The sequence below is a fragment of the Nicotiana sylvestris genome, chromosome 7, assembly GCF_000393655.2.
Source record: "Nicotiana sylvestris chromosome 7, ASM39365v2, whole genome shotgun sequence".
Classification (NCBI taxonomy): domain Eukaryota; kingdom Viridiplantae; phylum Streptophyta; class Magnoliopsida; order Solanales; family Solanaceae; genus Nicotiana; species Nicotiana sylvestris.
The window spans coordinates 49,173,348-49,317,526 of NC_091063.1; the positions used below are offsets into that span (position 1 = coordinate 49,173,348).

Below are 144,179 nucleotides of genomic sequence, written 5' to 3' on the forward strand. Positions count from 1 at the left end.
AAGTCCAAAATCACCTAACGGAGCTATCCGACCCATTTGAATTCACATCCGAGACTTTTTACATATAAGTCAATATCTGGTTGTCTTTTTCAATTTAAGCTCATAAATTAGAGACTAAGTGTCTCATTTCAATCCAAAACCACTCTGAACCTGAACCAACCAACATGATACGATAAAATACAGCTGAAAAACACATAAGGAAGCAGAAATAGGGGAAACAGGGTGGTAACTCATGAAACAACCGGCCGGGTCGTTACACAAGTCTAGAAAATATACTATATAAAATGGCCATATATGTTGTCACGACCCAAAAGCCACAATAGATCGTGATGGCACCCAACATTGCTGTTAGGCAAGCTAACAGTGAATTATCACGTTAATTATTCATTTTATTACGTTCGAAATCATAAACTTTATTAAGTGAAGAAATTTACGCATTTAAAATTATGGGTATATACATAATTAGTAAGGCTTAAAAATAAAAGGTGTTAATAATATGCAAATCCGTAAACATCAACTAGAATATCCTAAAACCCGATGTCACAAGTGCATGAGCGTCTACCAAAGAGTGCAATAATAATACAACATCTATCTGGAATATAAAATAGATAGTATAAAGTAAATAAATAAGATAGAGACTCTGAGGGCTATAGTGCATATCATAGAAAGCACCTTACCATAAAGTCCCCTCAGCAGTTGCACCTACGCGCCAAGATGACCAACTGTCATGACCCAAATCTACCATGTTGTGATGGCACCTATCGTGGAACTAGGCAAGCCGACTCTTTTACCATAATAGCCCAATATTTCAATTTAAAGATTACTTCAAGCTATTTAAATAATAAAACTTTATAAGATAAGTCTGAATAACAAGGTGCGGAAAGAAAAGCCCGACATCGGAGTGTCACTAATCATGAACATCTACCAAGGACTGTCCAATAATACTAAGACATATACAGTCTGGAAAACAACTAATAACATCTATAGGAAGATAGGAGGGAGAAAAGCAGGGCTCTGATTGCCATGCAGCTACCTTGCTAACTCCACAGATCCGCGACGAATAAAATCAACAGTCGCTAGCACATCCAGTAACCCCTAGATCTGCACACAAGATGCAGTGAGTAATATGAGTACGCGAACTCAGTAAGTAATAAAGGTAAATAAAGATTGAGCAGTAGTGATGAGCAATAAAAAATATACAGTTCATATCATGAAATCTCAACAAAATACAGCAGGATTTTAAAATCAGGGTTTTCAATCAACTCAGCTCATTTAAATCCAGTCTCAGTAAACATCTTTCAACAGTTTTCAAACGAGTGATGAAACAATGAGTAAAAATGATGAAAACATAAACAGCCCATCGGGCAAATCATTACTCGTGAACAGCCCCTCGGGCAAACATAAATCATAAACAGCCCATCGGGCAAATCTCAAAGTCACTCATATACATCCCCTCGAACCTCACAATCACTCGTAAACAACCCTTCATGCACAACATGAATCAAGAATAGCCCCTCGGGCAAAACATCATATCACTCACTCAGGGTACCCTCGCTCACTGGGGGTGTGCAGACTCCGGAGGGGCTCCTACAACCCAAGCGCTATAACAAGCCACCTCGTGGTATAAACAATCAGGCCCTCACCTCACATAATTATGAATTAGTAACAGCATGCTATGCGCACAGCCCGACCCCATAATATCCTCACAGAATAGGCCCTCGGCCTCACTCGGTCATAACCTCTCAAGCCACTCGGCTATTAGTAAAAATAGGGTGCTCAACCTAAAATAATATTTTATATGCATCAAAACAGGTAATAAAGACTGAGTTATGAAATCAATAAACATAACATGACTGAGTATAGAATTTCAATCAAAAGAGTGAGAGGATAATAAGAAAAGGCCCCTAAGGGTCCAAACAACTCTGACACAAGGCCCAAATATGGCATTCAGCCCAATTTATAGAAATTCTTTCTAAACTACACAAGTATCATATAATTTCAGTCAAATACGCAACTTAATAGTTGCTATGGGATAGACCAAGTCACAATCCCTAACGGTGCACGCCCTCACGCCCATCACCTAGTATGTGTGTCACCTCAAAATAGTAAAACAATATGAAATCTGGTGTTTCATACCCTCAAGACTAGATTTACAATCATTACTTACCTCAAACCGGTCAAATCCCTACTCCACGATGCACTTGCCTCTGGAATCGGCCTCGAAACGTCCCGAATCTAACCAAAAGCAATACAATGCAATCAATATAGGTCAAGGAACCAATTCCATTTGAAAAACTATCAATTTAGAAAAAAATCCCAAAATTCACCCAAACCCGGCCCTCGGGCCACGTCTCAAAATCTGACAAAAATAAAAAAAAAACTAGGAACTCCTTTCAGTCACGAGTCTATACATACAAAATTCATTAAAATCTGACATCAAATGGTCCCTCAAATCTTCAAATCAAACTCTCTAATTTCCAAGTCCTAACCCCTAAATTTCATCCCTAATTTCTACTAATTACATGCTTAAACAACTGGAAATTACCATAATCACGAGTATTGATCTCAAGTAACTTACCTCAATGAAAACCCTGTTTCCCTCTTCGAAACTCTCCAAAAAGCTCCTAGTCCGAAGAAAAATGGTGGAAATAACCCAAATTTCGCGAAGTCCGCCTTTTATACATTCTGCCCAGAACTTCTGCATCTGCGACCCCTTTTACTGCATTTGTGCGACCTCTTCTACAGTCCAAACAACCACATTTGCGATTTCCACTTATTCCTCCAAAACTGCTTTTGCGGTCAATCCACCGCATTTGCGGTCTCGCAGGTGCTCTCCCCCTTCCGCACCTGCGGTTCCTACCCTCCTTATCCTTGGCCGCTTTGCGGTCCTTTCTATACTTCTGCGGGGCTGCACCTGCGGTCCCCCCTCTACAGGTGCAGTTATGATAGCTGTAGGAAATCTTCAGCAATCCTCAAATTCCATCATTGATCCGTCCACCACCCTAAATCAACCTGAGGCCCTCGGGACCTCTACAAAACATACCAACAAGTCACATATCAACATTCAAACTTAGTCGAACCTTCGGAACACTAAAAACAACATCAAAACACCGAATCACCTCGGATTCAAGCCTAAGAGCTTCTAAACTTCTGAATTCCGCAAACGATGTCAAAACCTACCAAACCTCGTTCGAATGACCTGAAATTTTGCACACACATCAGAAATGACACTACGAACCTACTCTAACTTTTGGAATTCTATTCCGACCCCGATATCAAAATTTTCACTGCCGACCGAAAAGCACCAAATTTCCAATTTCGCCAATTCAAGCGTAAATCTACCACGGACCTCCAAATCACATTGCAGACGTGCTCCCAAGTCCAAAATCACCTAACGGAGCTAACTGAACCATTGCTCATCAAATGCATGAATGCTGCTAGGGCGTTGGCTAGCCCCAAAAGACATCACAAGGAACTCATAATGACCATATCTGGTCCTGAAAGTTGTCTTAAGAATGTCTGAGTCCCTGATCTTCAACTGGTGATACCCTGACCTGAGATCAAACTTGGAGAACACCCTCGCTCCTTGAAGTTGGTCAAAATAAATCATCAATATGAGGCAAAGGATACTTGTTCTTGATTGTGACATTGTTCAACTGCCTGTAATCAATTCACATTCTCATAGTGCCATCCTTCTTCTTCACAAAAAGAATAGGCGCACCCCAAGGTGACACACTAGGCTGAATAAACCCCTTATCAAAGAGTTCCTGAAGCTACTCCTTTAACTCATTCAACTCCGCCGGTGCCATACGATACGGTGAGATAGAAATGGGCTGAGTGCCCAGCACCAAATCAATAACGAAGTCAATATCCCTATCCGATGGCATGCCCGGCAAGTCTGCAGGAAACACATTCAGAAAATCCCTCACCACCGAAATTGAATCAATGGTAGGAGTCTATGCACTGACATCCCTCACAAAGGCCAAATAAGAAAGACAATCCTTCCCAACCATCCACTAGGCCTTCAAAAATAAAATCACTCTACTAGGAACATAATTCATCAAACTTCGCCACTCAATCCGTGGCACCCCGGCATAGCCAACGTCAGTGTCTTAGCATGATAGTACAGAATAGCATGATACAAAGACAACCAATCCATACCCAATATCACATCAAACTCCACCATACTAAGCAATAAAAGGTCCACTTGAGTCTCCAAACCCCCAATAGTCACCACACAAGACTGATATACGCGATCCATAATAATAGTATTGATTACCAGAGTAGATACACTAACAGATGAAACAGGACACTCGCGGGGAGTATCCAAATAATGAGCAAAATATGATGACACATATGAAAAAGTTGAACCAGGATCAATACCTCAGAGGCATCCCTATGGCAAACTGAGACAATACTTGTGATCACTACATCTGAAACAATAGCATCTGGTCTGGCTGGGAGTGCATGGAAACGGGCATGACCACCTCCTGATCGACCTCCTCCTCTAGGGCGACCCCAAGTTGACTGTCCTCCACCCCTAGCTAATTAGGCGAGTGGTGGAATAATTGGTGCTGAAGTCGATGGCTGACTCCTCTACTGATGCAGACCCCCATGACGATGATGACACTGCCTCCGAATATGCCCCAACTCTCCACACTCATAACAACCCCATGGTGCTGGTTACGGGGACTGAAGGGAACCCCAAGCATTGGGATGACTAGTAGAAGAACCTGGCATGGATGAGCCCTGAACTGATGGAGCACGGGGCAAACTCTGGGCTGGGAGGGCACTAAGTGATGAAGGTCCCTGATGAGAATTATGAGAACCATGGCCCTATGATGCCCCACGGTGAACTGGGCAAGCTGACTGGACATGCTTGAATGGACGACCTCTACCGTGCTGAAACTGACCCCCATGAAGAGCACCCCCAAAACTACCGGATCCACAAGGCCTTTTTGCCTCTCTTTCTACTCGCTCCTGACGGTGAATCAACTCTATGTCCCAAGCAATGTCAACAACCTCCTCAAAAGAAGCACCAGATACCCTCTCTCTAGTCAAAAGAATTTGTAGCTGGTAAGAGAGGCCATCAACAAACCTCCTGATCCTCTCTCTGTTTGTGGGAACCAACTAGATAGCATGACGGGCTAACTCAGAGAACCTTATCTCATACTACGTCACAGTCATATCATCCTGATGCAACTCCTCAAACTACCTGCGCAGCTCCTCTCTGCGAGACTGCGGTACATACTTCTCCAAAAAGAGAACAAAGAACTACTGTCAGGTGAGGGGCACTGCACCAATAGGACTACGCCTCTCATAAACCTCCTACTAGGTAAAGGCAGCTCCAGAGAACTGAAAGGTAGTGAATGAGACCCCACTAGTCTCCAGAATACCCACTGTACGTAGAATGCTCTAACACTTGTCCAAGAAACCCTAGACATCCTCGCCCTCTGTACCACTGAAAGTCGGAGGCTGAAGTCTACTAAATCTCTCCAATTTATGTTGCTCATCATCCATCATGACGGGTACCACATAATTCTGAGCAAGTGCAATCGATTGGGCTGGTGGTGCCTCCGGTGTCTGCAGTCCCTGAACAACCTGCTCGGGTGTACGGGCGGTGGGACTCTGAGTGCCTCCCCCGGCCTAGGAAGTAGTTGTTGTAGTAGAAATAATGACCACCTGAGCAAGACTGGTGCACACGGTCAAGATCTGAGCTAAGGTCTCCTGAAGACCTGGGATAATAATAGGCACAGCCGGTGCCTGAGCTGGTCCTGCTGGAGCGTCCACAACTGGGACCTGATCATGAACTAGGGTGGCTGGTGGATCTATAGGTGCTACCCTAGCTGTTGTGCGGGCTACACCCCTATCCCTACCACGGCCTCAGCCGCAACCTCAACCTCTCGCAGCCCCAACTGGTGGTACGGGTGGTCGTCCGTCCTAACTGGTAGCACGTGTCCTCACCATCTGTGAGAGGATAGAATAGCAAAGGTTTAGTTACAATAATCAACAGATTCGCACGACAAGAATTCAAGAATGTAAAGTTTTCCTAAAGGTTATGCAGCCTCTTGAAGATAAGTACAGATGTCTCCATACCGATCTGCAAGACTTTACTAAACTCGCTCATGACCCTTGAGACCTATATAACCTAGGCTCTGATACGAACTTGTCACGACCCAAATCTACCATGTCGTGATGGCACCTATCGTGGAACTAGGCAAGTCGACTCTTTTACCAAAACAGCCCAATATTTCAATTTAAAGATTACTTCAAGCTATTTAAATAATAAAACTTTATAAGATAAGTCTGAATAACAAGGTGTAGAAAGAAAACTCGACATCGGGATGTCACTAGTCATAAGCATCTACCAAGGACTGTCTGATAATACTAAGACATATACAGTCAGGAAAACAACTAATATTATCTATAGGAAGATATGAGGGAGAAGAGTAGGGTTGTGATCTCTATGCAGCTACCTTGCTAACTCCACAGATCCGCGATGGATGAAATCAACACTCGCTAGCACGTCCAACAACCCCTGAATCTGCACACAAGGTGCAGGGAGTAATGTGAGTATGCCAACTTAGTAAGTAATAAAGTAAATAAAGACTGAGCAGTAGTGACGAGCAATAAAACATATACAGTTCATATCATGAAATCTGAGTAGAATACAACATGCTTTTAAAATTAGAGTTTTGAATCAACTTAGCTCATTTAAATCCAGTCTCAGTAAAACCGTTTAAAACAGTTTTCAAACAAGTGATGAAACAATGAGTAAAAATGATGAAAATATAAACAGCCCCTCGGGCAAATCATCACTCGTGAACAGCCCCTCGGGCAAACATAAATCATAAACAGCCCCTCGGGCAAATCTCATAGTCACTCATCTATAGCCACTCAGACATACCTCACAACCATTCATAAACAGCTCCTCGCGCACAACATGAATCAAGAATAGCCCTCACGCAAAATATTATATCACTCACTCAGGGCACCAGCGCTCACTGGGGGTGTGCAGACTCCAGAGGGGGTCGTACAGCCCAAACGCAATAACAAGCCACTTCGTGGCATAATCAATAAGGCCCTCGCCTCATATAATCATGAATAAGTAACAACATGCTGCGGTACGCAGCCCGACCCCATAATATCCTCACAGAACAGGCTTTCGGCCTTACTCAGTCATAACATCTCAAGCCATTCGGCTATTAGTAAAAACAGGGTGCTCAGCCCAAAATAACATTTTATATGCATCAAAACGAGTAACAAAGACTGGGTTATGAAATCAGTAAACATAGTATGTCTGAGTATAGAATTTCAATCAAAACAGTGAGAGAATAATAAGAAAAGGCCCCTAAGGGTCCAAACAGCTCTGGCACAAGGCCCAAATATGGCATTCAGCCCAATTTATAGAAGTTCTTTCTAAAACACATAAGTATTATATAATTTCAGTCAAATACGCAACTTAATAGTTGCTACAGGACGAACCAAGTCACAATCCCCAACGGTGCATGCCCACACACCCGTCACCTAGCATGTGTATCACCTCAAAATAGTAAAACGATATAAAATCCGAGGATTCATGCCCTTAGGACTAGATTTACAACCATTACTTACCTCAAACCGGTCAAATCCCTACTCTGTGATGCCCTTGCCTCTTGAATCGTCCTCTAAACGTCTCGAATCTAACCAAAAGAAATACAAGGCAATCAATATAGTTCAAGGAACCAATTCCATACGAAAAACTATCAATTTAGATCAAAAAACCAAAATGCACCCAAACTCGGCCCCCGGTCCCACATCTCAAAAAATAACAAAAATTATAAAACTAGAAACTCCTTTCACACATGAGTTTATACATACCAAATTCATCAAAATCCAACATCAAATGGTCCCTCAAATCCTCAAATCAAACTCTCTAATTTCCAAGCTCTAACCCCTCAATTTCATCCCTAATTTCTACTAATCACATGCTTAAACAACTGAAAATTACCATAATCATGAGTATTGAGCTCAAGTATCTTACCTCAATGAAAACCCCCTTGATTCCCTCTTCAAAACTCTCCAAAAAGCTCCAAGTCCGAATAAAAATGGTAGAAGATAACCCAAATTTTGTGAAGTCCACCTTTTATACATTCTGCCCAGGACTTCCGCATCTGCAGCCCCTTTTACCGCATCTGCGCGACCGCTTCTGCGGTCCAAACAATCGCATCTGCAATTTCCACTTATTCCTCCAAAACCGCTTCTACGGTCAATCCACCGCACCTGTGGTCTCGTAGGTGCGCTCCACCTTCCGCACCTGTGGTTCCTGACCTCCTTAGCCTTAGCCTCTTCTACGGCCCTTTCTTCGCTTATGCAGGCCCGCACCTGCGGTCCCCCCTTCCGCAGGTGCGGTTATGACCGCTGAAAGAAATCTTCAGCATTCCTCAAATTTCATCCTTCATCCGTCCACCACCCGAAATCAACCCGAGGCCCTCAAAACCTCTACCAAACATAACAACAAGTCACATATCAACATTCAAACCTAGTCGAACCTTCGGAACAATCAAAACAATATCAAAACACCGAATCATTCAAACCTAGTCGAACCTTCGGAACAATCAAAACAATATCAAAACACCGAATCGCCCTCGGATTCAAGCCTAAGAACTTCTAAACTTTCGAATTTCGCAAACGATACCGAAACCTACCAAACCTCGTCCGAATGACTTAAAATTTTGCACACACATGACAAATGACACTACGAACCTACTCCAACTTCCAGAATTCTATTCCGATCCCGATATCAAAGTTTTCACTACCGACCGAAAAGCTCCAAATTTCCAATTTTGCCAATTCAAACCTAAATCTACCATGGACCTCCAAATCATATTCTGGATGCGCTCCCAAGTCCAAAATCACCTAACGGAGCTAACTGAACCATCAGAATTCACCTCCGAGATCGTTTACACATAAGTCAATATCCGGTTGACCTTTCCAACTTAAACTTCTAATTAGGAGACTAAGTGTCTCATTCCACACCGAAACCACTCCGGACTCGAACCAACCAACACGATACGATGAAATACAGTTGAGAAACACATAAGAAAGCAGGAATGGGGGAAATGGGGCTATAATTCAAGAAACGACCGATCGGGTCGTTACACCACCAAATGAACCTGTCAGATCTTGCACATGTAGTGCAGAAGTGTATCGTGAGTACGTAAATCAATGCATACCTAGTAAGTATCTAGCTTAACCCTAGAAAAGTGATGACGATGGGTCGACATCGATACTTACTAGTGATCCAATAAATAAAATGCAGGAATTATAAGCAGGCATGAAATACAACAAGATCAATAGGGCAAGGAACAATAGTTAACAAAATCTGTTATCAAAATATCATCAGTTTAAAATCCCCGAGTGCCACATGCTATCTCAATAATTAAGAACCATCAATTAAATATCCAATCTTAGGTCATAGAAGAATATCATGAACTTTCCAAGTTCACTCAAGAGAGTAATCACGTGGATATTCGGACTCCTAACGATTTTACGCATGAGTTATGCCGAGGTTGTTCAGCCCGATCCATATAGTCATGTACATATAGTGCCGAGATCGTACGGCCCGCTTCATGGATACATCCCATAATATATTATTGCTGAGGCGTTAGGTCCGATCCTCGGGAATAGGAAAACTCTTTCGGATTTTGCAAATTATATATTTATAACTTCAAGGTAAGCCCATAAAAGAATATAAATTCCCATTAATGATTAACGATACATCAAATCTTAGGTAATGAAGCCCGGTTTAACATAATCTTTAACCAAATTCTTACTTAATAATTCAAGCAATTTAAACTAGCAAATTGAGTTCAAACAGTACAAGTAATAGCATAATAAATGCCTATGTCTACCCGGACATAACATGAATCTATCTACATACGGACTCTCGTCACCTCATGCATACGTACCCCCCACAACAAGTAGCACATATCAAATACATCACCTAGAGGGTAGTTTCCCCTCATATGGCTAGACATGAGACTTACCTTACTCCAAAATCCGATAATTGGCTCCAAGGCCTTTCTAACACCTCAAACCGATGCCAAACGATCCGAACTAATCAAACAATGTATAAATCAATCAAAATATACTCCAATACTCATAATTTTAAAAATTAGAAACAAATTCCTAACTCTTCAAGAAAAGTCAACAAAGTTAACCCCTAGGCCCACGCGTCCGGATTCCAAAAATTATCGAAAATAATTTTTACTCATAACTTATATAGTATATATCTAGAAAATCATCCAATTTCATCCATGAATTGACCCTCAAATCAAGGATTTGCCACCTCATAACTTTGGGGCTCAAAACTCCAATTTCTACAATCCAAACACGGATAAATGATATCCAACAAAAATAATCATGGAAAAATATCAAAATAAAGGTTAGATATTTACCCCCTTGTTGAGACGAGAAGAACGTCGCGAAAATTACCTCAAACGGAGTCTGTCCATATAAAACACTATCCAGGCGATTTTTGTTCTTTACAGGACACCTTCGCATTCGCGAAAAGCAATTTTCGCGTTGATCGGTCAACCCAAAAATCCTTCTTCGCGTTCGCGGAACCTCTCTCGCGTTCGCAAAGAACAAAGGTTCACACTAGAAACCAACAATCTTTCTCGACACGAAAATGGGCATAACTCTCTCATACGACATTGGAATTCGATGATTGTTGTTCCTATGCCTCCGTAATTATGATATGGATCTAATGATTCAATAAAATCACAAATAAAAGGTCATTTGATCAATATAGTCTTTATACCCAAGTAAATGACGTTGAAACATCAAATAAGAGCGCGACACAACCCAAACACATTCGAAACACACCCAAGGCCCCTGAAACCCTGTCCAACCACACAAACCAGTCCCAAAACATAACGTAAACCTATGCGAGGTCTCAAATCATACCATACAACATCAAAACTACGAATCGGCGATCAAATCCTTCTTTTAACTTTTAAACATTCAAACTTCGACGAACGCGTTCGAATTACATTTAAATATTTTAGAATAACACCGAACTTTATGTACAAGTCATAAATCACGATACAATCTATTCCAAGGCTCGAAACCCCAAACAGACATTGATAACACCAAATTCCACTTCAAACCGAACATAGAAAATTCTAAAACCTTCGAATTGCCAACTTTCCACAATAAGCACCGAAATGCTCCCCGACCACCCGATACTCAACCGAACATACGCTTAAGTCCGAAATCATCATATTAACTAAACCTTAAAATCCTGATTTCGAGGTCGTTTACTTAGAAGTCAAACCTTGGTCAACTCTTCCAACTTAAAGCTTCCGAATTGTGAATTTTTCATCCGAATAAACTCCGAACCTCCTGAAATTCAATTCCGACCACACGCACAACTCATAAAACATGAAGTAAATATACTCAAGGCCTCAACCCGTTAAACGATGCGCTAGAGATTAAAACGACTAGTCGGGTCATTACATATGTATCTTGGGTCAAAGTTCATATAAGCAAATTGTGACTCACTTGATATAGCTCTTAAATAATTTGTTTAGGAAGGCTGGTGGGCCAAGCCCATCCCTTTAACATTTCTCACGTATAAGGTGCCCTAGGAAGAAGTCAGTAGTATTGAGTGTCAACTTTCTTTAGAAGATTGAAACAAATAGAAGATGACGCATATTGTGTCTTCGACGTACGACATCATTCAAGAACGGAGAACTATTAATGCTTAGTTTATCTATTGTGATTAATAAAGTAGCTTTAAAAGGAGCATTATAGCAAATGATTTGAAAAGTCGAGAAGAGATATTATGCAGCAGGGATTGGGGAAATCCGAAGCATATTTCTAGTGTTCTTACAATGAGAAACACGAAGCGCAGCCACAGTTTATTCGCATTCAAGGTATTAATGCGTTCTTTTATTATTATCATTTTATTCTTGGGACATAAACATTGTTACACATGAATAGTTTATTGAATATTGAGCGTAATTTGTGATTTCTTAGACCCTTGTAGTCCGATCCTTCTCCGAACTCAACGCATAGCAAGAGCTTAGTGCTAGAAAATCACCTTTAATTCATCACCAAAGGTGTAGAGTATTACTCCCTCCGGTCCAAAATAAGTAATTTTTTGGTTGTTTTCACACATATTAAGAAACTCACATTTTAATATTAATTACCAATGAAATTGACCATATTAACCTTTACTATCTCTTCATATAAACACTCCTAACACATACTCCAACATTAATTACTCAAAGGGCAATGTAGGAAAAAATAATTAATTCATTCTTGAAATCTGGAAAAATCACTTATTTTGGATCACAAGAAAAAAGCCAAAAAATCACTTATTTTAGACCGAAGGGAGTAAAATTTAGTCCTAAATATAAAATTAGGAGAAATTGAGATTTGTCCCATCAATTAATATCAATATTGAAACTTAATTATAGATTTGGACTTACGACTTATGGGTGACATGGAAATATGATTTGTTCGGGGATTTTACATGTTGACAGAGAGCCGATTTAGACTTGACTATTTCAAAAAATTATGAATTGGCCCCGCACAGTTGACATCGTTCATCAATATTTTGCACAGATTGAGGAAATTTAGTTGGTGTTTTGGATGTCGCAAGGCTGGAGGACTTGTCATTGGCGAGGTAAGTGAGACTTTAAACGTTGATACTTGACAGAATCGGTAGTCTTAGACTAGCCGCAAATATATTATTTTATGAAAAATATAAAATAAAAAAAAGTACTTTATAAGTTGTTTGACGGCGTGATATGGCTGTGAGCCATGATGTTGAGTTTGATAGTTTTATACGGCTGTGAGCCTTGGTGTTGAATTTAATAGTTTGATACGGTTGTGAGCCATGATGTTAGGGCATTGTGCATGCCTTTGTACATCACCCGGGCATTGTGTATGCTACTCGATATATATATATATATATATATCACTACTAGAATTCCGGAAAAAAGCGACCAAACTTTAGCGACCCAAGTTGGTCTGTCAAGAAAAGCGACCAATATTGGTCGCTAAATTGGCGAAAATAATAAAATAATTATTTGATATACCTTGGTCGCTACTTGGTAGCTAATTTCGTCAAAATATTGACCGGACTGGTCAGACTTGCTTGGTCAAAGGTATACTGAGATTAGCAACCAACGTTGGTCGCTACAGGGGGACCCACTTATAAAATTATAATAATTATAATATTATTAAAAAAATTATAAAATATAAATAAATATAATTTAAAATTAGCGACCAAAATTGGTCGCTAATTAAGGGGTAAGCAGATAGCGACCAACTTTAGTCGCTAAAATAGGACCCAGTTATAAAATTTTAATAATTATATTTTTATTTAAAAAAAGTTATAAAATATAAAAAAATATAATTCAAATTTAGCGACCAAAGTTGATCGCTTACAAAAATAGAGACCAACTTTAGTCGCTAATCTGGGACCCAGTTCTAACGTTTAACAATTATATTATTATTTTAAAGATTATATAAAATATAAATAAATCTGATTTAAATTTAGCGACCAACTTTGGTCGCTAATTTAAATTTATGTATCTTTAGCGATCAAAGTTGGTCTCTTTTCAGGTCAACAATGGTCAAAATTAAAAATCACTTTTGTATTTACTATCTAAATAATATAAATATAACTCGTTAACACTTTTGTAATACAAAGGATGAATAGACTAAAATATATTCTAACATGATATATATGCAGTTAAGCAGTACTACGAAGCGTGCGTGTGTGTCTATATATATATACACATACATACTTTCACTATATTATGCACTAAGTATTAGTGCATTATCTAATATTATATCGAGTATAGCTTATATATATAATACATATACTTACACTATACTATGCACTAAGTATCAGTGAATTAGCTAATATTATATCGAATGAATATTATATATATAACACACACACTTCGTGCTACTTTAACTACATATATAGCATGTTATAGTACATGATACTGTATTCATTATTTGTATTGTAACAGAGTTAATGAATTACATTCATTCATCACTAGTTTATAAGTTGATGAATCAATTATAACATATTAATTGATATATGTATTGTAATATATATATGTGTGTGTGTGTGTGTGTGTGTGTGTATACTATGCTATATATATAGCTTATATACTATATACTATACTATACAATTTATATCGAATATAGCTTGTATACTATGCACTTAGTATATATATATATATATATGTACATAATTTTAAATTGAATTAAAATTCTAAATTTTATATATATATATATATATATATATATATATATATATTTAAAAAAATCAAAATAGAAAAAAAAGTTATTTAATTTTTTTTTAGAAATAGGGACCAACTTTGGTCGCTATTTTGGTCAAACAGTCAAATATTTTGGTCAAATAGTCAAAACTTAATTAGCTACCAAAATAGCAACCAATGTTGATCGCTTTTTGTAAATCCAGACTAAAAAACGGGTTTCCATTCCCATTCTCTTATTTTCTTCCCAAAATTTTCCCAAATTCTCTCTCAACACATTCCCCTCCCCTTCTCTATTTCCCTCACACAAATCAATCCTCCCACCCTGCGCCACCACTGTGACTGCCTGAGCTACCGCCGGAGCCGCCGCCGCCACCGCTGCCGCTGCCCCTTTCTCTCCTTCTCCACCTAAAAAAAAACTAGGTTTGAATTATAACCTTGAATCTTTGTTATTTCTAGTTTTTGTTTCAATTTTTTCAATATTGTAGTTTAAGGATATGAATTAGTGTTTAAATTCTTTGAACATTATAATTTATTGAGGATTAGGGTTTAAGTCTTGTTTTAGTTAGCTTTGTTAATTAATTTTCTTAACTAATTAGTTTAATTAGTGTTGAATTTAGTTTAGTTCGATTTGAATTATACTTTGTATTGTCTTGATAGTTTAGTTAGAATCTAGGGTTTAGTTTATGTATTGGAATTTTAGTTTATAAATTGGAATTTTAGTTTAAAAATTGAAATTTTAGGATATGAACTGAACTTTTATGGATATGAGTTGAACCTTTAGGATATGAATTGAAATTTTTGTGTATGAATTGAACTTTTGTGGATATGAGTTGAACCTTTAGAATATGAATTGAACCTTTAGGATATGAATTGGACTTTTAGTTTATGAATTGGACTTTTAGTTTATGTATTGGAATTTTAGTTTATAAATTGAAATTTTAGGATATGAATTGAACTTTTGTGGATATGAGTTGAACCTTTATGATATGTATTGAAATTTTAGTTTATAAATTGAAATTTTTGTGTATGAATTGAACTTTTGTGGATATGAGTTGAACCTTTAGGATATGAATTGAACCTTTAGGATATGAATTGGACTTTTAGTTTATGAATTGGACTTTTAGTTTATGTATTGGAATTTTAGTTTATAAATTAAAATTTTAGGATATGAATTGAACTTTTGTGGATATGAGTTGAACCTTTAGGATATGAATTGAACCTTTAGGATATGAATTGCAATTTTTGTATATGAATTGAACTTTTAGGATATGAATTGAGCCTTTAGTTTATGGGTCGAGGGCCGAGCCTCGACTATACATGTAAGTTTTTTACTTTTCATTAAGTATTTTGATATACTTTTGTATAAATTTTGAAATACTAATTCAATGTAATTTTTTTATAGGTTCACTTTACAGCTGACGTGGAGGAATTCATACACAGTCAGCCACCTAATGAGTCAGGCGAGGCAATCCAACTTTCGGACTAGGATGTTGAAAGAACACTCCTTGAGTACTTTATATACTTTGAACTAGAAAATAGAACCAGTTTTCGAATGGGCTTGTAATAAGCGTTAATTTAGTTTTGTTAGCTTAATGTGTTAGTTGTATTGAACTTTATACTTTGTTGGTTTTAATGTTGTTGTTGTTGTTGTGTTGTTGTTGGTACTGTTGTTGTTGTTGCTTGTAATAGGGAATTGGTATGACTAGAAGGTGGTATAGCTGCCAAAACAGGCAGTTTCTGCCAAAATAATACCCAAAAAAGTGACCGACTTTGGTCTCTTTTTGGTTGCTTTTCTATTAAAAAAAATAATTTTCTGGGCAATAGCGACCAAAGTTGGTCGCTTTTTACCCAGAATTCTCAAAAAGCGACCAACCTTGGTAGCTATTCCATTAAAAAAAAAAATCTGAAAATATAGCGACCAACTTTGGTCGCTTATATTTAAAAAAAAAATCTTGAAATTAGCGACCAACCTTATTTTTAAAAAAAATTAAAAAAATTAATAAAAAAGTGACCAACCTTGGTCTCTATTTTCCAGATTTTAAAATATAATATTTGGATTAGAGACCAAAGTTGGTCGCTTTTTTATGATTAATAATAAAAAAAAATGTATTTTACATTTAGAGACCAACTTTGGTCGTCAAAATTATATTATTAAAATAATAAAGCGACCAAAGTTGGTCGCTATAGTCTTTACCCAGCATATTTGGTCCTTTTACCTTAGAGACCAGCAATATTGCGACCAGGCATGTTTGGTTTTTGATCTCTTTTAGGCCTATAAGCGACCAACTTTGGTCGCTTTTTACCAAATTTCTAGTAGTGTGTGTATATATATATATTGGGGCATTGTGTATGCGTCGTTACATATTTGAGGCATTGTGGTGCCACTGTGGATTTATAAAGGTGTTTGTCAATTTCTTTCACAGCAGTTATGACAAGTCTTTAGTGTGTAGGGGGTTGAGATATGTATGTTCTTGTTAGTTAACTGTTATTAACTCTGTTGATACATATATATTGTATTATTGTATAATTATTGTGTTTAGTATATTGTTCTTGTTGTGGTGTGATTGTATTTTCTAACACTTGTTCCAGTTCGTTGAGGCTGCCAAAAGAGTTTTTTTACATTTATTCATACGATGTCTTTTGTAATTCTTTTAGATGCTTCATGGTCTAGTGTGGGATTTCGGTTGGAATTTTGTTCTTCCATTTTGGTAGTTATTATTCATAAATATTTATGGAATAATTTGGATCATTAATTATTTACATTTAATTAAACTTACATTTATTTCGGTTGAGTTTTGGATAAATGCTAAGTATATGGTGTAAGTTTGTTAGCCTGGCGGGTAGTGTTAGCTGGGTGTCAGTCACGTATAGGGGTATTTTAAGACGTGACAACAACGAAGCATAAGGAAAAGAACAGACGATAGTCGTACTTACCCAGGACGCAAGACTAGCGATGTTATTCAACAGAGTGCTGTCGTTTATCATCTTGTGGGTCGTACCCTCAATCTCAGAATATAGAGGATCGAGGGCAGGGACTATTTCCTCGGTATTGATAAGAAGATTACGATCCATGGGGATCGCAATGGTCCTGGAGCCTCTTTCCAACCTTACATCAAGTTGGGTAAATCACTCATCGATCATCCTTAACTCGTCAAGGACCATATCGGAGTCGGATCCAACGTCCTCCTCGACAACGGGTTTCTCTCTGTCATTAGCTATAGAAGGGACATTCACTGTGACCCCGGAAGACAAGGCATCTTCTTGTCATGGAGGCGCAAGGCCGTCATTATGCAGATCGCCCTCGATCAAGTCCTCCATGGGACGCACTGATGCACTCATGGTCGTCTCCTCCAAGTGCGGGACCACGAAACCTGCCTCAGGACTCTCTCTCTCTCTATATATATATATATGTATATGATTTTCAGCCATAACACAACATAAAAGCAACTCTAAAACAGTCCAGCAAATACAACATGCGATAAGGAAATTGTTGTTAAGCTATGGAAACTAGAAATCCACACAAAAGGCGACAAACTCGTCTATAATAATTTGGACAATATAGGTAGGGCGGAGCCTTTTCTCGACCATAGTACATTAGAGGGTTGTAGATATGTCCTGGCCCCAGGGTGTACAAATGTCAGCATAATGGTGTGTGTATATATATTCAGTTTGCTTTGTCGGCCTAACAACCATATATGTTCAGATAACATATATTTCAGTTGATACGCTCAGTCAAGTAAGACACTGGGTGTCGGTCTCATCTCCCCGGATTTGAAGCGTGATAAACTTACACACATGCACAAAATTACAAAAGTGGTGGTGGAACATATTTCACACTTGATTAGCTTGATTGTTCAATTGTAAACTTTTTGTAGCGATTTCAGTTAAATAGTTTAGTGGAAAAGCTCCAATAACTACTAAGTGTGGACTTTAGCATAATTATAAATCTTTAATTCTAAATCGAGCTGAATGAAACAGGCCGAAGTGATCAAACTCAAAATAATCCCAAATATGACAAACAAGTTGGGTCTCCACATGATTAAAAGACACTAAAGTTTCTCGATTGATTATATATTGTGTCTAAGGTGTACTTGGTAGCTCGTTGTCTTCCTTTGGGCACAACGGAATGAGATCTCAAGACAATAGCTGTATGGGTAAAAAATTATCTCTAAAATGCTCGAGCCATGGTAGCATGATAAGGCATTCACAGGCCACCATGTGTCACTTATGGGACTCTAATAGATCTGCCCAAGGACGAGGTGGTATGAGAAACAATGAGGGTTGTGGTCGCGGTATCATCAAAGATCAAGGTCGAGGTCGAACATTCTTGAAAAAAATATACCGACTAGCTTCAAGATATGATATTAAAGAGAATATTCTAGTGGATATTCTCTGCACCTGTACTATTATGACTGGTTTGGTATAAGGGACAAGGAATAATTAATCTCGGGACTAAATTTAAAAGAGTTTATCCCATGTTTGGTTGGAAAAAAATTACGGTATAATTAATCTCGGGATTAATTATCCCGGGATTGTAGTATTTTTTTATCCCTATGAAAAGGTGGAATAACTAATCCCGACATAACTAATCCTGGGATAATTAATCTTGGGATAACATCTTTCCAACCAAACGACCCCTTAGGGTTTTTTAGGAACTTGTTCCCTATAAATAGAAAGAGACATAATGATGGGGGGAAGATATTCATTTGTAAAAACACACTTTGATTTTATAGAGAGAATCTAGTCCTATTGCAAGCATATAAAAATAACCTTTTTACGAAGATTTTTGTCCAGCGTTGCCACCGGATCCAAGAACAACCCAAGTGTTCAAAGGCTTGTCTATCATTCATTACTGTCAGAAAGAATATCCCCTGATCTAACCCCTTTTCGGGTAACTCATACATTTTATTTACTTAAACGCCATTTGTTGCTATCTATTACCATTTAACGCCATATTCTGTTTTTTTGATCATCAAATATTGTTATCATTACTTATACTCATTGTCATCTAGATAAAATATACTACTTTGTTTTGCCTTAACACCGGTAGCTTTATCTTTTAGATATTATTTTTAACTAAAATTAACTCTTCTTCATCTAAATCTAATTGGTTGAACTAATATCTACATTTTTTATCAAACAATAGCATGTTTGTCCAAACTTCTAAAATCAAATTATTTTTCACTAAGCAAGCCAGCTTGTTTTTCGCTTTTCATTCACAGACTCCAAACTCCAAGGTGCATTGGCAATGTGCTCTGCATACTCTCACCAAAATACCGATCTTATTTTTCTCGTTCTTGGATTTGCTGTAACTTTTTGTTCTATGATATACTTCCATAGATAAATCAACAGCTTTAGGAGCAGTTATTTATTTGGGAAAAAAAGAAGAGAAATGATATTACCCTTAATTGTAAACTCCGTGGCTGTTAGGTGTAGGAATATCATTACAATGTGATAGCTAATATATCAGGAATCTTGAGTATTAGTTAGAAATATAATAAGGGCAATCAGATAATCTCTTCTCTTTCAAATTAAAATACTGGCGGTGTTAATTAGTTTGATTGTGCCTTCCTAATTTGTTTACTTCAAAAGAATTTTCTAACATGTCATCGGTTATCATACGCGACATATTAAGAACTTCAAATATAGCTCATGTTAAGAAGTTGAGTTTGAGCATAGGTCTTAAAGTTTACCAAAACTTGTGGAGATCGAAACACAAAACAAGGCTCGACCTCATTAATTTTTTTATTTACTTTTTTTCAACCCCCAGCTCAAACATAACTTCCTACTAAGAGTAAATCTTATTTATCCCATCACATTCCTGGACTATAGTTAAATATTTTTGAAAGACGCGTAGCTTTGTTATAAATAAGATTTACTCTTAAAGTTAAGAAGTTGAGTTTGAGCATAGGTCTTAAAGTTTACCAAAACTTATGGAGATCAAAACACAAAACAAGGCTCGACCTCATTAATTTTTTTATTTACTTTTTTTTCAACCCCCCAGCTCAAACATAACTTCCTACTAAGAGTAAATCTTATTTATCCCATCACATTCCTGGACTATAGTTAAACATTTTGAAAGACGCGTAGCTTTGTTATATCTTATTTCTCTCGGCTAATTCATTCAATTTAATTTGTGACATTATTATATTCATAAGTACTACATTAACTTTAGTTTCAGTTGGTGGTGAAATGTTAATCAAGTTTTGGTGTTCAAAACTTAAATCACTACTAATGTTAATAGCAGATGAAGAATAATTAGACGAGGCACTTCTCGTTCTATTAAAAGATTCTAGTTTCTTATTAAAACCATTTACTTTTGAAAATCTGACGTGGGAAGTTCAATTACCTAGGTGAGATGGATTGCTTAAAATAAACGCAATTATGAATTGCTTAAAATAAACGCAATTATCTACCTCGATCTCGTCTTTCACATATTCCATTAGGTTTTTACAGCATATTCTGTAGTAATTAAACAGAATTTATAAGAATAAAGAACCACAGAATGCACCTGCATGCAGTATGGTTCAAGATAAATATGACCGGCCAAAACAAATTTATTGGCAAAGTGATTCATCATATTCATTGTAAAGTGATATGGAGTTGTCAAAATAGATTTGGCTCCTAGGACTAGGCCAATCCAGCTCAAAATGGACTAGTTTCTTATTACAGCATATTCTGTACTTGGATAAAGTTGGGTTAGAACTTTTCAGAGTGCATTTGAAATCGAGACTTATAAGTCCGATCTAAATTAGCTCATTAGCCCTTGAGACTTGATTTAGGCAGAGCCTGCACAAGCCCGTGGGGCAAAAATATAATTAAATTCGAATTTAAATATTTAATTTAAAAAAAAAGGTTTAAAAAATAAAGCTAAGTTTTTTCCAACCAGAGGCGGACCCATGTGTATGGGTGAGGGGCCATTGGGCCCCGTAAACTTCGACCGAAATCCTATATATATATATATATATATATATACCTTGAAAATGGTTAATTTAACGCAGTTGACACCCTGAACACTAAAAGCCTTTAGGGGCACTGGTTGAGCAGAATAATGTGCCCCCGTCGTATAAAAATTCTAGGTCCGCCTCTGTTTCCAACCCTAGATCCAAACTTAACTGCATATATAGTTCCATACATTATGTACTACTCTAGCATCATACATATATAAATTGACTATGTATGACCATATCTATGAGATCAAGGGAAACTTATTATTGGTCTGTGACGGTGAAGTGAGTAATAATTTGAACACCAATATTATATGGTTATTTTTTCATCATGGTTGATATTAGAATTCAAATTTTTAACATGCACAAGATTAATTTTTCATTTGGTTCATTAATAATGAATTAGAAAAATATTAAGAGACCAATAATAAGTTTTTTCAAGAGATAATATCATTATTGATCATTTATCATTAACTTAAATTGCTCTTTAGTATAGGTAAAGACCAATTTTTAACCCACTGGAAAAAATTGACAACACTAGCAAATTTCATAAACATTTAAAAAAAAAATTAGACGATGATGATAATTAGCAAATGATCTTAGACCCAAATTAAAAGACTTTATCATATAAACTTATTGAAGCAATCCCTGAACTTGAGAAAATTAAAAAGAAAAATATTTATCTAACATAAAAAAATATATAGAGAGAATTTGCATTCAATTATAAAATTCCTAATCAAATATCAAGATTCTTGTACGACTATATGCAAACATAAGTTATTCACATGATTAAGGGACTATGTCACAAAGAAATCCTTAAAGATTTAAAAAATAATTGAAAAAACTAAAGTGTCAGCCCTGTTGGGAAGCGTGTCAGGCTAATAGAAGGGAAAATATATAAAAGAGAAAAGCTATACATTGTACAAGACAGGACAACACAAGATTTACGTGGTTCGACAATTTTTGCCTACTCCACGGTCACACAAAGAATGACGAAGAAGTTGAGGCAGAGCGTCAGTTGAAAGAAATTTTTTATTGAATGTGAATACGGAGAAGACGACATCGCAAATTGCACGCCGAATTCTTCTTTCACATTTGCAGCTTGCCAACTTTGACTTTTCCACGTTTCTTTCTTCTCTTTTTCTCTTTATCTTCTTTTACAGCTTTTGTCTTCGTTCTTTTATTTTACTGCTGTGTTCCTTTCAATCTCCCCCTCAAACCCATATACGTCAAGAAAGAAAATAAAAAAATAAAAAAAGATTTGTTATTCTCCGGTGGCCCCTTTACATTGTCAATCTTGAAGGCTAAGTGAGACGATGCACAACCTCACTTTGTCAACACCGACAACTTTGGTCAACATGTCTGACGGATTCTTCGATCCTGGTATCTTCTGCAGGGAAAGAGTTCCTTTACTTATTAACTCTCGGATATGATGATACCTCAACTGGATGTGCTTTGATCTTGAAATACTGGATTCTTGGCAAGATGAATTGCACTCTGGCTATCGCTGAAAAGCTCACAATGTCCTGCTCTTTACCTAGCTCTTTAAGAAAGTTCTTGAATCAGATCATCTCTTTTCTAGCTTCTGAGATTGCCATGTACTCTGCTTATGTGGTAGATAAAGCAACACTTTTATGAAGTCTGGACATCTAGCTAATAGCAGTACCACCTAAGGAGAATGCGTAGCCCGTAGTAGTTTTGCGACTATCCAGATCGCCGCCTAAATTTACGTTAGCAAAAACCTTGTAAGATAATATTGCTCCTTTTAAAACAAAGTGTCATACCTGAAGTGCTTTTGAGATATCACGATATCCATTTTACACATTCCCAATGCTCCTTTCCTGGATCTGGCATGTATCTACTGACAACTCCAATTGCATGGGCTTGTCAGGTCTAGTGCAAATCATAGCATACATTAAACTTCCTACTACTAAAGCATATGGAACTTTGGACATGTCCTTTCTTTATTCATCTGTCTTAGGTGATTGGTCCTTCAACATATTAAGATGGCTTCCGAGTGGAGTGCTTCTAGTATTTGCATCATAAAGACTGAACATACTTAATACCTTCTATATGTACTTTTATTGAGATAATTTTAAGGTTCCTTCAGACCTGTTTCTGCTAATCCTCATCCCAAGCATTTGCTTAGCTGGTCCTAAATCTTTCATTTCAAACTCCTCCGCCAGTTGTTGATTAACCATGTTGATCTCTTTTATGCTAGATCCTGCAATTAGCATATCATCAACATACAATAGTAAAATGATATAGGATTCATCAAGATTTTTTATATAACATTAATGGTCCATCTCGCATCGCGTGAAACTATTGTTATGCATGAATCCATCAAATTTCTTGTAACATTATCGGGGAGTTTGTTTCAAACTATACACACTCTTCTTCAACTTACACACAAGGTTTTCTTTACCAGAAACTTGAAAACCTTCAGGTTGCTTCATGTAGATGTCTTCTTCAAGGTCACCATGCAAGAAAGCAGTTTTAACATCTAGATGCTCCAAATGTAAATTTTCTGTAGCTACGATACTTAGCACCAACCTGATAGTAGTTAATTTGACTACAGCAGAGAAGATCTCAGTATAGTCAATTCCTTCCTTCTGCTGAAAGACTTTTACTACTAATCGTGCTTTATATCTCTTCTTACCATCATGCTTTTCCTTGACTCTGTACACCCACTTGTTTTACAATATCTTATTTCATTTTGGTAACCCTGTAAGTATCCATGTTTTATTCTTTTGAAGAGAATTTATCTCTTGTTTCATGGCTAGCTTCCACTTATCAGAGTTTATCACCTGCATTGCTTCAACAAAATGCTCTAGTTCTCGAGCATCGGTTAGAAGTAAATAGTGGAGAGAGAGAGAGAGAGAGAGAGAGAGAGAGTTAACTATCGGGAGCATTCGTGACTCTTTTAGATCTCCTTAATGTAGGTTCAAGAGTAACTGATCCCGAATTTGATTCAAGTCCTAACTTCAGATTTGGTTCTGCATCTAATTCTATCTCTGCTTCCGGTTCTAATTCTGATCCAGATTCGGCTTCTATTTCTTCATCTTCATTTTCAGAATCAGTTGTAATCCCTCTAGCCACTTCATTTTTTTAATTTTTTTCTAACTCAATTATTTCAGATGTCTGTTTGTTGGTGCTGGTTGGTTCTATTTCAAGCTTGTCTTTGTATATCACATTTTTATTAAATGTGACATTCATGTGTCTTAGGATCTTTCTATTCTGATCATCCCAAAATTTATAACCAAAACATCACCATACCCAATAAAGAAATATTTTTTGGCTTTAGGATCAAGCTTATCTCTATCATTAGAGTTTACATGCACATAAGCAACACAACCAAAAAAATTCAGATGTGAGAGAGTTACCTCCTTTCCTGTCCATAGCTCCTCAGGAATTTCAAAATTCAGCATAGAGGGTCCCATGTTTATGAGGTAAGTTGACATGTTAACATCCTCAGCCCAAAAGTACTTCGGCAATCCAGAATGTATTCGCATACTTCTGGCTCGTTCATTCAAGGTTCTGTTCATCCTCTCAACAACACCTTTTTGTTCTAGTGTTTCAGGAACTGTCTTGGTCATTCTGATCCCATTCTCAGAGCAGAATACTTTAAATTCTTAACTATCATACTCTCCTCCATTGCCAGACTACAAACATTTTAACTTTGGACTTTTCTGATTTTCAACGTTAGCTTTCCATTTTTTAAAGGTAATAAACACACTAGATTTATTTTTCAGAAAATAAACCCATACCTTTCTTGTGGAATCATCAATGAAGGTGACATAATAGCGTGAGTCTCCCAGAGAAGTTATTAGAGCTAGTCCTCACACATCTGTACGCACTAGTTCCAGCTTTTCTTTCTTTGGTGTCCTTTTCGCCTTTGAGAAACTAACTCTCTTTTGTTTTCCGTAAATGCAATCTTGGCACAAACTTAATTTAACATGCTTTAGGTTTGGCAACTTACATTTGGATGCCAACAACTTCATTCCCTTCTCACTCATATGCCCGAGCCTCCGGTGCCACAATATTGTATCACGACCATGATCAATTATTGTTATAGTATCTCTCTGTATTGCAGTGGCATACAGTGTTCTCTTCTTGAAGCATCCTGCCACAATCAAATTTCCTTTGGTTATCTTCCACGATCCGTTACCGAATGTTGTTGTATATCCATCACTGTCAATCTGACCCATAGATATCAGATTTTTCTTGAAGCCAGGAACATGTCAGACATTTTGTAATTTTCGTAGCGTGCCTTGTGAAGTCTTTATATGAACTTCACATTTCTCAACAATGTCTAGAGGTTCGACGTCTGCTAGATAAACCTTCCCGAATTTTCCAACAATATAATTATGTAATAATTTTTTGCATGATGCAGAGTGAAAGGATGCACCTGAGTCCAAAATCTAAGATTGGACTAGACTGTATGTACAAAAAATTAGTGCATCACCGACTTGTTCAGCAATTACATTTGCTAAATTTTTTTCCTTCCTTCTTCTTCTTCTTCTTCTTTGGTTCTCTAAATTGACTACTGCAGTGACCCTTTTTATCGTTATTCCAACAAGTAATGTCCTTGCGATTTTTGAATTGCCCTCTTCTCCTTGACTTTGATCTACCACGACCATGAATTTGTCCTCTTTGGTTGCTTTTCCCCTGTTTTCGGTATTAAAAACAGATCCTGGGGATTCACTTGATTCTCTTCGGCGAATATCTTCGCTTAGAACCAAGTCTCTAATATCATTCAATTTGAGTTTGGTACTTCCCGATGAACTGCTAACTGCAGTTACCTTTGCAGACCAACTCTCTGGTAGGGATGATAGTAGAATCAATGCCCTGACTTTGTTATCAAATGTTATATTAACCGAACTCAACTGAGTTAATATTATATTAAACTCATTGATATGTTCCGTGATAAATTCACCTTCTTTCATCTTTAAGTTAAACAATCGACGCATCAAATAGACTTTATTTGAAGAAAATGGTTTCTCATACATATTTGATAACGCCTTCATCAGGCCTGTAGTAGTCTTCTCGTTAATGATGTTAAACGCCACATTTTTTGTTTGCGTCAAACGAATCACACCAAGATTTTTTGTTTGCGTCAAACGAGTCACACCAAGAGCTTGACGATCTAACAGATCTCATTCCTTTGGCCATATTCTCTAGTTTTACCTCCGTCAGAGGTAAGTGTAATTTTTTTTTGGTACAAATAATCCCTTATTTTATTTTCTAGAATCCAAAATCTTTGTCATTGAACTTGTCAATCTTAACCTTCCCTTCTTCTGATGCCATTTCACAAAAAAAAATTATGTGAATAATGCATGTGAATGGTAATAATGAATACTATTCCGTGTAAGAAAAAAATATCTCAACCGCATAGGTAGACAATAATCACTATTGATGAAGAGTGATATCACTATTAACGAATTGTACTTCACTATTGTGAATAATGTTAGTAATGATGATCAATAGTGTTGTACTATTCTTATGAATAGTACTTGCACCAATACCGTACTTTTCTACCAGAATTACACTGTATGTCCTCTGATACCGGTTTTTAAAAAGCGTGTCAGGCTAATAGAAAGAAAAATATATATAAAAGAGAAAAGCAATAAATTGCACAAGATAAAACAAGACAAAATTTACGTGGTTCGATAATTTTTACCTACTCCACGGTCACACAAAGAATAACTCTTTATTAATTGAAGAGAAAGAAGAAGTTGAGGGATGATTTACAATTGAGGAAGGGGATGCCTATTTATAGGCAGAGTGTCTGCTAAAAGAAAATTTTCAGTGAATGTGAATACGAAGAAGACGGCACTGCATATTGCTCGCCGAATTCTTCTTTCACATTTGCAGTCTGTCAGCTTTGACTTTTCCATGTTTTCTTTTTCTCTTTTTCTCTTTGTCTTCTTTTACAACTTTTGTCTTCTTTCTTTTATTTTACAGCTGGGTTTGTTCCTTTCAGGCTCGTCCTAGCCCGCGACTTTCTTAGGGTTGGGTTGGGCTGGCCATTTTAAAGCCCATTCAAATGGTAGGTTAACCTGTCCTAGCCCACCAAATTCAAAAATATGCGAGGCTTGGGCTGGTTGGGGCTGACCTGGACCGTTTTGACAGCTACTTATGGCTGACCTGATCATCACATATTTTAAGCGGTGGGAGTTCAAATTAACTTTAATATTTTTGACATGGAACCTAGATACATATGTGAATAGTTACAAAAAATTTAACAAATGTTAAACTATGAACCCAACATTTTAAAATTACTACGAATTAGTTATTAAGAGCCTTAAGATTGGACCCATCAAGTTTAAATCTTAGATTCGCTTTGGATTATTTTAATTAACAATTTTAGAGGATCATGTACCTTTCCATAGATATAAGTTGTTCTGACATAATTCCTACTTACAGCTACAAGAATCATTCCTATTTGATTATTTCTTTAGTATTTTTCAACATGACGAAGGTGGAGAAGATGCTCTGCAAATTTCACGTCCATTAGAAGCTATTTAACCCAATTTATATATTGGCCATAGCAGATATCTAGGGATACTATTGCTATTAAATATTTCAATACCAATTGACCAATATTGCAAGAATCGTGGTGGCCGGTAAGTTTTTTCTTTTTTCATATGAATCTTTCAGATATATTATGATGATGATTCAGAGGTTTTAATTTTGTAGGGTGAAGAACTTGGTGTTTGGACGGCCAAGCTCACATGCATTTCTTCTGAAATAAATTAGTGAATGGAGTAATTAGCTAGGTCTATAATTGGTTGACTTTTTCTGAGTGACCAAATACCTTTGACTTTTTAATTGATTTTCTGTTGTTCTTAATAAGTCATCTTCCCCATGCAAAGGAGTATAAATTTGGCATAGTTTCTTAGCTAATTAACACCCCAAATTTCTTTTGTTAAGTTGTCTATTCTCTTTTCCAATGGCTCTTTCTTTGTTAAGCCTAATCAACTTTCCTTTTTCTTTCTCCTTATTAATCTTTTTCATAATTGTGTTTTCCATTCTAATGAGACATTACAAAGGCTACAAACACATTACCAAAAAGAAACTTCCACCAGGAGAAATGGGGCTCCCATGGATTGGTGAAACCATAGAATTTTACAAAGCCCAAAAAAAGAACAAATTATTTGAAGAATTTGTTCAGCCCCGGATCGAAAAATATGGAAAGACATTCAAAACAAGACTAATGGGATCACCAACAGTACTGGTATGTGGAGCAGAAGCTAATATGTTCTTTTTGTCTAATGAATTCAAATTGGTAATAAGTTCATGGCCTACTTCTTCAGTTGAGCTAATGGGCAAGAATTGTATTATGGAGAAACAAGGAGACGCGCATCGATGCCTTCGTGGGATTATATCTTCAAGTCTTGCCTCTTTTAGCCTAGATGCTATGGTTCCTAAAATTTGTAACACAATTCAATCTCACTTAGACAAGAATTGCAATGGCCAAGACCAGATCATAAAACTGTATCATCTGACCAAATCTTTGACGTTCAAGATTGTGTTTGAGTGCTTTTTGGGGATAGTAGTCAAACCAGGATTACTTGAAACGTTTGAGAGAGTATTGGAAGGTGCTTTTTCACCCCCATTTAAGTTTCCAGGATCTAAGTTTTCAAGGGCAAAAAATGCAAGATTGAAAATAGAGAAAATTCTTGTTGAGGTTATAAGGGAGAAGAGAAGAGAGATAGAATTAGGAGAGGAGAAAGAAGGGAAGTTAGACGAGGCATTACTTTCTCGGTTAGTGAAAGCGTTGATTCGTGGTGAGGTAAGTGAAGAAGAGGTTGTTGATAATGTTGTTTTGCTAGTGTTTGCTGCTCATGATACAACTTCTTTTGCCATTGCTATGACATTTAGGATGTTGGCTCATCATCCCACATGCTATTCTCTTCTCATTCAAGGTACGTTTATATATAGAAGCTAACTACAACATCTCAAACTTTTTTCAGTTTAGCTCTGTCTATTGAACTGATTAATATGAAAATTCGACTTTTGACAGAACATGCTAATATAATGAGTAACAAAGGACCAGATGAGATACTATCGTTGGAAGATACAAAAAGGATGAAATACACCTGGCAAGTTGCTCGAGAAAGCATGAGGCTGTTTCCTCCTATCTTTGGTTCTTTTAGAAAAGCAATTACTGACATTGAATTTGAAGGATTCACTATTCCAAAAGGTTGGAAGGTAAGATTTTATCACTACTCTTTGAGTCTTTAGATAGCTGAGGAGTGAAAGATTATTACTGTCAAATCCTTTTACATGTCCCGTTATATATTTTTTATGCTAATTTTTGTTGCTATGTGCAGGTATTGTGGACAACATATGGTACACATTATAGTCAAGAGTATTTTGAAGAGCCCCAAAATTTTGACCCAAGTAGATTTGAGGAGCCTGTTCAACCATATGCATTTGTACCATTTGGAGGAGGGCCAAGGTTGTGCGCAGGATACCAATTGGCAAAGCTAAATATTCTTATATTTGTTCATTGCGTTGTGACACGATATGATTGGTCCTTAATAAATCCTGACGAACCAATTGTCATGGATCCCCTTCCCTTCCCTTCCAAAGGAATGCCCATTAAAATTTCTCCCAAGTTCTAATGAAACATAACATTGTTATCACTGCAGCTCGTTTTGGCATATTGGTGCTGCTGAGTACTTGATTCATTATGTCCATCAGTGAATAATATTGAAACACCTGAGGATATTCAAATATTAACTAAGGGCATGTCATAATCGTTAGCCCAGTCATAATATACAATTCCATATGGCTTGAAATATTTGGAAATAAGTGACGTTGAAATCAACCAAAATAATGATGTTGCAATCAACCAAAATAATATACTCTTAGGAGAATGAACTCGTTGACAAATGCTTCTATCATTATCACCAAATAAATTTTTAGATTCAGGCACAAGCAGCATCGATTCAAGAGAAAATTATTCTAAGATTCAATCAAAGAAATGCTGAAATGATTGATATAGCCTTCTTATCAGATTCCAAACGCAAGAGGCAAACCCATGGAAATAACCCTGTATAATTATTAGTGGTAACAAAAAAAAGTCTGTTCATGGTTGGGTTGGGTGTTCTTTTTCTCTTTATGGGAAGAGGGCAAACAAATTTTTTCTCACTTTATCTAAAGAAATTCCCTAAAGTGGTTCGTCTTTCACACACTGCTGGCAATCAGGAAGAAGCGTATGATTGACTGGCTTCATCCCCTGGCTACTCCATCGGTTCACAAAAGCTACCTCAAGTACCCTGACCTGCAGACATTTTGCTCTTAGGATCAAAAGTGTCCAAGGAAACTAGGTCAAATTGCAAGATAAAACGAAAGGAGGGGAAGCACTTCATCCAAGTCGAGCTAAGTTATTATGATATCCAAACATTTCTTATCCCAAACTTCATGGATATTTACTTCTTAGATTCAGTCAGCAACCTAGGAACACAGCATCGCCTAATAAAACACATCGTAGCAAAAGAAGGTAGCAAGATGCCATTTCATTCGTTCCTTTCAGTATTCATACTTGATCAAGTTGATGAGAGACAACTCGAAAGTGAAGTGGTGATCACATAATTGTGCATTATAATTTTGAGCAGAGTAACCCATAAATAAAAATCTTTTGAGTAGAGTATGTTCTTAGGAAACCTCATAACAAATTGCTGCATAGGGATTAAGGCAGCAGCCACGCAAGTAACTTCTGGAAGTGACAATGACAGAAATAACGCAGGTGATGGGCCTAATTCTCATGAGCAGCTATCACAATGCAGTGGATGAGGCATCCAATGTACCTACTTCAACTGGTGGATGTATATCCAATAAGCTATTTGACAAGATGCTAAAACTGCGGTAAGCATCAGAGAGGTTGTCTTTACTTGAGAATGCTAAAAGTTCATTGTGACAAAAGTAACAAAAATATAGGTGACTTTTTCAAGTAGGGAGGGAATAGGATGTCGACCCTACAGTCACCACCAAAGATTAACTCCATGGACTTTGTCTAATAAAACAACCGCTGCTGATAAGCAATTCAGCTGAGAGAAGCCAGAAAGTCTGATCTATGTCTAACAAAACAACCGCTGCTGATAAGCAATTCAGCTCTGAGAAGCCAGAAAGTCTGATGACCGATTGGGTAAGAGGAGCGCATACCAGGAAGTCTGATCACCAGATTAGTGCTCAGCTTATACATAAACCTCTCTACAATCAGTATCACAACAATAACACGGGAATTTGACTTCAAATATTGGACATATGCATTTAAAAGGTAAAAAGATCCCACAAACATTCAGGTTGGAGAAAAAAGATAAATTGATAGCTCAAGAGATTCACACTATTGGAAATTTGGTTCAACATAGGTGGATTAGATGAGGTGCATGCAAGCTGACCTGGGTTCCATCATTATTAAAAAAATGATTACCATAGCCTAGGTAAGTCATATTCAATTAATATGAAGTTATGAACCAAAATTATAATCAAGGTCATCAAACAAATCATTCTTCACGAAATCTAACCTGCTGTACAATTAATGGTTCCTCTGCACGACTTAGTGGCTCTGTTAAAATAGTAAGAAAACCATTTCTATTACCATAAACTATGTCTGTAAACGGCCTATCACCCACCTGCAAAGGACACAAAATAAACTGTCAACTGAGAAAGGACAGAGAAAAGCTTACAAAAAAACTGAAAGAACCAAGTTTACCATAATAAGCCTCGACGATTCACAACCGAATTGTTTTTCAATTTCTTCAGCTGTTCCAGCCGGCTTCTTCACCCCTAAAGTATACACATAACGGAAGCAGCAAATACAAATAGCATTAACTCAAAGATAGGCAAGTGATATTTGTTGCGGAAGCCAAATGTATATAGTGTGAATGAGTCACAACTACTATACCAAAAATTATGACAGCCACCAAATAATAAATAAGACAACAATAAAAGAACACCAAAATTTACGAGGTTCGGCCAATTTTGCCTACTTCCTCGGACACAACCAATATTTTATTCCACTCCAAAAATACAAGTGAAATAATACTAAAGAGAGAAGATACAAATGTCTTAAGAAGATAAGAAGACAAATGAGAGGTGTGTTTAAATCCTAAACATTAGGCCTCCTTTTATAGGGAAATATTTTCCCCCAAATGAAATCATCCACCGATGTGGGACAATTTCTTTTGTCAATCAACAAATCTCCACCTTGACAAAATTCCACATCTTTAATTTTCTCTCAATAACAAATTTTGGTTGTGTCTTCATCATCTATCTTCAGTGTTCAACAATGTTGATCAAATCCAAACAATGTTGAAACTTGACCGCAGTCACCACTTTTGTCAGCATATCAGCAGGATTCTCCGTAGTATGAATTTTCTTCACCGTGACTCCACCTTCTTCTATGATTTCTCGGACGAAATGATACCGAACATCAATGTACTTCGTCCTTGCATGATAAACTTGGTTCTTCGCTAATTGAATAGCACTTTGACTATCACAAAAAATTGTGATACCTTTTTGTTCAACACCAAGCTCTTTTAGCAACTCCTGAAGCCAAATTGCCTCTTTCACAGCCTCTGTAATAGCCATGTACTCTGCCTCAGTTGTAGACAAAGCAGCTGTTGACTGCAAAGTAGACTTCCAACTAACTGGTGCCTTTGCAAAAGTAAATACATAACCAGTAGTTGATCTTCGTTTGTCCAGATCACCTGCAAAATTCGAGTCACAATATCCAACTACAGACTGATTGTCTTCCTGCTCAAAAACTAACCCAACATCTACAGTATTATGAATATACCGTAGGATCCACTTCACAGCTTGCCAATGCTCCTTTCCTGGATTATGCATATATCTACTAATAACTCCAACAGCTTGTGAAATGTCAGGTCTCGGACAGACCATTGCATACATCAAGCTACCAACAGCATTTGCGTATGGAACCCTTGACATATACTCATGTTCAGCTTCATCTTTTGGCGACATAGTAGTACTTAGCTTAAAATGGGGAGCAAGTGGAGTACTAACTGGCTTAGTCTTCTCATCTATGCCAAAATGTTGTAGTACTCTCTTCAAATATTTCTTTTGAGATAAACAGAGTTTCTTTGAACGTCTATCTCTTATTATCTCCATGCCAAGAATTTTCTTTGCCTCACCCAGATACTTCATCTCGAACTCCTTCAGTTGAATCTTCAACTTATCAATTTCTTCCGAATTCTTGGAAGCTATCAACATATAGGAGAAGATATACAAAGGAACCATCTTTAAGCTTGCGCAAATACACACAATGATCGTATTTGCTTCTCTTGTACCCTTGCCGCAACATAAACTCGTCAAATCGCTTGTACCATTGTCTAGAAGATTGTTTCAATCCGTACAATGATTTTTCAAGTTTGCACACCATATTTTCTTTTCCAGCAACTTTGAATCCTTCTGGCTGAGTCATGTAGATTTCCTCCTCCAAGTTTCCATGTAAAAACGCAGTTTTTACATCCATCTGAACTAGTTCCAAATCCAATTGTGCTACCAAAGCCAACATAATTCTAATGGAGGAATGTTTTACAACTGGAGAAAACACTTCATTGTAATCAATTCCCTCCTTTTGAGCATATCCTTTGGCCACCAATCTTGCTTTGTAGCGAACATCTTCTTGGTTAGGAAATCCTTCTTTCTTTGCAAATACCCATTTGCACCCAATTGCTTTCTTTCCCTTCGGGAGATTGGCCAATCTCCATGTATGATTCTGATGAAGAGACTGTATTTCATCATTCATGGCAATCTGCCACTGATCTTCTTCTGAACTTTGGACTGCGTCTTTATAAGTGGTAGGAACATCATCAGCTACAATTGAGGCGGCACAAGCAGCCGTCTCTATAAAACGAACGGGTTTTGTTATTGTCCTTTTTGGCCTGCTATTTGCAATTGATTCAAGTTGTTGTTGAGGTTCCTGAGTTGGAATCTCCCTCTCTACTGGCTCTTCTTCCAGAGGATAATCTTCATTTGTTTCCTCCTCTGCTTCTTGTGTAGGAAAAATAAATTTTCCCTCAAACTCCACCTGCTTAGAAGCACCCTCATTTTGTTTGGTATCTTCTGTTACCTTATTTACCATAGCAGATTCATCAAAGGTAACATCCCTGCTGAATATTACTTTCTTTGTCATAGGACACCATAAGCGATATCCTTTGACTCCAGAAGTAATTCCCATAAAAATAGCCTTCTTTGCCCTTGGATCCAATTTTGACTCTGTCACATGATAATATGCAGTTGAGCCAAACACGTGCAAAGAGTCATAATCTACAGCAGGCTTTCCATACCATTTTTCAAATGGTGTCTTGCCATCAATAGCAGCAGATGGTAGACGATTAATGAGGTGGCATGCATATGTAATTGCCTCAGCCCAAAATTCTTTGCCCAAGCCAGCATTGGACAACATACACCGTACCTTCTCCAGCAAGGTCCGGTTCATACGTTCTGCCACTCCATTCTGTTGTGGTGTATGTCTAACAGTGAAGTGTCGGACGATGCCATCATTTTCACAGACCTTATTGAAATGATCATTTTTGTATTCACCTCCATTGTCTGTGCGAATACACTTGATCCTCCTGCCTGTCTGATTCTCCACCATCGTCTTCCATTTGAGAAAAATTCCCAACACTTCATCTTTGCTCTTCATTGTATACACCCATACTCTTCGGGAAAAATCATCAACAAAGGTTACAAAATAGTGCTTCCCACCCAATGAAGGTGTTTTGGAAGGACCCCAAACATCAGAGTGTACATAATCCAAAATGCCTTTAGTATTATGGATCGCTGTACCAAATTTAACCCTTGTCTGTTTCCCTTTGACACAATGCTCACAAAACTCCAAGTTGCAAGCCTTTACTCCTTTTAACAATCCTTGATCTGATAGAGTTTTCAAGGATTTTCCTCCAGCATGTCCCAAGCGCATGTGCCATAGCTTGGTTGCTTCTGCCTCTTTGTCGTCACTGGATGTTACTGTCGCTGTCCCAATAACTGTACTGCCACGATAGCGGTACATATTATTATTCTTCCGATTAGCCTTCATTACCACTAGTGCACCGGAGCATACTCTCATCACTCCATTTTCTGCAATGATTTTGAACCCTTTTGATTCTAGGGCTCCCACAGAGATGAGATTCTTCTTCAAATCCGGTACATATCGAACATCTGTTAATGTTCTGATCATTCCATCATGGTTCCTTAATCGTATTGAACCAATGCCATATGAGGTAAGAGGGCTGTTATCCGCTGTGTGGACATATTCTCCTTCTTGAAAATCCACGAACCAGTCCCTGTTGGGACACATATGATAGCTACAAGCCGAGTCCATCAACCATATGTCTGATGATGTTGATGGCTCTGTTGTAACTAATGAGAAGTCTAAATCATCACAATCATCTACATTTGAATCCATAATGGCCTTCCATTGTTATGTTTGGCCTTATTCTTCAACTTCGGCCAGTCTTTCTTCCAGTGTCCCTTTTCTCGACAAAAGGCACATTCATCTTTGCTGGGTCTAGATCTTAACTTGGATTTTCCCTTCTTTGTCCTCGTTTGATTTTGAGGACGACCCCTCACAAACAGTGCTTCTCCTTCTCCGCCCTTCTGTTTTTCTCGCTTTCTTTGTTCATAGCTGTACAAAGCTGAACAAACTTCTCTGAGAGAAATTTCGTCATTTCCATGGAGTAGAGTAGTTTCAAGGTGCTCGTACTCATCAGGAAGTGACGCCAACAACATTAAGGCCAAGTCACCATCATCATAAGTTGTATCCATATTTTGCAAATCTGTGACCAACTTATTGAAACTGGTGATATGTTCATTCATCGTGGTACCAGGAACATAGGTGAAGTGAAACAGTCTCTTCTTCATGTACAATTTATTTTGACTGTTTTTCTTCAAAAATTTATCCTCCAGTGCTTTCCATAATTTACTTGCAGAAGTTTCCTTTGTGTATGGATATTTCTGCTCTCTAGCAAGGTAGGATCGAATGGTACCGCAAGCAACACGGTTGATAATTCTCCAATCTTCTTCTCCAATAACATCTGGTTTCTTTTCTTCAATGGCCAGATCTAGCCCTTGTTGAAAAAGGACATCTAGAACCTCGCCTTGCCACATCCCAAAATGTCCGGACCCGTCAAATATTTCGACCGCAAATTTCGCATTTGACACAATTCTTGTCATAAGCGAAGATGCCAATGATGACGTATTGTTGACACTTGATGTAGATTCTTCTTGTTTATTGTCTCCCATCTTTGACACAAATATTATTTAATAGCTGACGACACAAATCAAGATTATTTCCTTTCTGGTGTGGAAGATCAGACTAAGCTGCAACCACAGAGCATACTCAGACAGAACCTTGACTCAGTTACCAAGATAAATCTTTTCTGATGTGGAAGATCAGACTATGCTGCAACCACAGAGCATACTTAGACAGTACCTTGGCTCTGATACCAATTGTTGCGGAAGCCAAATGTATATAGTGTGAATAAGTCACAACTACTATACCAAAAATTATGACAGCCACCAAATAATAAATAAGACAATAAAACAACAATAAAGGGAACACCAGAATTTACGAGGTTCGGCTAATTTTGCCTACTCCTCGGACACAACCAATATTTTATTTCACTCCAAAAATACAAGTGAAATAATACTAAAGAGAGAAGATACAAATGCCTTAAACAGATGAGAAGGCAAATGAGAGGTGTGTTTCAATCCTAAACATTAGGCCTTCTTTTATAGGGGAAAAATCCCCCCCAAACTTAACTCCCAACCAATGTGGGACTTTGGCATTTTGCCAAACTTCAACAAATCTCCACCTTGGCAAAATTCCACATTTTCAATTCTCTCTCAATAACAAATTTTGGTTGTGTCTTCATCTTCAATCTTCAGTGTTCAACAATGTTGATCAAATCCAAACAATGTTGAAACTTGACCGCAGTCACCACCTTTGTCAGCATATCAGCAGGATTCTCTGTAGTATGAATTTTCTTCACCGTGACTCCACCTTCTTCTATGATTTCTCGTACGAAATGATACCGAACATCAATGTGCTTCGTCCTTGCATGATAAACTTGGTTCTTCGCTAATTGAATAGCACTTTGACTATCACAAAAAATTGTGATACCTTTTTGTTCAACACCAAGCTCCTTTAGCAATCCTTGAAGCCAAATTGCCTCTTTCACAGCCTCTGTAATAGCCATGTACTCTGCCTCTGTTGTAGACAAAGCAACTGTTGACTGCAAAGTAGACTTCCAACTAACTGGTGCCTTTGCAAAAGTAAACACATAACCAGTAGTTGATCTTCGTTTGTCCAGATCACCCGCAAAATCTGAGTCACAATATCCAACTACAGACTGATTGTCTTCCTGCTCAAAAACTAACCCGACATCTACAGTATTATGAATATACCGTAGAATCCACTTCACAGCTTGCCAATGCTCCTTCCCTGGATTGTGCATATATCTGCTAATAACTCCAACTATGTGTAGAACTGAGAGTAAAACAACACTTGTTTGTGAAATGGGTGGAGCAAAGTGAAGAACGAGGAAGAGTTTTCTTATTGAGATTAAGGGAACGATGGGGGGAGTAAAAATGCTTAGGAATTGGGTAGAAGCAAGTATGCAAAGGAGTAATTGACGTAGACTGCATAATCAGACCTTAAATCTGGTAACTCTATGGGTTTATAATTGTATACATAATTGTATACATCGATGAAAACAAGTGTAGTAGTTTCAAGTTTCAACAAACGTGCACCTTTCGTGTTACTGCTGAAAAACTTCTCTTTACGGATAGCAGAAACGGGACAAAATTAGTGATGTTCACGGAGAACATACCGGGCGTTGGCCATTTGCGGAAGGCCAGCCCACAAATGTAAACGTGGTGTATGGCCCAAAGATTGATCGAGCTAGCCCATCTGAGGTGGGTATGTTGGGCCTAGGCTCGTGGGATTGTTACGGAAAAAAAATCAGAAATAGCCAAATTTATAACTGATAATTAAAAGATAGTCGCACTTTCAAAAGTAATAAAAATTTAGTCATTTTTTCATGTAAAGATATAATCTCAACAAAAATGCCAATAAAAATCCGGAAAAATAAGAGCATAATATGCCGGATTTCGAATTTTTTACATATGAGATTCCAATATAATATACTAGAATTTTATAATGTGCTGGAGTTCTAACATAATATGCGGAAAGTTTAAATGGAGGAGCTCTATAATCCAGTATATTATGTTGGAATTTTCCATCCTGAATTTCTAACATAATATGCTGGAAGTTTATACGCAGGAGTTCCATAATCCAGCATATAATGCTGGAATTTTCCGTGTTGGATTTTGTTGCTGCCAAACGCACACGCAAGTATATCTGTTCATACAAGTAATAAAATGATATGTCAAGTATCGAACCCACAGAGACTTGTATCGACTACCCACTAAAATTACCAAAATTGTTATTCAGTCAAGCCAAAATCAAGTTCAAGAATGTGATTATACTAAACTATAATTCTAATTAATAGCAAAATTATCAAACAGTAAATTGGTTGTTGTGTATTCAGTAGAGACAAATATTCCAGAGTTGTGATCGATTCACCAATCCTATTGTGTTCTAGTTAACTCTCCCTTTCATACAATTCACTCATAGTTGCTAATTAATCGATAATTCCTCTCATAGCCTTCTCCCGAAGCACTACTCGCTCATTCAAAATAGATTAATGCCTATATTCCTATGAAATCAATCTATTAAGAATGCATTAAGATTACGATATTTAATTAAGCACGGTGACTAGGTATATTCCTATCCTAACCACAAATCTGCCCCTCCCTAAGAGTTAAGATCGTGCTTTCTTCAATTCTTCTCTAATCTAAATACGGCTTCCCCAAGCAGAGCATAGATAGTAGATAGAACCTAACTGCTAGCCAAACAATTAAGCAATTAATCACATAATTGAAGAAACAACCATATAGTAGTGAATTATAATCAAGATTAAGTCAACATTAAACAACAATATTCATGGCTAAATTACAACCCCAGAACAATAGTTTTTTAGCCACTCATGATAATAACAAACAATTTCATAAGTGTTAAATAATTGAAAATACTAGAGAAAGATGAAGAAAACTGAGATCTCTTCGCTCCCGAATGTTTCTAGTGTGTATTCTCCCTCAAAAGTGGCGTCACCCCCTCACCAATAAGTTTAGTCTTGCTTTTATACTTGTTGGGTAGGTCTAGGGCCGAAATAACCGTATCCCGAAGGAATTTGGAGCTGGCACCCTGCTCAGCGCTAGGCGCCCTCAATGGCGCTGTGAATTTTTTGCTACTGGTTTTGGCGCCACAGGTAGCTCAGGTCGTTGCCTGTGGCGCTGCAATGTCCCATTTTTCCGTTTTCGTCCATTTTGGCTCTAATTTCGCACATTTCGCTCCCGATTGCTCCTGGATTATTCCTACACATAAAAACACCTCAAATTAATATAAATCAACACATTTCACATCCTAAATCCACGAAACAAAAGTAAAATATGAGGTGATATACACACAAATATATCTACTTTAAGCAAAACATCAGATTTCCAACATAATATGTTGAAAGTTTATACGCATGAGCTCTATAGTCCAGCATATTATGCTGAAACTTTTCATGTTTCAACAAAATAGTGACTATTTTTTAATGACTTTGCAAATGCACCAATCCAAATATTAACTGGGCCGTGCTATTTTTAGGGTTGTTATTGCTAATCCAGTTCAATTCCCCTCCCGTGATAATTCTGAACTAAATGATAAGAACTAAGATATGTGCCATTTAATTGATGAAGAACCAAGGGCACTATCTTGTCCTATTGATTTAAAAAGAAGTGTGTATGTGGTAAGGTGTGTTGGAAATCGTAAACATTATAAGTATATATCTTTTACCCCTTAAACAATGTAGCTTTTGTTAATTTTTGTGTTACGAGAAATAAGATGTCAGACCCTCACATTTTCATGAAGAGGAATCCGTTCTGGTTTGTAAATTGTTATGTTTAAAGCAACTTCGCTTCTTCAAGATGAAATTATTCAGTTCTTTCACATAGGTAATCCTGAACTGTTCGTCCAAATCTAAACCCCATTATTTCTCCCTTTTCCTTTCCATAAAAAGGCTCGTGGGAAACCACTATAATTTGCATTCTTTTCAGCGCGGTTTCCTATAAACTAGTAAGAAAATTCTGAGAATAGGTTTTTGTTAATTTGTTAGTTAACCCAAGATAATGAGAGAGCAAGCTATTTCACTTTGCTAATTAATTTGGAGTCAGAACTGAGACGGTCTTTTGGTTAAAAAGAGAGAAAAAGAAACTAAAGAGATTTTATTCCGATCCATGTGCAGTGTATGCTCCAAAACAAATACATTAGCAGTTACATAAAAAATAAAGGATGTTGATCTTATAAATAAAGAATTCAGTACATATATTCATTATTCACAAATAGGAGAAGAATCAATCTTAATAAATAGCCGAGGCAGTGCCACAATTTCCTTGTTCCAGCAACTTAATTACAGGAACCTCGAACGCTTGCACTCATGAGAAAAGCCTTGAGGAAACCTCTTAGAATCAGCACAATAGTTGTAAACCATGTGTCTGCTTTGAACCCATCGTAGCCTATTCCTGCCCTTAGCATCAAGTTCTTGATTTTGCCATGGCCTAGCATTGTTGGCTGAATCAGTGGACTTACACGAAGAGGTGCCGGATGTAACTGCGCAGCCATCAATATTGAAGTTTCTGTAGTAAGCAGTGAAAGGAACATGTGTCCAATCTGTCTTGACTCTACCTCCTTGTGTTGCCCACTCATCTGCATTCCATAAGCTGCAGTACACTTTCATTGGTTGGATTTTTGGGAATGGAATGCCATTGCTTTCGTGGTTGTTGTATACTCTGATTGGACTATTATCCACCAAGAAACTGAAGATGGAAATTTATACAGACATCATCAGTACTAAAGAAGAGAGATTGCAAGCAAACATTCTTACACTGAGATTAATATAAGGAACTTACATGATTTTCTGAGCGTTCCAGATGATGGAGTAAGTGTGAAATGCAGCAGTTGGGTCGAACCACAAATGGAATTGTTGTTCTTTGTTGCCTTTGCCTTGCGAGTAAACATTGGTGTGGACTGTGTAAGGTTGACCAGAAACATTGCCTAAGAACTCGAAGTCAATCTCATCATGTCCTGCTCCTTGTGAAGATAACTGAAGAAAGAAACAATAGTAAATCAACAGAACTTGGACATGAAATAGAATTAATTCATTTTTGTAAGGGAAAAGTTGAATGACTTACAAAGAAGGTGGTGACAGTGCCAGCAGAATTTCCAGGGACAAGTTTGAGTTGCATGTCAAATCTTCCGAATAAATACTCATTCTTGGATTGAAAACCTGAACCAGATAATTTGTCAAGGGACAGAGAGAGGCCTCTGCCTCCTTCTGTTATTTTACCACGTCCTTCGCCCCAAGTGATATCTGCAAGATTATAAAAATTACCAGCTGAGGCGGCTGCCCATAGACTTGCCATGACTATAGGAAGGATTAACATTTTGAAAGAGAAACGAGGCGACATTTTTCAAAATGATTTCTCAACGTTTTTTTCAAGTTGGAAGAAGAAGGGGTATGTCTGAAATCAAATGTGTGGTGATTGATGATATGAAATTGTTCAACAACGCATCCGTATTTATACTAAGCAAATTATATGATTGACCATGCTCATGAATTGAGGAGGAAGGATCCAAAGTTGGCAAAACAGCTGGAAATTAAATCTTTGTTTATTGGAAACATTAGTGGAGTTGTAATACTTATTGGCAGGGCCCCACTTGACGTTTACGCGTTTAATATATATATATAAGTAAGATGATTTGAATGATAGAAAACCTGGATTCCTTCGGACCCTTTTCCCATGCTTTAATAATCATGAACCTTGGGTTACAGCTATTAAACAGAACCTTGGGTTACAGCTTGTGCTTGTCCACAACTATGCTAAGTATTGAGCCGTGTGATTGCCCTTATTTTGTCATCAAGCTACTTGTGACTTCGTTGTGCATTCCTCTCATTAAGGGTGTATCTGAGACGATTCAATAAAATTGCGTAACGTCAAACTTACTTTTCTTTTACTTTTTTTTCTTCTTTTCTTTTGCTGCAATGTTCCTGATCCCTTTAGATAGACTATAATAGTTCAGTGCCTTTGGCCCTGTCTCGGATCCTACCTTTCTCTTTGCATGGTCAACTAATTATGAACTCACTAACGTCTTAATTTCTATCATATATATGCACATGACAGCTTTCTTGCACAAAACAAACCTCCCTGCTTCCTTTCGTTCATCTTTGACCTTCCACCAAACAAAGTAGGCAAAATACATAGTTTACCTATCCATTTTGCACCCAAATCTGTGTTACACACTTGTTGACCACGGGTTTAACTTCATACACCAAACTTTTTAAATATGTGTCAATTACATACCACTTTTGACCAGCCTAGTTAGTATTCAATGCTCTGTAAACACACGCTTATTTAAATTAAAAACAAACAATTCTTTAATTAAAAATGGACAACCCGACCCTTTTTTAATCCCGACTCAAAAAAGATCCGACCCGGTCGATTAAAACAACCCCTCGACCAGATTAATTAACAAACATAATTCTATTTTCACCAAAATGTTCTTCAGCCCTAACCTTTGAAGGCGACTCCGACGAGAACACATCTGGTGTTTGTTGTCGTTACTTTCGTCATTTTCAGGTTAGTATTCTCATTTTATATTGTTCAATCGTTTTGATTTAGATGGGTGGGTCAAAATAGTTAGGGTTTATTTGGGTATTTCGTCAGGAGTATTTTTAGGGCTTTAAGACATCTTTATGGGGAATCTCTTGTCATTGTCTACTTAAACCTTTGGCTTTTGAGCTTGTGTTGTCTTTTTCTTTCTTTATTGTCCATTTTGATTTCTTTATTCTTTGTTTGCATGTGAAATTGAAACATGTTGTCTTCTTGTTTCAGGGACAATGTCTTTTAAAATTGTTACTTTAAAATGGTATCACGGGGGTGAGTTAATTAGTGGTCTTTTTAGTAGATATGCGGGGCAGTCAATCTTTAACTTTAGACGTGGATATAGATAGGATTTCGTTTTTTTTTCCGATGGATAGGATTGACAAACTAGTAAATGTATTGACTGATAAGGACATTTTAGGCATTTGCAATCAGTTAGAGGGTAGGGATACACTAGAAATATATGTGACTCATGCTGCCCCTTTATCAGCACATAACCATGTTAAAAAGGGGAAGGTGTGAGTAGTAGTAAGGCTTCTAGAAAAAGGCCTATAGAGGTCGAAGAGGTTGAAGAGGTAGATGATGAAGATTCTGATGACATACACTAGACTTCAGACAGTTCTGCTACTTCTGATGGAAATGCTTCTGATGATGATGCTTCTAACTGTTTTGCTTCTGATGATATTGCTTCTGATGCTTCTGGGAATGAAGGAGAAGTAGAAATAGACTGGACTTTTGATAGTTCTGATGAAGTTGACTTGAATTTCCTGATGACAGTGATCTCCAATTTGATAGCTATGAGGAGTTGGGTGAAGGTAGAGAGTAGGTGAAGAGAAGCAAGAGAAAAAGAAATGAAAAGCTTAAAGGGATGGGTGATATAAACATAGACAAAGTAGGTGTAGACATTGGGTTTGATGAGCTGTGTACATGTAGTAAGCAAAATAGGTATGAAGGTCCAATTGGGACTGATGAGCCATACTTTAGTTCTTCAGGTGCTGAAAGCTTTACTTCAGATGTGGAAAGTGAAGATGGTGAAGAACATAATAGGAAAATGGAGGGGGAAAAAAGAAAAAAAAGAGGTTGATCTTTGATCCTACTGCCAAGAAAATAACATGGGAGTTAGGATTGATATTTGAAAATATTGATGAGTTAAGGGAAGCAGTCACCAAATATGTAATTCAAAAAAGGGTACAGATTGAGAAGTACATTGCCATATAGGGTGAGGGTTAAATGCATGGTACCTAAATGTGGATGACTTCTAGTAGCTAGTAAAGATGGCAGACCTAATAATTTTAAGGTGAAAAAAATATAATCCAGTGCATAAGTGTTATACAACCAACAAGAACAAGTTGTGTAATTCAAGATATCTTGCAAAAAGATACAAGACTAGAATTATATCACAACCAGGTATGAAGGTTTGGGAGTTGAGAAAATTGATAAAGCAAGAATTGGACCTCTATATAGGGAGATCAACTGCCCATAGGGCTAGGGCTAAGATATAGAAAGAAATCATTGGTGATATGCATCAAGAGTTCAAAAGACTCTATGACTATAGAGATATGATTTTGCAGATCAATCCTGGGAGTACATGAGTGGTGAAAGCAGAAGATCAAGGTGATGAAAAATTGGTATTTTCTAAAATCTATGTTTTTTTACATGCCATGAAAAGGGGTTGGCTGGAAGGATGCAGAAGAATTATTGGCCTTGATGGATATTTCTTGAAAGGAGTTTGCAAGGGACAACTTCTTGTAGCTGTCTCCAAAGATGGAAACAGTCAGATGTTTCCAATTGCATGGGTAGTTGCAGAGGTGGAGAACTCATTCAATTGGACTTGGTTTCTGAAGTGTTTGAGTGAAGATTTGGGATTAGAAGATGGTAAAGACCTTACAATTATGTATGATACGCAGAAGGTAATATTTTTCTTTAGTAACTATTTTCAGAAGCACTGATATGCAGAAGCACTGTTCTGCTTCAGTCACTAGGCTTATTTAGTATTTAACAATAATTGTTCTGCTTCAGTAACTATTGTCTTTTTGAATGCTTTAGGGTTTAATTAATGATGTAAGGGATTGTTGCTTGAGTGTGAACACTGTGTGCTAGGCACATCCTTGCAAATTGGTCAAAAGAGTGGAGAGGATTGGAGAGGAGAAATACTTTCTGGAGATATGCAAGAGCTTCTATTATTGCAGAATTGAATGACCAACTTGATATGCTAGACAAGCTTGGGGATGGCATATGTGAAAGCTTACTCCACTATAGAAAAGAAACCTGGTGCAGAGCTTATTTAATTGTGATAGGAAGTGTGATATTATTAACAATAATATGTGTGAGACTTTAAATGCTTGGATTCTGGCTGAGAGACATAAGACAATCATCACAATGTAGAGGAAATCAGAATTAAGCTGATGATTAGGATAGGTAAGATGAGGGAGTTATGTGAGACATGGATATGTGATATCTCCCCAATTGCAATGAAGGTTTACCAGGATAATTTGGCAAAGTCTATGAAGTGTACTCCAAGATGGAATGGTGAAACATGCTATAAGATTGAAAATCCTAAGTACAAGCATGTGGTATCCTTAGTAAATATGACATGTAGTTGCAGAGCTTGACAGTTAAAAGGTATCCCATGTTGTCTTTCAATTGCTAGCATGCATTTCAAGGACATGGAACCTATTCACCATATTACATATTGGTATCGTAAGTCCACTTACTTGAAGGCTTATTCAACATTTATCCAGCTTGTGCCTTGTATGAAACAGTGGCCATCTTCAGGCCACCCCCTATTGAACCTCCCCCTATTAGAAAGATGTCTGGCAGACAAAAAAAATAGGAAAAGAGAAGAAACCAAACATTTAAAATCTGAGAAGCTTTCAAGGAGAGGTATGGAGATGACTTGTTCCCTCTGTGGTGTGTGTGGACACAACAAGAGGGGATGCCCTAGTAAAAAAACTACTATTGAAAATGCTGTACCAACTGGTACACCTTCATATGTTGTTGGAAGGGGTAGAGGAAGAGGAAGAGGAACTAGTACTACTGCAACATCTAGTTCACAATCAGCAATTGGTAGAGGAGTTTCTGCAACTGGTAGAGGGGTTGGAAGAGGTAGAGGTAGTGGAATTGGGTTGTTCCAAGCAAGGAATGGGTTCACTTTTTTTACTATAAGTGAGCTAAATAAAGTTATAATTAGTGTATCTTCCTTCTATTGAATGTAATGTTGTAACTAAGTATACTGTACTTTGGCAGAGTGGAGGACAAAATCCAAGGGTCATTATCACCGGAACTAAGACTAAGAGGTCTATAGCTTCAGGGGAGGAATGTGCTTACTAACCAAGAAGTGTCGACTTGAGGTGGATGGGCAAAATAGCCATAAGCACAAGACAACTTCAAAGAGCTGCAACATCACAACACAATCTTAGTCAATCTAGTTCATCATCTCAATCAATGAAGAAACTAAAAAAATGAAGACTTTGGTTGTAGTTTAAGCTTTATATTTTGTTAAGTATTGCTATGGATAACAATGTATTATGTTTTGTAAAGTGTTGCTATGGACAACCAAGTGCTATATTTTGTAAAGTATTGCTAATCCGTTTTGGTGTATACTAATGAACACTTATTTTGTGGAATGAAGTATATTTAAGTCTTCTTTTTATACTGGTATATTTGATTATACAAAAGCTGCATTACCATGTTTGGTTACCAAAGCTAAATAGGAACATAACACAAGAGAAGACCAACAACTTCAATGAGCTAAATAGGAATATAACACAAGAGCTTGAATATATCTCTAATAAAATAGGGGATAACCCTCATAGACAACAACTCTTTAATTAGCCAAATACATGAATACCCGATACATGGGAATATCATTACACTATATAGTAGTGCTCAGAACTACCAAATACAATGGCCTTAATGATGATTAATCCTAAAATCAGAAGAAGAAAAAAAGTCTCCTCCAATTCCTCTGTTTTCTGGATTCTTGCAAATGCCCTTCAAACCGCTTCTTCTTCTTAAGTAGACCTAAAATCACTAGATTTAAGTGTTCGTTAGTCGGGGAATCAAACCATGCGAAATACTTATACCCAATTTTCTTATCTTTTTGCAAATCCATACATTTTGAAATGAAGCTTATAAAGTTTTGAAATAACGATTATAACAATCTAAGGTTACCTCGTAATTTTTACAATCATAGAATCGATGACCAGGGTTGTCTGTACTCCATGAAATTACTAGTTCAGCTGCATCTCCACATCGACAAAATGGACCCGAATTCTCCATTCAATATGAACCCTAATACGAGAATTGATAGAAGAATAATTATCTTACTTTATGTATTGCACTTATAGAACAAATATAACGAGCTTGAATATTAGATGTGGAATGTGAAGATGGGGGTTGGGTTTTTCTGAAATTGGTTCCTTTTAATATGAAGAAGATAAAAATGGTTGATTTTAATAAGAAGAAGATGAAGAAATGAGCGTTAGGGTTAGGAAAATGGGGCCAATTCCAGTAATTAGCCGTTGTAATTTGTCAGGTGAGGCAGAAAATAACTTTTAACGTGCCGCATTGGTCGTGTTTCAAATGTCCGAGAGGCTGGTCAAAAGTAGTGTGTAATTGACACACATTTGAAATGTTTGGTGTGTAAAGTTAAAGCCGTGGTCAATAGGCATGTAACAGGGATTTGGATGCAAGGTGGATGGATAAACTATGTATTTTGCCAACAAAGTATCATTAAAAAAAACCGTCTCTTAGGGTGTGTTTGGTATAACAGAAAATATTTTCCGTGGTTTCCTCATTTTTCCGTGTTTGGTAGCAAATTAAGAAAAATAACTTCTCAAGAGTATTCATAAATAATTTAGATACAATAAACATGAACTCATAAACTTTCGAAGTAACAACTGTTCGATCCCACAAATTGCATAAACTTCCGAACCAGTAAACTTTCGAACCGAAAAATTTTGTAATTTCTAAACCCGCAAACTTCCAAACACATAAACCTTCGAACTCATAACTTTGGAACTCGTAAATTTCGAACATGTAAACTTAAAAATGAAAACACAAGAAATGGGGAAAAAATTGGGGGGGGGGGGGGTTTCAGGGTTTATCTATGCCTGGTTCTTCTAGTGGGTATCCCGGTGCTCGGGGCTCCCTTCAGTCCCCATTGCCAGTGGCCGGTAGAGGTTGCTTTGAGTGTGGAGATTTGGGTCATATCAAGAGGTTTTGTCCCCGCCTTACGGGAGGTTCACCCTAGCAGAGGAGTGATAACTAGGGATTTTGATACATTTTATACTCCTTCATGCTTAAGTTTTGATTAGAAATGTGTACAAATAGTCCCAAAAGGCTCACAAGTTGTGCTTGATTGCAGGTTTGATCAACAAGGTGACAAGATGTCAAAGATCAGCTCAAAAAGGAGTGAAACTTGCACAAGTACCAAGACAATACAAGCTCAGGGAAAACAGGGCCAGTGCGGCCACTCACCATTCTGTGCGGTCCGCACAAGTGAGGTTCAGAGAGGCTGCTATTCAGGCAAAAAAGGCAATGTGGATGCACGAGGTTTTGTGCGGTACGCACTGGGATCAATGCGGCCGCACTCAATTTAGTGCAGTCCGTAGAGAGAAGGTTCAGAGAGTTGCCAGTTCCAAGTTTGAAGCCTAATGCGGTCCGCGCTCCATTTCATGCCGACCGCACTGGAGGCCACCGCGGCCGCACTCGATTCTGTGTGGTCCGCATTGCCCAAGTTCAGAGAGTCGCTTATTCAAGTCCAGAGCTCTAGTGCGGCCGCACGTGATTTTGTGCGGTACGCACTAACCTCGCGGGGTATTTTTGTCCATATTTTTCAGCTTAGTATAAATAGCTTCTTTTTCCATTTTTAGGTCATCAGATAGTTTTGTACACTGGTTGCGCTCATGACTTCAAATATTTTAGCTATTTTGAGTAATTTTAGCTTCATTTCAACATTGAATCTTCAAGTTTAATTTAGCAATTAATTAATATGAGTTTTTCTTCATCTATTTCTTTGTGTTCTTCTCTAATTATGAGTAGCTAGACCCATAATCTAGGGTTGTAGCTCAACCCTAGTGTGGGTAATTGATGGGTCTTATGTTTTGATGCTTGATTGTCTATGAGTATTTGATATTTGGACTAATTTCATGTTTAATTGCTGAATTAGTGGTTGCAAACACTAGTTTGTGTTTAGTTGACTTTGGCTCTTCTTGAGAAAGAGAGTCTAAGTCTCTGAAATTGGTCCAACAAGGAATTGGGGCGTTAATACCCAACTTGAACCTTGATTGTTTGTACAAATTTGCATACCTAATTGGTCTTGAGAAAGTCAATTCGGGCAAATTCACTCGAACTACCGAGAGATGTAGAGTGAGTAGAATCGTGCAATGGTTATATCATACTCCCCAAATGTGACAATCATATCTTAGACTCAAGTACCCGTCAATTGACCACCTAGGCGAAAGTCACTACCCTAGTGCATTTTAATCGTTTGAACAACTCGCAATAGTTTAATCCTATCTTATTTTAATTTAATTGATCATTGTAGTTCTATACAATTAGAAGTAAAACAAAATCCAAAATGTTTAGAAGCGCAATTAAGAGCAAATACACAACTCCACTTTAGATAGACATCCGACTCCAACTTCTAGCTCCCTGTGGAAATCGATCCCGATCTTAATCGGGTAAAAGCTGCTTCGATCTCTCTCGCTACTCAATAGTAATGCAGGGTTGGCTTCGATCAGGGGGAGGGGGGTAATAGCATAGTGGGTGGTGACGGAAAAGGAAAAAAACTTAAATCTAAAAAAAAAATTGGAGAGAAGAGGGTGGGAGAGGTGGGGTAGGGGAGATAAGGGGAGGGGGTTGGTGTGAGATGTGAGGGTCGGTGGAGTTTTTGGAAAAAGTTTTCCTAACTTTTTATAGGGAAGTCATTTTTCTCCAATTTCAGGAAAATGTGATATCTAGGAAAATATTTTTCAAACTATTTTGTACAACCAAACAGTGAAAAGTGGAAAGAATATTTTCCGAAAAATATTTTTCGTCATACCAAACACATTCTTAATCCCTGAAAGATGCTTAGAATACTTGGGGCGAGAGAGCGGGGATAAGTTCTTGATGATGGAAAAACTATCTCCCTTTCCCTCGACAAAAATACTCGGGTTATCCACATCTTACAAATTAAAAAATATTGAATATAGGGTGTGTTTGGTACGACGGAAAATAAGTGGTTCTCTTACTTATTTTTTGATATTTATTTAGGTAGCAAAAAATATTTTTGGAAAATATATAATTTAGACAAGCACTATATGAGATAAAATGAGTAAGGACGAGGGAGGGTGGTACGTCTGCGTCTAGGGACTGGAGTGACGTGACGATGTTAGGGGGTGAGGGTTGGGAATGGGGTGGGGGCAGAGGGTGGGTGGGTGGATATAGGGGTGACAGTGGAGAATAGGGTGAAGAATGTTGAAATATAGTTTTGGAAAATATTTTGACAAGGAAAATGAATTTACGAGGAAAATATTTTTCAAAATATTTAAACCAACCAAACATAAAAAGGTTGAAAAATATTTTCCCCCATACCAAAAACACCCATAGGCATCACATATTTTCAAGGAAAAAATTATGAATCTTCCAAACTTTATCTGGAGTATCGTCTTATCAATCTATAAATGATTATTTACATGAGCTAACCTAGAGTAAGAGAAAGACATATTAGGTTTAGCAAACTAATTGTAAAAGATAAAAACTTGTCCCTGTGTGTTTCTCGTGAGTAGTATATAGATAAAAACTTGTCCCTGTGTGTTTCTCGTGAGTAGTATATAAGTTGAATATATGCAGATTTAAATAATATGACACAAGATTTTTCCATCTCATTATCTTTGTTGAAGTTATAAACTTGTAACTTGTAAGCTTACATTATTTTTGAAAGAAAAAAAATAAGATTTTTTAAGTTTTTGCAAAATATGTACTCTTTGATTAGTAATGTGTAGTATTAAGAAAAGAACAATTCGTAAAATTTAATGAAACCATTTATAATCGCGTGAAACACGAGCAAACTCAGTAGTAATGAGTATGTCTAATTGTTAAAGAAGCATTTGACAAACACCTTGCCAAAAGAAGAGAAGAAAAATAAAAAATTTTAAAATTGACTAGTCGATCGAAATTAATTGAACATTGTCAAAAATATACAACACCTACATTCGAAAAATATATATTTGTCGACTACTATTTTTTGGAGTGTTTAAATCTATATATTTCTGAAGGAAAAAAAAGAGGCACTTGAAAAGAAAAATTAACTCTATAGGGTAAAATTGGCTTATATTAAATGGTTGAATGATAGTGCGACACGTGAAATCGAAGACAGGCAGAAGATAAACTGAGTAACAACCAGTACCAAAAACAACTGCCATTGGTATCCGATGGACACGAAGGGAGCACAATCAATGTGAGCGGATCGAATGTTTGTCATCGAGAGGCATTTAATGAGGAATATTTCCTGTCATTAAATGGACATCCGCTTCAGAGAATATTTATATTTATAGCATACCTTTACATATTCATCAATGACCCCCTTTATTGTAATTTAAGAGGGGCTCAATCCTAGGATCTTGTTTTCCTAGGTCTAGCTATAAATAGTAGGTTCAACAGCCATTGTTGGACACGAAATCTTTGGCAAAGCTTATGCTACATTCTATTCTCAAGATAAATAAAATAACTTTACTTTCTGTTTTATATTGCTCTTACTTCTATCCTCGGAGATATCATTCCCGGAGCCAGTCCTACCATTTTTTTTATTTTAATGCTAAGTCTTATTTTTAATCTAATCTATTTATCATTTTTGGATCAAATTAGTTCGCTTGTATATAAACCACGTAACACATTCAACTGTACCATTTTACTAGTAAACAGTTTGGCGCCCACCGTGGGGCCTAGACAGTTGTGTAATTGGGTTGATCCATGTGCTTATTACTAACTTGTTTGATTCTTTGTTTCTTAGCAGAAACTGAAAATAGCAGCTAACGATGTCAATGTCGCACACAACGTTAAGGGACAGGAGGACCTACCTCAACACGAGGATTCAATTAGTAATACTCGTAACGAGTGGGACGAGGCAACCCTGGTCCGTGGTTTATAGTACCCACGACATATGCGGGAGCCAACTTTCGATGACGCAGAAGATGAACACATTGTGGAAACAGTAAGGATCTTGAGAGAGCAACAGAAGGCCATCATGGGCTATCTCTCAAGGCAGGACCAGGTCATAACGGAATTGAAGCAAGCATTGTTGGGCGCTTCAAACAATGCAAACAGAAGAGCCCCCTTGCCCCGACGTTCCTACAAATCAGACTGCTCGAAGAGTTGATAACAATACCCCTGGGGAGAGGTCAATTTTGACCGATATGAATTAATGATAAGGATAAAATATGATCAACTTGGATTCTCGACATCAACCAGGGGATGGGACCGAGATAAGTTGAAAGATGATTTTGATGCAGACCGGCAGTCTTATGAAGGCCGCTTCCTCCCTTATGATAGAGTCGAAAGACGCGCCAACAAAGGGTTCTGGTCCCTGGATAGGTTCGCTCCTGAACGAAGAATTGACCGTGGCCGGAAAAATAGATCGTTACAAGAAAAGAAGTGCCGGGGACCTGAGATTCCACTTATCCCACGTTATCAGATTATAATTTAACATCAGCGTAATGGAGCTGGTATCGGCAATAAGGAATATCAAATAAGCACGATTCTCGAAGCCAATCAGATCCGATCAGCCTAAGGGATCCCAATTTGTGGTGCAAATATCATAGGACTTACGGCCATAGAACTGAGGACTGCCGGTATCTGCCCGAGGAGGTAGCAACGTTGTTGAAGAATGGCCATCTTAGAGTGTTCTTAAGCGGTGAGCCAAGAACAATTATGGCTATAGCTGGGACAATGCAGAACCCTTAAATATATGGCAAGACCCTCATCGGTTGACTACCGACATGATTTTCGGAGGGAATGAAATCAATGGTGTAACCTTCTTGGTGGCAAAGAAAACAATGGTATCGGTGACCCATAACAAGAAACCCCAAGAAGTCGTTGAAGACGACATCATTTTACAGAGGAAGACGTTAACAGACTTCTTTTGCCACATAACGACGCCCTGGTAATTTCTCTTAATGTTCTAGATTTCAAGATTAAACGTGTTTTGGTTGACCCTGTCATGCCCCGACCTCGGGGAGTGGACCGACGCTCAACCGACATAACCCAGTCAAGCAAGCCTATATAATGCCTTCTACCCGGACTTACCCATGAATAAAGAGATGATACATTTCATCAATTAGACAATGAGAAGATCATGTGAACAACACCAATTCATTACCATTAGTCACGTCATTTATAAGTCTCCAAAATATTACATTATACATTCATAGTTTAGAAGTGGTACCTGTGGTACAAATAGAACATTCTAGTTTGACTTTCCCAATACCAATGAAACACCCATACTATGTTTATGGAGCTTCTAACAGAAACAAAGGAGTATTATAATAGTACCGGTGACAAGGCCTCGGCTATACCTCAAAACATAATACATAAGGAACAAAAGATACACGACCCCAAAATGAAGTGGGGCTCACCAAGTTAGCTGGGAAGAGGGTGTACCGCTATTACTGATCACTGCCGCTTCCTGTGAAACCACATGCATCCCTTAAAGATGTAGCTCTCCCAGCAAAAGGGACGTTAGTACATATGGAATAGTACTAGTATGTAAGACTAAACACCCTCTCAATAGAACGAGTAAAAATACAAGGAGAAACAATCATAGCATCAATAGAAGCCTCAAACAATATCAAAGCATCAAGTTAGGAGAAAGATAAGTTTTCAAGTAAATTTTATTATTTTAGGTTGGGAGATCTTTAGTACCGATATAGCACCGTGACTTTAGCATGGAGTTCGATCACGGCTTGATTGGCTAGGCCCTCTCACCCAAAGACATCCAATCAAAATCACAATCACTACTATGTGCACGGCATGGCGTCCGATCTTGACCCATTTGACTAGGCCGTCTCACCACAATATTGTGAGGATCGACATCAAATTCCACTAGTAATCCTCTCATCCAAAATAAGGGAAAACAAACTCAACAAATCAGTCTCATCCCAATTAAGGGGAATATTCTCCACACAATTATTTGGGCATTTAACCTACAATCACTCCTACACCGGTACGTGTAGTTTCAGGGTTAGGTTATTTCAACCTACCCTTCCTTGGTGACTAATGATACTCCCAAAATGTTCATTATATAAAGTTTTTCAGTTTATTTCATAATCTTTTACACGTCTTTTTATTTCATTGGCACTAGTGGCCACAAATGTAATATTATTCTTGGCACGTCCGCCATATTTCATATTTCATGCCCACCTCTTTCACTTTAAAATATCATCATGGATTATCAACAACAAGGCATTTCTAAGCACAACTTTAAGTAAACATATGAGCAATTAAGTGTCTTAAGCACATTGAGTTTTCTTCCACAATTTGGCATAATAACTTTCATTTGAAACACGACTCGAGGTCATAACATTTTAATACACAACCCATACTTTGAACATATTCCTGAAGGATAACGTATTATGATAAGAGCATTCGGTATACATTTCGAACATATATCTTTCAACACAAAGATTATTCAGAATAGTCAAATATATAATGAATAACTCAGGACGTGAGAAATAAGAGATTGGCCCATTATACTTGAGACTTATGATAATATCGTGGAATTCAATTCTAAGAGAGAAGTTTAGCCAACATACCTCGCTTGAGCTTTCCTTAAATTACTACAATGTTCTGGAAATTCTAGCAACTTCAATCTATTTGGAGACATAACAAAATTGAACCATAATTAGGAGGATATTCGTGGATTCAGTTCATTTAAACATTTTATCAAGCACTTGGTGTGCACTATGATTTCAAGGTTCTCCTATGCTGGATTCATTCATCTCACAACACAATGTTTACCTATTTGAGATCAAAAACCTTCCCATAAACCTTGATGGTACATGCATGCATAAATCACACTCCCCATTACCCATCTTTTACCCCAACTTTGATATGGAAAGCTATGGCGAGAACTTTACTTCTTTAGAAGACAACTAGCAAGGTTTCCTTATGAATTCTCCCAGACTTGAGCAAGGATTGATGAACAAATAACTTAAGGGTTCCTTCTCTCACTCTAGAGCACTCTCCTATCTCTAAATAGCAGTTTGAACCTTCTAAAACAAACCCTAAGGTTGTTTTATAAAAATAGGATCGGTTTATAAAATCAGAAAATGGAACCTCCAAAGTCAACTCTGCGGTCACAGAGTGCACCGCAGATTAGGTCTATGGCCCGCAAAGTGAACCTCCAAAACTGCGTTATCCTGGTCCAGTCTGCGATAGATCTGCGGTCCGCAGATCAGTTATGCCGTCGCATAATGCACCACAGTATCTTCCTTCGAATTTTTCTCATGTTGGTTCTGCGACGGATGTGCAGCCCTCAAAACGCTTATGCGATGGCATAGTTGACCGCAAAACGACCTTCAAAATTGGCCCACGAACGACGAATGGGCCACGAAGACCACCTTATTTGAAGTGGTGGACGGTGACATGGCTACTACATAATTCTTAGTAGTCCGTGGTTACATGAGATGAAGGTCGTACCATCAATATATCACCAACTGTTGAAATTCCCAACCCCGGAGGGAATCAAACAAATAAGAGGAGATCAACCAGCAACAAAAGAAATAAATGTAGTGTTATTTCTTGCAGTAAAGGAAATGAGCCTGGCAAATAGTAATTACAGGAACCAGTGCCTGCTCCCATGCAATGTGAAGATGATAAGGGCGAGGATTTTTCGGAATACCACTAGGTGCCAAGATACTTTTGGGTACCAAAAGAGACAAACGCGACCAAATCCACAACAGAAGAGCTCGAACAAGTGGCTCTATTCGAGGAATTCTTGGAGAGGAAGTTTTACTTGGGAACATGGCTCAATCCCGAGCTCAGGTAAGGATTTATTAATTTCCTTAAAGCTAACTTTGACTGCTTTGTATAGTCGCATCGGATATGACAGGTATCCCGCTAGAGTGGTCATGCACAAACTAAGCCTGGACCAGAGCGTCACTCTAGTAAGGCAAAAGAAACACCTGATAGCCGAGGTCAGAAATAGGTTTGTTAAGGAAGAGGTAACTCAACTTCTTGACATCGGTTCAATCCGAGAGCTGAAGTATCCCGAATGGTTATCTAATGTAGTTGTAGTTCTGAAAAAGAATAACAAGTTTCGAATGTGCGTAGATTATAAAGACTTGAATAAGGAATGCCCTAAAGACTAGTTCCCATTGTCAAATATTGATCAAATGATTTTTGCAACGGCCGGGCACGAGTTAATGTGTTTCCTCGATGTCTATTCGGGGTACAATCAAATCAGGATGAACCCGGAGGATCAGGAAAAATCTTCATTCATAACAAACTTCGGCACATATTATTATAATGTGATGCCCTTCGGGCTTAAAAATGCTGGAGCTACCTATTAAAGGCTCCTGAATAAGATGTTCGAGAAGGAAATAAGTAAAACAATAGAAGTGTATATATATGACATATTGTTCAAGTCTTTGAATGATGGTGATCATTTAAAGCACCTTCAAGAAACCTTTAATATCTTGAGGAAACACAAAATGAAGCTCAACTCAGAAAAATGCGCATTCGGGGTTGGCTCCAGTAAGTTCTTGGGTTTCCTGGTTTCACAAATAGGGATCGAGGTAAATATCGATAAGATCAAAGCCATCAAGGACATTCCAGACCAGCTGACAAGCGTAAAAGAAGTACATATTCTAACCGGAAGATTGACCACATTAAGCAGGTTCATCACACGGTCCTCGAAAAAATGTCATCACTTCTGAAGAAGAAGAACAATTTTGAATGGACTCTGGAATATCAGTAGGCATTGAAAGACCTAAAATGTTATCTATCAAGCCCCTCATTATTATCAAAACAGGGGGAAGGTGAACAACTGCCAATATACTTAGTAGTCTCGGAGGTAGCAATAATTGTCGTTCTAGTTCGGGAGGACGAAGGTACGTAATTTCTTGTCTATTATGCTAGAAAAGTTTTGTTATGAGCAGAGACTTGTTATTCGTACCTCAAAAAACTGGCCTTAGCTCTCGTAGTCACCTCTCAAAAGCTTAGACCTTATTTTTAATGCCATCAGATAGTCGTTGAGACAACCTTCCCTTTGCGGAGTGTTCTTCACAAGCCTGAATTGTCAGGCCGATTGGCCAAATGAGCAGTATAAATTAGTGAGTTCGATATTGAATACAAGCTTAGGACTGCAATCAAATCACAAGTCTTGGCCAACTTAATCGCCAATTTTAGTACCGAGTTATTACCCCTGGCTGCTATAGAAGCGGTACTGGTGTCAGAAATAACATCAAGCGTTTGGACCTTATTCACGGATGAAGCCTTCAATGTGAAAGGGTCAGGGGTGGTCCTAATCACGCCTTCAGGGAGACCCTGAGGCAGGCCATAAAAATTGTTCCATTAACTAACAATGAAGTCGAGTATGAGGCTTTGGTTGCAGGACTTGAACTGGCTTAGGGACTTGGCTCTAGGGTCATAGAAATCAAAGGTGATTCCCAACTGGTGGTAAACCAAGTCCATGGGATTTTCGATGCGAAGGAGGAACACATGCAATAGTACGTGATTAAAGTTCAAACTTTGCTTGCACTATTCAAGGAGTGTTCAATCACACACATCCAGAGAGAAGAAAACGTAGAAGCAGATGCATTGGCCAATTTGGGGTTGTCCACGAAAATAAAAAGATCCGACTCTAGTACTGTCGTTCAACTTATGCATTCGATACTTGATGTAGATGGCTATTATGAAGTAAAATAGCTAACCTGGTCTAGGATTGGAGGAATGAGTTCATCGATTATCTTTCTCATGGCAAGTTGCCTGAAGACCCCAAGGCGTCCTGAGCAGTAGGCACCTAAGTGGATCGCTATAGCCTCTTGGGTGGACAATTATATAGAAAATCATTCCAAGGCTCGTTGGCCCGATGTTCAGGAGCCTCGGAGGCAGACTACATGATGAGAGAGGTCCATGAAGGAATTTGAGGGAACTATTAAGGTGCAGATTTGTTGGTGCTAAAGTTGGTTAGGGCAGGATACTACTGGCCTCAGATGGAACATGATATAAAGGCATTCGTTTAGAAATGCGGCAAGTGTCAACGCCATGCACAATTGGTGCACTAACCGGTGTAACTCTTGCATTCAGTGCTATCCCATGGTCATTCATAAAATGGGAGATAGATATAGTTGGGTCGCTGCCATCGGGTACTAGAAAGGTAAGATTCATTTTAATTTTAACCGATTACTTCACTAAATGGGTTAAAGCAAGTCCTTATCGAAAGATCGGTGAGCGAAAAGTGGTCGAATTCCTATGGGAAAACATAATTTGCTAGTTAGGAATACCGAAGGAGATTATCTGTGATAACAGACCACAGTTCATAGGCTCCAAAGACATAAAATTTCTTGAAGACCAGAAAATTAAAAGGATTACATCCTCACCATACCATCCGAGTTCTTATGGGCAGGCGAAATTGACCAATAAGGTGATCATTCAAAACCTCAAAAAGAGGTTTGAAGTAGCTAAATACAAGTGGCCTCAAGAGTTAATGGGAGTGTTATGGGCATACCAAACGACAGGAAAGTCAAGCACGGGGGAGACACCTTTCTCACTCGTATACGGTGCAGAAGATTTGATCCTAGTGGAAGTAGGAGAACCAACCTTACGGTTTTTCTGAACAGATGAAGAAGAAAATAATGAGGCATTGCTGGTAAAGCTGGAACTGCTCGATGAATGCAGGGACATGACACACGTGAGGATGGTGGCTCAGAAGCAAAGGATGGAATGATACTATAACTGAAGGGCCAATATATGCTATTTAAAGTAGGAGACTTGGTTTTGAAGAAAGTAACTCAGAACACTCGAGAAATCAATGCTGGAAAGCTAGGTCCTACGTGGGAAGGCCCCTACTGGGTTTCGACTGTCACCAGTAAGGGATCATACGATCTGGAAAATCAAGATGGAGTCAAATTGCCTAGCAATTGGAACGTGACTGTCACGACCCAACTCCATCTCAGGCCGTGATGGCGTCCAACACCGTTGTTATACAAGCCAACAATGAACAACTTAAAGATTTTCCATTTTTATTAAGTGTTTCTAAAACTAATCTTTCCTTAAATTTTAAACATTTGATAAATTACGGATTTTTAAAGCAATCAAAAACGGAAACAAACTACGGGAAATCATAATTGTAGAAATACAATTCAAAAATTGTAAGTCTATCAATGTGTGTCAAGATCTAGTGTCACAAGTATGTGAGCAGCTAGTAGAATGTACAAAAGATGGCCATCCTACTGCCTGAAATAGAATAGATAGATACAAGCAAAAGAGAAACTCCAACATGCTGCTAAACGGCGGAAGGGGGCAGCTCACTGTGAAATCTCGAACCTAGATCAAGTATGCGTGCCGGGCGGGTAACCAGATGCACTAGCCTCAGATCCTGTACAATTAAGTACAGAAGCATAGTATGAGTACATAAATAATATGTACCCGGTAAGTATACAATCTAACTTCAAAAAAGTAGTGACGAGAGGTCGACTTGACACTCACTAGAGCTAACAATAATATATTAAAATGTTATACTAAGCATGGATTTGCATGAATAATACTGAAAGCTTAAGAGCAGGAAAATATAAGTCCTTCTTTCACAAATATAAATGCCAAATTCGGTATTTTCATTTAATAGTTTACATTTCAAGACATTTAAGCAATATCAATCATGGAGGGTACCAAAGAATTATCATGCACAAACTATGTCGAGGTTGTACAGTACAGTCCAACATAATATTAAACTATGCACTGCTGAAGGGTCGAATGGCACGAACCATAGATGCATCTATTCACTACCGAGGCGCTCGGCCCGATCCACAAATAGCAATTATTTTTAAGGAAACACAAATTTCTCATTTACAGTCAAGTATTCCAATAAATTCTTCAAATAAGTAAACTTAACCTTTTACGAATTCTCTTATCAAATTCTAACATGAATCAAGTAATTAAATTAGCAAGTAAGGGCACAAACATTTCAAACAAAGCATGGTACGGGTCCTAAACGAATCGGACAATAGCATAAGTAGCTACGTACGGACTCTCGTCACCTCGTACATACGTAGCCCCCACAAATAGGTACACACATTTATTTAATTCACCTATGGGGTTAATTCCCTCTTACAAGGTTAGAAACAGACTTACCTCGTCTCAAAGCCTAATTCCCAATTCAAGAATGCGCTCAAACCTCCAAATTTGATGCCAAGCAATTCGAAACTAGTCAAACATTACATAAACTAATCAATATATGCTCAAAAGTTCATATTCCCACTATTAGAGTGATAACCCAACTCAAATTGCAAGATTCCTAAAATTCACACCCAGGCCCTCATGCTCGGATTTTGGAAATTTTCAAAGAAAGTTGTTACCCATAACTTTAAGAACATAAATATATGATTTTTACTAAATTCCATAACAAATTTCGTGGTTAAATCTCATTTTTATCAAAAACCTAGGTTTTCCATCTAACCCATGAATTCCAAAAATTTACATGTTAATTAATATCTACACATAATCTATGTATTAAACTCACATTAGGTGGAAATTACTTACCCTCAATAGCTAGGTTGAAATCTCCCTTTTTGAAGCTCTAAAATTGCCAAAGTGTATGAAAAATGGGAGAAAAATGCCTAAAAACCGTAAGTAAAAAAGGCTTCTGCCCAGCTAAGACGGACTTCTTCGCGAACGCGGAAGAAGCCTCACGTTCGTGAAGGCCTATGCTGACTGAGCATCGCGAATGTGACAGCTCTTCCGTGAACACGAAGAGCAACGTCCACTGGCCCTCCCCGTCCCCATTTCCCCTATGCGAACGCGAGTGGGGTTCGCGAACGCGAAGGCCTAGGCCTTCATGGCTTCACGAATGTGAAAGGAAATTTGCCCACTGTCCCAAATCCTTCTTCACAAACGCGATGGCCCTCTCGCGAACGCGAAGAAGGAAACCAAAACTGGAAAATCTGGTTTCTCAGATTTAGCTCCGGGCAGTCCGAAACACACTCGAGCTCCTCGGGACCTCGTCCAACTACACCTACAAGTCTGAAATCATAATAAGGACCTACTCGAACTTTAAAAATGTGTAAAACAACAACAAATCCAAGAATCACACCCCAAAACCAAATTGGATCAAACTTTGAACTTTAAGTTTCCAAATCGCTCTGAACGTGTCGAATCATACTTGGGCTGCTCGGATTGACACTAAAGTTTGTGTGCAAGCCTTAAATGACATTACGGAACTATTCTCGATATTGAAATTCCATTTAGACCTCGATATCCCCAAAACCTACCCCAAACCAAATTTAAAGAACTTTAAAAACCTTCAAAGAACCAACTTTCACTATTAGGTGTTAAAACGCTCCCGGTCTCCGAAATCATCATACAAACCTATTGAAACCGTCAAATCTTGATTCCGAGGTCATTTACTCAAAATGTTGACCGAAGTCAAACTTGGCCTTTTAAGCCAACCTTAACGAACCAAGTGTTTTGATTTCAACCCAAACTCTTCTAAATCCCCAACCAACCATCCCCACAAGTCATAAATAAGTAAAAGCAAGTACGGGAAGTCTCCTTTAGGGGAACAGAGTTCTAGAAAGCAAAACAACCGGTCGAGTCGTTGTAGTCTCCACCATAGATTTATACCTGAAGTGGTGAATAAGTGTGGATATCTGCTCCGCACGTACTCCTCGGACTCCCAGGTCGCCTCCTCAACTGGTTGGCCCCTCCACTGGACCTTTACCGCAGAAATACTCTTGGATCTCAACTGGCGATCCTGTCTAGCAACAATGGAAACTGGCTCCTCCTCATAACCCAATATCTCATCTAGCTGAATAGTGCTAAAATCTAACACATGTGACATGTCGGCGTGATATCTCTGAAGCATAGACACGTGAAAAACTGGATGAACTCCTGATAGGCTAGGAGGTAAAGCAAGCTCATAAGCAATCTCCCCAACTCGCCTCAACACCTCAAATGGACCTATAAACCTTGGGCTTAACTTCCCCTTCTTTCTGAATCTCATAATCCCCTTCATCGGCGAGACTTTCAATAGAACCTTCTCGCCTACCATAAATGATACATCACACGCCTTCTGATCCGCGTAACTCTTCTGTCTGGACTGTACTATGCGAAGTCGCTCTTGAATGAACTTTACCTTTTCCAAAGCATCCTTCACCAGATCAGTACCATATAACCTAGCCTCGTCAGGCTCAAACCACCCGATGGGAGAACGACATCACCAATCATATAAAGCCTCAAATGGAGCCATCTCGATATTGGTCTGATAAATTTTGTTGTAAGGAAACTCAGTCAAGGGCAAGAACTGATCCCACTACCCTCCAAAGTCAATCACACATGCTTTAGGCATGTCCTCCAGGATCTGAACTATCCGTTCCAGTTGCCCATCGGTCTGCGGATGAAATGTTGTGCTAAGCTCTACGCGGGTCCCCAACTCACTCTGTACGGCTCTCCAGAAATGTGAAGTGAATTGAGGTCCTCTATATGATATGATGGAAACAAGCACACTGTGCAACTGAACTATCTCCCGAATATAAATCGGGGCTATCTTCTCTGAAGTGTAGGTAGTCACAACCAGAATGAAGTGTGCCGACTTGGTCAACCTATCGATAATGACCCATACTACATCAAACTTCTGCAAGGTCCGTGGTGACCCAACTACGAAGTCCATAGTGATGTGCTCCCATTTCCATCAGGTATAGTCATCTGCTGAAGTAGGCCACCTAGACTCTGGGGCTCATACTTGACCTGCTGGAAATTTAGACACCTAGCTACATACTTCACTATGTCTTTCTTCATCCACCGCCACCAATAATGTTGTCTCAGGTCACGATACATCTTCGTAGCACCTGGATGAATAGAATACCAAGAACTGTGTGCCTCCTCTAGAACCCTCTCCCTCAAACCATTGACATTAGGAACACATAGACGACCCTGGAGTCGTAGAACACCATACTCGCCAATAGAAACCTCCTTGGCACTACCTTGTAGTACCGTCTCTCTAAGAACTGCCAAGTGCGGATCATCAAACTGTCGAGCCTTGATCTACCCCAATAGTAAAGACTAGTCAACAACACATGCAAGAACTCGGCTGGGCTCTGAAATATCCAACCTCACAAGTCTGTTAGCCAAGGACTGAATGTCCAAAGCTAGTGGCCTTCCCTCTGCCAAAATGAATGCCAAGCTACCCATACTCTCTGCAACACTAGAACTGGTGCTGTAGTCAAAGCTTTCTTGAGCTTCTGAAAGCTCGCCTTGCAATCATCAGACCAACGGAATGGAGCACTGTTCTAGGTCAATCTAGTCAAAGGTGTTGCAATAGATGAAAAGCCCTGCACAAACCGGTGATAATAACCTCTAACCCTAGGAAACTCCTAATTCAGTCACTAAAATGGGACGTGGCCAACTCTGAACTGCCTCAATCTTCTTGGGATCCACCTTAATATCCTCTCCTGATACAACATGTCCCAAGAATGCTACCGACTTTAGCCAAAACTCACACTTGGAGAACTTAGCATATAACTTTTGTTCCCGGAATGTCTGAAGCACCACTCTCAAGTGCTGCTCATGCTCCCCCAGGCTACATAAGTAAATCAAGATGTCATCAATGAAGACAATAACAAAGGAATCAATATAAGGTTTAACACTTTGTTCATCAAATCCATGAACGTCGCTGGGGTATTAGTCAAGCCGAAGGACATCACCAGAAACTCATAATGGCTATATCTAGTATGGAAAGTAGTCTTCGAGACATCTAAGTCCCGAATCTTCAACTGATGATACCCGAACCTCAAGTCGATCTCAGAGAACACCCTAACACTCTGCAACTGGTTAAACAAATCATCAATGCACAACAACAGGTACTTGTTCTTGATGGTAACTTTGTTCAACTGGCGGTAATCAATGCACATCCGCATAGTCCCATATTTCTTCTTCACAAATAACACTGGTACACCCCAAGGTGATACACTTGGTCTCACAAACCCCTTTGCTAACAACTCCTCAAGTTTCTCCTTCAACTCTTTCAGCTCATTCGGATCCATACAGTACGGTGGGATAGATATAGGCTGGGTACTTGGAGCAAAATTAATACAGAAATCAATATCACGATCCGATGGCATGCCTGGAAGGTCAGAAGGTAACACATTGGCAAATTCCCGGACTACTGGCACTGAATCAATCATCGGAGACTCTGCCGTGGTGTCCCGAACATAAGCTAGATAAGCTAAAGAACCTTTCTCGACCATGTGTCGCTACTCAGAAAAGAGATAACCTGACTAGATTTTTTAACAGAGGAACCCTTCCACTCCAATCTCGGCAACTCTAGCATCGCTAAAGTAACAGTCTTGGCATGACAATCAAGGATGGAGTGATATAGGGATAACTAGTCCATGCCTAGGATGACCTCAAAGTCGGTCATATCAAGTAATAGGAGGTCCGCTCTAGTCTTGTAACCACATAATGTGACCACACAGGACCGATAGATCTGATCCACAACCACAGAATCGCCCACAAGAGTAGACATATAAACAGGAGTACCCCAGGACTCACGAGGAATATCTAGGAAATGAGAAAACAGAGATGATACATATGAATAGGTAGACCCTGGATCAAATAACACCGAAGAATCCCTACTGCAGATATAAATAATACCCGTGATCATGGCATCTGAGGCCAATGCATCTGATCTGGCCGGAAAAGCATAGAATCTGGGTGGGGCACCGACTAGATGGCCTCCGCCTAACTGAACAGTAGTTGGCTGACCTCCCCCTGCCCAGCCTCCACATCTAGGACGGCCTCTACTAGCTTGACTTCCGCCTATGGGCGGCTGGACAACCGGTGCTGAAATCATGGGCTGCTGACCTTGCTGCACTGCCTTACCCCGAAGCTTGGGGAAGTATCTCCTCATGTGATTGAGATCTCCGCACTCGAAACAACCCCTCGGTACAGTGATCTGCTGACCTAAAGCCTGACCCTAATGGCCTGAAGACCCACTGGAAGAAACCTGAATATCTGGTGGGCGATAAGAACTCTCTGGCATGGCGCTGAAATAGGAGCTGGAAGAACCCTGGTGGCCTGAGTACCCACTGGAAGAACCCTGGATGGCTGGTGGGCATTCAGAACTCTCTGGCATGGAACTGAAATAGGGGCACGCTGGAGCACCTCAAGGAGGTGGTGGTGCTGAATATGGGAGCCTACTTGGCTGACCCCTCCCAAACTAACCTCTGCCCCTAGCCGGGGCACCTCTAAGCTCTCTAGAGAAATGAGCCCTTTTGTCCTGCTACATCTGCTCTCTACCCCTCTGACGATAGCCCTCAATACTCCAAGCAATCTCCACTACCATCTGTCAACCTCCCGAGTCATATTAGCCCTAATACTGGAGTGCAACCCCGCAACAGACCTCCGCACTTTCTCTACTTCAGTAGGAAGTATCATAAGTGCATGGCAAGACAAATTAGAAAACCTCACCTCATAATCGGTCACTGACATCTGACCCTGCTCGAGCTGCTCAAACTGATATAGAAATTCTTCCCTCTCGGAAGGTGGAATATACATATCCAAGAAAAGCAATGTGAACTGTCCCCAAGTCATGGGAGGAACCCGCTGGTCTACCAAGAAGATAAGACTGCCACCATCTACAAGCCCTGCCCTCCAGTTGGAAAGTGGTGAAGTCCACCCCATGAGACTCCAATATCCTCATGTTGTGCAGTTTGTCCCTGCACCTATCAATGAATTCTTTGGCATCCTCATGACGCTCGCCTCCAAAGACAGGAGGGTGTAATCTAGTCCATCTATCCAATAGCTTTTGTGGCTCGCCGTCTGCAGCTGGTCTAGACTCAGGCACAACCGTTGTAACTGGCTGGGGCCCGTCCGCGGGTAATGTACCTAGAGTGTCTGTGCTCACCCCTCCCGCCTGAGATGTGGCTGGGTCTACTGGAAATAAACCAGCCTGGGTCATAGAATCTATGAACCGCAACATACAGACCATGAACTCCTAAAATCCCGGTGCTGTCGTGAAATCTACAGTGCTAGCTCTACTGGGGGCACCTCGTCCTGCTCCTTGACGACGGGATCCTATACTGGATCCGCTGGTGGGGCTACTAGGGAAACTCTAGGGCACCCTCGTCCCCTACCTCGTGTCGGTGCTCTCCCTCGGCCTCTGCCTCAGCCTCCAATAATGGGGGGGGGGAGCAGCTCCTCCCGGGTATGGAATGTCCGCCACATGCGTCCTTACCATCTGTGAGAGAATAGAAGAAAGAAACTTAGTAAACCATCAACTGCACGATAGGAGATGAATAAAGAGTAGTTTCCAAGCACCCTATATCCTCTCGAAGGTAAGTACGAACGTCTCCACACCGATCCGCAAGACTCTATTAGGTCTTCCCAAAACTTGTGAGACCTACGTGAACCTAGTGCTCTGATACCTTGTTGTCACAACCCAACTCCATGCCAGGCCATGATGACATCCAACACCGTTGCTAGACAAGACAACAATGAACAACTTAGTAATTTTCCATTTTTTAAGTGATCCAACAACTAATCTTTCCTTAAATTTTAAATATTTGATAAATAACAGATTTTTAAAGTAATCAAAAATGGAAAAAAAACTAAAGGAAATCATAACTGTAGAAATACAACCCAAAAACAAGTATGTGGCCAACTAGTAGAATGTACAAAAGATGGCTATCCTACTGCTTGAAATAGAATAGGCAGATACATGTAAAAGAGAAACTCCGACATGTTGTTGAATGGATCGGAAGGGGGCAGCTCACCATGAAGTCTCGAAACAAGATCAAGTATGCGCGTCGGGCGGGTAACTAGATGCACCAACCTTAGATCATGTACAATTAAGTACAGAAGCATAGCATGAGTACATAAACAATATGTACCCAATAATTATCCAGTCTTACCTCGAAAAAGTAGTGACGAGGGGTCTACTTGACACTCACTAGGGCTATTAAAATGTTTAAGCATGGATTTGCATGAATAATACTGAAAGCTTAAGAGCAGGAAAATATGAGTCCTTGTTTCACAAATATAAATGCCAAATTCGGTATCATCATTTAACAGTTTACAGTTCAAGACATTTAAGCAATATCAATCATGGAGGGTACCAAAGAATTATCATACGCAAATTATGTTGAGGTCGTACGGCCTGGTCCAACATAATATTAAACTGTGCACTGCTGGAGGGTCGAATGACGCGAACCATAGAGTCATCTATTTACTACCGAGGCGTTCGACCCCATCCACAAATAGCAATTATTTTTAAGGAAACACAAATTGCTCATTTACAATCAAGTATTTCAATAAATTCTTTAAATAAGTGAACTTAACCTTTTACGAATTCTTTTATCTAATTCTAAAATGAATCAAGTAATTAAATTAGCAAGTAAGGGCACAAACATTTCAAATAAAGCATGGTGCAGGTCCTAAACTACGCGGACAATAGCATAATAGTAGCTACGTACAGACTCTCGTCAACTCGCATGTACGTAGCCCCCACAAATAGGTACACACATTTATTTAATTTACCTATGGGGTTAATTCCCTCTTATAAGGTTAGAAAGGAGACTTACCTCGTCTCAAAGCCTACTTCCCAGTTCAAGAATGCGTTCAAATCTCCAAATTTGATGCCAAGCGACTCGAAACTAGTCAAACATTATATAAACTAATGAATATATGCTCAAAAGTTCATATTTCCACTGTTAGAGTGATAACCTAACCCAAATTGCAAGATTCCTAAAATTCACCCCGGGACCACATGCTCGGATTCCGGAAATTTTCAAAAAAAGTTGTTACCCATAACCTTAGGAACATAAATATATGATTTTTACTAAATTCCATAACAAATTTCGTGAATAAATCTCATTTTTATCAAAAACCTAGGTTTTCCATCTAACCCATGAATTCCACAAATTTACATGTTAAAATATACCCATAATCTATGTATTAAACTCACATTAGGTAGGAATTACTTCCCCTCAATGGTTAGGTTGAAATCTCCTTTTTTGAAGCTCTAAAATCGCCCAAGTGTGTGAAAAATGGGAGACAAATGCCTAAGTCCCGTAATTAAAATAAGCTTCTGCCCAGCTGTGATGGCCTTTTTTGCGAACGCGGAAGAAACCTCACGTTCGTGAAGGCCTATGCTGACTGAGCATCACGAACGTGACAGCTCTTCCACGAACGCGAAGAGCAAAGTCCACTGGCCCTCCCCGGCCCCATTTCCCCTATGCGAATGCGAGTGGGGTTCGCGAATGCGAAGGCCTAGGCCTCATGGCTTCGCGAACGCATGAACCTGACCATGAACTCGGAGGTAAATTTACCCACTGCCATTAATCCTTCTTCGCGAACACGATGGCCCTCTCGCGAACACGAAAAATTATACCAGAACTGGAAAATCTGGTTTCTCAGATTTAGCTCTGGGCGGTCCGAAACACACCTGAGCCCCTCGGGACCCCGTCCAACTACACCAACAAGTCTGAAATCTTAATACGGACCTACTGAATCAAGAATCACACCCCAAAACCAAATTGAATCAAACTTTTAACTTCAAGTTTCCAAATTGCTTTGAATGCATCGAATCATACTTAGGCTACTTGGATTGACACTAAATTTTGCATGCAAGTCTTAAATGACATTACGATAACTATTTACGGTCTTGAAATTCTATTTGGATCTTGATATCACCAAAACCTACTCCAAACCAAATTTAAAGAACTTCAAAAACCTTCAAGGAACCAACTTTCACTATAAGGTACCAGAACGCTCCTAGGTCACCCAAAACTTGATCCGAACATATGTCCAAGTACGAAATCATCATACAAACCTATTGGAATTGTCAAATCCCGATTCCGAGGTCGTTTACTCAAAATATTGACTGAAGTCAAACTTGGCCTTTTAAGCCAACCTTAAGGAACCAAGTTTTTCAATTTCAACCCAAACTCTTCCAAATCCTGAACCAACCATCCCCGCAAGTTATAAATCAGTAAAAGCAAGTACGAGAAGTCTCATTTAAGGGAACTGGGTTCTAGAAAACAAAATAACCGGTCGGGTCGTTACAGTGACTCCCCTCAAAAGGTATTATTAATGATGGATGCTGCCTATACTAAAAGTATGTGCTACACTCTTTTTCCCTTCGACCAGTTTTTGTCCCAATCAGATTTTTCTGGCAAGATTTTTAACGAGGCAACAATGAAAAACATACTATGAAGGAAACATCATTAGCAAAGTCAAGGCCTTTAAATGACAAAGCACTGAGATCATGAACCACTATGGGATGGTTAGATAATCTTTGGCTCGATGGAAAGTTCCTAATGGAAAACAAAGTTTTTCATTGAACCAAAGACTATCCAACCGTTCAGAAGTGTTTAAACAATGTCACACCTCCTTTTTGCGCGCTTACCCCGAGGGATAAATGCGTGAGGGAGTTTTTCCAATTTAAGTGACAATATTCGAAATGGGATTATTTATTTATTTCAGAGTCGCCACTTGGGAAAGGTTTGGCTTTTGGTGTCCCAAGTCACCAGTTTATCTTGAATCCCAATTCGAGGAAAATATTCGACTTTCCAAATGAAGTCTGCGAACTAGAAATTCTAAGTAAGGAATTCTGTTGACCCGAGGGAAGGTGTTAGGCACCCACGGATCCCGTGGTTCTAGCACGGTCGCTTAAATAGTTATAATGGCTAAATATCTGATTTTAATACATGTTATAACTTGTGTGCTTTTATTAGGTTTAAACCGCTTTTATTATTATTTATTTTTTATGGAATTGCAACGTCGTGAAAATGCATTTCGAACCACGTCACAATCAATGCGCCCGTGGTTGTTAATACATTCCGACTCCGTTGAGATTTGGATTTGGGTCACATAAATGCGCACCCGAATTTAAGAAGGTAATTTAATTAAATCGCACCTAAAGAGTCTAACGCGTTGTTATCTTTGGGGAAGGCAGTGAAATTCACTAAACAGTCCATCTCAAATTCTAAGTATTTTATTATGACCAATTATTGAGGGCCCCGCAATTTGCATTTTTATTTGGCGAGGCGCGCCTCATTTTATTTTAAAGGTCGTCCTATAATGACTATGTTTTCTATTTCGTTTGTCTCTAAAATAAATGAAGAAAAGGTCCTATTTTATTTACATACTTACGAGTTATTATAGTTAAGTTTCAAACATGATTCGTTAAATCTAAAATGAACGTAGTAAGAGCAGTCCGTTTGACAGTCATGGGCCCAGGCCCAATGTGCATGGCGTGAAACTAGGCCTGGGCCATCCTTATTCCAATTGGGCCTAGTTAACTTATTTTTACATATGTTTGATATTTACCAGGGGCTAAAATGTGAACTCGTGTTATCTAATTAAACAATGTTCCTATAAGTTTCAAAACAAGCCCTTTGTTCCATGAGGTAACTATTAAGTATTTAGAAATAGTCTAAGAGGCCTAACAGTTTTTTTTTTGGTATACTATTTAACAAATAATACTGAAACAACAGAACATGTTTTCTACAACATCAACCTATTTTAACTAAACGCACAAGGGAGGAAGTTTACAACTAAACTACTACAAAACATTGTTCAGTTATACATAACCCACATCTACATGATTCTAGTAGAAGACATGAACTATTATATGTATACTGCTTAATGTTCAATATACAACTAAAAGTATTCCAAACAACTTCAACTCTTCATTTTTCATTCATGCTTCAAATTTCAGCTTACATTGAACCGGTGGAATAGTTGTGTACCTGATATTGGAAAGCAAAAGAAGAAGAGGAGTAATCAGTGCAGCAGCAGTAGTAAACAGCAATCAGCAACAGTCGCAGTAACAACCAAACATAATACACCCCAGTAAACAAAACCAGAAATAACTCAATGAAAAAAAGTACTCAATATTCAAACAGAACAGACTCAGGAGGCTCAGTTGAGACCCGGAGATACCAATGTTAATCACAGGCAAAAATAGGTGAATTCGAAACAACAGTGGAACAACAGTTTCTGATTTTCGGACACTCAAAGAAAGAAACCTAAGTTTCAATAGAACAAAAGCAGTTAATACTGATTTCAAACAGAAAAAGTGAAGAAAAGCAGAATTTTTTAGCTTCAATGGAGCAACAGAGGTTTTTCTTTTTTGTTTATTGTCTACCTAGGTGAAGTCCAGAAATGAGCTCTCTCCTTTAGTTCCAAGATAGGCTCTCTTAGGTTCTAACCTCTCTTCTCTATATATCAACACAGACCTCCCCCTTTAGCTCTTGGAGCACTTAGTCTATTAGAAACTGATTTTCTCCCATGTGCCCCCCTCTGTTTTTCCACTCAAAACTCAAAAGAAAAGTATTCCCCATGAGATTCCCCTGATAGCCCTCTTTTCATTATTAAAATGGTTTTTCCTTTTATTAAACTAAATAAGTATGGGCAGCATGAATATGTCCTGACAACACATGCTGTCAAGTTAACTTTAATTCATTAAAGGACTACAATGCACATGCTGTCCAAAATCTCAAATGAATAAACAGGGCCAGTAATTCTATATCAAGTCAAACTAAACTCTAAAATCTATATCAAAACTGCAGCTATAACCAATTCAAACACCTAAAATCTAAATTGAAACTTCAAACAAAATCAACATTAACAAACAAAAGAGCTTAGCAGAACATTGAAACTGAAACTGAAACTGAAATCAAAATGCATCGATGCTTAACAGAAAAACCAATAACAATATTACCATGAATCAGAACATAAGCCTAACAAACTATCCAGGTCAAACTTCCAAATCACCAACTGCACATTATGGGAATGATTGATTTATAATTCCAAATTAAGCTGAAATAGAGTGAAAGAAATCCTGCGAATATACTGAACTCAACGAAGATTGATGAATATCAAAGAACAAAGAAAACACACATCACATATAGGGGACAAACTTAACCAATGCCATACATCATTTAAACAAAACCACAAAAGAAACGTACTGAAATGGACTATGAAATCAAAGCCAGGATTAAAACTAACTATCAGGTTAAACTGACTTACACATAACGAGCCAATAAATTGACCAAACAATTTACAACATGTAAACAAACAATCAGAGGAACTGGACCCAATAAACGGTCTGATGAGAAAAAGAGAAGTACTGAACCAAAGACAAGAAACAAATCAAGACAAAGATATAATTTAAAACAGACAAACAAAACTATAGAAGGCAAAAGGAATTATGGAGAACTTACTATTCTTTTCTTAGATTTCAAACAGTATGTTCTTTCGAACTTGAGTCCTAGTCAGTATTACACGTCTATTTCGTGAGAAATAGGCCTACAATACTGAACAGAAACCAATCGACCTTGAAACTTTGACACGTCTTGAACTGTTGAAAACCCTAGATCCGTCATTTGACGGATTTTACTCATGTTCGAACCAATTTGGCTAGGGATCAAGGACGAGGCGGTAAAGGGGATTATTGGGTATTAGTCTGGGGTCAAGGGGACAGCTAGGGCTTGGAAGGGAGATTTTGATCGAAGATTCGAGGAGATCCAATGGGATCCGAGGGAATCTGTTGATGGTTTAGGGGTGAGGGAAACCTAGTGGTGGTGTGGTGTTAATTGGGGGTGGATTGGAGTGGTTTCAGGGTTCCGATCGAATCTTCAAACGAAGATTCGAGACGGCAGGGGATGATTCGAGACAAGGGAGTAACATATTTGGAACGGTGGTGGTCAGATGGTTTAGTGGTGTTAATCTGGTGACCGGCGGCGTCGATGCCGCCGGGTTTCAAACGATGGGGTGAGGTGGCGGTGCTAGGGTTTCATGGGGTGTTTGGTTCAATCTCTGAGAGAGACGAGGATGAGGGAAGGGGGTCTGGCTTAGGGGGGAGAGGGGTCTGGCTTAGGGGGGCGTGGGGGTAAGGGATTGGTGTTATATAGTTAGGGGGAAATTTGATCTGGGCCGTTAGATCATTCAAAATTAATGGCCTGGATTGATCAACTTAATGAAAACGATGCCGTATGGGTTAAGTGAGACCGGTGGGTCTCTGGGTGAGACGGGTCGGGTTAAGGCGTGGGTATGGAGACGTGATCTTGGCCATTGATTAATCTGAGATCAACGGCCCAGATCAAGTATGATCAAAACGACGCCGTTTGGACGTCTATGAGATTGGCTGATCTGGACCGGGCAAAAACAGTGTTTTGGGCCTGATTTTGGGTCCAATTTAAATGGCCCAATTCCGATTTGTCCAATTTTAACTCATTTCTTTTCTTCTTCTAATTCCTTTTCTAAATACTAAATCTACCAAAAATCCTAAAATAAGTTGCAAAACTACAATTATATTATAAAGACATTAATTGACTCACACAAGATCAAAACTCAATTAAACAAAATCAAACCATTAAACAATAAAATGACAAAATTACCAAAAATAATATTTTTGTGTTTTTCATTCATTTAAAAACCAAATACGATTTAATTAATTCCTAATAGTAGAATAAGATCCTAAATTTACACGCAACATATATTTTTTGTATTTTTTTAATTAATAAAATAAACAATCACAGACAAAAACTACAAATAACTATCAAAAATGCCACGCAAATTCTAAAAATTGTACACAAAGACAATTTGTTTTATTTTTCGATTTCTTTTGGAGTAATTGTCGTGGAAACAAAAATCACGTGCTCACAAACAACGTAGCAAGACCTCCAGTGTTCCAATTCACATATTTCGCATTCGAACACTGGGCGAATAATATTGGATACAGTAGCAAGGATGCCACGAAAATTGAGACTACGAGACCCGGAACAATAATATCTTATCGAGACCGGGGACTAGATGACCACCCCCATAGAAACAAGTTGTACAAGTTAGCCACATGTATTTGCATTTTATTTTCTTTAGCAATTGAATGCTTATGTACTTTTAAAGATGGAAGGAATAAAATAAAGTCCTCTTGTTTTTATCTTGTTTCTTGTCCACACCATAAAAATAAAAGGTCCCTCTCCTATGAAACCCTCATAGTAAATGGTTGGTTCTGGAAGATTTTATGCTCAAAACCCAAAAGCTATCGGACGAAAATACACCTGAAGCCTTATCTAATTTGATGCAAAAAGAATACACTTTATGCAATACTTAAACAAAATTCTTCTTTATTTATCAACACGCCAAAAGACATATGTATAAAAGTAAAACGGGAAAAACACAAAAGAATGAAGGAAAAATCTAAACATTATCACCGCCAGAACTCGTGGGGAAAGAGGCATATACCTCCATCCCCCCGAAAAGGTAGGCAGATCCGTCGCTGGTAAGGGATCTGGGCCTTCATCAGCATTCCCGAATACTCAAAATCGGTACTTGAAGAGTCATTTTGTTAACCTGAGCAACTTTGGTTTTGATGATTGACAAAGGAACACATGCATGAACCGGGTCCATGGACAGTGTATATAGGTGACATACATAATCAAGTAAAAGGCATGCACATGAAAGGGATAAGTATAAGTGGTTATTTATGATAATCCCTTAACGAAAAGGTTGTATATTTGATAAGGAGTGGCACAAAGAGAACTCTATCCAAGATAAGGGAAAAGTTAGAAGTTGAAGGTGACTAGAAATCTTCCACCAAGGAAGAGTAAAACATTAGAACTCTAGTTAATATTTATTTACTAACTCTATATATATCAATTGTGTTTTCTTTTGTAGGTGACACACACATAGAGAAGTGAAAGCACGAATTGAGAGCAAAATAGCAAGGCATCTTGTGAGCGATTCTTGTGAGATTGAAGAGTGTGATCCTAAAGCTACACGAACCAGACTGAAGAACTAGTGCCATAAAGAATTTTATGTGTCTTTTTTTATTTCGACTTCAAAGTGTAGTAGGCATTGTCACACCTCCTTTTTCCGCACCCGCGAGGGCGCAAGGGAGTTTTTTCCAATTAAAGGACAATCGAAACGGGATTGGTTTATTTATTTCAGAGTCGCCACTTGGGAGGTTTAGGGTGTCCCAAGTCACCAATTTTAATCCCGAATCGAGGAAACGAATGACTCCATATTATAGTCTGCGTACCAGAAATCTGGATAAGGAATTCTGTTAACCCGGGAGAAGGTGTTAGGCATTCCCGAGTTCCGTGGTTCTAGCACGGTCGCTCAACTGTTATATTTGGCTTGATTATCTGATTTTGTACATGTTAAACCTATGTGCAAGTTTTAAACTCTTGACCGCTTTTGTTATTATTTTTACGAGAATTGCAACGTCGTGAAAATATATCTCGAACCACGTTACATCAATGCACCCGTGGTTATTGACATATCTCGACTCGGTTGAGATTTGGATTTGGGTCACATAAATGTGCACCCGAATTAAGAAAAATAAATTATTAAGACGCGCCTAAAGCAACTAACGTATTGTTATTTTGGGGAAGGCCGTAAAATTTGCTAAACGGCATGTCCCGGATTCTAAGTATTTTTAATATATATACATTTAGAGGGCCCCGCAGCTTCTACATTTTTGTTTGTCGAGGCTCGTCTCATTTATTATTAAAAGGAATTTACAACGTCATGGAAATGCATCTCGGGCCACGCCATAATCAATATACCCGTGAGTAGAGACACGTTTCGATTCCGTTGAGATTTAGATTTGGGTCACATAAATGTGCACCCGAGTTTAGGAAAATTAAATTATTAAAGGCGCGCCTGAAGCAACTAGCGCATTATTACTTTGGGGTAGGGCCGTGAAATTCGCTAAACGGCTCGACCCGGAATCTAAGTATTTAATGCATATATTTTTATGAGGGCTCCGCAATCTGTACATTTTTATTTTTTGGCGAAGCTTGTCTCGTTTTTTTTTATTATTATTTATTTTTTTTTAAAAAAAGGATGCTATTTTTATGCCTTTAACCATACTAAACCTTACAGCTTCTTTACGACCAGAGTCTCATAACTTGTTAGAAGTTTAATAAAGGAGTTTAGCGAATGAAGGTTTCGGGAGTAGTAACAGCATGTACTAATACTAATTTTGTCCGAAGGACCTAAGCAAAAGGAAGGGCGAACCGATTAACATCAAACTTGTGTCATAGAACAACTAATCCAACTTAATTAAATGACATCAAATAAACAAGAATAACATAACATAAAAATGAAGCAAAACACATACAGTGAAATATGGGCAGAGAATTATTATGCGAATTTTTTATATTGCATCTTCGAACATTTAACGTAGCATTTCCTTATCTAATACTTGAGGTTTACTAACCTTTGAACCTCGGCAAACTCAGGACGACAAACACGACCCCGACGGAACTCAAGCCGGACCTCACTGAACGAGGAACAAAGACGAAACCTCGGAACAAACTCGACGCACCGGACCTCGACTCAACTTTGGGACTTTGGACTGGAACTCGACTTCAACACAAGGTCGAGCAGCTCACCTCCATGAACTCCGGCTCAGCTAGTGGCGTGAGGATAGGGGAAACAGCCGCAGGGTTGCCTGACGTGAAGCTGACGGACTGTTTAGTCGACGATTGTGGGGTCGACGGGCAGTGTTTAATGGCCGGAGGCGTCGCTGGACATGGGGACGACGAACAACAGTGGTCGTCGGGGCAGTGGTCGAGGGCTGGATTACGGTGGTTTGGACAGTAGGGTGATGGTGTTTCGACGTGAGGGAGTCGATGGGGGAGCTGGTCGCGACTGGGTTTTTGGGTAGGGTTGTTGCTGGTGGTTTGTTGGTTTCGGACGTGAGGTCGAGGAGCTGGGTAGTGATGATGGTGAAGGTGACAGACTGGTAAGGAATGGAGTTAGAGGTTGACGATGAGGTTAGGTTGTTGCTGTTGGTCGTGGTGCTGGGGGAAGGTGACGGGGTGGTGTTCGGACAGTGGAGGTGACGACGCTGCTGCTACTCGTCGGACTGGGTAGTGATGATGGTGGAGCTGGGAGGAGGAGGGTGGTCTGTTGGAGCAGGTGGTCGACGAGCAGGTGGGTTTGGACGTGAGGTTGTTGACGGAGTGAGTAGGGTTTGTTTATGGTGGTTTCACGGTGGGAACGAGGGTGATGGTGGTGATGGGAGCTGAAGGTTCGACGACGATGGTTATGGAGGATGAAGAAAGGGTGGTTGTTTGGGTATGGTTCTCTGGTTTGCCAACGAGAGGAAGAAGACGATGCACCTGTTTTTTCCAAAACAAAATTTTCAAAATCCTCCCCTTTTGGCTTGTTTGTCCGTGCCTTTGTATAATTTTTGCCAAGACAAATGAGCCCCACGCGTGGTGGGGTTCGAGCCTTATGTTCCCACGCGTGGTGGGGTTCCCCGTGTATGGGATTCCGTCCGTGTTCCCCACGCGTGTCCCCTCATGTGTGGTGGACTCGGATTATTATGGGCTAGGTCCGAAATTAGGCCTAAAAGCGGGTGATTTGAACCCGAATATTATTCTTTTGCCCGGACCCGAGAAATAGGAACACGTTGCTTAACTAGTCCTATGTAAGCAAAATAACTACCAAAAATAAGACTAGTATTTAACAAAACTATATCTTTTTAAATATTTTTAAGGATTTAAAATAGCTACAAAATATTAATAAAACTATTTTTGTAATTTTCGTAAATATTAAGATAAAATATGAAGTAATATTTTTTTGTATTTTTTTCAAATTTAAAATAGCTACAAAATATTAATAAAACTATTTTTGTAATTTTCGTAAATATTAAGATAAAATATGAAGTAATATTTTTTGTATTTTTCAAAGTTAAAATGACTATAAAATATTAATAAAACTATTTTTTGTAATTTTCGTTTTTTAATAAAGACAAAATATAAAATAATATTTTTTGTATTAAAACGACTACAAAACATTAATAGAATTATATATTTTTTTTGTAATTTTCGAATTTATATAAAGTACCAAAATAAAGTACAATTTTTTTGTATTTTTCAAGTTTATGAGAAATACATAAACTAAAATTATATATATATTTTTGTGATTTTTCTTTTTGCAACGAAATAAAGTAAAATAGTTAAAATGACTATATTGGACCCAATTACATATTTATGCTAAAAGAAAATGTGAAAATCCTCGGGGAGGGTCAAAAATCACGTGCTTACAGCTGCCCCTCTTTGACTGGAAACACGAAGAGTTTTCCGACAAAGAACGACTAGACGTGTTTTTGACCCGACCATTACTTGGACGGACTACACTTAAGGAAAGGGAGGGAATGTGACCGAGCCCTGGTATCTGAGCTGCCTACATATCCTTGGTTATACAGGAATCAGGCCCCGTGTAGTTCGGAAATGAGAGAGATGGTAGAGTGTACCGAGGTGAGGAGCCGATCGAGGTGCCGTTCCGTTGAGGTTCCGGTCCGCGGTCCTGTCATTACAACAAAAAATGATAACTGAAAAGACTAACTAAACCTATCAGCTACTAGTTACAAGGATTCCTATCTTTAAGTCTTCTGAAACTTGATCTTGAGTCTTGAATGGTGCTTCATACAGACTTTGGATTGAATCTTGATACTTGCTAGTTGTAGGCGCTAGTTCTTGAGCAGATCACATCCGTTCTCCACTTCCGTACCTTGGGTTCTTTTCCCCTCTTGTTTTCTTGTTGTCTTTTTTGACCAGCCTTTTGTGAATGCTGGGGATTTTTATTGCTTCCTGCTGGGGATTCCTGTTGTATTCCTCTGCTTCATTGATTCTAAGTGTGCTCCTTTCTCATATGAGCGGGCTTTTGACTTCAATACTTCAATTGTATTCCCTTATTCTCCAGGTGGGTGCCTGATTTCTATTTCTTTTATCCTTGTTCTCCATGTGGACGCCTGATTTCTTCCTTCCTTTGTCCTTATTCTCCCGGTGGACGCCTGATTACTTCTTTTCTTTGTCCTTGTTCTCCAGGTGGACGCCTGATTTCTGTTTTTCTTTGTCCTTGTTCTCTAGGTGGACGCCTGATTTCTGTTTCTCTTTGTCCTTGTTCTCCAGGTGGACGCCTGATTTCTTCTTTTCTTTGTCCTTCAACAAACTCCGTTCTACAGGAGGGTCTCCTATTGGTAAGATTAAACTTAGGAAGTGCGTCTCCTATTGGTAATGACATGCCTGCATTTATACTTGTGGGCGACCTAAAACTTAAATGTATTCGCGCATTTTACTGGTGGGCGACCTAGAACTTAAATGTATTCCCGCATTTTACTGGTGGGCGACCTAGAACTTAAATGTATTCCCGCATTTTACTGGTGGGCGACCTAGAACTTAAATGTATTCCCGCATTTTACTGGTGGGCGACCTAGAACTTAAATGTATTCCCGCATTATACTGGTGGGCGACCTAGAACTTAAATGTATTCCCGCATTATACTGGTGGGCGACCTAGAACTTAAATGTATTCCCGCATTATACTGGTGGGCGACCTAGAACTTAAATGTATTCCCGCATTTTACTGGTGGGCGACCTAGAACTTAAATGTATTCCCGCATTATACTGGTGGGCGACCTAGAACTTAAATGTATTCCCGCATTATACTGGTGGGCGACCTAGAACTTAAATGTATTCCCGCATTATACTGGTGGGCGACCTAGAACTTAAATGTATTCCCGCATTTTACTGGTGGGCGACCTAGAACTTAAATGTATTCCCGCATTTTACTGGTGGGCGACCTAGAACTTAAATGTATTCCCGCATTATACTGGTGGGCGACCTAGAACTTAAATGTATTCCCGCATTTTACTGGTGGGCGACCTAGAACTTAAATGTATTCCCGCATTATACTGGTGGGCGACCTAGAACTTAAATGTATTCCAGCATTATACTGGTGGGCGACCTAGAACTTAAATGTATTCCCGCATTATACTGGTGGGCGACCTAGAACTTAAATGTATTCCCGCATTATACTGGTAGGCGACCTAGAACTTAAATGTATTCCCGCATTATACTGGTGGGCGACCTAGAACTTAAATGTATTCCCGCATTTTACTGGTGGGCGACCTAGAACTTAAATGTATTCCCGCATTTTACTGGTGGGCGACCTAGAACTTAAATGTATTCCCGCATTATACTGGTGGGCGACCTAGAACTTAAATGTATTCCCGCATTTTACTGGTGGGCGACCTAGAACTTAAATGTATTCCCGCATTTTACTGGTGGGCGACCTAGAACTTAAATGTATTCCCGCATTTTACTGGTGGGCGACCTAGAACTTAAAAGTATTCCCGCATTATACTGGTGGGCGACCTAGAACTTAAAAGTATTCCCGCATTATACTGGTGGGCGACCTAGAACTTAAAAGTATTCCCGCATTATACTGGTGGGCGACCTAGAACTTAAATGTATTCCCGCATTATACTGGTGGGCGACCTAGAACTTAAATGTATTTGAAATTGTTTCCCCGTTCTTCCGAGAAAATTTTGACAATCGGTAGAAACTTTTCTGCCCCGGTTTTGGTGACTTCCCTGGCGTTGCCTCTCGCTGCCATCATCAATCCTTTGTTTTCCTGCAGCAGACAAAAGAATTTAATTAGTTTTAATCGTGGTGGTAGAGGGTGCCTTTCCGGCGGATGATTTCTCCTCTCTTCCCCTTTCCTTGCTCTATGTCCCCATAATTGGTTAGTGGACAAAATTGCCTGCTGGGGGTCTCTAGCCTGCTGGGGCTGGTTTTCAATTTGTTCCTTTTCCTGCTTTTCTTTAAGCACATGCTGTGGGAATCTGCTTTTACTCCTGAAACCATTCCCTTTGGAGCTTACTTCCTCCAAAACTGCGAGGCACGATTATTGCATTGCCTAGGGCCGGCTTTTAAGACTGTTTGTGTTATCCTGCATTGGATGAACTCCCCTTCGGTCTCTGGTAGTAAGCTTTGAAAAATCCTTTTCAAGACAAATTTTTAGGAAGAGGAAATAAAAGATAGAAAAGGAGAAAATCTTTCTGAACCAATATTTGGTGGGAGAAGAAACTCAGAAGAACTTATCTAGAGGACATGACTGGTCCTCGTGATCATGTCGTGCACCATAGATTCCCGACCCAGTCTATTTGTATCAATCGATTTGCCTGATGGTCTAACTTGCTGGGGATGATAAATGAGTGTCCATTTCGTTGCGAATGTGGTAGCTTTTGTTGATTTGTCTTGTCGCCTCATAGTGCCCTTCGAGGGGTTTTCACTAATGAGACTCTCTCTTTTCTCTCATCTCCCGGCGCCTTATGGTGCCTGTGAAGGTTTTCACCAATAAGACTCTCTCCTTTTCTCTCATCTCCCGGCGCCTTATGGTGCCTGTGAAGGTTTTCACCAATAAGACTCTCTCATTTCATATTCCTCATCTTACATCGCCTCTCGGTGCCTGTGAAGGTTTTCACCGATAAGACTCTCTCCTTTTATTTCTTTCGAGGAATCGGGGTGTTGTAGATACGACCCTCTCTTCTGGAGATTCCTTTGATCATCGATTCATTCCCAATCTTACGATCCTCTTCTTTGCTGGGGATCAGTGTATTATTCTCGGTCTTATTTGCCTGACTTGGCATCTCTTGGACATTGATCGGGAGGTCTTTTGGACGTTGATGTTGGTTTTGGTGTGGGGTTAAAGAAAGGCTATAAAAATGAAAATAATTTGATGGGTGATGTGCTACAACTTTTGGAATCAAACCTTTGTTGGAACTTAAAACATAACCTCTGCCCCAGTTTTCTTGCTTGGGGAATTTATTTTTTACACTTATGTTGCGCTATGTGCGTTACGCACACTGTGCCTATTATGCACACTATGTACATTATGCATCCTATATTCACTATGATGCATACTATGACCGAGCCGTGAGGCGCCTACGTATCCTCTTTGAGGAATCAGGTCAAACGTAGTTCCCACGGTTTTGCATTTCTTACGATTTTATCTTCTTTTCTTTTCCTTCTTTTCATCATCATTTTTTTTTCATTAGTGATTCCAAAAGAGGGGTATGAAAGAATTACTTAAGGCTCAAAGGGGGAAGCAAGGGTTAAAAGTGTTTGGATAGAAGAAAGAATTGCCTCCGTCATCTCATTATCCAATAAATGCCAAATACAAACAAATAAACCAAAAATTGCCATAATTAAAGAAATTACGCATAATATCTCTTGACTGCATCAGAATTGATAGCCATGTCGACACATCTCCCCTCGACATCTATCAAACACAAAGCACCGTTGGTCAATACTCTGGTCACGATATAAGGCCCTTGCCAATTTGGGGCGAATTTGCCTTTTGCCTCGACCTGATGTGGGAGGATTTTCTTCAATACCTGCTGCCCTACTTCAAACTTCCTGGGGCGCACCTTCTTATTATATGTTCTTGCCATTCTCTTCTGGTACAGCTGACCATGACACACTGCTGCCACTCTTTTCTCATCTATCAGGCTCAACTGTTCCAATCGAGCTTTAACCCATTCATCATCATTAATCCCGGCTTCAGCGACAATCCGGAGGGACAGAATTTCGACTTCCGCTGGTATTACGGCCTCAGTTCCGTACACCAACAAATAAGGAGTTGTGCCTATGGAAGTTCGAACGGTAGTGCGGTAACCCAACAAAGCAAAGGGTAATCTCTCGTGCCATTGTCTGGACCCTTCCACCATTTTTCGCAGTATCTTCTTGATATTCTTATTGGCTGCTTCGACTGCTCCATTCGCCTTGGGACGATATGGGGTGGAATTGCGGTGTGTAATCTTGAATTGTTGGCATACCTCTCTCATCAAGCTGCTATTAAGATTCGCACCGTTATCCGTGATGATCACTTTTGGGATCCCAAATCTGCAGATGATATGGGAATGAACAAAGTCCACCACTGCCTTTTTGGTTACCGATTTGAAGGTTTTAGCCTCAACCCATTTGGTGAAGTAATCAATGGTCACTAGAATGAACCTATGACCGTTGGATGCTGACGGCTCGATGGGCCCAATGACATCCATGCCCCATGCCACAAACGGCCAGGGTGCTGACATCGTATGTAACTCTGTTGGCGGAGAATGAATCAAATCTCCATGTATCTGGCACTGATGGCATTTCCTCACGAAAGTGATACAGTCGTGTTCCATGGTGAGCCAATAACACCCTGTTCGAAGGATCTTTCTTGCCAATACATATCCGCTCATGTGTGGCCCACAAACTCCAGCATGTACCTCTGCCATAACCGTCGTTGCTTGACTGGCATCTATGCATCTCAACAATCCCAAATCCGGGGTTCTTTTGTACAATACTCCTCCACTGAGGAAGAAACCATTCGACAAACGCCGAAGGGCTCTTTTTTGGTCTCTAGAGGCATGTTCTGGATATATCCCCATTCTGAGGTATTCCTTGATATCATGAAACCAGGGTTCGCCATCTGCTTCTTCTTCTATGGCATTGCAGTAGGCGTGCTGATCACGGACCTGGATGTGTAGAGGATCAACATACATTTTGTCAGGGTGGTGCAGCATTGATGCTAAGGTGGCCAAGGCATCCGCAACCTCATTGTGAACTCTCGGGATGTGTTTGAACTTCACCGATCGAAATTGCTTGCTCAGATCATGCAAGCATTGTCGGTATGGTATGAGCTTTAGATCTCGTGTTTCCCATTCACCCTGAATTTGATGTACCAAGAGGTCCGAGTCTCCCAAGACCAAGACGTCTTGGACATCCATGTCAGCAGCCAAGCGCAGACCCAGAATGCAAGCCTCATACTCGGCCATATTGTTGGTGCAATAGAAGCGTAGTTGAGCCGTAACAGGATAATGCCGTCCTGTTTCAGAAATGAGTACTGCTCCTATTCCAACCCCTTTTGCGTTTGCAGCTCCATCGAAGAAAAGCTTCCAACCCGGTTCCTCAGGTAATTCCAACTCATTTGTATGCATCACCTCTTCGTCAGGAAAATACGTTCTTAAGGGCTCGTATTTTTCATCAACGGGATTCTCTGCCAAATGGTCTGCCAGCGCCTGGGCTTTCATGGCCGTCCTCGTCACATAGATGATATCAAACTCTGTGAGCAGAATTTGCCATTTTGCCAACCTTCCCGTGGGCATAGGTTTCTGAAAGATATACTTCAATGGGTCCAAACGGGATATGAGATAAGTAGTATATGAAGACAGGTAGTGCTTCAACTTCTGAGCTACCCAAGTTAGGGCGCAACATGTTTTCTCGAGTTGAGTGTACTTGACCTCATGTACTGTGAATTTCTTGCTAAGATAGTAGATGGCCTGCTCCTTCCTTCCTGTGTTATCGTGTTGCCCCAATACACAACCAAATGAATTTTCCAAGACCGTCAGGTAAAGAATTAGGGGCTTCCCGGGCTTAGGCGGGACCAATACGGGTGGATTAGACAGATACCCTTTGATTTGGTCGAAAGCCTCCTGACACTCTGCCGTCCAACCTACCGCAGCATCCTTTCTCAGCAGCCGAAATATGGGCTCACAAGTTGCTGTGAGTTGAGCGATGAACCTGCTGATGTAATTGAGTCTACCCAGCAAACTCATTACCTCTGTTTTGTTCCTTGGCGGTGGCAAATCTCGGATGGATTCAATTTTGGATGGGTCTAACTCAATCCCCCGTCGACTGACGATGAATCCTAGCAGCTTTCCTGATGGAACCCCGAATGCGCATTTGGCCGGGTTGAGCTTGATATCATACCTTCGGAGTCTTTGGAAAAATCTCCTTAGGTCTGCTACATGGTCTTCCTGACGCCAAGATTTGATGATCACATCATCGACGTACACCTCGATTTCTTTGTGTATCATGTCATGAAACACAGCAGTCATTGCTCGCATGTACGTTGCCCCGGCGTTCTTTAACCCGAACGGCATTACCCGATAGCAGTAGGTTCCCCATGGCGTAATAAACGCTGTCTTCTCAGCATCCTCTTCGTCCATTAGGATCTGATGATAACCCGCATAGCAATCCACAAAGGATCCGATCTCGCGCCCAGCGCAATTATCGATCAGGATATGAATGTTGGGTAGCGGAAAATTGTCCTTGGGACTTGCTTTGTTGAGGTTGCGGTAGTCGACGCACACCCTGATTTTTCCATCCTTCTTTGGGACTGGTACCACATTGGCCAACCACTCGGGATATCGAGTGACCCGAATGACCTTCGCTTGCAACTGCTTAATCACTTCTTCTTTGATCTTTACACTCATTTCTGTTTTAAATTTCCTTAGTTTTTGCTTGACCGGAGGGTATGCCGGGTCAGTGGGCAATTTGTGAACCACTAAATTGGTGCTTAATCCAGGCATATCGTCATATGACCATGCAAAAACATCTTTGAATTCCATGAGGGTTTTGATCAATTCTTCTCTGACATTCGGCTCAATGTGGATGCTAATTTTGGTCTCTTGGACGTTATCAGCGTCTCCTAGATTCACAGCCTCAGTGTCATTCAGGTTAGGCTTGGGTTTCTCTTCAAATTGGCACAGTTCTCGGTTTATCTCTTCGAAGGCTTCCCCTTCGTCACATTCAGATTCATCGTCACAAACGACCTCTTGCATCATTGAGTCGGTTTCAGATTGATTTATTAGACTAGGTCGAAGATCCGCTGTGCATGCCATGTCATTAGAACCAGTAAAAAGAGGACTGTTCAGAAAGAAAAAGAACAAAACAAAATTAAAATGGGACAAAAGAAAAGAACTTTATTAAACTTGCGGGATAAAAGGGTTCACACTTTTACAAAACGAAAGTAAAATTTGGATTACACCCTTGAATAATCCGGACAAAACAAAACACACAAAACATAAATCAAAGCCTACTACCAAGACTCCCCTCGGACAGGAAGAGGAGTAACTGTCCAATTGTTGGTCTTGGCCTTGGGCCCCACAAACTGTATCTCTGCTCTGCTGGAACCTTCTCCAGCTTCCACCATACTGACATCCGCGAATAGCCTCTCAAAACTCTGATTCAGGTCTTCATTTATACCGATCAAAGGTCCTCGAATCTTTGGGACCGGCGACCCCTTGGCACTTGCTTTGACAAAAGACCTTGAGAGACGTGGCACTGGTTTAGGCAGAAACCAAACCCTCTTCTTCATTTTTCGCGCTTGCTTCCTATCTGCTGCGGTTGGTTTGAACCCCAATCCGAAAGTTTCCAGATTTTTAGGAAGGGAGACAGGTTGGACAATCCCTTGAAGCTCGACTCCTAGGCCTTTTCCCGGCACAAATCCATTACCCAGCATTTCTGAGACCATCATGACTGTTGCGGCAGCTACCCTAGGGTGCGGGATGATTTCTCCTTCAGAAATTTTGTTGGCCGACCCTGTATCGAAAATCTGGTAGACCCAAGGACCTTTGTCATCAGCGGTCTCTATGAAAGGTACAATGGTTCCGCCCATGGTGCACGTTGTATCCTCGCCGTGTAACACGACCTCTTGTCTTTCCCACTCGAACTTCACCATCTGATGTAGGGTGGAAGGCACCGCTTTGGCTGCATGAATCCAGGGTCGTCCCAACAGCAGGTTATAAGATACTGTGGCGTCCAACACCTGGAATTCCATGGTAAACAGGACCGGACCAATGGTCAGTTCAAGTACAACATCCCCTACAGTAGCTATTCCGTTTCCGTCAAACCCTCGGACACAGATACTGTTCTTGTGGATCCTTCCGTGGTCGATCTTTAACTGGTTCAAGGTAGATAGTGGGCAAATATTGGCGCTTGAGCCGTTATCCACCAATACTCGAGTTACCACCGAGTCTTCACATTTGACAGCTAGGTATAGAGCTTTATTATGCTCCGTACCTTCCACCGGCAGGTCATCATCTGAGAATGTTACCCTGTTCACCTCGAAAATCTTGCTGGCAATGGTTTCCAGGTGGTTTACAGAAATCTCACTGGGTACATGAGCTTCGTTCAATATCTTCAACAGGGCCCGACGATGCTCCTCAGAATGGATCAGTAACGACAACAGTGAGATCTGGGCCGGTGTTTTTCTCAGCTGTTCGACCACAGAATAGTCCTGTACTTTCATCTTCCTCAGGAACTCTTCAGCCTCTTCTTCGGACACAGGTTTCTTGGTTGCAACTGGGTTGGTTCTTCTTAGCTCCACCGGAGCAAAACATCGACCTGATCGAGTCAGCCCTTGCGCTTCACAACTGACTTCTTCCACCTGTTTTCCTTTGTACATCACCACCGCCTTTTCATATTTCCAAGGCACAGCCCTGCTGTCAATCATCGGCAGCTGGACCACAGGCTTTATGGTCACCCGTTCTCTACATACCCCTTTCAACACGACCGCCGGTGTGGGCGGGATCCCTGGTATTACCAACTTGCTTGGCTCGGGTTTGCTTGTTATGGCGGACGGGCTCTTTCCCAATATCACTACCGGCTTGACGCCTTCTCCCTGCGACTGTACACTCGTTCCTCCACTGGTTGAGACTTCTTTCGGGGCGGCTTGGATCATCATCACTGTTTGTGAGGGTTTTCTCAATTCTCCTCCCTCACACACCAACTCAATCATGTGAGTTTCGTGGTGCGCTGGCAGTGGGTTTTGGTTGATGTTAGGAGCTTCTGGTGTCTGGACCTCGATCTTATTGGTGTCGATAAGATCCTGTATGGCATGCCTTAACTTCCAACACTTCTCGGTGTCATGCCCGAGCATCCCTGAGCAGTATTCACAACTTATTGATCGATCCAAATTCTGAGGTGGGGGATTTGGTTCTCGAGTCTGGACAGGACTAACCAAACCCAATTGCCTCAGCTTGTGGAACAAAGCGGTGTAGGTTTCTCCCAACTCCGTGAAAGTTCTCTGCTTCCGCAACCTGTCATTCCTAGCATCTGGATTTCCCCGGAAGCCTGCCCCTGAAGGGTTTCTATACGCCCTCGGTGGAGGATAGGTGTTTTGTGGTGGTGCATATATGTTCTGGGGAGCCGGCGCGCGCCATTGTGGGCGAACCGGAGGCTGAGTGTATGCTTGGGCTTGATGGACGGTGAGATGCGGTTCTTGGGGCGGATAGTAGTGATGTGGTGGGTTGTATGGGTAGTTTGTCCTGTGAGGTCTGGGTTGGTTGTAGTGTGGCCTGCCAGATCCGGACCAACTGCCTGCCTCGATCGAGGCAACTTCTTCTTTCTTTCTTCTCAGCGCACCTCCCGTGCCGCTCTGAATAGCCTGGGTCGTTGCCTTGAGTGCCGAGTAGTTCAGGATTTTGTCGGACCTCAGACCCTCTTCTATTATGACCCCTATCTTGACCACCTCGTTGAAAGATTTTCCAACCGTTGTCACCAAGTGACCAAAGTAGGTTGGATCCAATGTCTGCAAGAAATAGTCCACCATCTCTCCCTCTCTCATGGGAGGATCGACTCTAGCTGCTTGTTCTCTCCAGCGGAACCCGAACTCGCGAAAACTTTCCCCGGGTTTCTTCCCAGTTCTCAATAATGTGAGACGGTCAGGGACTATCTCGAGATTGTACTGGAAATGACCTGCAAAAGCCTGCGCCAGATCATCCCACGTGTACCACCTGCTGGAATCCTGCCTGGTATACCATTCTAGTGCAGATCCGCTCAGACTTTGGCCGAAATAAGCTATCAGCAGCTCATCCTTGCCGCCTGCCCCTCTCATTTTGCTACAGAATCCCCGCAAATGTGCCATGGGATCACCGTGCCCTTCATATAAATCAAACTTAGGCATCTTGAACCCAGCCGGGAGTTGGACGTCTGGGAAAGGGCACAGATCTTTGTATGCTACGCTGACTTGATTGCCCAGCCCGTGCAAGTTCCTGAAGGACTGCTCCAGGCTTTTGAACTTTCTCAATACTTCATCCTGTTCAGGGGCCTTAGCCGGCTTCTCAATCTCTGCCGGCACTTCCAAATGTGGATTGTAAGCTTGTGGTTCGGGGGCATGAAACGTAGGCTCGGGGGGGGGTAGTATTGTGTATCGTGAGCCTGAAACAATGGCTCACTGGTCGTTCTTTGCAAAGGGGCTGATGTTGGTCCCACAAAAATGGGAATATTGGGTGTTGGGAGAGGTTGATGGGGTGGTGGAGCTTGGGAATCATGAGGGCTTCTTTCTTGATGATAAAGGGGATTTGGGCGGCTTGTGGAAGGGCCAGAGTGAGGGTATTCCGGCATGTGCCCCAGTGTTTCAGGGCTCTTTTGTGTTTTGGCTATGGCTAGCTGCATTGCATTCATCTCTAGTCCCATCCTTTCAATCTTTTCCATCGCTTCTTTTAGCAACTGGCTCATTGGCCTTTCTTCCTCATTACTATTCTCTGAAGTAGTCATGCTTGTTGCTACCGGTCCTTTGGATCTGGTTTGGTATGAGTGTGTTGCCAGAATTCTTTAACAACTAACTGTCTTGATCAGACAACAACAAACTTCGTTAGCGTTAGAGTTTAACGGATTTAATCTCAACACATAGAGGATGCAATGCTCCTAGGCAGTTAACCGTTTCTACATGCTTTGCTTTAAACAACATGCGTCATCCCGGTTTGCTCATTTATCCCCTTTTCTTTTCCTTCTTTATTAAAAGCGGTCGAATCTTATGGGGATTGCCTACGTATCACGTCCCCGCGCGAATCAGACCAGGCGTAGTTCTGCCTTAAAGTAAAGAAACACAAAATTCTTGTGAAATCGTTAAATTCATTCTCAAAATTTTGCTATTACAAATTACTTCAAGCAAGGATTAGCAATAGTACAGACTCCACAGTTCTTAACCCGTTTTGACTAAAAGAAAAGAAAACAACATATGGAAAAGCAACAAAGCCAAATAAACAAGACTCAACCAAAGATTAATTTTCCAACTTAGGGGCCCGCGAGGCATCATTCGGCCTTTCCGCGGCCCTTGGTGTGAGGTCCCTCTGCAGGCTTTTCAACTCATTCATGATTCGGTGGACGCAACCCATGATGGAAACAAGGAGGGTCTTCCGAGGCATTTGCTCGCATGCCAGGCATCTCATGTAGATGTAATGCCCAATCTCGTCGATCCTTCCTCGAATGTTGTCCCTTTCTGCGAACAACTGCCTTATCTGTCGGTTCTTCAATCCTAGTGTTTGCGCATTGTTGGCAAGCTGATCCTGGAACATCTCCATTTGTCTTTCCATTCTGGTCATTGCATCGTAACATCGCCTTCTGTCGGCTTGGGCATCCCGTGTTTGCTTGAAGATCCTCTCTTGAAGAGAGGCATTCGTTTCCCTTAATGTCCCGATGCTCAGTTCATAATCCCTTATGACTTGTTGCAGGCGCTGCCTCCGGGCCATTGTACCCTTTGCCCACTTGGTCCGCAATCTTGCTGTGCTAGCCTTGGCTCTTTCCAAATCTTCCTGGCATTCCGCAACCTGATCCTTTAACCCCGCTATCAATCTTTTATCCGCCCGGCTTCTCAGCTGGTTATCAGCCTCCTTTTTCATCCTCCGGATCTGAGCTTTGAGGATCTCGCCTTCTCTGATTAATCTGTTCTTTTCTCCCTTGTGGGCAGCAGACTGTAATTGGCATTCAAACCTCATATCCTGAACTTGTTGCTTCAGTTTGCCTGTTTCGGCAAGATATTCCCGCTCTTTGGCCAACCAGCCCCACTGCTCTTGTGAAGATTTGGCAAATTCTTGCAGGTGAGGTCTTTTGGTCGGTCTTCCAGATGATGTCTCCCCTTTGTACCAGGCCTGATACCCGGGCGAAACTTCCCCTTTTGCCCGATTCATTACACAAGTATTTGCTTCTAAGTATTGACATTGGCTCCAAATTTGACGAACCCTTGCTTCAGGAAACTGGCCGTCGGGACTGATCTCGATTACCTGGGTGCTTAGATCCTCGTCTTTCGGCACTATCTGATACCTCCCAAGTTGCCTTAAAACCCGATGCGGCGCGTATGGTTGAATGCTCTTAAGTCCCATTAAGAGAAAATGGGGCCTGGCTGCTGGCATGTATATGACTTCGTCGATCGGTAACCATCCTAGCGCCCACTGTATTTGACTGGCGTTGAGGGTATGGAAATATGAGGTCCATGCTGTGACTCCTTCCGGTAGGTAGGTCTCATTAACTCTGGTATAGAACTCCTCTATGCAGGTCTTTTCAGCGGATCCATGGCTCAGAAACTGGGCTCGGTGACATAGGTGTTCGGTCATCCACATTTGCAACAACAAATTGCAACCCTCGAAAAAGCTTCCTCCGGCTTTGCAAGACGTGAGAGCCCGGAACATATCAGATACTATCATGGGCGCCAACGTACTATCTCTCTGTGTGAGCAACGTACTGACGACCCCTGCTATCTTTATGTCAATATTCCCGTCTTTTCTTGGGAATACTAGTAGTCCTAAGAAAGTTATCATGAAAGCAATCCGTCTATGTTCTTCCCACTTTTGACGATTACTTTTGCTGCACAACTGGTTTTCTGGCTTGTCGAATCCTCCTATGTGACCATATCTTTGATATATGAAACTCATGCTGCAAAAACCTTTTGCCAAGTCAGGGTTATGAATTGTTCTGACTATCTTTAAGGAGTCCAGAAACCGGTGTATTGCTACAGCTCTTGGAGCAATCAGATATTTGTGCCTCAAAGGAGTCTCAGCGCTGCCGATATACCCTGCTATTTCTTCTAAAGTTGGGGTAAGTTCAAAGTCCGAGAAATGGAAGACATTGTGCGCAGGATCCCAGTGGGGGACTAGTGCCCTTATGATATCTCCTCGTGGTCTGATATCCAACAAACTCGTGAGGCCTTTCAGATACTTCTTGATTTCGTCATGCCCTTCTTTGCCTAAATCATTCCACCAGAGCCGCAATTGGAGGGGATTTTACTCATGATTGAAAAGGGTTCATTTGGAGTCGTGCTCATTCTGCACATTTATTAATAAGATTTTAACAACCGACACTTATTCTGATAAAAAACAAAAATATATGCGATTTTTCTCAAAAGGATTTCTGAACACGACCTCTCAGCACTTCATGAACGAAGATTTTTAAGGTTGTGTGAGGAAAAAAACGAGGTGGCCGTCTGTACCAAGGCACCCTTCCGGAGTTCCTTTCGGGAACATTTGGCCATTTTTGACATAAGCGGCATCACCCGGACTTGTTCATGACTCTTTTATCATTTTTCAAAAATAGAAAATTCAACATTGCAAACACGGCCTTTCAATGCCTCGGGGACGAAGATTTTTAAGGCTATGTGGGTCGACTGGACCAAGTCTTAAAAAATGACCCAAAGGTGGCTGTTTATGCAAAGTCAGCCTTCCGGCGTCCCATTCGGGAACATTCGGCTATTTATGACAAAACAACATCACCAAAATTAAAATTTGACATATACTTTTTTGTTATTTATTTATTTTTGGCTTTTTTAGCAAAAGGTGGGGTTGGACCCGATGAGGGTTGCCTACGTATCTCACATCCGGTGAGAATCAAACCCGCGTAGTTCGGGCAATCAAGGATAAGTAGATGAACTAACTTTTTTTTTTAATTATTATTATCTTTGTGAAAGAACTACTTTAAAAGAAGAAAGGAAGTATTGATTTTCTTTTTAAAAGAAAGACCTCTAAGATATATTTTTGAATTTTCATTTGTTTTTTTTTCTTATTCTAAAAAGAAAGTATTTTTGGAATTCTACTTTTAATAAAAGAAATGCTTCTAAAAAAATATTTTTGAATTTTGAATTTTCTTTTCAATACTTAAAGAAGAGGGAAAATATTTCGGATTCTTTTTATTATATATATATATACGTTTTTTTTAATAATTAAAAAAAACTTTCTAAAGAAGTCAATAACGGAAAATATTTTTGGATTTTTGTTTCGAAAACTGGGAGTCTAAAAGAACTTTTCTAGACTTTGTAAGACAAACATTTTTGTAACAAATAAAGATATATATACATTTTAGGAAATAATGAAAAACCTTTGGATTTATATATATATATACATATATTTGCAACTAATAACAAACTATTTTTTAAAAAACAAACTATTTTATTTATTTTTTATTTTTATTTTGACATTTTCATAAACAAATAAATAAATAAAAACCCATTTCCAAACAAGACTCTTTTTTTTCATTTTTATGGCAAGACAAACTATTTTTTCTAATTTGTTTTTTTTTTTGAAAAACAAGACAAAGCCACTACTCTTTTTTTCTATTTTTCCCTTGCTTTTAATAAAACAAACTAATAAGACACTTTTTCATTTTCTCAAAATTTTGGCAGAGTTTTGACAGTATTTGTGTATTAGGTTTTTTTTTCAAAAATAAACAATCAATTCCCTAACCGCTATTTCTTTTTTTCAATTTCACAATATTCATAACATTCACCCTTGAATAAATACAACATGTAGCACATAGGATGCCATAAGATGGTCTATTATTTTCAGGTTGCTTGTCCTAGACGGACCCAACCCCTGTGTTGAGTCCCCTAAGTCAAATGCACATGATGCAAATAAACGTTCCTACTAGGGATCCGGCATGAAGTCACGTTATTCTATGTTCAAAACCTGGGTCGGTGTTCTAGACAGTGTACCCGAGCGGACAACTCGAGCTGAGGAAGGAGCTCCTTTCCGGGAACCAAAAGGCCAGCCGGCTTAGAAACTTTCCGAGCCTCTTTTATTTAGGGTATGACACTAACAGAATAGGGAGTCTCAACCAGTAAGCACATCCCCGGAGGTAAGAAGAGAAAGGTTTCGGCACAATTTATATATAGTTCAAATAATATTAAAGCGGTAAAAGCATCACTTAGCACATTGAGCCCAAACATATAATAAAATCAGATAATAAATAAAGCCAAATAATAACAATTATTCTAAGCTCGAATTCTTAACCCTGAACCAGTGGTTCTGGGTAAAGAGATCCCCAGCAGAGTCGCCAGAGCTGTCACACCTCCTTTTTCCGCACCCGCGAGGGCGCAAGGGAGTTTTTTCCAATTAAAGGACAATCGAAACGGGATTGGTTTATTTATTTCAGAGTCGCCACTTGGGAGGTTTAGGGTGTCCCAAGTCACCAATTTTAATCCCGAATCGAGGAAACGAATGACTCCATATTATAGTCTGCGTACCAGAAATCTGGATAAGGAATTCCGTTAACCCGGGAGAAGGTGTTAGGCATTCCCGAGTTCCGTGGTTCTAGCACGGTCGCTCAACTGTTATATTTGGCTTGATTATCTGATTTTGTACATGTTAAACCTATGTGCAAGTTTTAAACTCTTGACCGCTTTTGTTATTATTTTTACGAGAATTGCAACGTCGTGAAAATATATCTCGAACCACGTTACATCAATGCACCCGTGGTTATTGACATATCTCGACTCGGTTGAGATTTGGATTTGGGTCACATAAATGTGCACCCGAATTAAGAAAAATAAATTATTAAGACGCGCCTAAAGCAACTAACGTATTGTTATTTTGGGGAAGGCCGTAAAATTTGCTAAACGGCATGTCCCGGATTCTAAGTATTTTTAATATATATACATTTAGAGGGCCCCGCAGCTTCTACATTTTTGTTTGTCGAGGCTCGTCTCATTTATTATTAAAAGGAATTTACAACGTCATGGAAATGCATCTCGGGCCACGCCATAATCAATATACCCGTGAGTAGAGACACGTTTCGATTCCGTTGAGATTTAGATTTGGGTCACATAAATGTGCACCCGAGTTTAGGAAAATTAAATTATTAAAGGCGCGCCTGAAGCAACTAGCGCATTATTACTTTGGAGTAGGGCCGTGAAATTCGCTAAACGGCCCGACCCGGAATCTAAGTATTTAATGCATATATTTTTATGAGGGCTCCGCAATCTGTACATTTTTATTTTTTGGCGAAGCTTGTCTCATTTTTCTTTTTATTTATTTATTTATTATTTTTATTTATTTTTTTATTATTTATTTTTTTTTTTAAAAAAGGATGCTATTTTTATGCCTTTAACCATACTAAACCTTACAGCTTCTTTACGACCAGAGTCTCATAACTTGTTAGAAGTTTAATAAAGGAGTTTAGCGAATGAAGGTTTCGGGAGTAGTAACAGCATGTACTAATACTAATTTTGTCCGAAGGACCTAAGCAAAAGGAAGGGCGAACCGATTAACATCAAACTTGTGTCATAGAACAACTAATCCAACTTAATTAAATGACATCAAATAAACAAGAATAACATAACATAAAAATGAAGCAAAACGCATACAGTGAAATATGGGCAGAGAATTATTATGCGAATTTTTTATATTGCATCTTCGAACATTTAACGTAGCATTTCCTTATCTAATACTTGAGGTTTACTAACCTTTGAACCTCGGCAAACTCAGGACGACAAACACGACCCCGACGGAACTCAAGCCGGACCTCACTGAACGAGGAACAAAGACGAAACCTCGGAACAAACTCGACGCACCGGACCTCGACTCAACTTTTGGACTTTGGACTGGAACTCGACTTCAACACAAGGTCGAGCAGCTCACCTCCATGAACTCCGGCTCAGCTAGTGGCGTGAGGATAGGGGAAACAGCCGCAGGGTTGCCTGACGTGAAGCTGACGGACTGTTTAGTCGACGATTGTGGGGTCGACGGGCAGTGTTTAATGGCCGGAGGCGTCGCTGGACATGGGGACGACGAACAGCAGTGGTCGTTGGGGCAGTGGTCGAGGGCTGGATTACAGTGGTTTGGACAGTAGGGTGATGGTGTTTCGACGTGAGGGAGTCGGTGGGGGAGCTGGTCGCGACTGGTTTTTGGGTAGGGTTGTTGCTGGTGGTTTGTTGGTTTCGGACGTGAGGTCGAGGAGCTGGGTAGTGATGATGGTGAAGGTGACGGACTGGTAATGAATGGAGTTGGAGGTTAACGATGAGGTTAGGTTGTTGCTGTTGGTCGTGGTGCTGGGGGAAGGTGACGGGGTGGTGTTCGGACAGTGGAGGTGACGACGCTGCTGCTACTCGTCGGACTGGGTAGTGATGATGGTGGAGCTGGGAGGAGGAGGGTGGTCTGTTGGAGCAGGTGGTCGACGAGCAGGTGGGTTTGGACGTGAGGTTGTTGACGGAGTGAGTAGGGTTTGTTTATGGTGGTTTCACGGTGGGAACGAGGGTGATGGTGGTGATGGGAGCTGAAGGTTTGACGACGATGGTTATGGAGGATGAAGAAAGGGTGGTTGTTTGGGTATGGCTTCTCTGGTTTGCCAACGAGAGGAAGAAGACGATGCACCTGTTTTTTCCAAAACAAAATTTTCAAAATCCTCCCCTTTTGGATTGTTTGTCCGTGCCTTTGTATAATTTTTGCCAAGACAAATGAGCCCCACGCGTGGTGGGGTTCGAGCCTTATGTTCCCACGCGTGGTGGGGGTTCCCCGTGTACGGGATTCCGTCCGTGTTCCCCACGCGTGTCCCCTCATGTGTGGTGGACTCGGATTATTATGGGCTAGGTCCGAAATTAGGCCTAAAAGCGGGTGATTTGAACCCGAATATTATTCTTTTGCCCGGACCCGAGAAATAGGAACACGTTGCTTAACTAGTCCTATGTAAGCAAAATAACTACCAAAAATAAGACTAGTATTTAACAAAACTATATCTTTTTAAATATTTTTAAGGATTTAAAATAGCTACAAAATATTAATAAAACTATTTTTGTAATTTTCGTAAATATTAAGATAAAATATGAAGTAATATTTTTTTGTATTTTTTTTTCAAAGATTTAAAATAGCTACAAAATATTAATAAAACTATTTTTGTAATTTTCGTAAATATTAAGATAAAATATGAAGTAATATTTTTTGTATTTTTCAAAGTTAAAATGACTATAAAATATTAATAAAACTATTTTTTGTAATTTTCGTTTTTTAATAAAGAAAAAATATAAAATAATATTTTTTGTATTAAAACGACTACAAAACATTAATAGAACTATATATTTTTTTTGTAATTTTCGAATTTATATAAAGTACCAAAATAAAGTACAATTTTTTTGTATTTTTCAAGTTTATGAGAAATACATAAACTAAAATTATATATATATTTTTGTGATTTTTCTTTTTGCAACGAAATAAAGTAAAATAGTTAAAATGACTATATTGGACCCAATTACATATTTATGCTAAAAAAATGTGAAAATCCTCGGGGAGGGTCAAAAATCACGTGCTTACAGGCATTTTGAGTTGTACCTTTCAGCTTTCTTAGAAGCAAATTGTACTAGGTACCTGAGTTGTATCATTCAAGTTAGAGTTAACTTGAAGTAGTTACAACATCCTGTGGTGTGTTGCTACAAGGGTTAGAGTTAATCCTTAGGTTTGCAAGAGGTTATAAACTCGAGTTGTATCATTCAAGTTAGAGTTAACTTGAAGTAGTCGCAATGGCTGTGGCTGGTTGCAACAAGGGTTAGAGTTAATCCTTAGGTTTGCAAGAGTTTGTAAACTTTGTTGTTGGCTCAAAGTTATAGTGAAGTGTTTGGGGGAAATCTTGCTGGGTAGTAGGTTGTGGGTTTTTCACCTTTTGAGTCGGGTATTTTCCACATAAAAATACTTGTGTTCTTTACTTTCTGCATTTATGATTTCGCAACTATAGTGTAAGGAACACATAGAAGAACCAGGTCCTTCGATAATCTAGTGCACGCAAAAGTTGGGCACTATATAAATCACCCTCCCTCTTTTGTGATATTGAAGTATAAAATATCACAGTTGCATCAGGCTTAGCCGGGAGACGTTCTTGAGCAGTTCACTCTAGTGCTTGAGCCTTAGCAATTTGATCATCAATATCAATAATGCATGCTTTGGCCTCTTACAAGGTTTTTATCCTCATATGATACATAGCGTACGCCATTTCAAACACAAGGGAATCTTCTTGGAACTGGATTTTTGACTTAATCTTGTCAACCTCGGTCTTGAGACGATCTCGCTTAGATCTTGTGGCGCCAAGGCTAAGATCAACATAATAGATTGTATATATGTGAACCCAATTTTGCTTTATAATCTTCTTAACCCTCTCTTCGTTCTGAGCCCGTTTCTCCTCAGCAACAACAACCTTTTTGATTTTGGAGCTCAAAGCTGCCTCCAAGTCATTTACTTGCTCAGCGGAGGCAGACTCACGCTCGGTAGTAGAAAGAGCGGCATATTGAAGCTCAACCCACCTAGCCTTAGCATCTTGAAGTTATGTATGTAGCTGAGTGGCTTCTTGAATATGGGCCATCACCTCCTGCTCACTCTATTGTAACCGGGCCTAAAACTCGATCGTTTCAATAGCCTTTGCCTCTAGCATCGGGAGGCGCGCAGCGAGTTGATTCCTCTCGTCCAATAGCTGATCCCGCTTGAACATAAGTCCTTCTTTATCAAGGATGATGAACATGAAGGCCCTCAGATGCAAGGAAGTTGGCCTACAAAACATATATCAAAGTAAACAAATCTCATCATAACAGATAAACAAAGAACAAGTTCGGTACCACTGCCGTATTGTGCATGATATTTTTCAACATACACTCCCCAAAAAGGGAGTGTATATTCTTCTTATCTTTCTCTAAAACCAGCGGATTTATGTAGTTGGCAAGCTTCACCGGCCTAGACAGCGGATGGTACCCCTTCGAAATCGAGAAAGTGAGCCTCCTCCTCCCTCGAGGATCTGGAGAAGGGGGTAAATAATTGTGCCCCAAATTCCCATGGTTAGGGGACTGGGAAGGAGAAGCACCCTCCTCTCAGGCATTTGTGGCCGGCAGAGAAGATGCAGTGGATGTCGGTGGTGCATGAGCAGCTGGTGGAAGGGCATGAAGTTATTGGTGTTGTAGGTTGAGAAGAAGCTGCAACAAGAGCAGTGCTGATAATTGGTTGCTCATTAACTAAAGGTAGAAGAGGTCCGGGTCCCGAACTCCTTAGACCAGGAACAACAACAAGGACATGACAATGGGAGTTGGCATTTTTTATAAGACCTAACTCGCCCCATAGTGCTTGGGCCTCTATGTTGGTCAATTCTAAAAGTTCTCCCGGTCGAGCATTCGGTTGAGCTGACCAAGATTGTTGTATCCACTAAAGGCCTCTTCATCACTAGCTTCCTCATTATCTTCAATGACCACTGCGGCCACGGCCGACTCAGGTGTAGCCTTCCTAACTATCTTAGTTTTATCCCTAGCCGAGGAAGAGTGTTGCCTTTTGGGTAGCTTTTTCTCTAGCTGGGGACTCCAAGAGAAAGTTCCCCCACCAGAAGCATCAATGAGGGAACCGCTCCGAGCAAGAGCATCTTACAGCAATCTCACAGCCTCCACAGGATCGGCCAAAACCTCAACTTCGGGGCAGGTAACAGCCCTACGGAAGTCCTGAATTAAACAAAAGGATATGGTTAGTAAGTTTACTTATGTACACATGGAGGCGTGAGGTAGAAGGACTCGGTTTAACGTGGTTCTTGGCTTTTCACCCATATTTGGGGGCCATCTCCTTCTACCTACGGGTTTCTGGCGTAGTAATATCTAGAATGTTCTGAACCAATTGGTCCAAACCTTTAACCCTTGGTGGTGTCCACCGAGTAGCTGAAATAACAAAAAGAAATGGGTCAGCGATAACAAGGAACAATCTTTTTACAGAGAAAGAGATGAGTAGATGACAAACTTACGTGAACGACTCCATGATTCGGGAAAGGATGGAGTTGTCGCCGAGATAATATCCTTGATAGAAATGATGACAAACCACTCCATCCATCCATGGTCATTATCATCATCCAGCTGGTAAGTAAGGCGTAGTGACCACGTTTACTAAAATTTATTGCTCCCACACAGAAGATTTTGGGGGAGTAGAGAGATTCATCATATGTGCCAGGGTTAGGGTTTTCCACGTCTCCGTGCACAACCGATTCAGATAAGCTACCGTTCGCCACACAGAAGGGCCTATTTGTGCCAGCAGACCTGGTACCGGTGGCATAACTCCAAGATCATAGGGTCAAGTCCCCCCTCAAAGAAAACTGTCCTAAATTGAAGGGGTACATATAAACATACGTAAAATCTTTCTTGGTGAAGGTAACTCACTTCACTAGGACAGGAGCAATGATGTTTAGGTCTGGATAGTTATAATCCTCATTCATAGTAGGAATACTGGAAGGACGAATAAAAGAAGGGAACTTCTCTTGGAAGTTATTAACAATGCTAAAGAGTTTGGGTATGATGGTTCTTACCGTATCTTTACTTCTCTTCGGGCCTCCACTGAAGAGGAGATTAGAGTTCCTATAAGGCTGAGTGAAAGAAGCCATAATAAGAAGATAGTGGAGTTTTTTTTGAAGAAAATCGTAAAGAGATGAAAGCAGAAGAAGGTTAAATGAAGAGGAGATAGTGAACTTATGAAAAATTAGGAAGTGAAAGAGGTAAAATGATGAGTACAAGTAAAGATTTAGACAGCAAAAATTATGGTCAAGATTACCTCGAGAACTGGCAAAAATATTTCTAAATCATGGGCAGCATGTGTCGGGTTACTAAATACGAGGAGACGTGCGTCCTATCAAGCATCAGAGACTATTTAGAAGGTTGCAGAATGACTTTCCGCCAAGAAAGGGATCTTCACCAACTTCCTGGTGACACAAAGATATGCCTCCGGAAAGTAGGGGCTATCTTTATAGGGTAAAATTGACTTATATTAAATGGCCGAATGATGGTGCGACAAGTAGAACCAAAGACATGCAGAAGATAAACTAAGTAACAACTAGTACCAGAAACAACAACTTTCATTTGTATGGGATGGACCCGAAGGAAGCACAATCAACGTGAATGGATCGAATATTTGTCATAGGGAGGCATTTAATGAGGAATATTTCCTGGCACTAAATGGGCCCCCGTTTCATAGAACATTTACATTCATAACATACCATTATATATTCATCAATGGCCCCTTTATTGTTATTTAAGAGGTGCTCAATCCTAGGATCTTGTTTTTCTATATCCAGTTATAAATAGTAGGTTCAACAGCCATTGTAGGACACGGAATCTTTGGCAAAACTTATGCAACATTCCATTATCAAGCTAAATAAAATACTTTACTTTCTGTTTTATATTGCTCTTATTTCTGTCCTCGGAGTCATCACTACCAAAGCCAGTCCTGCCATTTCCTTTGATTTTAATCTAGTCTATTTATCATTTTTGGATCAAATCAGTTCGCTTGTCTATAAATCACGTAACAAATTCTACTACACCGTTTTATGGGTAAACAATATCCCTCATTTCTAAGACGTGCCCAATCTCGTAATCCAAGTAGTTCCCTCAAATTTGGTGACAAAAAAATATATTTCAACAAAAATCAGATTAACGTGATTGTATATGCTAGAACATCTAGTGTTTGGGCTTCAAATGATTTGAGGTCAATATAAGTAAGAAACATAGAAATTTTAGATATTTACTATTAAAACAAACATAAAGAAATCCCTTATCAGATTATTAAATTCTATTTTTATTAGGTTTTTAAAATGAAATTAATTCAATTGAGAAAAAATCATCGGTGGAAATTCCATGAGACTTGAATCTAGAGGCGGAGCTAAGATTTTAATTTTATGGGTTCTGAATTTTAGAACTACTTCAAATGCTAAAAACTGAATTCTAAATTCAATATTTTTATATTGAATAATCTTTTAACACAAATATACTATTTGAGTAAAAGTTATTGAATTCGGCCGAAACCACATATGTGCTTATCGATCCACCCCTTTTTGAATCGGCCGATTATCTAGTCTATTGGCAACTCTAAGCACCCAAATGCTGTCAACGAGCTCTGAGGCTGATGCCATAACTTATTTTTGTTTTAATCTCGATATTATGGGGTATAGGCTGCAGAATTCAAATGTATATTTGTATTGGGTAAAATTGGTCCGTAATAAATGACCAAATATAGCACGCCACATGGAACCGAAGACAGGTAAAAGACGAATCACGTGACAACCAGCACCTGGAACAACAGTTGTGGGTGGTATCGAATAAACCCTGAAAGGAGCCTGGTCAATGGGAATGGTTCGAATGTTTGCCATCAGATAACATTCAATGAAGAATATTATCTAACATTAAATGGATAGCCGTTGCAGAGAATATTTGCATTCATGGCCAGAGTTACATATTCATCAATTCCACCTTTATTGTCGTTTAAAAGGGGCTTGATCCTAGGATCTTGTTTCCCTAGATAGAGATATATATAGCAGGCTAAGTAGCCATTGTGACATACGAAATTCTTGGAAAAACTTATGATGTATTATACTTTTTCCCTCAATTAAAATAATTTTATTTGCTTTCTATATTGTTCTTAATTCTGTCCTCGGAGACGCTATTCTCGGAGCTAGGCTTGTCATCTTCTTCAATCTTAATTGCTAAGTCTTACTTTAAGCTTGGTTATTTACCATTTTTGGATCAAATCAGTTCGCTTGTCTATAAACTACGTAACAAATTTAACTGTACTATTTTACGGGTAAACAGTATGGCGCCCACCGTAGAGCTTAGACAATTGTGTAATTGAGTTGATCCTTGCATTTATTACTAACTTGTTTGATTCTTTGTTCCTTAGCAAGAAATCGACATTGGAAGCTAACAATGTTAACATCGCACACAACATTGAGGGACATGAAAATGTACCTCAACATGAGGATTCAATCAACGACACCGCAACGAGGGGGACGAGGCAACCCTGATTCGTGAAGGACAGTACCCCTGACATGTACGGGAGCCAACTTTCAATGATGTGGAAAAGGAACACGTTGCAAAAATAGTAAGAATCCTAAGAGAGCAATAGAAAGCCATCATGGGCCAAAGTAGGATCAGGTGATGACGGAATTGAAATAAACATTGTCAGGCGCTTCCAACAATGAAAACGGAAAGGGTCCGGTTCCTCCCGGCATTCCTGCAAACCAAACGACTCAAAGAGTTGATAATAATACCATGAAGGGTGCGGATGGTTTCAACGGTGTTGGAGAGACCGATAGCGAATCTGGTAACAATAACATTAATGATCCCTTCAAAATCGAGCTCATAAGATTTATGAGGGAAATAACAAATGGATGGGTAAAAACGTGAAGGAGTCTCACACCCGAATGGATCAGATTTTGGGTACACCACCAGTCTTAAAGGGCCCAAATTCAAAAAATTCAATCAGTTGCCATTTAAACTAAGTGTGACATCAGAGTTAATTCCGAAGAGGTTCAAGATGCTGGATATACCAAAATACGATGGAACTTTAGACCCGTATGAGCACATCACAACTTTTACCACGATTGTGAAAGGAAACAATTTGGCTCAACATGAGATCAAATCGGTTCTACTGAAGAAGTTCGGAGAAACTCTCACAAAGAGGATCCTGACATGGTATTCACTCTTACCCAAACATTCAATTGAATTTTTTGAGATATTTGCAGATTCTTTCATAAAGGCCCATGCAAGGCCAAAAAGGTACATGCCAGCAAGGCAAACATATTTAGGATCTAACAAGATGAGTTCAAATTATTACGGGAGTTCGTGATCAGGTTCCAAAAAGAAAGGATGATGTTATCGTCGTACCAGGTGAGTGGACAACGGAGGCGTTCACAAAGGGTTTGAAATCGAGGAGCTTTGACGCCTCGAGAAAGCTGAAGGAAAGCTTGCTCGAATTTCAAGCGACTACATGAGTGGATGTTCATAACCATTACGAGTCAAAAATAAAGATAAAAGACAATCATCTCGGGTTCATGACATCGGCTAGAGGACGGGACCAAGACAAGAACCAAGATAATTTCAAAAGTGATTTCGATGTGGATCGAAGATCTTCTAAAGGTCGTTTCTTGCCTTATGAGAGAGCCGAGGGATGCAACAGCAAAGGGTTCCAGTCCTTGAATAATTTCACTCCCGATAGAAAAACCGATCGCGGCTAAAGAAGTAGGTCATTACAAGAAAAAGAAGTATAGGGGATCGGGATTCTGCATATCCTAGGTTGTTGAATTACAATTTCAACATCAGCATAGTGGAATTGGTATCAACATTGAGGAATATCAAAGAAGCACAATTCCCAAAGACAATCTGATATGATAACATCCAGAGGGATCCTAACCTATAGTGTGATTATCATGGGACTAACGTCCACAGAACTGGGGACTGCCGGCATTTACGTGAAGAGGTGGTGACGTTCTTGAAAAATGGCCATCTTAGGGAGTTCTTAAGCGATCGGTCCAATAACAATTATGGTCGTAGTGTGGACAATATAGAATCCTCGAAGATACCATAATACCCTCCTCGGTTGATTATCAACATTATTTTCGGAGGGAATGAAATCGGAAGATTGGCTGCTTTAAGCAAGTTCATCTCTTGATCCTCGAAAAAATATCATTACTTCGTCTCACTTCTGAAGAAGAAGAACAATTTCGAGTGGACTCTGGAATGTCAACTGGCCTTGAAAGACTTGAAACGTTACCTATCAAGCCTCCAGTAACTATCAAAATCTAGTGAAGGGAACAATTGGTGATATATCTAATAGTCTTTGAAGTAGAGGTAAGTGTCGTTTTAGTCTGAGGATGAAGGTACGCAATTTCCTGTCTATTATGTTAGTAAAATTTATTCAAGAGCAGAGGCTCATTATCCGTACCTCGAAAAGTTGGTCGTAGCTCTCGTAGTCATCTATCGAAAGCTTAGGCTTTATTTTCAGTGCCACTCGATAGCCATTGTGATAACCTTCCCCTTGTGGAATGTTCTTCACAATCCTGAGTTGTCATGACTTTGGGCTAAATGGGCAATCAAAGTTAGTGAGTTTGATATTGAATACAAACCCATGGCTGCAATCAAATCACAAGTTTTGGCCGACTTTGTGGTCGCTTTCAGTCATGTGTTAATACCCCTAGCTGCTAAAGAAGCATTAGTGGTGTCGAAAACGACATCAAGAGTTTGGACCTTGTTTATGGATGTAGCCTCCAATGGAAAAGGGTCCGGGCTCGGGGTGGTTATAATCACGCCCTCGGAGGAAAACCCTAAGCCAGGCCATTAAGACCGTTCTGTTAACTAACAACGAAGTCGAGATGGGGCTTTGGTTGCAGGACTTGAATTGGCCTTGGTACTTGGCTCCAAGGTCATAGAGATCAAATGTGACTCCCAGCTGGTAGTAAACCAAGTGCACGGGATTTTTGACACAAAGGAGGAACGCATGCAGTGGTATGTGAATAAAGTTAAGGCATTGCTTGCACGATTCAAGGAATGGTCGATCACACACATTTCGAGAGAAGAGAACATGGAAGTAGATGCCTTGTCTAATTTGAGGTCGTCTACAGAGATGAAAGAATCTGAATCTGGTACTGTCGTTCAACTTCTACATTCAGTACTAGATGTAGATGGCTATTGTGAAGTGAATACAACCAACCTAGTATGAGATTGAAGGAATGCGTCCATCAAATATCTTCGGCGTGGAAAGTTCCTTGAAGACCTAAAGGTGTCCTGGGCACTACTCACCAAAGCGGCTCGCTACTGCTTCATGAGTGGGCAATTATATAGGAGATCGTACCAAGGCCCTTTGGCCCAATGTTTAAGAGCCTCGGAAGCAGACTATGTGATGAGAGAGGTCCATGAAGGAATTTGCGAGAACCATTCCAATGCAAATTCGTTGGTACTAAAGCTGGTTAGGGCCGGATACTACTAGCCATGGATGGAACAAAACGCAAAGACATTTGTTCAAAAAAGCGACAAGTGGCAGCACTATGTACAGTTGGTGCACCAACCGGCGGAACTCTTGTATTCAGTACTATCTCTATTGTCATTCATGAAGTGGGGGATAGTTATAGTTGATTCACTACCACCGGATCCCGTAAAGGTAAGATTCTTTTTAAATTTTAACTGATTACTTCACTAAATGGGTTGAAACTGGTCCTTATCAAAATATCAGTGAGCGCGAAGTGGTCGACTTCCTATGGGAACACATAAAATGCCAATTTGGAATAAATCACCTACGACAACGGACCACAGTTCATAGGCTCAAAAGTCACAAAATTTCTCGAAGATTTGAAAATCAAGCGGATTATATCCTTACCATACCATCCAAGCTCTAATGGACAGGCGGAATCAACCAATAAGGTGATTATCCAAAACCTTAAAAAGAAGTTAGAAACTATTAAAGGAAAGTGGCCCGAAGAGTTACCGGGCATGCAATGGGTATACCGGACGACAACAAAGTCAAGACGGGGGAGACACCTTTATCTCTATTGTGTATGATGTGGAAGCTAACAAACCTTATGGTTTTCCCAAGCAAAAGAAGAAAAATGAGGCATTGCTGGTGAAGCTGGATCTGCTCGATGAACGCAAGGACTTGGCACATGTGAGGATGATGGCTTAAAAACAAAGGTGGAGAGACAATATAATCGGAGGGCCAATCTCTGATACTTAAAAGTGGGAGACTTAGTTTTGAGAAAGGTGACTCAAAACACTAAAGAAATCAACGCTGGGAAGCTGGGTCCAACGTGGGAAGGCCCCTACCGGGTTTCAGGTGTCACCAGCAAAGGATCATACGAGCTGAAAAATCAAGATGGAGTCAAGTTGCCTAAAAATTGGAACGTGACTCACCTGAAAGGTATTACTACTGATGGATCCTATTTATAGTGAAAGTATATGTTGGACTCTTTTTCCCTTCGACCAGGTTTTGTCCCAATTGGGTTTTTCTGGCAAGGTTTTTAACGAGGCAACAACGAAAAACATACTATGATAGGACATCATCAGCAAGGTTAAGACCTTTAAATGACAAGGCATTGAAATCACAAACAACTATGGGGTGGTTAAATAATATTTGGCTCAATGGCAAGTTCTTAATGGGAAACATAACTTGCCAATGAACCAAAGACTATTTAACCATTTACGAGTTGTTTCCACGGACAGAGCAAAACTTTCTGTGTTCCAATTTGCATACTTCGCAATTTAACACTGGGGGTGAATAGTATTATATGCAGTAGCAAGAATGCCACAAAAATCGGTGACTATGAGAAGCGGGAACAATAATGTCTCATCGGAACTGGGGACTGCATGACCAACCCCTTAGAAGCAAGTTGTACAAGTTAGCCACAAGTATTGGCGGTTTTTTTAAGCAAACGAATGCTTATGTACTTTTGAAGATAGAAGGAATAAAATAAATCCCTTATATTTTTATCTTGTTTCTTGTCCAAACGATGAGTTGATTTTATCATTTGAAAGTTAACAAAAAGCTTCAAATGCTTGTGCTGGAATGAACATGAGACGTCCTCTTCAAGAGCACCATAAACATAAGAGGTCCCAGTATTATGAAACCCTCATAGTAAAGGGTTAATTTCAAAGAAATTTATGCCCGAAATCAGAAGCTATCGGATGAACATATGCCCGAAGCTTTAACTTATTCGATAAAGAAAATGTATCTTGCACAACACTTAAGCAAAATTGTTATTTATTTATCAAAGTGCCAAACACGATGAAAAGTTTGGCATAATTACAAAAGTACAAAAAAGAAAAAGGAAAAGGGGAAAAACAACACAAGGAAAAAATCTAAATGCTATTGCCGCCGGAGCCCGGGGGAGAGAGGCATCTACATCCCCCCCCATGAAGAAGGGGGGTCAGCCGTCGGATCGGGACCTGGGCCTTCATCATCATTCTCTTCAATTTCATCCTCGGTTCCCGAATACTCGAAATTGGTGCTTGAAGAGTTAGTTGTGTCAGGCTGAGCAGGAAGACGTTCTTGAGAATTTAACTCCAATGTTCGGGCCTTGGCGATACAATTATCAATATCAATGATGCCCGCTTTGGCTTCTTCCAATGTTTTTTCCTCATATGATACATAGCATAGATCTTTTCAAATACGAGGGAATACCTTTGGTACTAGAGCTTTGCCTTAAGCCTGTCAACCCTAGCTTGAAGGCTAACCCTCTCGAATCTCCTGGCACCAAAGTTAGAATCAAGATCACGAAATTATAGATAGGTGAACCGGTTTTGCTCCATTCTCCTCAGTGGCATTGGCCTCCTCGGTTTTAGAGTTCAAGGTTGCATTCAAGTTATTTACTTGTTCCTCGGAGGCAGACTCACGCTCCGCAGAAGCAAGTACAGTATCTTGAAGCTCATCCCACTTAGCCTTAGCATATTGAAGTTATGCGTGTTCTTGGCTATGGGACATCACTTCTTGCTCACATTGCTGCAACCGGGCCTCAAGCTCGCCCGCCTTAGCAGTTTTTTCCTCCAGCACGGAGAGGCATACAACAAGTTAATTCCTTTTAGTCAACAGTTTATCCCGTTCAAAGACAAGTCTTTCTTTATCAAGAATCAATCTTTGAAGGCCCTTGGAAGCAAGGAAGTTGGTTGGTAAAAAGTATATCGAGGTTAGAAACTGCATTACAACAGGTAAGTAGAAAAAAGCTATAAGAGAGCAAGTACGATATCGTTGTCGCATTATGCATTGCATTATCCAACAGGCACTCCCTAGAAAGGGATTGTATTTTCTTCTTATCCTTCTCTAAAGCCAATGGCTTTAGGTAGTTGGCAAGCTCCACCAACCTGGACAGCGGATGACACACCCTTAAAAACTAAAAGAGGGGAATGCCTCCTCCCTCGGGGATCTAGAGAAGGGGGTGAGTAATTGTCAAAGTCCTGTGGTTGGGAGACCTGGGAGGAGAAGCAACATCCTCTCAAGTGTCTATTGCTGGTGGAGCAGATGTAGTGGGTGCCGGTGACGAAGGTGCAGCTGGTGTAGAGGGCGTGAAGTTGTTGACGTTGAAGGTTGAGAAGCAACTACAATAGGAACAATGTTGATTGTTGGTTGCTTAGTGCTCGAAGGTAGAAAAGGCCTGGGATCCGATCTCCTTGGATCATAAACAACAACAGGGACAGGATAGCGGGAATTGAAATTATCTACCAGAATTATCTCACCCCAAAGCGCTTGGACCTCTTCTACGGTCAAGTTTTGAAGCTTTCCCTACCGAGTATCCGGTTAAGCTGATGAAGTTATTCTTCTTCTTTGGAGGGGAGACACTTCATCACTGGATTCTTCATCTTAGACAACAACCATTATGGTCGGCTCGGTTGTTGCGGTCCTTATTTCTTATTTTTATCCCCAACTGAGGAAGAACGCCACCTTTTCGCTGCTTGTTCTCTGGATGGGGACTCCGAGAAGAAGCACCACCATCGGAAGCAGATTCGAGGGAACAACTTCGGACAAGGGCACTTTGTAGCACCCTCGCAGCCTCCGAAGGGTCAATCAAAATATCCATCTCGGAGCAGGTGATAGAGCCCTGCGGGAGTCCTGAATCAAGAAAAGCATGGATTTAGCAAAATTACTTGTGTTCATGCAAAGACAACAAAAAAAAGGACTCGGTTTACCATGGTTCTTGGCTTTCCATCCGTATTTGGGGGCTATTTCCTTCCACTGGCAGGTTTCTGGTGTTGTAATATCCAGAATCTTCTGAACCCAATGGTCTAGGCCTTGAACCCGCGTGATGTCCACCGGGCAGCTGTAACAACGGAAACAAAGAGATGAACAATGATGGAAAATGGTCTTTTTACCAAGAAAAGAGTTGAATAAATTACAAACTTACGAGAACGAGTTCATGATTCAGGAAAAGATGGAGTTGTGGTCGGGATGATGTCCCCGGTAGTGATGATGACAAATTGCTCCATCCATCCATAGTCACTATCATCATCCACGCTAGTGAGAAGGGCATGATGGCCACGTTTACTGAAATTTATTACTCCCCCACGGAAGATTTTGGGGGTGTAGAGATTCATCATGTATGGCAGGGTTATGGTTTTCCCAGTGTCCGTGCATAACCAGCATAGGCAAGCCACAGTTTGCCATATAGATAGGTCTACTTGTGCTAAGCTGACCTAATACCGGTGGCAGCACTCCAAAATCATGGGGCCGAGCCCTTTTTTTAACGAAAATGGACCTAAGGTAAACGAGTATGTATAGACATACGTAAAACCTTCCTTGGTGAAAGTAACTCGCTCTATCAAATCCAGAGCAAGGATGTTAAGGTCTGGGTAGTTGTCGTCCTCCTTCATAGCAAGAATACTGTAAGGGAAAATAGAATAGGGGACTCTTCTAATGGTCCAAATCCGTGGGGACGCAGAGGGAAACTTCTCTTGGAAATCATTGACGATACTCGGGTGTTTGGGTATAATGGTGCTTACTGTGGGAGGATCATCATCAATGCCAACTTCTTTGTCTTTGTTTCTCTTCGGTCCTCCACCAAAGAGGAAACCAGAGTTCCTAAAAGATTTAGTAGAAGAAGCCATGGTAATGGAAGAGCAGTAAAATTTTGAGAAAGTTAGAGAAGATGAAAGCTTTTCTAGCAAAAGAAGCTTGAGTGCAAAGAATATGATAACTTATGAAAATATTGGAAGTGAAAGAGGTAAAATGATGAGTATAAGTAAAGATATAGATGCCAAAAATCGTGGTCATGATTACCCCGAGAACCAACAAAAATATTGTTATCGTGAGGCAACACGTGTTCGGGGTATTAAATGTGAGAAGACGTGCGTCCTTCAAGCGTCAGAGACTGTTCAGAAGATTTTCCGCCAAGAAAGAGATCTTCACGAACTTCTCGGGGACACAAAGATATGCTACCGAAAAGCAGGGGAACTATCTGTATAGGGTAAAATTGGTCCGTAATAAATGATCAAATAATAGCACACCGCGTGAAACCGAAGATAGGTAAAAGGTGAATCACGTGATAACTAGCACCCGGAACAACAGTAGCGGGTGGTATCGAATAGACCCCGAAAGGATCCTGGTTAATGGGAGCGGTTCAAATGTTTGCCATCGGATAGCATTCAAAGAATATTCTTTGACATTAAATGGGCAGTCGTTGCTGAGAATATTTGCATTCATGGCTTGCGCTTCATATTCATCAATGGCCCCCTTTATTGTCACTTAAGAGAGACTTGATCTTAGGATCTTGTTTTTCTAGATATAGTTATAAATAGCAGGCTCAGTAACCATTGTTACATACGAAATTCTTAGCAAAACTTGTGTTGTATTACACTTTTGCTCTCAATTAAAATAATTTTATTTGCTTTCGATATTGTTCTTATTTATGTCCTCGAAGACGTTGTTCTCGGAGCTAGGCTTGCCATCTTTTTCAATCTTAATTGTTAAGTCTTACTTTTAATCTTATTTATTTACCATTGTAGCATCAAATCAGTTCGCTTGTTTATAAACCACGTAACAAATTCAATTATACCGTTTTATGGATAAACAATAATAATATTCAAAAAGGAAACACATGGAGAAGGGACATAAAACCTTACCTCTCTTTTTACAACAAGTAAGGAAGGCAAAAAATTACATATTCTAATATCCTTTCCATTGTGAGCACCAAATTTATAATTTGATCCTATAGTTATAACCAGTTAAGCTTCCACAACATCTGAGGGGAATGCTCCCTGTTATATATGTGCAGAACCATTACTTCAAAAAGTTCCATTCTTGTTCTTTCTCCTAATAAATTTTGAAATTGTGAAGTTGAATTTGATCCATTCTGGAGCATCCAGGCCGATGGCATAATTGTTGCAATTTAAGTTTTGAGGTCTCAAATGCAAACACCTCAAAGGGCCAGGGGGATGTTACGTGAATTATTATGTGAGTTTTGATTTCTTGACGTTCAAAGAGTACTACTACAAATTAAACCATGCTATATGAACATGATCGAGAGAAGAATGTCACCTATGGTGAAAATTATGTCCTCAATATTAACTGACTCAATAAGTTAAACTTCATAATATTTCATGATGGCCAACAAAACAACAAAGAGAAAAAACACCCCAAACAAAAAAAAAAAAGGAAGAAGAAGAAGAGAAAGCACCGAAATGCTTAAATGGATTCACATGTAATATTCTTGAATGGTAAAAATTAATAAGCGTTATGGAAGAATAAGTCAATTCTTTTTATGAAATCATATACTATAATGTTTGGTCAATTATTTGGGGGCACATGGACTAGAATGAATTAAGTTTCCGATCATCTTGCTGCATCCATCTTGGAGACAATGAAGCTAGATAACATATAGCAATCAAGAATGAAAGGACATGCTAACCGATTAGGATCACAATTTTAAATATTTAGGTAGTCACACATTATTTAGGGTGTGTCCGTTAGAAAGAAAAATGTTTTCCAGGAAAATGAGTGATTTTATCATTAATTTTTTTTTGTTTGATTGGCGACTGAAAAAAATTGGAAAAATATTTCTAGTGTTTGGTTAGAGAATGGAGTAGAATATTTTTTAGGAAAATAATTTTTATGTTATTCTCCTCACCTCCCCTTTCCCATCTCCATGTTTCCTCTGCTCCTCCCCCCACCCCCACCCCCACCCCTATCCTAAAATACCAATATTGAAAAAGAAAGTACTCTTTGTGGGGATGAGGAATAGGGTGGGAAATGTTGAAAAGGAGTTTTGGAAAATATTTTCCCTTCGCTTGATAGGACAAACATTTTTAGTTCATGAGGAAAATATTTTACAAAACATTTAAGCCAACCAACGTGAAAAAATTGGAAAATATTTTCCTTAGACACCCCTTAAGCTCCAAATCTTTTCATGTTCAGATATCTCCTATTAAGCACCGTCATGAATTATTTAGTTCCAAAATAATGTTTGGTATAGGAACTCATGTTCGGTCGTCTCATGGCAGCATGATTTTGGATGCTTCCATGTGTTTCTGAAAATCAAGTTGATAATTTAACTAAAATAATTACTTGTAGAGCCTATTTCCTTTCCATTTATATCCATCATATGTAAGGATAAAATCCATTCAATAAAAAGTATATTTTGTTACTGCTTGCATGTAATTAAGTAAACAGAGAAAATAGAGCTAGCTCACGTATTCACATGCCATGCACAGGGGCGGATTTAGGGGCGCAACGGTGTTTACCCGAACACCCTTCGCCGAAAAATTACACTGTATATATAAGGCAAAATCTATTTTTTATCTTTATATATTAAGTTTTGAACACACTTAACACAATCCAAAAGTGTAGTTTAGTGGTCAAGGGGGTTCAAAATCTACATAAGATCATGGGTTCAATTCCCACTAGCTACAAAAAAAAAATTGAACCTCCTTCATGGAGATCCTGACTCCGCCACTGGCCATGCATGTTGTATCATAATACTAATAGTTGGATAAATTATATCCCTATAATCGGTCAAAAACAGAAACCACGCGCAAACAAGTATTTGGTCCGCAATGATTACGAATAAACTAAGGTTTCCAGCTCAATAATATTGTTGCCCATATTTCCTCCATTTGGAGCCTCTACTTCCTCTCATGTTCTCAAGGAATAATGCCCCCTCATATATAGTCCACCTATAAAAGGACTCTTTAAGCAACCTAAAGAATATATCATAACTCTTACTCTTATCTTCTCTTCAGCATTTCAATGGCTTCTCATTTTCTTCTGATTTCCATTCTAATGGGCAGCCTAGTCGTTGCATCAGCTAATTTTAATAATCTTGCAGAGATTACTTGGGGCGAAGGACGTGGTAAAATAACAGAAGGAGGCAAAGGTCTCTCTCTGTCCCTTGACAAACTTTCTGGCTCAGGTTTTCAATCCAAGAATGAGTATTTATTCGGGAGATTTGACATGCAACTCAAACTTGTACCTGGAAACTCTGCTGGCACTGTCACCACCTTCTTTGTAAGCTATTCAATTTTCGATTTTTATAAATATAAGTCTATTTTTATTTCCATGTTACGGTGATTTGATTTTTATTTTATGTTCGTTATTTCTTGATCAGTTATCTTCACAAGGAAAAGGACATGATGAGATTGATTTCGAGTTCTTGGGTAATACGACTGGCGAGCCCTACACTGTCCACACCAACGTGTATTCTCAAGGAAAGGGAAACAAAGAACAACAATTCCACCTTTGGTTCGACCCAACTGCAGCATTTCACACCTACACCATTGTGTGGAACGCTAACCGCATACTGTAAGCTATTTTATAATTATGTTATATACTGACAGTATGTTATCTGATGGTTTAAATATTTTTAGTTAAATTCTATTTTTGTTACTCCACAACGTACATTTTTTTATTTTGCTTACATTGTTTTCAATATGATGGATCAGGTTCTTGGTAGATAACATCCCAATTAGAGTGTACAACAACCATGAAAGCAATGGCATTCCATTCCCAAAGAGCCAACCAATGAAAGTGTACTGCAGCTTATGGAATGCAGATGAGTGGGCTACACAAGGAGGCAGAGTCAAGACTGACTGGACACATGCTCCTTTCACTGCTTACTACAGAAACTTCAAAATTGATGGTTGCGCAGTCACATCGGGGGCCTCTTCATGTAAGTCCACTGATTCTGCAGGCAATGCTAAGGCATGGCAAAATCATGAACTTGATGCTAAGGGCAGGAATAGGGTCCGATGGGTGCAGAGCAGACACATGGTTTACAACTACTGTGCTGATAAAAAGAGGTTTCCTCAAGGCTATTCTCATGAGTGCAAGAGCTCAAGGTTTTAATTAGGAAGTGGCACTTCATTATATCAACTCCAAAGGTTTGAAGATTGATGCATAGCCTGGTGGTTTATGGGATTCGATGTTTTCCTTATGGTGGTGTGAAATTCTTTATTGTTTGTTCCAATAAAAGCTTGTTTAATCTATTTTTTTTTATTAAATGTTGTCCCGGGAGAATAGGTTTCTGTTATGTCAATTTCTGAATAAATACAAGAAATTGTTACCATGAAGCACAATTTTTCATGCTCTTACTTTGATTAAATATATAGTTGTAATCGTTGAGATAAAGCAATTTACAGATAAATTATATAAGGATACATGTAAAAACTCCTTGAAATCAAGATACGAATTAAGCACCGTAAAATATATATATATTTTGGCAATAATCTGTGAATATTACCATAACAACCAAAGGTTTGTACACACTAAAGGCATCTAGTATACGTCCAAACAGTAATACTAGACCCCAAGAAGAAAGGGGTAAAAAAACACAAACAGCCTACTTTACACTTGCTCTGACTACAAAATCGACTAACTAACATTTGACAGTTTCTTGCCTACCTTGAGCCTGCTCGTGTGTTGATCCTAGCCTGTAGTTCCTTCTTAATCTGACTGCCACAGAACTCCGTGGTTAAGCAAATTTATTTAAAGATCCTCCAATTCCTGGCTTGCCAGGTGTAGTAGATCATAGCACCAAGAATAGCTGCTGCAACTTTTTTCGAAAACTTCTCCAACGCCTACCTCTTATCGATTGTATGTTTTAGATACATTCTTTGTAGGGATACTGATACCAGACCAAGTAACTAGATCAGCTCTTAAGTTGGTAATCCATTGACACTCTGCAAATAAGTGGATGTGCATCTCCAGAACATCCATCCCACATAAACAGCATGCAGTATCTCCTGAGAGAGGTATATGCAACTTCATCAATCTCTCCTTAGTCAGCAGTTTTTTTTTAATTTGCTAACCATAACATAACACGCTTCCTTGGCAGCATAAGTCCACTTCAAATCAGCTCTGCCTCTCGCAACCTTGTACTCAAATCAGCCATAGCAATGTAGCTGCATGAAATAGAGTAAACGCCACTACTTGCCAGATTATAAATGTTGCCCGTGTACCACTGTGCCAACTTTTCGTTTAGTTCATTCAACTTCTTCCAATACCAGCTATAATCCATAGGTGGCTTATGAGCCCATATGTCTCTACAAGTCTTCAAATATATACCATGTACTCATTTGACCCATAGCATATCCTTTTTTGTCACCAATTGCCATAATAGCTTACCTATAGAGGCCACATTCCATTGCTTGCATCCTTTGATATTAAGTCCTCCAAATTTCTTTGGTTGACGGACTTTTTTCCAAGCAACCAAAGACATTTTCCTATGCTCTTCAGTGCTGCCCCATAAGTAATCCCTACACTTCCTATCTATTGCTTTAGACACAGTTTGAAGGAGTATAAAAACAGCTCCCCAAAAGTTATACACAGAAAAAAGCACAGCATTGATGACCTGTAATCTACCAGCATAGGAAAGTTGCTTTGAGTATCCAGAGTTGATCCTCATTGTGATCTTCTCCATTTGCTGATGACATTCTACTTTGCTCCACTTCTTTAAAGTTAGGGGGAGTCCAAGGTACCTCATAGGTAATGAGCCAAGAGAAAATCCAATAGTATCCAAGATTTCCTTTTTCAAATCCTCTTCTATCCGAGCTAAAAATATGTGTGATTTGTCCAGGTTGGCCACTGAAATGATTGATAGCTTCCATCATTCTGTATATAGACTTTATGGTGCCTTTAACGAACAATATTAAGTCATCTGCAAAAATAAGATGAGTTAGCTTAGTGCTTTTGTACATAGGATGATATTGAAAGTCTGGCAGGTCACCCATTTGCCTTAGAACTCTTGACAGATATTCCATAACCAACACAAAGAGAAGAGACATACGGTCTCCTTGTCTGAGCCCTCTCTTTCCTTTAAAATATCCATAGCCTTCTCCATTAACCTTGATAGTGAAAGAAGTTGATGTTACACCTACCATAATGAGCTTTATAAATGGTATAAGAAATCCATAACATCTGAGTATCTCTTCTGAAAAATCCCAGCTAACCATATCATATGCCTTCTTAAGATCAATTTTCACTAAACACCTAGGTGTAGTCTTCCTATTATAGTATCTCAACAAATCATGGTATATTAGTACATTGTGTAGGAGAGATCTCCCTTCAATGAACGCAGCTTGGTTGTCAGCAACCAAGGCATAAAGTGCTTCCTTGAGTCTCTTACTGATTACCTTTGAGATGCATTTGTAGATAACATTACAGCATGATATTGGTCTAAATTAACTGGCAAGCTGAGGGTTTTCCACCTTTGGAATCAGTGCAATATTTGTTGAATTGATCTGAGTTAGGAGTTGGTCATTGTCAAAAAAATCCAGAATTGCAGGAGTCACCTCCTCCCCTATAGTGGGCCATGATGCTTTATAGAACCCACTACCATATCTATCCAGACCTGGACTCTTAGTTTCCTCAGTGCTAAATATTGCTTCTTGACTTCAGCAGCTGTGTATTGCCTCACCAGCTTTAGCTGTTGTGATGTAGTCAAAGTATGTCCATTTTTCATAAAGCTCTGAAAAGCTGCTATTCTGTTACCCCCTTTAGTCCCTAGTAGCACCTGGTAATATTCTACAAATACATCTGCTATCTCTTGTTGATCTGTCACCATTCTACTGAAGAACTGCTTGTTGCAATTTCCTGTGTTTGATCAAAGAGAAAAAATATTTGTTGTTATCATCACTTAATTTGATCCATGTGACTTTACTTCTTTTGTTGGAGGTAAACCTTAGCAAGATCGGATGACCTCTTGAACCTTTGAAAGAGATCATTCTCTACCTGTTGAATCCTAGTATCAAGAGGATTTCTATGCAATTCTGATTGTATCTTTGCAAGTGCTAACCTGTCTTCATCTTCCCTTGCTACAATGTCACTAAAATATCTTCTACTGAAACTTTTAAATTTAACATTCAACAATTTCATCTTCTTCATAACTTGAAACATGCTGCACCCCTGGATTGATTGCGTCCAGCCTTCCTTAACTACCTCCAAAAAATCTGGATGTGAGGACCACACATTACAAAACTTGAAAGCATCCTTGTTCTTCCTTTGTGCACTATATGGAGTCAATTTTAAAGGGCAATGATCACTAATATTTTCTAGTAGGAATTGTACTCGAAAACTAGCCATGATATTTAGCCATGCTGAATTGATGAAAGCGCAGTCAATTCTTGACATAATCCTGCTATCCCCATGTCTATCATTCCAAGTGTATCGACTACCAGTCGTGGGAATTCAAGTAGTCAATAATTTTCAATGCATTTATGATATTTAGTGATCTCAACCATAGTAACAGGTGTACCACCTATCCTATCCTCCAGGTTTAAAAGAGAGTTAAAATCTCCCACCACAATCCAAGGATGTGTCATTCCATTATTCGCTCTTTCCAGATAACTCCATAGACTCATCCTTTCCTCTTTAGTATTATGTGCATATACAAATGTCATTATGAGTAAACTCATATGATTAATTTGACATGTGATTTCCTTCGCACACATATTCAGTAAATCAACTTTAAAACACTCAGGTCTCCAAGTCACCCAAACTCTCCCATTATAATGTTCAGCTAAGTTAGTGATATACCCCGAACCACCAAAAAGTTTGCTGGCTAGTTGGTCCACCTTGCTTACCTTTATTTTAGTTTCCAATAATCCTATCAAACCACAAATATCCTCTTTATTACAAAGGAGTTTGATCTCCTTTTGCTTGTTAGGAGTATTCATGCCCCTAACATTCCAGCACATGAGATTATCCATGTTCAATGGGAAAGTTAGGCTTCCCTCCCACGTTCATACCATTACTGATTTTTTTATGCACATTAAAGCTCCTAACATCCTCATTCACCAATGTCTGGAACGTATTCTTATCTTCTTTAGCTCTCCCCTTACTAGCATTATGTTGTTGCCTGTTTGTATGCTTAGCAGTGCGTTGAAGAGTGACCCATCCTTCTTTTTCATGTGTCTCCTTTTTTTGATTAGTCTATTGAGGTATTGGTCGGGTCTTTTCATTTTGCACTTCCCCTGTACAGCCTCCATTTACATTAGCTTGTATATTGTTGTCTTGTGCTTGCACCTTAGGATGAGGCTGCTGCACTTTTTTAGCTCTACATATTTGTTCATTATGGCCATACTTCTTGCAAATTTTACATAGAATTGGCTTCCAATCATATTTCACCTTTTGTTCTATAAGTAGGCCTCTTTCATATTTGAAATACACTTTATTTGGCAGAGGAGTATCCATTTCAACTTCAATAAGTAGTCTACCGAAGCTCAATCCTACTTTCTTCTCAGTGTGGCTAACAACGATTTAAGCTTCCAATTTTGCTCAAACATTTTGAGCTCCAATATTTGAACTCAAGTACTGCAATTTAACCCAAATAGGGATAGTATATAACTCTTCACGTGTAAATTCCATATCCGGATTTCAAGCCTTCACAATGAAAGGTTTGTTACCGAAATGGTAGATTCCTCCCTGTAGAACCTCATTTTTACCAACTTCAGAGACAAACCTTACTAGAACTATGCTATTTTTTAACATAGATACCTTATCAATTCCATGCTTCCCCCACAGGCGTCGAACATACCCATTCAAAATTGCGAAAGGAGGATGAGCCCCCAGTACCTCGCAAACTACAACGGATTTCCAGTACAATTTAGAACTTATGTCCTCTGTGTTGATACGAACGCGGAAGCAAAATAATAAGAACACAAATAAAATGATAGAAAGATAGAGATTTAGTAAAAAAAAAAACCAACTAAGGAAATTGAAAGAACATTTGAAATAAACAAATACCCAATCAATTTAAGACTTAATTGACCCAAAATTATAGGAACAGCCCTTAAGGGGAAGCAATCCCCTTGCAAGTTCACCTTAACAAATAATCAACCAACATAGGAATTCATCTTAAACACTCTCAATGAGTTTTCATTCACAATATCAAAATAAGCTAACCCTAAAATAAGAACCTTAAGGCTATTTATACCAGGGAGCTAAATATTATAAATATAGCCACTAAATGTAGTATAGTCTTTAATTGTTGGCGAAATTATATATGTAGCCATCCCGTTATGAAAGTAGCCTCCAACGCTCGATGACTATCTAGATTGTATCATCCTCCCTCCCTTAAAAGAAATTCGTCCTCGAATTTGGACCTTTTAAACAAAAGAAAGTGAGCTTCATTAGTAAAATTTTAACTTGGACATAAGCAAGTGCCTCAAACTAACAAGAAAATCATATTTTAGCAAATTTATGGTAAATCCAAGCATCCAAACTAACAAGTAAGACAAATCTACCATTCAAACCAAAATCTAATGATATCCATAGACAAAACAAAGCATAAAAGCTACCCAAAATATGAGAATTGTCATGAAATACCTCCAATCTACATACCAAGTGTGCCCCAATATAAGAATCATCAAGAAAAGTATTAACTCTCATAGCCTTATCAAGTCCAAGCATAAGCATAAGCCAAATAAACAAGTCATTCATGAATTCAAGCCGACATGAGAAATAAAGAATAAGAATGGTATGTTGAAACAAAACAAGCCTTTTGGCTTCACCAATATTATCATTCAAGAATGATTTAGCATACTTTTTCTTAAACTCATAACACCAATCCACATGAAAGTTATCAACTTGCTTTAAACTCAAAGCACTAGTGTAGTGGAACAAATAAGCTCTATCAAATATATGAATGGAATAAGTTAGAAAGTTTACACCAAGTAAAGAACTTTCTTCTTTTTCAAAAAGTTTAGCTTCCAAAACAATCTCATTAGTAATCTCGAACGACTTCTCAAAAATGGAACCTTTGATTGGTAAATCCAAATCAAACTCAAAAGATTCCATCTCACAATCAAACAAGAAAGAATCAAATGGCTTAAAGCTTGAAACTTTACCACTCAATTCACCTTCAAATAAGCAACCATCACCAATTAAGAATGATCCTCAAAATAGAAAGCATGAACAATAGGAATCAATGGATCAAACTCAATAAAATCACATAAAGATGCAACCTTTACGTTTTCCTCAACCTCAATCAATACTTCTTCATAAGCAAATAGGTCATTCAAACCATCAAAACAACTAGAATCATTATCTACTGTATCTCCACAACAAAAAGAATCATTAGAATCAATAAATGTACCCAAACTAACACTTGAAATGTCACTATGCTCATCACAAGAAGAAAGAGTGTTAGGCTTTGTTAACATACCTTGATGCACTTCTAAAGATTCTATTTTACCTCCTTGAAGAATGGAAGAATCTTCATTTTGGGCTAGGGTGGCTTCGGTCACTTCACTTGGAGTTCTTTCTTGAAGACTTCCACTTGAATTTTTCTTCAAAGGATCTACACAATAAGTCAAACAACTAGCAAGAAAAGCATTAGTCATGAAAGAATTATAAGAAGAACGTCCCTCACTTGAACTCTCTTGTTTTCTCTCTTCTTTCTTTTCAATCTTTTCTTTTCGTTCTTTCTTGGCTCTCTCACTCAACTCTTTCATATGCCTATAGTCTTCACTCACTTGAAACGGAGTCAAAGGAGTAAGGACTATTTTTTTGCTATTTTCCTCAAAAGAATACTTATTAGTCCTTCCATCATGGAGAACATTCTTGTCATATTGTCATGGCCTCCCCAACAATAAATGACATGCTTGCATGGGCACCACATCACAAAGAATATCATCAACATACTTTCCAATTTTGAAACTCACCAAGACTTGTCTAGTCACTTTAAGTTCACCATATTCATTAAACCATTGGAATTTGTAAGGATGAGTATGCCTTTGAGTCTTCAAGTGCAATTTTTCAATCATAGAAGCACTAGCAACATTAGTACAAGTACCACCATCAATAATCAAAGAACACACTTAATCTTTAATCTTACACCTTCCATGGAACAAGTTCTCTCTTTGGTTCATATCTTCCATCACTTGTGCACTCAACACTCTCCTAATAACGTACAAAGATAAATTAGGAGTGTTATATTCTACTTGATCATCACATTCGACCTCCTCTTCTTCACATGATTCTCTACTTTCTTCCCTTTCATAAGCTTCTTCCATAAGGATTATGGTTCTTCTATTAGGACATTCACTCATTTTATGGCCATATCCTTGACATTTATAGCACCTATTAGAGTTAGGATTTTGGAAATAAGGTTTAGAATTGTTACCTCACTCCTTAGCATCCACCTTTGGTTTGCCTTTGTCATTTTTCCACTTGGAGTCAACTTTTGTCTTCTTTTCATTTGAAAGAGATTGCCAAGTTTCCTTGTTTTTCCTCCATGAAGTGTTGTTATTTTTGAATTTGCTCTCTTTGAGTTGTCTCTCTTCTTGGAGTTTATTTTCAACCTTGATAGCCCCTTGAGTGCCTCATGTATAGTAACAAATTTGTGCAAAGTCATTTGGCTAGAAATTTCATGCTTAAGCCCTGCTAAAAATCTAGAAATTATGAGTCTTCCATTATTATCAAGATTGGCTCTAACCCTAGTGGTTTCCAACTCTTCAAAGTAAGCCTCCACGTTCTTGTTTCCTTGCTTCATATTGTAAAATTTGGTAAGCAAGTCATTCACATACTCTTCGGGCACAAATTTTGCTCTCATAACCACCCTAAGAAACCCCTAAGAATCAATAGCAATATCTCAATTTCTATTTCTATCCTGTTTCTCTTTCTCCCACCAAGAAGAAGCATAACCAACAAGTTTAGAAATGGCATGCTTGAACTTCTTTATATCGGATACATTTTTAAGCTCAAACATCCTTTCCATTTGTATTTCCCATTCTAAAGATTCCTCGGGGTTACTACTTCCCTTTAAAGTAGGAACTGAAGTCTTGATATTATTAAGACCTCGGTCTTCTTCATCTCCCCATCTTCTACCATGTTCTTCATTACCAACATTTCCATCATAACCATAATCATAAGCATCATTCAAGTTTCTACCTTGATAGTTCCTACCATGCCTTCCACCTCTCCCCCGAAAGCCTCCTTGTCCATTCCTTCTAGGTTGGACTCTAATTGGTTCATCATATTGGTCGTCATAGTCCAAATTATCATCAAAGTCATTGTGCGGTTGTTGTAGCCTAAGAGGTTGTTGTTGATGCTCAACTCTTGTGTGTCTACCTTGTGGAAGCGGACCTTGTCTTGGTACTTGATTGTTATCAACTTGTGGTTGATTGATTAGCCTTGCAATGTGCGGTGCAGTAGGAGTAGAACTATTTTGTGGTGTTGCACTAGTTCTAACTCCTGGGTTAGGATTAGGTGACAAGCCTTGTCATTGGTTAAGAAGGTTGTCATGAGACTTGACCATATTTTTCATGTTGTCAACTTTCATAATCAAAGCTTGTAAAACCTCTAAAATGGTCTCATTAGAGACTCCTTCCTTTGGAGTTGAAGTACCTCCAATATTCAAAGACATAGTACCTACAAATAAAGAAAACAAGTTAAAATAAAAGGACCTCTCCAATTCACTCCTTTAGTGTATCCCTCAAAAATTGCATTCAACTTTTACCACTCGTGTATCGCTCTTGTGCCCTCGACTTTTAGGCACACACTCTAAGAATCTCACCACTCAAGTCTTTTTTCACTCTTGGATGAATATCCAAATATCAAACTCAATCAAGGTACTTTGAAGCGGACCTTCCAACTTCGGGGCGAGAATGGAGTTTAAGTGACTCAATAAAGAAGCTAAAATAACTAAAGGTTCAATGGAAACAAAAATTAACAACGAAACTAAAGAGAAAAGCACAAACAAAATTAGCACGAAATAAAATAAAGCACACAAGAACTAGTTTATCACTAAGTATGAACTAATATTTAAGTAAACTAGCTAGAATAAACAAGAAAAGGAAGGAAGAAAGAAAAAAAACAAGCTGGAAAGGCTATTTTTAAACTGGAGAGAATAGGCTACTAGACAAAAGTGGCTAATTTCGAATGTGGGGTACCAAATCTGGCTAAGTGTGCAAGAATCTGGAAAATGGCTATGTCCGAAAATCTGAAAAATGGTTGTTTATGCAAAATCTGGACAGCATCATAGTTCTTGCATCTTCTTCATTTTTCAATCCCAAATCCAATCAAAAGAACCTCAAATCTTCACCAAACCTCACCAAATTTGAGATACAAGTTCCTTACAACTCCATAAACAAACCCCAAGCAATAATTTCTTCAAACAACTACCAAATAAAAAAAAACTATTTTCAAGTTTTGAAGCTTAAGCTTCAACAAAGGGGTTTCTTCTTTAAGTTTCCACTCCAAATCAATCCAAACTTTAGGACTAGCTTTACAATGGTGGTATGAACGCTAATCCTAACTAACCATTCGATTTCAACCAAGGATTTTTTACTTTTTGATTCAAACCCCAAACCTCCAATGCTTAACAATGGTGGATCCGATTTTGACCACCCAAATCCCTCCAAGTCAGTTTCGATTCGGCCTCCAAATCCAAATGTTGGAATCGGCCTCCAAAATAGCTTAAGAATCAACCCAGAAACCGATTTGAACCAATTGGTCACAGAATCGAAGATCCCCAATTCAATTTTGAGCCCTAATTTTCAGGCCTATACCTTCGATTTTGAGCTTCAATCTCAATGTAATCCAATAATTTCCAATTGATATCAAACAAAACCAACATATATGAGTTGAAGGAATCCAAAATTGAGAGAGAGATATCAAAAACTTCGATATGTCGGAAACAAACAATGAAAGAAGAACATATACGTATGAACAGTAAACTTGCTATTTTGGGAATTTTCGTTTTTTTTTTTCTTTTCAGATTAGATGATAATCAAAGCAAAAGCAAAGACCCAAGGATTGATCCAAAACCTACGCTCTAGTACCAGGATGATACAAACGCGTAAGCAAAATAATAAGAACACAGATAAAATGATAGAAAGATAGAGATTTAGTAAAAAAAAAACCAACTAAGGAAATTGAAAGAACATTTGAAATAAACAAATACCCAATCAATTTAAGACTTAATTGACCCAAAATTATAGGAACAACCCTTAAGGGGCAGCAATCCCCTTGCAAGTTCACCTTAACAAGTAATCAACCAACATATGAATTCATCGTAAACGCTCTCAATGAGTTTTCATTCACAATATCAAAATAAGTTAACCCTAAAATGAGAGTCTTAAGGCTATTTATACTAGGGAGCAAAATATTACAAATATAGCCACTAAATGTAGTATAGTGTTTAATTGTTGGCGAAATTATATATGTAGTCGTCCCGTTATGAAAGTAGCCTCCAACGCTCGATGACTATCTATATTTTATCATGTGTCAATTTCGCAAACAGGTACTGCCTCATGAATTTCAAGTGCTACATAATGAAGTTTAAAACCCACGTTCGTCACTTTTGCGATGTCGAAGTTATCCCAAATTGGATCCTTTTGAATTTAGCTCTGGTGAAGCCTCAACCTTAATTGCCCACGTCAATTTGCTTTGGATGGACCCTAATTGAACCCCATCCGTCCAGTTCTGTTGAGATTTCGAAGTTCATTCCCCAATTACTGATATCGGTGATCTAATTTGACTTGGAGTGGGTACTGTTCTATCAAATTCCTCAGTGATTGTGATTGCTGTCTTTGTTGTTGTTTCATCAGTTGCAATAACTCCAATCGAGGCCGTTGGGTCCATTCTTCCCTTCATTCGATCATCCTTCTTCCGTTGTTGGTTTGCGATGGATTCTGAGCCATAATTGCCTTCTGAGAGGGGTTCCTTGCTCTCTTCCCCATGGATGCCGCACGTTTAGGCTAGCATGCGCTAAGAGAGAAAAAAAGCCCCTCCGTATTTCTTAAAGAAAGTAGTTCTTCCTTCTGCATTTAAAGACATGTAGTAAGATGTATATTACTACATGCTCTACCGTCAGGGAATGAGACAGAATTGTGTTGCAAGGACGCAAAGTTTGTCTAGACCAAAGATTTGAAGTAATAGTCAAACTAAAAAATTTACTCCTATTATGACCAAAAACAATATTTGCATATCAACTGTCAAATCATGGAAGTTTCTTCGAGAACATAGAAGAAATTAAAATTGAAAAGCTTGATCTCTTTTATCGGGAATTGGGGATGTTATTCTAAAATTTCACTCTTTAAATATTTATATTCATGGACCATTTCTTTAATAAGAAAGATACTTGAAGTGTGTTCATAAGACATTATGGTAAATATTTTCCACCTTTAATCCTAATAAGCTGAGTTTGAATCACCAAGGAGTAAAGTGAGAAGCTGCTAGATATGGTAAAGAAAAAAATAGCTTTTGGAGGACAACTGGGGTGGCTGAGGATTAAGATGGTGGGTCAACTCGGAAGGAAGAAGAAATAATAACGTCACAAAGAATATGAATTGAATCTGCTAGTATTTGACAATATTGTCGCCCTTCCTTCCGTTGCCGTAGTCCAACTACAACGCTCTTTCTATTCTAAATTCTAATTTTGCTATACACTGATGACCGAATACAATAGGTTTTTGGGGAAAAGAAAAGAAAGTGAAAAAGGAAGAAAAGAAAAAGTTCTATATCACCGACATTTTGGTCAATGAAACTTTAGAGAAATTAATTTAAAAAAATTGATGAATGAGTGCACTAAAATTTTAAAATCAAACTATATAATATTTAACTAAATAATAAAAATATGTAATAGAACTACAATTTTATAAATCAAAACTAACTAAAAAGGACAACAAAATATTTTTTACTAAATATTAGGCACGAAATTTCTTAATATTTCCACATTTTACTTTATTTATTGTAGTTTGACTTGACACGGTTTAATAAAGATATGAAGACATTTAAAAACTTGTGGTATTGGCTATTAAATTTTTGAAACTTGTAGTTTAAAACATGTCATAGCATTTGTAATGATATAAAAGCTTTGTATTGGTCAAAATCTGACCGACACGACCAAGTTGACCGACGTCCCGCCTAAGTAACCGGGCAGTGAAAGTTGATATAGCACATTCCATTTCTCCTCTCTAACACCCGACGAGTCGGTAAGAGCGGCGCCTAAAATCACGACTAAGACACAATGGCGGCAAAAGGACGTCGAGTCAAGCAAAGGGCAAGGATGCCCCGACTATATATAGCCAGGGAAAGCTTTCAACCTGGGGGGGGGGGAGGTTGCTCCTCATATCTCTCTCAAATGAGCAAAAAGCTCTCTTCTTGTATTCGGGATAGTGAAGAAGTGGTCTTTATGCGTAAGTCTGCCTCCCCATCGATTGATGGGAGAGACAACATTGAATCTTAATGAGATCATTCATATTTCTTTCATCTTATATATGATCCTTACTGCTAGCTCTTTGATCTGGAATTAGTTATGTTTGGCTAAGATTTACCCATTTATCTTTGATTGATTTGTTCAAAAAGGTTTTAATATCTTTTGAGTTTGGCGCCGTCTGTGGGGATTTCTTAGTGAAATTTCCTAGTTTATCCCAGATCAAAACCAAAAAACACAATCACCCACCAAAAGAAGCGCGAAGGGAAAATCCAACCCACGCAAGATACATGAGCAGTGCAGTAGGGGAAGGAGAGCCAAGCAGAATTACCAAGATTAGAAATCCTCGTCCCATCAACCATCGATATACCAAACAAGGCAAACAGTGTTACCAACCTGTTCTCCCCCACCGGACCACCGGATGGGAGCGAGAAAAATATCATTCTCACTTCCTACTTTTTGTCCAAGCAAGCACTTAAAACTCACGCGGGCAAATGCACAAAGGAACATCTTGATTAAAGGACAAATAGCTTCAGCACAACCAAAATACCTCCCGCCGGCGACGTCTCCGAGCCAGACGACAGGAGTCAGACAAGAAAACTATAATGCATACACATCACGGACCTAAGCGAAACGTCAACGTCTCATATTCATCGGTATTGCACCTTCTGATGCAAGCAATATCAAACAGACTAGGACTCCCACGGAAGATGTCCAACTCTAAAAAAAACAAGGACTGACGACAGGCTGCTATTTCGATAAGTTTGAAATAGCACCCTTTAAGGCCAAGGACCTTCGCCAAAAAAGAGGAGTTCAACCTCAATTGAACGACGATGAGCTGATATTTCGATACGTTCGAAATAACACCCTTTAAGGCCAAGGGCCTTCGCTAAAAAAGAGAAGGGTTCGACCTCGATCGAACAACGACGGGTTGTTATTTCGAAGTTTGAAATAGCACCCTTTAAGGCCAAATGTCTTCGCCAAAAAAAAGGAGTTCAACCTCGATCGAACGACGATGGGCTGCTATTTCGATACGTTCGAACTAACATCCTTTAAGGCCAAGGGCCTTCGCCAAAAAAGAGAAGGATTCGACCTCGATCGAACGACGACGGACTGTTATTTCGATAAGTTAGAAATAGCACCCTTTAAGGTCAAGGGCTTTTGCCAAAAAAGAGGAGTTCAACCTCGATCGAATGACGACGGACTGCTATTTCGATACGTTCGAAATAACACCCTTTAAGGCCAAGGGCCTTCGCTAAAAAAGAGAAAGGTTTGATCCCGATCAAACGACGACGGACTGTTATTTTGATAAATTTGAAATAGCACCCTTTAAGGCCAAGGGCCTTCGCCAAAAAAAGAGGAGTTATACCTCGATCGAACGACAACGGGCTATTATTTCGATAAGTTCGGAATAACACCCTTTAAGGCCAAGGGCCTTTGCCAAAAAAGAGGAGTTCAACCTCGATCGAATGACAACGGGCTATTATTTTGATAAGTTCAAAATAACACCCATTAAGGCCGAGGGCCTTCGCCAAAAAAGTGAAGGGTTTGACCTCGATCGAACGACGACGGACTGTTATTTCGATACGTTATAAATAACACCCTTTAAGACCAAGGTCCATTGCCAAAAAAAAAGAAAGGGTTCGACCTCGATCGAACGACGACGAGCTGCTATTTTGATACGTTCGAAATAACACCCTTTAAGGTAACGGCCTTTGCCAAAAAAGGGAAGGGTTCGACCTCGATCGAACGACGACGCGCTGTTATTTCGATAAGTTCGGAATAACACCCTTTAAGGTCAAGGGCCTTCGCCAAAAAAGAGGAGTTCAACCTCGATCGAATGACGATGGGTTGTTATTTCGATAAGTTCAAAATAACACCCTTTAAGGACAAGGGCCTTCGCCAAAAAAGAGAAGGGTTCAACCTCGATTTCGAACGATGATGGGTTGTTATTTTGATACGTTTGAAATAACACTCTTTAAGGCAAAGGGCCTTTGCCAAAAAAGAGAAGGGTTCAACCTCGATTGAACGATGACGGACTGCTATTTCGATATGTTCGAAATAACACCCTTTAAGGACAAGGTCTTTTGACGAAAAAGGGAAGGGTTCGACCTCAATCGAATGACGACGGGCAGTTATTTCAATACATTCGAAATAACACCCTTTAAGGCTAAGGGCCTTCACCAAAAAAGAGAAGGGTTCGACCTCGATCGAACGACGACGGGCTGTTATTTCGATAAGTTCAAAATAACATCCTTTAAGGACAAGGGCCTTCGCCAAAAAAGAGGAGTTCAACCTCGATCTAACGACGACGCACTGTTATTTCGATATGTTCGGAATAACACCCTTTAAGGCCAAGAGCCTTCGCCAAAAAAGAGTAGTTCAACCTCGATCGAACAACGTCGGGATGTTATTTTGATAAGTTCGAAATAACACCCTTTAAGACCAAGGGCCTTCGCCAAAAAAGAGTAGTTCAATCTCGATCGAACGACGATGGGCTGCTATTTTGATACGTTCGAACTAACATCCTTTAAGGCCAAGGGCCTTCGCCAAAAAAGAGAAGGGTTCGACCTCGATCAAACAACGACGGACCTCTGTTTTTGTGAAATTGTTGTTTTCACTCCTCTTTATACTAAGCCTCTGTTGAAAATGTTGAACAAATGCTTTCAAACAACATTCATTTAAGCTGAAGTTTTTATGAGACGTTCGGAATTTAATCACTGATTTGGCTTTGTTATTTCTACTGAGATTTTTATGATATGAGGTGTTTATGATTCCTGTTTTGCCCGAGGTGCTGTATACGAACTATGTTTTGCTCGAGGGGCCGATTATGATTTTCATCTCTTTAATTATAAATCGTATTGAACCTCTATTGAAACTGTTGGAAAGCATCTTCAAATGATTTTTACCAAAAGCTGGATTTTAAATGAGACGATTGACTCGTATTCTTATTTGAAAGCTTGTTGTGCTTACTGAGTTTATCATAATGTGGATTCATCGTTTCCTAATGCTCAATCTTTATTTACTCTTATTACTTACTGGGTTGGAGCACTCACATTACTCCCTGTACCTCATGTGCAGATTCAGGTATTTCGGAATTCGGTAGCGGGTGTTGATTGCTCAGATGCGGAGTCATCAGAGTTAGCAAGGTGGCTACACGACGTTCGCAGCACTGCTTCCTTCCTCTCATTTTTATCACTATATTTAGTACATTTTTAGACTCTTGTTGTACTCGGACCTTAGTAGATGCTCATGACTAGTGACACTCCACTGTCGAGCTTGTGTAATTATTCCGCACTTTTTTTTAAAATTTCATTATGAGAATTATTGTTTATAAATGGTATAAAAACAACTTTTATTGGAAAAATGGTTGATTCGGGAGTTGTGTCTACTGGCCTAGCTTCACGATAGGTGCCATCACGACCGGGTCGGTTTTGGATCGTGACAAGTTGGTATCAGAGCCTAAGTTACATAGGTCTCACGAGTCATGAGCAGATTTAGTAGAGTCTCGTAGATCGGTACGGAGACGTCTGTATTTATCCTTGAGAGGTTGCAGAACCTTTAGGAAAAACTTCACATTCTTGAATTCTCTTCGTGCGTCCTTGATTCAGCTTGAAAGGTAACTGTTTAAATTCCTTCCACGTGTTCGTATGCGCACATGAGCTCTCGGTATCAGATGTGCATCGATGACTTCTGATTCCCTGAGTTAGGGGCAATATGTGATCTCTGTGTGTTGATATTGGGCCAGTCTGGAGGACTCGAGGCCGGATTTTTGCATATAGCTTGAGCACCGAGGTATTGATTGTGTGAGCATGTGTTTTTGAACTTATATGTTTGGTAGTGTCCCTATTGGTAAAAGCGATGGCTAGATGGCTATGCGATGAGTATGTTATGATTGAGAGATGTATTCATATGATTTGGAAGTGAAGAGAAGGGTCTGCTGGAGGATGGAAGAACTATTAGGTGCTTGATGTCCATCTTGATTTGAGGTATAGCCCCAAATTATGGGGGTGTGAAGAATCTTTTTTGATGTCCTAGTTGGGAGTGAATTAAATTTCATGTTGCGGTATGGGTTCAGACTCAGGAAGATTAAGCAACTGCGTAATGTTTATGACGGTGGAAGGTATACAGAAATATTAGTCTGAGGTGAAGCAGGTGGGTTATCTCCTACGAAGTGTTTGGAAGTTTGTGCGATCCTTATGTTGTCTGTTAGAAGATCTCATTTACAAGTGAAATATATGTATTGCAATTTAAATTTGGATCGCTTAAGAGAGTGGGTTTAATTGTTATGAGAGTGAATGTGAGATTGCAGAAGGGTTAAAGTACTAGATGGTCTGTGTTTCACGAGCTAATGAAGGGTTGAGTTTAATTTCACTATGGTATTATGGCAGCAATAGAGTATATGCACTATGAGTTATTGTGTGTGTGTTGATATATGGCTTTGAACCAGTGGGGGAGTCCGCTATTGACTAGTTGATTGCACGGTTATGTGCTATGTTGGTTCCCATTTGAGGAGTGCGGGTGAATCAGTTATGGCTTACGGAGATTGAGACCAAGGATGGCTCCAGTAAAAGAAAATTTTGACAAAGGTTATGTCATGCTTCATAGGTGTATGAGAATCGCGGAGTGTCTTAAGCGATTATTGGTGAAGGATGCCCGGTGCATGGGGTAGGAAGTTGCTTGGTTGCATTAATGTGAGGTTACATTCTGCGGTGTCGTAGTGGTAATGAGACACAGGTTGTTTGGTTCATTTGGTCAGGCTAATTGCAGTTTGAGTAGAGTGGATGACGCTGGAAATTGGTTCTAATGTGTTCAAGATTTTACCTGTAATAATTGGAGATCTTTAAGTTGTACTTTTGGCTAGAAACTGAGGTTTGCATTTGGAGGGTGTCAAGATTTGTGGTATTTCGATATCAAATAGGGAATTCTATATACATCAACATCAGGAAGGTAAAGGTAACAGATTTAGATTTATAGGAAGTCTCTTCAGAGTAGAGTATTTCGAATGTGGTGCTTTGGGGATATTTAAGAGGGTATTCAGCGGGTTATAAGCCTAAGATGGTGTGGTTTTATGCTTGAGTCTCGTGTGGTAAGTCTGGGTTGAGGAATTGTGATGTTATAGCAAGAAAGAGTATCAAGTTGAAGGTAAATCAGAAGGAAACTCGGATAAATAGGATAGCTTGGTAGTAGGCCGAGTCGATAGGGTAAGGATATGATTAGTTCTTTGGATGCTTACGAGGTAATGGGTTTCTACAGGTGTTTCGCGGCAATTATTTTGGGTTTTAGTGACCTGCGTAGCTCGGTTGAGTTAGAAGGATTCAGTCCTAACGATTTGGATTTGTGCAAATGGAATTCGGAGAGTTCTAGATGGTTTCCACCACAGTTAGAGAGGTATATTTTCCTATTAGCGTGAGGATCATGGGATGTATAATGGTTCTCTTCTAGATGGGATCAATGGAAAGTTCTTGGTTAGTTGGGCACATAGTTGCTTGTGGCTCGGAAGTGATATGAAGTTCTCATGTTATCTTAGGATGGTATGGTATATGCGGTATGTCGTGGAGGATTGAGAATTTGCGTATGTAAGTCTACGATTCAGTTTTGAAAGGAAAGTCATAAAATTCTTAGGCAGCACGGGCGGTTTCGAATGATTAAAGAAATGGTATTACTGATTGGTGTGGCTTGATGAGGGTGTACATTTCAGAAAGGGCGATGTGTTTGAGTTATGAATGTCATATTGGTATTACGGCACTATCTCGTCTGCCCGACTGATGGTATTCGAGTGGGCTTGGTGGCACCGAAGGATTATAGATGTACCTATCATGGGATGCTTGAGTATTAGAGGTATGTTGTATATTTGAGCGGTGAAATTGGTATCGGATATGGTAATTTGTATGCTTTATGGACTGGGAGACTGAAAGTTCTCATAAACAAGTTAGCTCGTGGTTGTGGACGGTAAATATGTGGGTAAGTAGTCAGATGATAGTATGTGCTATGATTCAGTCATTGTGAACCTTCGGAGGGTCATTTATCTGTTGTGGGTGACTAGAGTTGATGTGTGGTTCATTGGTAGACCTATATGGATGTGTATTCTGTATTGCGACAACTTTGTTGACTTCGAGTTACTATTGGTGAGGGATGTATTGATTCAGTTGTTATCGAGCTATTGGTAATCAGGGGGATCTATGAGTTATCCTTTCGTGTGGCAAGACGTTAGGGTTTGTTGGTTATAGTCAAATGTGGTGCGGTGTTATTGGGGCTTCTCAGTGGAATTCGAGCGGGAAGAGTACCGGGTATTGCTTGGTGGGTAGCGTATCGGTTGTGTCCCTTCGGGTATGTGTAATGTTATGTCAATTGCTTCGCGGTGGTTATGATGATTGCTTTTGTTTTAGACATCATATTGTGCACGGTTGTCGATTTTGAGCATAATGACTTAAGGTGTTTTCACGTGGACCAGTGTTTGGATGAGGTCGCGCATTGGAGCGAAGCTATATGAAGGTATGATCCTGCAGGTTAGATTTATGTGTTCTATTTCTATGATGTGTGACGGGTTCTCAGCATTGTGTGTGGTAGTACTAGTGAGCTTGCAGTGCAACTCTTTCATTTGAGTCATTTTCATGATTTAGGTATGTTCAGATTGTTGCTTATCGGTGTGCGAATTGTACAAGTCGTGGCTTTAGTTTGTATTGATGTGTCATGTCACTAGAGTAGTTGTGTTGGATTAGATGAGATCGTTGGGATCTTGAATGAATACAAATGGGTTCGATTTCAGCATGTTGGAAGGATAATATCGAGGTTCGGCTCAGAAATTTGCTATGCTCCTTGCCAAAGGAGAAGAGGCTTCATGAATGGTTGATCTGGGAAATGGTTATGGCTTACTGCATGTTTCATTTATCAATGGCAGTATATGAAAGTATTGGAATGAGACTTTAGTTGATAAGAGGTTCTCTATCGATATTCGGTTGTTGTGTGCAACTGCTGTGATTAGAAGTTATCGCTACAAGTGTTTGAGTTATGTGGTAAGTCATATAATTACACCTGAGGTTTCAGGTAAGGGTTATTACACCTTGTTCGGGCCTATTCAGAGTATAAATGTGAGATTTTGATCTTGTGGATGATTTCAGAAATGGAAATGTGGTTCTAAGGTTTATGGGCTAGGTTGGATGGTGAAATTTCAGTTACATTGTGTTATCGGACCTATATGAGATAGGGTGACGTGGGATCATCCCCGGGTATGTTCATGGTAAGGTTATTCAACGATTGGTTGGCTTTTGGAACAACTCTGGGAACGTTCGAGGACGAATGTATGTTTAAGTGGGGGAGGATGTAATGACCCGACCGATCGTTTTGAGCTTTTGCACTTTTCTCGCCAGTTCTCGAGCATGGCTTGTCTCGTGTGATGTATTATGACTTATGTAAATCGTTGGTTTTGGTTTTCAGGGTAATCGGAATGAATTTGGAAGAACAGTTCTCAGTTTGAAGCTTGAAATTTGAAAAGTTTGACCAAGATTTGACTTATTTGTATATGATCTCGGATCGGAATTTTTATGATTTGGTTAGCTCCGTTAAGTGATTTGGGACTTAGGAGCGTGATCGGAATGCATTTTGGATGTCCGTGGAAGGTTTAGGCTTGAATTGGCGAAATTGAGATTTTGGCGTCTTCTGGTTGATAGGTGAGATTTTGATATAGGGGTTGGAATGGAATTCTGAAAGTTGCAGTAGCTCCGTGTGTCATTTGTGATGTGTATGTAAAATTTCAGGTCATTCGGACGTGGTTTGGTTGGGTTTTTTATCAAAAGCGTAATTTGGAAGTTCTTGAAATTTTTAGGCTTGAATCCGATGTGATTTTGGTGTTTTGATGTTGTTTTGAGCGTTCTGAAGGTTGGAAAAAGTTTGAATGAGGTTATGGGATATTTTGGCATGTTTGGTTGAGGTCCTGAGGGCCTCGGGTGAGTTTCGGAGGGTTAAACAGATCATTTTAAGTTAAAGACAAGTTGCAGATTTTGGTTTTAACTGTTGCAGGTATTTTGTTCTTCGCATTCACGAAGAGCCAGGAAGGGAGGCATCAGGATTGGCCTTCTCGTTCGGGGGGGGGGGGGAGTCCCGCGTTCGCGAAAGGCTAGAATGGGAAGCATTCCCGAGAGGCCTGACCGCGTTCGCGAAGGTTGGTGAAGCTGAGGCATTGCGTTCACGATAGTGCGATCGTGTTCACGAAGGAGAGTTTTGGTCAATGGAATTTTTGTGCTTCGGGAACGCGAGGCTTTGACCGCGTTCGCGAAGAATGTAATTTTACCTAGGGCAGAATGTTTTAAAAAGTGAGTTTCGCAATTTTTGGTCTATTTTCTCCATTGTTGAGCAATTGTTTTTGGAGCTTTTGAGAAAGATTGAAGAGTGAATAGAAGGGAAACACTTGGAGGTAAGATTTTTGAACTCTATACTCGATCCTATGTCGATTCTTACTTGTTTAATCATGAAATATGTATAAATTAAAGCCACAAATTGGGGAATTAGGGCTTGAATTTGGAGAGTGTAAATTGGGAATTTGAGGGGGCAATTGAGGTCCGATTTTGATGTTCTTGGTATGTATGGACTCGTGAGAGGATGAGGATTCTATTGATGTTAATTTCGTCAGATTCTGAGATGTGGGCCCGGGGCCGAGTTTGAGCAATTTTGGAAATTTTGATGTAAACTGAATATTTTCGAGTGGGCTTCGTTCCCTTAGCATATTCTAATGGTTATGTACTGATTGTGGCAAGACTTGGAGCATCTGGAGGTCGATTCGTGGGGGCAAAGGCATTGCGGGTTAGAGTTTGGACCGAATCGAGGTAAGTAATGATTGTAAATACTGTCACGAGGGTGTGACACCTCGGCTTTCACATCGTTGTGCTATTTTAGGTGACGCACACGCTAGATGACGAGCATGGAGTCATGCACCGTTGGGGATTGTGACTTGGTCCGTCCCGTATGACTGTTAAATCGCGTATTTGATTTAAAATCTTACGATATTCCGTATTTTAGAGATTGATATTATATTTTGGGCTGTATGCCATATTTGGGGCCTTATGCCGACCTAGTGAGACCCTTAGGGGCATTTTCACTATTTTTCCTCACTCTATTTGTTTTGAAAGCATATCCTCAGTCATGTTTTACCTGTTATCGTTTAAATCTGGTTTTATCACTTTACTTCTTAAAAATGAGAAAATTGTTTGGGCTGAGCTCCCTGATTTACTGATGGCCTGAGTGATTGTGAGGTTGATGATTGAGATAGACCGATGGTCTGATTGTGAGGTTGATAACTGAGATAGACCGAGAGTCTGATTGTGAGGTTAATAATTGAGAGAGGCCGAGGGCCTGCTTGTGAGGATTATATATTTATGGATCGGGCTGCACACCGCAGCTATATATATCGGGCTGCACGCCGCAGTGATATAGCGCTTGGGCTGTAGGAGCCCCTCCGGAGTCTACATACCCCCAATGAGCGCCATCGACGATATAAATGGATCGGGTTGCACGCCGCAACAATATCTGGATCGGGATGCGTGCCGCAGCAGTTACTATATGGTAATTATTGAGTGTGAGTGCTGAGTGTGAGCGTTGATTGATGAGAGTTGAGTCTCAAGTGACTGAGAGGTTTGCCCGAGGGGCTGTATACATATATGAGTGATGCTTTGCCCGAGGGGCTTGTTTTTATGAAATTGTTGTCTCCACTCCTCTTTATACTGAGCCTCTATTGAAAATGTTGAACAAATGCTTTCAAACAACTTTCATTTAAGTTGGAGTTTTTATGAGATGTTCGGAATTTAATCACTGATTTGGCTTTGTTATTTCCACTAAGATTTTTATGATATGAGGTGTTTATGATTCCTGTTTTGCCCGAGGGGCTGTACATGAACTATGTTTTGCCCGAGGGGCCGATTATGATTTTCATCTCTTTAATTATAAATTATATTGAACCTCTATTGAAACTGTTGGAAAGCATCTTCAAATGATTTTTACCAAAAGCTGGATTTTAAATGAGACGATTGACTCGTATTCTTATTTGAAAGCTTGTTGTGCTTACTGAGTTTATCATAATGTGGATTCATCGTTTCCTACTGCTCAGTCTTTATTTACTCTTATTACTTACTGGGTTGGATTACTCACATTACTCCCTGTACCTCATGTGCAGATTTAGGTATTTTGGAACCCGGTAGTGGGTGTTGATTGCTCCGACGCGGAGTCATCAGAGTTAGCAAGGTGGCTGCACGACGTTCGCAGCACTTCTTCCTTCATCTCATTTTTATCATTGTATTTAGTATATTTTTAGACTCTTGTTGTACTCGGACCTTGGTAGATGCTCATGACTAGTGACATCCCGATGTCGGGCTTGTGTAATTATTCCACACTTTTCTTTAAAATTTCATTATGAGAATTATTGTTTATTAATGGTATGAAAACAACTTTTATTGGAAGAATGGTTGATTCGGGAGTTATGTCAGCTGGACTAGTTTCACGATAGGCGCCATACGACCGGGTCGGTTCTGGGTCATGACAGAAGTACAAATCAAATAACAAAGAAAAGACTCCTTTATACAAAGTCATTGTGCGAGCTGTCGCCGCTTACATATGGCCCAAGCCAACCATAAAAAAATGAACGACAATCGACATACGACTGAATAAAAACAAACATAGATGACATTCTTCATTTGGCGTCATCACCGCTATCACCATCACCATCACCATCACCGTCTCCAAAAGGCTCTCCATTACCATCATCCGCACCCCCATTAGCTTCAGGCGTTGCCACATCATACCCATAATTGATGCGAGCCTCCCGCGCTTTCGCTCGCGCTTATTCATAAGCAACCTCAGTCATGGTACCCGCCTCCCACAAACTCTTATATATATCCCGCTGGGCTTCGGCATAAACCTAGAGCTCATGCATATGGCGGGGGACGGCAGTGGATGAAGACTCAACCTGAGCCAATAATCGCTCATTTTCTGCCTCCAAAACCACAACCCGATCTCCCAGAATCGATGCCTCTTGATCAATCACGCCGATGCACTCCTCGAGCCTTGCCTCCCTGAGGGTAGTTGTCGCTCTCTCTGACTCTTGCTCGCATTGGAGGATGCGGATGGTGTTCTCCAGGGCCACCGCCCTCGTCGAAGCCTCAGACCAGGCACTCTCAATGCTCTCCAACCCAGCGACTTTGCTCTCCAGAGCAGTCAATTTTCTCATCCACTCCACGCTCATCGCCTCAACCTTGACCAAGTTCTGATCCATCTCCGACTGCATCGACCTCAACCGACCCTGCAGATGCTCACATTTTGCGGTGACCCCCTTACCCAATTCAAGCTCCTCGTCCTTAATTCGAAGTTGCTCCTCTAGCGTATTCTTGTTGTGGATAGTTTGCATCAATTCCTTGTCCTTTTTTTCCAACTCCTCACCAAGAGACCGATTACTGGGGTTCGTCCTCAGCCGCTCATGTATTTTGCGGCACCTGTCGCGGTATCGACGATACTTCTCTAGCATCTTCAAGAAAATTTTAGCCCGGATGTTGGCCCTGTGAATGCTTTCCACTTCTACCATATACACTTGGAAAACGCAAAGACGGGGTTACACTAGTACTTTCGAGAAGGGCGAAGGAAGAAATCAAAAGTAAAATGCAACGTACCCTTAAGCCCATAGCGGCCACCTCGTCCATCAAATCAATATCGGGAATAGATCGAAGAGCCTCATTTTCGGCTTTGGAGCATAGCAGGCTGAATTGCAGCACCAGATCCTCTTCTTCCACCAAGAGATTGACGCCGGAAGGGATCTGAAGAATACGGGTTGAGCCCCCCGCACGAACCACTGAATGAGTAAGGCCCTCTTTAAACATCCTGACATCATCGGGGTCCAGGTCCGACTCAGATTCATAGTCGTCGACCACCATGCCTTTTCCCCTTTCTGCTACTGAAGAGGAAGCAAGACCCACTGTAGAAGATGAGGGCATGTATGAAATCACGACGGCGGCCCCAGAAGTTTGATTCTCCAGCACGACAGGTTGTTGTTCGCCAATAACGACAGGGATTTTTGATTGAGCCGAGAGCAGGAGTCTCTAATTGTCGATCGCGAACATCGACAAATTCGACGGTTTGCTCCGTCCCTACCGAGGGATCCGCAAAAACACCCTCTCTAGAGCCCGTCGGGCGAGAGTCATTCAAATGAATTACTATTGGAGGCGTCATCTCAAACTCCACTCTCCGTCTCTTTGACGGCCCCTCCTTTTCTCCAGTAGATGGTGACTTACCCGTTGGGTGAATGACATCAGTCGGAACCTTGTCCTGAGAAGCGTCCCTCGCAGGAGTAACCAAGGCCACAGACTCAACTGAAGCAGCCCTCGGTGAAGGTCAGGTAATGGGTACCGCGATAGGGTGAGCATATGCGGCCGGCTGGCGAAAAGCTAATGGAGGGGCCCTTGCTCTCCGCACTCTCCCTGACAACAGCAAATGACGCATAAGAGGCTAAACAAAAAGAGAGAGAACAGTAGACAAAGATGTCATCTCACCTGTAAGGGGCCTGCGTCCGAACCTCTCATGAAAGGTCGACCATGTGCGAATCCCCACTGTATGGGAAGGTATGTCATCCACCCATTCACGGATACCTTCGACAGGCAGAAGGGGCAATCTCTCAGCTGCAAAGACGTGATAAAGTTTAGTACCCACAGAAAATGGTCGAGCATTTCATCGACTAAAAATACAAACTTACGCGTAAAGTTCCATTTCTCAAGGAATCCTGTCGGGCCCGCCACAAGATGCTCGGTCTGCACATAAAAGCAATTCTCGTAGAAATTACGGTTGGTCCTGTCATCCATCTTCACCACCAGACCCCTCGACCCCCGAGGACGCATGTGAATCATCGAACCGCGAATAAGTTGAGGAGCAAAGATGCGGAGCATATGGTCCAAAGTGACCCCGCGGCCGGCAAGGTCTGCATACTTAAGCAGCATAAGGAATAACTTGTACAAATATGGCGAAAGTTGGGCGGGGCACACTTCGTAGAAACGATAAAAACCCACCACCAACAGGGGGAGAGGAAGTGTGTACCCTATAATAAAGGGGTAGGTGTAGAATACACAGTACCCGGGGCGGTCAAAATGAACTATGTCCTTTCCCACTATCGGTCACATATCAACATAACCGGGATCCCCCACCTTTCTTTCAACACTGCAATATCCCTCTCCCTCATAACAGAGTGAACAGGTTTCAGTTTGACCCCGGCGAGAGCATTGAAGTCAGTCGGCTCTCTCCTAGGGCGGGGCAAAATATCAATCACTGATAGGACCTCCTCATCCTCCACCGCATCTGCTCCTCTGGTAATCTGGGCAGCACTTTCCGGTACCGGATCAGCAGTAGGGAGATTGTCACAAGAAGAATCACCAGCCATTCTTCTCAGAAAATACGCCAAAGAAGTAACAGAAAGAAGAGATGAAAGTTTTCAGTGAACAAGGGGGCACGCAGAAATTAGAGGTATTAGAAAGAAAGTATATCAACAGAATTCTCCCGAGTGAAAGATAAAGAAGTGTGTCAATCGAATGACAAGCTTCCTCTATTTATAAGAGACATAAATCCCTTGAGCGCGAAACCCAAGAGTCGTCAATCGAATCTAATAGGGCACAAAACGTTTCAGTCTCCCGAAACATGTGTCATAATGGCAATAACCACGAAACAACGCTTCAATACCAAACGATATTTCGGTTCCAAAACCGCCGCAATGGTCCATGGGGATCGACAGAACGCCGCCGCTCCGCTAAAAGCCCACAAATGTGACTAAGTAACGGAGAGTCTTAAGTCAGATTTCTCTTGAACTCGTGACAATCATGATCCGTCTGTAGAGCCCGACATAGGACGACCCCGACAGATGGAGGGACTAACTGTATTAGTCAAAAATTGATCATTACGACCAAGTTGACCGACGCCTCGCCTAAGTAACCCAGCAGTGAAAGTTGATATAGCCCATTCCATTTCTCCTCCCTAACACCCGACGAGTCGGTAAGAGCGGCACCTAAAATTTCACGCCTAAGACACATTAGCGGCAAGAGGACGTCGAGTCAAGCAAAGGGCAAGGATGCCCCAACTATATATAGCCAGGGAAAGCTTTCAACCCTGGGGAGGGGGAGGGCTGCTCCTCATATCTCTCTCAAATGAGCAAAAATATCTCTTCTTGTATTCGGGATAGAGAAGAAGTGGTCTCTAGAAAAATGCGTAAATCCGCCTCCTCATCGATTGATGGGAGAGACAACATTGAATCTTAATGAGATCATTCATATTTCTTTCATCTTATATATGATCCTTACTGCTAGCTCTTTGATCTAGAATTAATTATGTCTGGCTAAGATTTACCCATTCATCTTTGATTGATTTGTTCAAAAAGGTTTTAATATCTTTTAAGTCAAACAAGCTTCTCATTACAAAAATAGTACTCTATTGAAACCAAGCAATAAAAAAATAGTACCAAACGAAGTGAAATATTTAGTATGCTTGAATAGTCCAGATTATAGTAAAAGTACACCTGAAACTAAAATGCAAAAATCACGATCATAGAAAAGAACAAAAGTACAGAAACATTATCGCGTTAGGTAGAAATATTAATGTCAATCTTTCCCTTGTGGGCAATTGGTGAAGAACCTATTCATTCACCAACCCATACAGATTAAATGGTTGTCCCCACACCCCCCATACAAACGCATTATCTAAACGTCATTTTCCATCATCTCAATTCCCAGCTTCCCTTCTTTAATTCACTTCCTAGATCTTTCCCCTTTCCCTACTTTCCACAACTATATATATCACAAACTCTGTGTCCTAATCTCAAACACAAATCACAAACATTTCTTGCTCCATTTCTTCAAATTAAAGCACAAAAATGTTCCTTCAACTCTCTGTTCTTGTAGTTTTCCTCCTATGCACTGCTTGTGCTGATAATTTCTACCAAGATGCGACCGTCACTTGGGGTGACCAGCGGGATCAGATACAAGAAGGCGGTCGCCTTCTCACCTTTTCACTCGATAAAATTTCAGGCTCGGTCTTTCAATCCAAGAATGAGTTTTTATTCGGAAGATTTGACATGCAGCTCAAGTTAGTACTTGGAAATTCTGCTGGCACTGTCACCACTTTCTACGTAAGCCCCCTTATTTTAACTGCAGTATTCTGCTTCTTCATAATTGTTATGTATATAGGACATTGTATATTTGACAGAAGTTATTAACAAGGAGATATATTTATTTTTTGTGTAATCTGCAGTTGTCATCTCAAGGAGCAAGGCATGACGAAATTAATTTTGAATTTCTGGGAAACTCATCTGGCCAACCTTACACGGTTCATACCAACGTTTATTCTCAGGAAAAAGACAACAAAGAACAACAGTTTCACCTCTAGTTTGATCCAACCACATTGTTTCATACCTACTCTATCATCTGGAACTCTCAGCATATCATGTACGTACTAATTAAAGTTCCTTCTTAATCTAGTACATATACCAAACATACTTCACTAGAAAACAATCTCTACTGAGCACTATTCACGTCTGACATTTTGTTGTCTAATTTGCAGATTTTTGGTGTATAACATACCAATAAGAGTGTACAACAACCACGAAGCACTTGGGGTTGCATTTCCAAAGAATCAAGCAATGAGAGTGTACGCGAGCCTATGGAATGCTGATGACTGGGCAACACAAGGTGGGTAGGTGAAGACGGATTGGTCCATGGCTCCATTCATGGTTTCTTATAGGAATTTCAACACAAATGCATGTGTTTGCTCAGCTGCATCATCTACTTCAGCTTGTGGAGGCTCTAAATCCACTGATTCAGTGAATAATGATCAGACATGGCAAACTCAAGAACTGGATGCTAATGGCAGAAATAGGCTTAGATGGGTGTAGTAGAAATACATGACATACAATTACTATGCAGATGTTGCAAGGTTCTCTCAAGGAATTCCTCCTGAATGCAAGCGTTCGAGGTTTTAAACAATTAAGACCATCATGTGTTTTGTCTATAAATTGTCATGTCTTTCTTTCTATTCCTTATTTAATTTGTTATGGGTTATTAGGATAAAAAAGAACATAGTGTAATTATTTGTGTAAGCAACTTAAATTCTTTATTCTTTTTGTAATCATGAAATAGAAATTATAATAATGAATCGTTTTCAGCCAGGCCTGCAAATCTTTGTGTTTTAATTTCCTACTTCAGGCCAGTTAAAGCCTTATTATCTTCGCTTATTTATTCTAGAAATCATCATAAATTTTTTTAGACCAAACTTTTGAAGTAATACTCAAACTAAAATTATTACTCCTATTATAAGAGTCCAGAACTGATATGTTATCTTTTTGGACTCAAAATACTTAAATAATTGGAAAAAAACTTAGTGACCAAAATATGTAAAACGCAGTTATGAACCACGTTTTACCTTAACGTCCGTTTGGGACGTTAAAGTAAAATGTGGTTTAATACTGCGTTTTAATAAAACTCCTTTTAATACCGCGCTTTACCTGGAAGCTGAACGGACATTTACTTAAAATGCAGTGCAAAAGGACGTTTTACATAAAACGCCTTAATGAACAGCGTTTTACCTCTTCAAATATTGTCCCCTTCCCTTCCCCCAATTTTTAAAAAAATCCAGCGGTCCCCCCTCCATTGACGACCCAAAAAAACTCGTGTGGACCCCACCCATCCCGTAAAAAGTAGATAGTGTTGGTTTCATATCCTAGCTAAGGCCTTCTTTCGTTGTGGTTTCTCGTTTCAGAGTCAAATTTTCAATTCTTCAACATTCCAAAAAACATAAATCGAGGTATTCCTATTTAATTTTTGTCAAAACTCGTATAAAAATGCATATTAGTTCTTTTACATGTGTTCTATGTTGTTTTGTATTTTTTATGTGATTAAACTAGTATGTTATTTTTATCCGGACTTAGATATTAGTGTGCTAAAAATATGTAAAAATTGAGAAATCATTATTATTTGGTAAAAAAAATGTTAATAAGTTTTTTTTATTGCTATATATGTATTTTTGTGATTAAATGTATTTGTTATTTTTTATCTAGTTTATATTATTTTTTTGCTTAAAGACTAGTAATATAGTGCCCTTTTAGGATAGTAAAATGCAATGCCTTTTAGCGTAGTAAAATGTAATGCATTTTAGCGTAGTAAAATATAGTGCCTTTTAGCGTAGTAAAATGTAGTGCCTTTTAAGTAGTTTCCCTGTAGTTTAAGTATCTCTTATACTCAAAAATACGTCAAAATAATTGATAGATCAAACACAAACTTTGTCCAATTATAGTCAACACGTAATTGGTGCTACTGGGCTGCAAATATATGTAGTCGTTACCCTCATCTTTTCACTACTTCAGGTATGTCTCTATGCTCGTTCGAGGACGAACGAATATTTTAAGAGGGGGAGATGTAACGACCCGGC

General features: G+C 39.6%; 6 protein-coding genes, 1 long non-coding RNA gene and 1 pseudogene across 9 annotated transcripts; 3 read left to right on the forward strand and 5 right to left on the reverse strand.

Moving 5' to 3' along the window:
* Window positions 1-25,077: 25,077 nt before the first annotated feature.
* On the reverse strand, window positions 25,078-25,446 carry LOC138873097 (uncharacterized mitochondrial protein AtMg00300-like). The gene has a single exon (XM_070151534.1). The coding sequence runs from the start codon at window positions 25,444-25,446 to the stop codon at window positions 25,078-25,080; it is 369 nt and encodes a 122-aa protein (XP_070007635.1).
* Window positions 25,447-27,809: 2,363 nt separating this feature from the next.
* Window positions 27,810-29,868, forward strand: LOC104211241 (taxadiene 5-alpha hydroxylase-like). Its single transcript, XM_009760302.2, has 4 exons — window positions 27,810-27,864; window positions 27,938-29,166; window positions 29,265-29,452; window positions 29,575-29,868. Exons 2-4 carry the CDS (start codon window positions 28,191-28,193, stop codon window positions 29,866-29,868), a joined length of 1,458 nt encoding a protein of 485 aa, XP_009758604.1. The 5' UTR covers window positions 27,810-27,864; window positions 27,938-28,190.
* Window positions 29,838-34,415, reverse strand: LOC104211161 (retrovirus-related Pol polyprotein from transposon TNT 1-94). Of its 3 annotated transcripts, none has more exons than XM_070152682.1 (3): window positions 31,962-34,415; window positions 31,774-31,881; window positions 29,838-29,965 (listed from the first exon to the last, which is right to left on the reverse strand). In XM_070152682.1, exon 1 carries the CDS (start codon window positions 33,506-33,508, stop codon window positions 32,525-32,527), a length of 984 nt encoding a protein of 327 aa, XP_070008783.1. In that variant the 5' UTR covers window positions 33,509-34,415; the 3' UTR covers window positions 29,838-29,965; window positions 31,774-31,881; window positions 31,962-32,524. The 3 variants fall into 3 exon arrangements, with proteins under 3 accessions (XP_070008783.1, XP_070008782.1, XP_070008784.1); XM_070152681.1 differs by lacking the exon at window positions 29,838-29,965 and adding an exon at window positions 30,089-30,530; XM_070152683.1 differs by lacking the exon at window positions 29,838-29,965 and adding an exon at window positions 30,828-31,459.
* A 6,170-nt stretch (window positions 34,416-40,585) lies between these two features.
* Window positions 40,586-41,949, reverse strand: LOC104211083 (xyloglucan endotransglucosylase protein 1-like). The gene is made up of 3 exons (XM_009760112.2): window positions 41,573-41,949; window positions 41,291-41,484; window positions 40,586-41,197 (listed from the first exon to the last, which is right to left on the reverse strand). Exons 1-3 carry the CDS (start codon window positions 41,846-41,848, stop codon window positions 40,792-40,794), a joined length of 876 nt encoding a protein of 291 aa, XP_009758414.1. The 5' UTR covers window positions 41,849-41,949; the 3' UTR covers window positions 40,586-40,791.
* A 4,399-nt stretch (window positions 41,950-46,348) lies between these two features.
* LOC138873098 (uncharacterized) lies at window positions 46,349-62,255 on the reverse strand. Its single transcript, XM_070151535.1, has 2 exons — window positions 61,906-62,255; window positions 46,349-46,436 (listed from the first exon to the last, which is right to left on the reverse strand). The coding sequence occupies exons 1-2, from the start codon at window positions 62,253-62,255 to the stop codon at window positions 46,349-46,351; spliced, it is 438 nt and encodes a 145-aa protein (XP_070007636.1).
* A 51,033-nt stretch (window positions 62,256-113,288) lies between these two features.
* On the forward strand, window positions 113,289-114,660 carry LOC104233353 (xyloglucan endotransglucosylase protein 7-like). The gene is made up of 3 exons (XM_009786746.2): window positions 113,289-113,599; window positions 113,700-113,893; window positions 114,034-114,660. The coding sequence occupies exons 1-3, from the start codon at window positions 113,342-113,344 to the stop codon at window positions 114,434-114,436; spliced, it is 855 nt and encodes a 284-aa protein (XP_009785048.1). The 5' UTR covers window positions 113,289-113,341; the 3' UTR covers window positions 114,437-114,660.
* Window positions 114,661-115,807: 1,147 nt separating this feature from the next.
* LOC138874197 (uncharacterized) lies at window positions 115,808-124,624 on the reverse strand. Its single transcript, XR_011401240.1, has 2 exons — window positions 115,941-124,624; window positions 115,808-115,845 (listed from the first exon to the last, which is right to left on the reverse strand). It is a non-coding gene; the product is annotated as an uncharacterized lncRNA (long non-coding RNA).
* A 16,988-nt stretch (window positions 124,625-141,612) lies between these two features.
* LOC104233355 (xyloglucan endotransglucosylase protein 1-like) lies at window positions 141,613-142,734 on the forward strand (annotated as a pseudogene).
* Window positions 142,735-144,179: the final 1,445 nt, after the last annotated feature.

Excerpts from the sequence above, each read along its gene's own strand:
- LOC138873097 (XM_070151534.1), bottom strand. The coding sequence starts at position 25,446 with ATGGGTCAGATTGACAGTGATGGATATACAACAACATTCGGTAACGGA.
- LOC104211241 (XM_009760302.2), top strand. The coding sequence starts at position 28,191 with ATGGCTCTTTCTTTGTTAAGCCTAATCAACTTTCCTTTTTCTTTCTCC. Across the intron at positions 29,167-29,264 it reads CTATTCTCTTCTCATTCAAG|AACATGCTAATATAATGAGT; the intron begins GTACGTTTATAT and ends GACTTTTGACAG. Across the intron at positions 29,453-29,574 it reads CTATTCCAAAAGGTTGGAAG|GTATTGTGGACAACATATGG; the intron begins GTAAGATTTTAT and ends TGCTATGTGCAG.
- LOC104211161 (XM_070152682.1), bottom strand. The coding sequence starts at position 33,508 with ATGGTTCCTTTGTATATCTTCTCCTATATGTTGATAGCTTCCAAGAAT.
- LOC104211083 (XM_009760112.2), bottom strand. The coding sequence starts at position 41,848 with ATGTCGCCTCGTTTCTCTTTCAAAATGTTAATCCTTCCTATAGTCATG. Across the intron at positions 41,485-41,572 it reads GCACTGTCACCACCTTCTTT|TTATCTTCACAAGGAGCAGG; the intron begins GTAAGTCATTCA and ends TTCTTTCTTCAG. Across the intron at positions 41,198-41,290 it reads TGGAACGCTCAGAAAATCAT|TTTCTTGGTGGATAATAGTC; the intron begins GTAAGTTCCTTA and ends TTCCATCTTCAG.
- LOC138873098 (XM_070151535.1), bottom strand. The coding sequence starts at position 62,255 with ATGAAGGGGATTATGAGATTCAGAAAGAAGGGGAAGTTAAGCCCAAGG. Across the intron at positions 46,437-61,905 it reads GCGACCTGGGAGTCCGAGGA|CTCTTTGAAGTTGTCTTGTG; the intron begins GTACGTGCGGAG and ends GTGATGTTGCAG.
- LOC104233353 (XM_009786746.2), top strand. The coding sequence starts at position 113,342 with ATGGCTTCTCATTTTCTTCTGATTTCCATTCTAATGGGCAGCCTAGTC. Across the intron at positions 113,600-113,699 it reads GCACTGTCACCACCTTCTTT|TTATCTTCACAAGGAAAAGG; the intron begins GTAAGCTATTCA and ends TTTCTTGATCAG. Across the intron at positions 113,894-114,033 it reads TGGAACGCTAACCGCATACT|GTTCTTGGTAGATAACATCC; the intron begins GTAAGCTATTTT and ends ATGATGGATCAG.